This window comes from Ascaphus truei, chromosome 12, assembly GCF_040206685.1.
Source record: "Ascaphus truei isolate aAscTru1 chromosome 12, aAscTru1.hap1, whole genome shotgun sequence".
NCBI lineage: Eukaryota > Metazoa > Chordata > Amphibia > Anura > Ascaphidae > Ascaphus > Ascaphus truei.
In genome coordinates, this window is record NC_134494.1 from 18,576,497 (window position 1) to 18,720,675 (window position 144,179).

A 144,179-nucleotide genomic window follows, 5' to 3' on the forward strand; every position below is an offset into this window, starting at 1 on the left:
CAGTTGAATCTGAAACTTTTGATATCAGGCATAGAAATATCATAGACAGCAGGAAACTAATACAGAGAAAACTTGTAGTTAGATCTGAAACTTTTGACATAGGAATATCAGATAGAGAACCCTGCAGTCAAATCTGAAACCTTTGATATCAGGCGTAGGGATATCAGACAGAGAACCCTGCAGTCAAATCTGAAACTTTTGATATCGGGCGTAGGTATATCATATGTTGCAGAGAAACAAACTTTAGGGGAACTTGCAGGTAAACCTGAAACCTTAGAACCAATCATATGAAAAACTACAGATTGCAGGAAAAATCACAGTATGCAGTAACAAAATAATAGAAGCACTCTTGTCTTTTGAAATGAGGACCCTGTGAACAGCAGTGGTCCAACCAGGGAAAGCAGCAAGCCAAGGCAACCGTCCCAAATAGAAATGTGAGAGTCTGAAAATCTGCAGTGGCCCACCCACAATGCAGAGACAAACCCCTGTCCAGGTAATGAATGTCTCAAAATGGCAAAAACAGGTACTGCAGGGAAGGGTCTTTTTTGTAATAGGGAATTCTTCTCAGGGAGAAAGTGGCACAAAAAACCCCGCAGAAACCTTTGCAGCAACAAAACCTTCAGGGTCCCAACTGGGATTTAAAAAGAAACATTTGAAATGGGAACCCTGTGAACAGCAGTGGTCCAACCAGGGATGCAGAGACAAGCCTTGTCCAGGGGATGAAAAGTCAGAGTCTAAAAGGTGGCAACAGGTACTGCAAGAGTTAACCCAGGCACTGCACAAAAAGAAAAATCTCAAAGAAAACTGCAATTGTCTCTGCAGCAACAGTTCTAGTCTCAGATCAAATGTTTTTTTTTTGTTATGAATGCAATAATTCTTGCAGAACACTAGCAGCAACAACAAAAAACCTTCCCAACTGGGATCTCCAAAAAAGAAACTAAAGTACTTATCTTCAACCATGCGGATGTGGTCTGCTGCAGCAGGCAGGAAAGGGTGCAGGCAGAAGAAGAATCTGTTCCAGCGAGATCCAGAAGTGGCCTTTGCTTTCTGTCACGGGAGACTCCTGTGGCGGGTAGGATCTCGGTGGCCGGAACAGCACGAGCGTAGTAGGGGTCACAAGCAGGGGTCCAAGGCAGGCGGCAGGTAGCGAAGTCAGGAAACAAGCAAAGGTCCGAGGCAGGCGGCAGGTAGCGAAGTCAGGTAACAAGCAGGGGTCCGAGGCAGGCGGCAGGTAGCGAAGTCAGGTAACAAGCAGAGGTCGGCAACGAGGAGACTGGAACAGGACAGGGCAGCAGGGACAGGTCTGGGGGCAGGGACTGAGAACAGGAACAAACAGTGACAAGCCAGATTACCAGCAAGGGCTTTTACTGTGAACAGACTCAAGTACAGGTACAGGAAACAGGTCAGGATCAGCGGCATGTGCAAGGAGTCTGACTTCAAGCAAAGGCAAAGGAAAAAGACAGGAAGCAGAGCTATAAGACAGAGAGGAGCAACAAGAAGACAGACAGACAGAGGAACCCAGAGCCAACAGAAGGCAGCAGCACACCCAGTGGACAAAGAAGCTATGGCTAGGCAGGAGGTCTAGGCGAACCTGACAAGTAAACACAATCAAGTATACAGAACCCATAAAAACCAACAATCCCAACATCAAATGACCAACATCAACCAACTAACATACTGTATAAACACTGTCAACAAACATAGAGAAACAGACCAATTATGGAGCCAGCTAATGATATAACTCATTCCAGATCCAAGATAAGACTTCCAGCACATATCAAAGATGGTGAAGGTGACGGAGGCACAGAGGCAGGGATCCACTACTGAAACAGAAAATTAACGCCTGTCAAGGAAACACTTCAGATTTTGTTGTTCCTTAAGTCCACCTCCATTCCTGGTATGCAAATAATGCATCCAATAGGCTTTCCTCCTAAGAAGGGCTGTATCCCTATCTAGGGCACCCCTTACAGGTGCTACTTCTATGCCCATGACCCTCATTGCCGCTATAGGCAATGTTAAACACAGTGCTGTACCAAGACTGTAGGGTCAGTACCCTTGTTAATGACACTATTATGCTCAATATAGTGTTGTTTGAGCATCCTTGTAGGTTTACCAACATATTATTGCCCACAGTTTTCAATTTGTCCCAGTATCTGAAGAGGAAATTACACAAGCGCTTCTCAAATTAAAGATAAATTTCCGTAGACAATTCCAATTTGGCTTTTCGCCCCAAACACACCACGGTAATTACCCTCCTAAAAGTTTGCAATGAGATCCAGTGTGGAATGGAGTTGGGACAACTTAATGGTGCAATATTCCTAGATTTTGCAAAGGCTTTTAATACTGTTAATCATGTTATCTTGCTAAACAAACTCCAGTGCTCTGGAATAGGGAGGCATGCTTTAAACTGGTTTCATTTCTACCTATCAGATAGATCCCTACATGTGTCTATCTCGGGCACTAACTCCAACCCCTTGGATATCACCTGCGGTGTCCCGCAAGGCTCTGTTTTGTGGCCCCTACTCTTCTCCGTGTTCATTAATGATCTTCCTACAGCTTATAAGGGAGCCTCAATACACATGTATGTGGATGACACAATCTTATACGCACACAGCCCTAACCACTCTATGACCTTGGACACATACTTCAATCTGACTTTTTGAGACTTGAAAATTGGATTTCCCAAATTAAACTGTTTCTAAACACTGACAAGACTATAACAATGATATTTGGGACCAAGGCTACATTTCTAAAGCTTCCAATGAAGGAGCTACAGATCAGAACCAACGCTAATACTATCGTAGCCCGTTTCTAGTTTCAGATATTTGGGCATATGGTTTGACTCCCATTTAACATTTGGCTGCACATTGATACCCTGATATCCAAAACCTACGCCAAACGAGGTGTATACTATATAGGAACAAATCCTCCCTAAGTCTGCTGGTCAGAAAGCGCACCGTTCAGCAGATGTTGATGCCTATTATAGACTATGGGGACATAGTATATGGCATGGCACCCCAAACTCACCTTGGCAAACCTGATACCCTCTACAACTCAATATGCCACTTTGTCCTCCAATACAATTATAAAACACATCACTTTGAGATGCTCAAAGAACTAGATTGGTCATCACTTGAGTCTAGGCGCAAAGTTAATCTCTCCTATCTTGCCTTCAAATACTTTCTGGGCAAGCTACCCGCCTATCTGAACAAGCTCCTCACCCATACAACATACAACATACAACATGCATCAGAGGAGAAGGAGTGGCTCAGTGAGTAAAGACACTGACTGGCACTGAATTTGAAGCAGGGGAACCTGGTTCAATTCCCGGTGTCGGCTCCTTGTGACCTTGGGCAAGTCACTCTATCTCCCTGTGCCTCAGGCACCAAAAACATAGATTGTAAGCTCCATGGGCAGGGACCTGTGCCTGCAAAATGTCTCTGTAAAATGCTACGTAAAATTAGCAGCACTGTACAAGAACATGCTATTATTATTATTATTTATTATTTATCACTTATATCAGAGATCTGACTCCAAAAGACTGTTCATGGTCCCAAAGTTCAACAAAGTATCCGGCCGCTCCTCCTTCTCTTACTGTGCACCCACAACTGGAACAGTCTACCAGAGACTCTTCATGCCGCCACTAGTCTGTTCTTTCAAAACCAAAGCTGTCTCACGTTTGACTCTGGTCTCTAACTGTTATATACGCTTATAATATATATTATCTTTAACTGTGCACGCAATGTTCTGTTTATAATGTACTGTATAACCCTATATATTTGTAACCGTGTATTTGTCATTATAACTGTGCCCAGGACATACTTGAAAACGAGAGGTAACTCTCAATGTAATACACCCTGGTAAAACATTTTATAAATAATATAGAAGCCCACAAGGGCATTTAATAAAGTACACTACATGTGTAGATCTACACGTAATCCTACGTTTAACTTCACATTTACACCAGTGTGTGGATGGCAAAACGTATCTCCAGTACAAATGGAACAACTACCACAGCAAAAGTTTCCTGGTATGCCATGAACCATGAAGTGCGTAATAGAGTAAAACAAAATTATCATCAGATTTAATCAAGGCATCGGATATATTTTTTCCCCTTCTAAAGGCCAACATAGGTTGTTCCTGACAAATCTCAGACAGAATCTGATCATGTTGTAGAATGTGCCAGTGTTTGTTAATTGTAGATCTCTTATCTTAGAAGGGCCACTGCCGTGTGGAAGATCCATTTCTCACCCTTTGCCTGTGGGAGGAAAGTGATGTGGTGGTATCAAGGCCTGGGGACCCTAGTACAGGGACTCACTGGGGGGGATCACCACATTGGGATTTGTTGTACCGGCAATCCCACATTTACGCACACGCCAGATCCCCCATTATTGGGGTCTGGAATTAACTTCTGGCATTGAGTATAATGGAAGGCATGTTCCCAATGCTATTGAGACTCTGAAGATGTGACGGAAGCCTTGTGTACCTCCCTGGTCAATTGCATGGACCTCCGGGAAGATATCTGTACGTATGACTGTAACAATAAAACCTGTCTTGTTTGTCCATCTGTGTCTATAGATGTATACACACATATTTTTTACTGACTTAGGTTGCATTTGAGGGCCAAACACACTGCACAGACGTAGCAAAGTTTATTGCTCCAGCAGGAGTGATATTCAGCGTCAAACACTGTAATTAAATCCTATGGAAACTACTGCTACTAATGTGATATAGTCTGTGTTATAATATTGCGATATGGTATGTTAACAGCAAGACAGATGAACTCTGCAACATCTGTATGTCTTTAACTATGTCATTAATTTTAAAAGTGGTTTTCAACCTGTGTTCTGAGGAACTCTTCTGTGAGACGCTAACAAGTGTTCCCTGAGACCATGTTTCGTGATGGCTAAAACTTTATTCTTCAAGACCCAATAACTTCATTTTGCCATGTTTTTTTCATTTAATAATTCAAATTGGTTGTTAAATGTTACACTATAGTATTATAAATGATATATATTAGTTTATTAAAATATAAAAACTCTAACATAGCTATGGTATTTTTACATGCATACTGTAGGATAAAAGGGTTGGGGGTTCCACATAGTCACAATACATTTTTAAGGGTCACTATAGATTAGAATACAAGTGTTCCAAGGGAATTAAAGGGTCGGAAACCTCTGTGTTTTAACAGTCATCCTCACATCTCCTTAAAAAGACAGCTAGGACATTATAACATCTTATGTCAACACAATTATACAACCTTCTGTCATTTACTTAAGGGATTGGGTGTCACCAGAATATACAAACCGAAATGATAGGACATCGTGACTATCAACTTTATAGCAACAGTCACCCCGTTCACAAACCACAGTGTCAAAGACTCCAGTCAGGTTTCCAAATGTAGACATGTTATAGATCATCACGAAGAGTGACTTACCTGCCATCATCCATGCTGTCTCCATTCCAATAGAGCTGCTTTTGGTTGATTGGTGTTGTGCTTGGCCCCAGTTTTTTTGCATGCTGTGCTCCACTTTTTTCTCCACGTCCTGGATTCATATTCTTCATATTAAAGATCATATTTGCCACCGTTCATTTCCAGAAAATGTCTTAGAAGTTGCTGCAACTTTTGAATTGTTGTAGAGTGGATACATGTTGATACTTGTCCCTAATGAGGTATACAATACGTGCGGCCCCCAAGGGATTAATCACTTGAATTTGCAAAGGTGTTGAACATTGGGGTTAAACTGGGGTTCTTTGTGACTTCCTGAATGGGTTGCCGGTTTGGTCTTGGAGAGATTTTGGTAGGATGACTGCTCCTGGGTAGAGTGATTATGGTCTTAAAATGTCTCCATTTGTCCAACAATGGATTGGTGGAGCCTGAAATCCATAGAAATGGTTTTGTAACCCTTTCTAGACTGATGAGTATCAATAACTGCTTTTGTGAAGTACTCAGATTTTCTTTTTCATGGCATGCTGTGTTTCCACACAGCTGTATAATGAAGACCAAACTCACAAAGTGCCTGACCTTTATATAGGGTGTGACCTCCCAAACTCATACCTGAAGATCTACCTAATTATTTAAACTCCTGATACTAATTATCCCGTTTAATTTAGCTGACAAAACCAGGGTTTCACTGTCTTTTGCACATACCCTGACTCTTAATTACTCATTGTAGGCCTAATTCATACATCATTTTGTTTCAAAAGACATGGAATTGGTCAATAAAAACTCTATTGGATATTTAAGAAAAGACTGTTTTTTATTCAAGAAGGTTATCATGTAAAAACTATGGAATGTCCGTAATTATCATCGGGGTTCACAAGCTTTTTCTCACCACTCTGTGTACTAACCTGACATTTCTCAATCTGCACCATCAGCTTTAGAAATACCGTAAATAGACCCCCTGCTTCTACCTATATAACAACAAAGGGTGGGGTGTATCAAACAACCTGGCCGTCAGGTATGTAGCATGTTGCCTTACATAATTAGCAGAAATGTTAGTTATTTAGTTTAAGCTGGCAGATCTTTTACTAAGAAACTAAGATGTGTGGTAATTATGTAAGGCAACATGTTAAATGTCTGAATGCCCAGTCAGACTATAACTCAGTGGTAGGTATTATGCACTGAAACCACACACACACACACACACACACACACACACACGCACTAAACTTTTCTAAATTTATACTCCCATTTCTTCTAAAGGTTTTTGCTTTTTCCAGAATTTTTTTTAGAAAAAACCCTAAATCAGCACACGCACACATTCACCTATACACTGCCACACAGACACACACTCACTTACTCATAGACTCACTTACATGCACTCACCTAAAAAAACACACACATAGAACACACTAATAAATAACCCAACAAAAAGACAGACCAAAAAACACACTCATTTACAAATAAACTCATCCATACACAGACCACTCAATTAAACGAACCCACTTACAGACTAATAAACACACACTGGTTCATTCCTGGGAATGCACACTTGTTCAGACATACACAAACACACACAAAAATACTCTCCTGCACACAAATATAAACGTACACAAATACAGTCATAATCAGTCAATCAGTTACATTCACACACAGACCACACACATGCACAGTTATGTGTGAGTTTGGAGTTTGTCACATGGTTAGAGAATGTTTTCTGCTTCTGTAGAACTCACCAAGGATTATACAAACAAGGTGTGTTCAGGGGAATGGAAAATGCAGTATCACCCCTTACATCTCATGAAACCTTATTTACAATCTTTACGTCTGTTACATACAGGGGTGGGGGTAGACCTTTACTGATGCACGATAAAGCATACTTTATAATGTGCCAATATCCTCCTAGTGTTCCAAATACCCGGTCCTATAACTCTTAGTACTCTATATACTTTTGTCATCCCTAAATCTCCTATTGCTCCGTATAACCGCTCCCTATAACTCCATGTAACTCCACCCTATAACTCCTCCTATTGCTTCATATAACTCGTCCCTATAACTCCTCCTATTGCTTCATATAACTCGTCCCTATAACTCCTCAAATTGCTTCATATATCTCATCGCTATAACTCTTCCTATTGCTCCATATAACCGCTCCCTATAACTCCTCCTATTGCTCCATATAACCGCTCCCTATAACTCCTCCTATTGCCCCATATAACCCCTCCCTATAACTCCCCCTATTGCTCCATATAACCTCTCCCTATAACTCCTCCTATTGCTCCATATAACCGCTTCCTAACTCCTCCTATTGCTCCATATAACCGCTCCCTATAACTCCTCCTATTGCTCCATATAACCCCTCCCTATAACTCCTCCTATTGCCCCATATAACCTCTCCCTATAACTCCTCCTATTGCCCCATATAACCTCTCCTTATAACTCCTCCTATTGCTCCATATAACCTCTCCCTATAACTCCCCCTATTGCCCCATATAACCTCTCCCTATAACTCCTCCTATTGCTCCATATAACCCCTCCCTATAACTCCTCTTATTGCCCCATATAACCTCTCCCTATAACTCCTCCTATTGCTCCATATAACCGCTCCCTATAACTCCTCCTATTGCTCCATATAACCTCTCCCTATAACTCCTCCTATTGCTCCATATAACCTCTCCCTATAACTCCTCCTATTGCCCCATATAACCCCTCCCTATAACTCCTCCTATTGCTCCATATAACCTCTCCCTATAACTCCTCCTATTGCTCCATATAACCGCTCCCTATAACTCCTCCTATTGCTCCATATAACCGCTCCCTATAACTCCATAAATTGCCTTGGGGTGAAAATGCCTCTCTTTTAATCACATGTACTGCTAAATTGTCGTGGCAATTTACAACTCAAAACTATTGGGGGGTGGAGGGCAGGGCGGGCAAGGATGTGGGCATACTTATCCTTACACACAGAGTGGGTGGTTTCTTTTATTAAAAAAAAAAAAGAGGTAGATGTCATGCTTCGTTAAGTTACTAATATGTTAATGAGAGAGATTAGAAATAAATTGGGTTCACTTCCACAGAGTCATAAAAAATGTTCAGAGCTAAGCCTTAGGTCAATATGTCTGGTCATTGATGAATAGCTATGCAAATATTCTGTACCACTATTTAGAGAAGTGGATTTCAACTCCACTTGCACTTTGCTGCCGCTGATTTGGATAACGGCGCGGGCGCTGGAAATTATTGTTAAAAAAGATTACTATCCACTTTTCTTTTGCAGCTACTGTATAGCACAGCCCAAAAATATTTCAGGCACTACCTTCTTAAACCTTTTGCTTGCAGACGGGACAGCAACGCGCGGTGCCACAATGAGCTGCAGTCCTCTCTGGTGTCAAAAGGGTTAAATACACGAATAATACTTATGAGATATATATATATATATATATATATATATATATATATATATATATATATATATATGATCAACAGTACAGAAGGCACTCCAAGCGAAGAGTCACATTTCAAGGTGCATGCTCCATAAACTTGATATATTACAACCAATGCTTTCCCGGGTAAGAAAGCAAAGAAGCAGCACTCAGATATATACAGTATAAAGCATAGACTGGATTGAAAAAGATACAGCAGCACATATTCAATATGTGCTAATGTATCTTTTTCAATCCAGTCTATGCTTTATATATATCTGAGTGCTGCTTCTGTGCTTTCTTACCCGGGAAAGCATTGGTTGTGTGTGTGAAGAAATTACAGCACCACAAGAGCAAAAGATGATACCAGGACAACCGGGGGCTAATATCAAGTGATATCAAATAAATTATAAATATGAAAAAATATTAAATTCCTGCTTTCATGCTAAATATATATTATATGGATGATTTGACAGTATGGTATTCAGTGTTTTAAATATTTTATATATATATATATATATATATATATATATATATATATATATATATATATATACACATCATTCTACTATATATGTTTAATTATTATATTTATATTGTTTCATATTATTAAAAAACTAATAAAAAGATTTTTTTTTAAAATATTTTGTATTATATGTCTGGATATGTGTAAGGGGCTAGCCTTTTGACCCATTACACATGTCACTGTCAGTAGGTCAGTTTTGGTCCTATGTAAGATTGGCCCTTTAACCCATTGAATGTCACTGTAATTGGGTCACTTTATTCCTAGAGGGACTACCTGTCCCTACCTGTCAATGTCAGTAGGCCACTTTTGTCCTACATGGGACTGACCCGTTGACCCATTAAACATGTCACTGACATTAGGTCATGTTGGTCCTATGTGTACTGTATGCGAGACTGACCCTTTCACTCTAAATATTCCCTGTATTTTGGTTTTGCTGGAACTCGATTTGTTTTGGTTTCAGATTTTTTGTTTAATACTATATAAAGTTATATAGTATATAATATATTATGATACATAAAGCTTGGCCCCCTGCAGACGCACTTACTAGAATTTCCTCCTACTGTCTCTATACGTTCTCCTACCTACCAATTAGATTGTAAGCTCCTCGGATCAGTGACTCCTCTTCCTTAATGTTACTCTTATGTCTGAAGCACTTATTCCCATGACCTGTTATTTATATTATGTGTTATTTATATGATTACAACATGTATTACTACTGTGAAGTGCTATGTATATTTATGGCGCTATATAAATAAAGACATACAGTAAAATTCAATACTATGGAAAAATATCAAACATTCATTTTTTATATGTATATATTTTTGCTAAATCTTTGAACGTTGAACTTTTTTTGTGCAAAAGTTTGCAAATTTATAATAATAGTCTAAGTGCCCTCCTCTTGGGTTTCAGCTCAATGAATTAGAAAATTCCTTTCAACGTGTAATCAAAACGATGTCGATGTATATTGTATTTTTTATACATTGTCGTGCGTGTGTATGTAACCACACAATATAGGTCTCTTTAAACACATTCGTGTTGTTAAGTAATTAGCTGCTACACATGGTAAGCCTGAAGATAAGAGAAACCTATTGTCAGAATAATCTTTAAGTTCTTTTTTTCCTCCTTAAGTTTACAATGCTTAAAATGAGATCTTAACGTAAAATTAACTCTCTCCGGCCGGGGCAGATTGTGTGCGCAAATTCTGTATGCAGCCCAAAAAGTGAGACGTCTTGTTCAGCAAGGAAAGGGTTAAGGAAATAAATATCTTTTCCGCACATCCCTCCCAAACAGTTTAACATGGGGAGGAAGATAAAAAAAAAGTGGTGTTTACCTTGATTGTAAAGATTAAAGGTTTTCCTGCTCCTCCTGTTTTGAGGTCATTAAGACATCAAGTGAGCCTTATAAATAGGAAGGTGTGAGAGCCTGTAATCATTGTGTCCTCTCTGCCCTCATGGGGTACCAGTTTACCAGCCTTTGGGTGCTGTGGCTGGCACTTGCCCTCGCAAGTGCCTATGAAGTGAAGAAAGGTAAAGGTGTATCTGCTATAATCTCTCGAAGCTCCCGCAAGTCTCCAGGACATTCCCGATGTCTCCCGAGTGGCAGGGATGTGATGGAGACAGTGACAGAGAATAGGGATGGTTCTTGTGAGAAGGAGCAGAGGAGGGCATATTCTGACAGGCAGGACGAGAGAAAGGGACAGTCACTCTGAGAAGAAGTAAAGGGAACAGAGACTGAAGGATAGTGACGGAGAAAAGTGACAGGGTGGAAAGTTTCATGGCATCCACATACGGTGACAGTGTGCACAATAAAAGCGACCGACACTATGAGTACATACCATATAGAGTCTATACTCTAATGTTTGGATCCTATTACCTAGTAACTCAAGTAGGCTTCTTCCTCTACAAAGACTAGCTTTTCCCACCAACTAACCCTTTCCTTTTCTGCCCACACCAAATAGGTCGCATTCATAACCACGGCCACTACGTCTGCAGCACATGGGGGAACTTTCATTACAAGACCTTTGATGGGGATGTTTTCCAGTTCCCTGGGATCTGCACCTACAACCTGGCCTCGGACTGCCGGGAATCCTACCAGGACTTCTCCGTCCACGTCCAACGCACAATGGTTGGGGGCCACCCAGTCATTGACAAGATCATCATCGCCATCAAGGATGTCATCATTCAAATGAAGAAGGAAATGGTGGTGGTGAATGGAGCCATGTGAGTCCATGCTTGACAACTTTATTGAAGCTCGTGTCTCTTGTTATAGTATGTCCCACTGTCCTCCTGTGCTCTGCTCTCGGCTGTCATCTTTTTATTCCTCCATTAATCTTGGCTCTGAACTCTCTCTATTTTCTTTATGAGCTCTACTTAGGGCTTGCTAATTTCTGCCTCTCCATAGATCTCAGTTCTGATCTCCTGCTCTGTCCCTGCCCCTCCTTTGCTCTTTTCAGGGCTGTCTCCTTTCTGTCCCTCTTTATTCCTCAGATTGACCTGTTGTTACAGTATCTCTCTGTTCTCCTCCTGTGCTCTTCTTAGGACTGTCTCCTTTCTGTACCGCTCGACTTTTGCGTTCAGACCTCTTGTTATGTCACTGCTCTCCTCCTGTGCTCTCCTTCTTACACCTCCCTATATATCAGTTGTACACTCTTGCTATCTCCCTGGTTACCTCTTGTATTCTGCTCATTGCTGCTTCCTCTCTGCCCTTCTTGTCTCCACTACTTCCTCAAACCTCTCACTCACTGCTTCCTACCTCTTCAGCTCTCTTCCCCTTCAACTCCCTTCCCCTATCTTCCATCGGAAAACAAACTTTTGGAGAGAAGTGTACTAATGGATTCTAATCACAATTCACCACACACACCAAATGTATGTTCTTTTATCTAAAACTTGGTCTGATGATCAATGCACTTATATACTGTGTACTGTTTCTGTAAATCTCCCTGTATGCCCCTTAGACTGTAACCACTTCTTGTGTTGCTGGCTGCAGAGGGGTTGCAGAAATTAATCTAAAATAAGGGCCGCTTGGTCCACCCAGACTACCAAACGTGCCGTGGGATTTCCATTGAATTCTTGCCTCTATATGATAAAACTGTGTCCATCCTAAGTAATTTCGAATTATTTTATTGCACACCCCTCTACCACCTATATGGTTAAGCAGCTCCATGCTTATATAGAATAAATAATCTGTGATTACTGCAAACACATGAAAGTTCCAATGTGGGAGATTTCCATGGACTTGTGGAGTTTCATCAGAGTTGTTAAAATAAAATGATACATAAAGTAGAAATAATGTTTCACACGTCTCATCCATGCATCTAACCTCCCTCTAAAGTTGTTACCCCACTGATAACTCTAACCTCCTCCCAGAGTTTGTGTCAACTGCCGCGCTCCCACCTCCTCCCACAGTTTGAGGTTCTAACAGCCCCCTCACTGCCAAATCAACAACATTCTTACCTCCACCTTGTATATATCTGGCATGGGATGAGGTAAGCGAGAGAGAGAGAGAGTTTTCAACAAGATCAGGGAAACCATGTTAAGATTGTCCCCTCTCCTTCTGCAAACCCCTTTTTCTTGGCACCACATGATGCCCCATGTCCACCTGGACAGTTCAAGAATATTACCCTTTTAGAAACCATCCTTTCCTTGCCCTTTTCCATCCTAATCACCAAACAGACTAATATTACAGTAAATTATTTTTGCAAGGCCTCTTAAAATGGCCGCCATTCTGATATTTCAGGGGGAAAAAATTCACCATTCCGATCCGGTCCATTAAATCAGAAAAACCAATCTGTTAGACCAACTGTTAAATGCCTGAGTGCTTTCACTTGACTGCAAATAGAATATAGTTTGCTAGATGGGAGCCTATGGACCAAGAGTCACAAATGTAATTGTTGGTGTAAAATTGACACGGAAAAATCCCAAATGAAATTGCGCTTCTGTACGTCTACTGTATGTACTAACCATTTTTATCCCCTAATGTGCGCCTTAATCGGGGAAAATGGGTTAGTCAAGCATAGTGGCGCACAGAAAGGGGATGGGCATGACAGATCTAAATGGTATGTTCTAAAACAAAATGGCCGTCAAAACAATTGTTTAACCTGCATCATATTGGTACCCCAGGCTGAACCTAGAGTTAATCCTAAAAAGTTTGTTTGCTGTATATTATTAGCGCAGAATGAAGTTGCTGTGTACATAAAATGTATTTGACGCAGCACAGACTTTTCATTATATAGGTTATCAAAATGTATTATTTTCACGCTCTTATAAATAATATGACACGAATGAGTGATGTTTACCAATACTATCTATACATACAAAAAGACACAATTGTGTTTCCATTTAAACGGCATTAATTAAGCATTCAACATGACGCAGGGTGTCACAACCTCATTTCTAACAACGAACTGTGTGTAAGAAGTCACATAATGACCTTCATGCATACGGCGCTCATTTAATGAAGCTTTGTGCTTACCCAGAATCCCTGGGTGCAGTGGAAGCAATGTTTGCTAAACAATAATGGGGTAAGACAGGGTTGCAGACCTGTCTGAAACATGCAAATGCTCCACAAGTGGGTATTTTTATTTGCTGTACACTGTACGGAGGATGTTTTTTGGCACTTTTTTTTATCCACCATAACTTTTTTAATGTCTGGTTATACTGCCACCATATACAATGTTAGCACACCAAAAATAACATCAAATACGATCTTAGTACAGGCGTAACCAACTCCAGTCCTCAGGGGCCACCAACAGGTCAGGTTTTCAGGATATCCCTGCGTCAGCACAGGTGGCTCAATCCGTGGCTCAGTTGAAGACTGCACCACCTGTGCTGAAGCAGGGATATCCTGAAAACCTGACCTGTTGGTGGCCCTTGAGGACTGGAGTTGGCTACCCTCTGCCCTAGTGCATTGGCCCCTTTAAGTGTGCACGAGGAAAAGTCTCCTTGAAGTGAATTCCTAAAAGTTGCCAATTGTGGGATTGCAGGGATTGAACCCCTTTCTCTGCCACATGGCCCGGAGTAAAATACATTGCAGGATGCTTTGGCAGCCAAGAGGTTTAAGCTGTTTCCAGCCTTAAAATAACTATTGTTTTCCCAGGCAACCTGAGCTGTTACTGAAACTGACCCTCTGCATAACTTGTTCCCTTTATCATCTGGATTATCTTGTTCCCAGGGCTCAGAAATCCTATATTGTTCTCCTCTTTTCTAATAAGGTGCATGCAAGTGAGCATGGTGCTAGTGTAAAGCAACATGGCCCATATGTAAGTGGTACTGTGCTGTAGGACACCTTCCAGCGGTGGGAGGTGTAACTTCTGGCTCATGTCTGATGGCGTAGCGCTGCTTAATTAATATGGCCCCATATGCTGAAGCCTGACACGTACTCACCTCCTATTCCACATAATGGTAACATACTGTGTAATTACGGGTTACATACTGTGTGTAATTACTGATGCATCACCGTTGATTAACCGAAATGAAAGTTGTTGCATCATAAACTGTGCATTCATTACCCCGCTTCTCACCATACTGAATAGAGTATTTATCAATGAGGGAGTCTCACTTTCTGTAAAGCTGTCCCATTCATTAGGAGTGAGGTTTATTCATTGGAGAGCAGTTACTTACTAATGTGGAGTTTCACTCATTGGGAGGCAAATGTAATACTTTTTGTAATACCTTACATAGCGCTGACAGCATGCGTGCCGTACATAGAATTTTGCAGACAAGAATCCCGGTCCCATAGAGATTATTTCAGTGCCTGAGTCATAATCAAGGTCAGAAGGAGCTGACACCGGGGTTTGAACTAGGCTCCTCCGCTTTAAGGTCGTCAGACTCAGTATCTTTATTCACTGAGCCACTCCTTCAGTCGTCAGATAACTGTGCATCTCATTGGGAGATAGTCTGCTATATTGGAAGGCAATCTCTGTTATTTGCACCAACTATCACACATATGATGGATTCTCACTCTTAGGGGGGGCTATTCGTTAAACTGTGATGGTGCAGCTCGAGGCCCAATCTCACGGACTTTCATTGAAGTCAGTGTGCAGTAGTGCCCCGATCGACACTATTGCAGTTTAATGAACCCTGGGATCCAGAGTGTCTCCATACAAATGACATTGTTGCAGTAACGTTAGAACACCCGCCTGCCTTATTTGGCTCTTCGGATCTTGCTAGCAGCTGTCCCCTTGTACTCTGCTCTAGAGTTTGTATAAGGAGTTCCCAGGGGTGTGGTGTATTGGGTAAAGCAATTACAGTGGACTTAATCTATGCCCCACCAAGCCGTCTATGTGTCTTGGAGCATATGGCAAGTACTGTACTCTGAGTAGGAAGCCTATCGAATCAAGAAACTACTCATCAAGCCATAAATATGTTATAGCAATTCTACATCCTGTTTGCTATTAAAAGATCATCCAACCCCTTAATTTTGCTGTAGAGAGGTTAAAGTAATCTAGTCCAAATATATATATATTACTAGCTGAGAGCCCCGGCGTTGCCCGGGATGTTTGTGGTGTGGGTGTGGCATTTGGGTGAGGAGTGGTCAACGCGGCCCATGTGCGGTGGTAGTGCTGCTGTGGCTGTACTGATGGTGATTGTATCGGTGTGCTGAGTTTGGAGGGTTTGGTGCTGATGTGGGGGTGCGGATGTGGGGGTGCGGATGTGGGTGTGCCGATGGGGGAGGTGCAAAGGTGCCGATGTGTGGGTGCTGATGGTGTTGATGGGGGCTGGGAATGGCGGGGAGCCGAGAATGCCAGTGTGCTGGGGGGGCATGGGATAGCGGTGTGCTGATGTGGTTTTGCTGGGGATAGTGTGTGTGTGTATACGTGTGTGTGTATACACACGTGTGTGTGTATACACGTGTGTGTGTATACATGTTTGTGTGTGTGTATACATGTTTGTGTGTATACATTGTATGTGTGTGTGTGTGTGTGTATACATGTGTACGTGTGTGTGTGTGTGTGTACGTGTGTGTATACACATGTGTGTGTATACACATGTGTGTATAGACGTGTATACACATGTGTGTGTAGACATTGTGTGTATGTATATATTGTGTGTGTGTGTGTATACATGTGTACGTGTGTGTATACACATGTGTATACACATGTGTGTATACATAGTATGTGTGTGTGTGTGTGTGTGTACATGTGTGTGTGTGTGTACATTTGTGTGTGTATACATGTTTGTGTGTGTGTATACATGTTTGTGTGTGTGTGTACATTTGTGTGTGTATACATGTTTGTGTGTGTGTATACATGTTTGTGTGTGTGTATACGTGTGTGTATACATGTGTGTGTATACACGTGTGTGTGTGTGTGTGTGTGTATACATGTGTGTGTGTATACATGTGTGTGTGTATACATTATGTGTATGTATACGTGTGTGTGTATGTGTACATGTGCGTGTGTGTATGTCTCCATGTGTGTGTATACACATGTGTATATACACATGTGTATACACGTGTGTATACACGTGTGTATACACGTGTGTATACATGTTTGTGTGTATACATAGTATGTGTGTGTGTGTGTGTATACATGTGTGTGTGTACATGTTTGTGTGTGTATACACGTGTGTATGTGTGTGTGTGTGTATACATGTGTGTGTGTATACATGTGTGTGTGTATACATGTGTGTGTGTATACATTATGTGTATGTATACATGTGTGTGTGTGTGTACGTGTGTGTATGTGTACATGTGCGTGTGTGTATGTCTCCATGTGTGTGTGTATGTCTCCATGTGTGTGTGTACGTGTACATGTGTGTGAGTATACGTGTACATGTGTGTGTGTGTACGTGTACATGTGTGTGTGTGTCTACGTGTACATGTGTGTGTGTCTACGTGCGTGTGTATACGTGTGTGTGTGTCTACGTGTGTGTGTGTATACGTGTGTGTGCGTGTGTGTGTGTGTCTACGTGTGTGTGTGTGTCTACGTGTGTGTGTGTGTGTGTACGTGCGTGTGTGTACGTGTGTGTGCGTGTGTCTACGTCTGTGTGTGTGTCTACGTGTGTGTGTGTACACGTGTGTCTACGTGTGTGTTTGTACGTGTGTGTGTGTTTGTACGTGTGTGTGTGTGTGTGTATACGTGTGTGTATGTGTGTGTGTGTGTAAACGTGTGTGTGTGTATACGTGTGTGTCTGTGTGTATACGTGTGTGTCTGTGTGTATACGTGTGTGTCTGTGTGTATACGTGTGTGTGTGTGTGTATAGGTGTGTGTGTGTGTGTGTATAGGTGTGTGTCTGTGTGTATAGGTGTGTCTGTGTGTCTACGTGTTTGTTTGTGTCTACGTGTGTCTACGTGTGTCTGTGTGTCTACGTGTGCCTGTGTGTATACGTGTGTGTGTGTGTATACGTGTGTCTGTATAGGTGTGTGTGTGTGTGTGTGTGTGCGTGTGTGTCTGTCTACATGTGTGTGTGTGTCTACATGTGTGTGTGTCTACATGTGTGTGTCTGTGGACGTGTGTGTGTGCCTACATGTGTGTGTGTGCGTGTGTGTGTGTGTGTGCCTACATGTGTGTGTGTGCGCCTACATGTGTGTGTGTGTGTGTGGTCTCTGTGTGTGTGTGTGTCTCTGTGTATGTGTATGTATATATATATATATATATATATATATATATATATATATATATATATATGTGTGTGTGTGTGTGTGTGTGTGTATGTATGGAGGGTTGAGGCTGGCAATGAAGGAATGGGGGGGTGTGGGGGGAGAGCTGCTTACCTTGCAGTCGGCAGCATGTTCCTCGAGGTGAGGCCTCCTGCAGGGCGGGAGCCCCCCCGCTGCCTCCGGCTCGAGGTGAGGCCTCCTGCAGGGCGGGAGCCCCCCCGCTGCCTCCGGCTCGAGGTGAGGCCTCCTGCAGGGCGGGAGCCCCCCCCGCTGCCTCCGGCTCGAGGTGAGGCCTCCTGCAGGGCGGGAGCCCCCCCGCTGCCTCCGGCTCGAGGTGAGGCCTCCTGCAGGGCGGGAGGCGGGAGCCCCCCCGGCTCGAGGTGAGGCCTCCTGCAGGGCGGGAGCCCCCCCGCTGCCCACCGGCTCGAGGTGAAGCCTCCTGCAGGGCGGGAGCCCCCCCGCTGCCCTCCGGCTCGAGGTGAGGCCTCCTGCAGGGCGGGAGCCCCCCCGCTGCCCTCCGGCTCGAGGTGAGGCCTCCTGCAGGGCGGGAGCCCCCCCGCTGCCCCCCGGCTCGAGGTGAGGCCTCCTGCAGGGCGGGAGCCCCCCCGCTGCCCTCCGGCTCGAGGTGAGGCCTCCTGCAGGGCGGGAGCCCCCCCGCTGCCCTCCGGCTCGAGGTGAGGCCTCCTGCAGGGCGGGAGCCCCCCCGCTGCCCTCCGGCTCGAGGTGAGGCGGCGGTGCCGAGGAGCGTTGCAGGCGGCGCCGGGTAGGCTGGTCTTTGCTGTGAGGGGGGTGGGAGAGGTGAGCCGGTGCCGAGGAGCGTGCGGCGAGGCCCGTGGGTATGCTGCCTCACCCATCCGGCCGCTCCCACGTGGATGTGAGGCGGGAGGCAGCGTGTTGTGGCCGCTCCCCCGCGTGTGTCCCGGGCGCTCGCTCCGCTCCCCCGCTGACTGTAGCGGCGCCGGGGTGTGAGCTTGGGGGGGGGGTGTGAGCTTGGGGGGGGGTGAGGTGTGTGTGAGCTTGGGGGGGGGGGGGCGTGTGTGTGTGTGTGTGTGTGTGTGTGTGTGTGTGTGTGTGTGTGTGTGTGTGTGTGTGTGTGTGTGTGTGTGTGTGTGTGTGTGTGTGTGTGTGTGTGTGTGTGTGTGTGTGTGTGTGTGTGTGTGTGTGTGTTTTTTTTTTTTGTTTTTTTTTTTTTTTTTTTTGTGGACCTTTGGCCCGTCACTCCGCCTCAGGCCAATGCGAGGTGTGGGGGGCGGGCCAAGGGGGTGGTGTGAGTGTGTGAGGCCAATGAGAGGTGTGCGGGGGCGGGCGGCCCATGGGACCAATGAGATTGCCGCTAGGGACACCGGACATCCAGCAGGCAGGCATGCATGCATGCATGCAGGCAGGCAGGCAGGCAAACATACAGTGCTTTCACTAATATAGTATAAGATAATTAATATACTGTATATACATATATTTGTACATGACATGTTTCACCCTGCTTACACACATCGATGTGCGATCCTGCTGTTTTATTAAGAAATACTGATGTAACAAGGAGTTTTTGCAGAGATTTTGAAACACATTGCCATTATTATTATTTTGTAAACACTGCTTTTCAGCGTACGTGTATTCAATACAGATGTACACTTGGCCTGCTGTTTTGCTTCTAAAAAAATGTGGGTTTTCGGTTTTGTCCAAAGCCAACTTTGCATGGTGTAATATTATTATTTTTTTTAAAATAAATATTAATGACATCATAGAATTACAATAAAAACACATTTGCATTACCAGAAAGCAGGAATGACCAAAGATCAATCTTTTACAATTCAAGAACAACATGTATTAAAAAAAAAAAAATCACACAATTCATTATCTTATCAAAAAGACTTTAAAGTTATAAAAAAAAAAAATATTTGGTTTCTAAAAATCATTAAGGTTTTTTACTTGTGTATTTGGTTTTAATAATAATTATAATAATAATAGCATGTTCTTGTATAGTGCTGCTACTTTTACATAGTGCTTTACAGAGACATTTTGCAGGCACAGGTTCCTGCCCCGTGGAGCTTACAATCTATGGTTTTGGTGCATGAGGCACAGGGAGATAAGGTGACTTGCCCAAGGTCACAAGGAGCTGATGCTGGGAATTGAACCAGGTTCCCCTGTTTCAAACTCAGTGCCAGAGTCAGTGTCTTTACTCACTGAGCCGCTCCTTCTCTGGTTTTGGCTTTGGAGTGTAAGGTTCTGGTAGGTTCTGATTTCGCATATCCTGGGTTTGGCTAATGTCTTGTATTTAATGCAGCTTTGCAACCATTAGCAAGACCCTAACAAGAGTGTAAGGCAGGGGTGGCCACCTCCCCAAGATATCCCTGCTTCGGCACAGGTGGCTCAATGAGCCACTTGTGCTGAAGCAGGGATATGCTAAAAACCTGAACTGTTGGTGGCCCTGGAGGACTGGCGTTGGTCACCCCTGGTGTAAGGTGTATAATCTGTCATCTTTCTAATTGTGCTTTATCACAGTAAGTATAAGCTCCTGGGCCAAAAGCTGCTTAACAAATACCTCATTATTCTGAAACAACAAGGTAGTAGCATAGTGGTAAGAACACTGTCTGTGAAGTGGGTGAGCACCGTTTGAATCTCAGGAGCTATATAGCGGCGTTCATTGATAGTAGTAAATGCTGGGTGACAATGCCTCCTAGTATGAGTGTAATGCGATTGTTTGCCTTGATACACAGACCCGCTTGTGTTTACTGCCTTTATATGTATTTCCCAGTGCTAAGACCCCTTACTACAGCTTTGGTGTCCTCATCCACAAGAATGACGCCTACATTAAGTTGTATGCGAAGGCAGGTCTGATCCTCATGTGGAACCGAGAAGATGCTGTTATGGTGAGCACCCCCTATTACATTCTCTGTGTGACTGTCCCTTGATAACCATATCAGATAGCTTGCTGTACCTAGGGATCATGCCGGGAGCATGTTCCACATACTGTGGAGGTAACCCACTGGATATATTGCTCCCATGGCAGGGGGACACAGTGACAGACAGAAAGGGATTACTGCCCACTGAGTCTGTCCCACAGCGGGGTGACTGTGACACAGATAAGAGACCAGTGATTCATTAAGTATGTCCATTCCACTGCAGGATGACATAGAACGCACCTATAGCCCATTACGTCTATTACACCAACTGCTGGGTACCACAGAGCCACAGAAAGCTACAGTATGAAGACTGTGTCTCACTTCTTACCGGGTGACACAATGAAAGAAGGGACCCATCAACAAATAAAGACATACATACAACAATATTCTTCAAAACAGAGTTAACACAGTAACGCATGCACTAGGGATCCATCCCATAAAGTTTGCCTCTTCCACCAACTGGTGACTCCGTGACAAATGAGCCCCCTGAAACTGCCCCTTCCACATCATGTGATATTACCCTTAGTGGTATGAGCTCTGTGTCTTTTCCTCCTGCACAGCTGGAGCTGGATTCCAAGTTTAACAACCAGACATGTGGCTTGTGCGGGGATTACAATGGCGTGCCTATCTACAATGAATTCCTCTCTGGAGGTAAGTGTCCTTCCAGGGCCATGACCTCAAGAGATGTTTTTTTTGCATTAACATGACAATAAAAGAATGTATGGAATAAATATTAACATCAGCAAAGGGGCTAACATCAACATTTCAAGGTCATCTTGGCACCAGTTGTGTCTATGACAGGTACGGAAAGAGATTATGGGAGCTATGTATCAACACAATGTTTGTTTAGATGAATGTCACACGGGACACGTATATTGTTCAGCTATCTTACATCCGAGACAGATTTCTAAACTAGAACCGGATTTTATGACACGGGTTGATGGGAGAAAAAGTGAGGCACAGTCCGATAATGCTCATTACAGACTGTGCATCATGTAACCCTTTCCTGACCCCTCTTTTTGTTACTCCCCAAATTGCCAACCAATGACCATTGGGGAAAAAATTGGAACAAAGACCTCGATACAGTGATGCATATTGAGGCAAAATGAAAAGGACACTTTTTGCCCCAACTTTGTTACAAAATTACCATAGTGCCCCTAAAAAGTAGCATTTTATGTTTGGGAAGGTAATTAATTTACTTGCAGATACAGTAGATACCGAGGAACACCTTATTGCGATGTTACTAATGGAAGGACCATTAATTGCTCTGTACAGAGTGCAGACAAGCAAACTTTCAGGCCTGTGTTTACTAAGCAGTCTTCTGCTCTAAAACACCTTCCAGCGCTAAGACACACCTCACAGCCCATTCAAGGCAATAGGCTGTAAGATGTCTTCCAGAGCTGGAAGGTGTCTTATGAAATATGAGCCTTTGTCCTGCAAGCAATTATCTTGCACAAAAAGCTTGCAATCCAGTATTAAGTGCACAGAGCACAAAGAGATACATGGGGTTAGGTACAAATAAACTTGTTAAACAAGTCAATTATTTCTTGATTCTTGGAAACTTGATTGTCCACGTTGATGGTGAATGAACACATTCTTTCCCAGCAGGGCTAGGCAGCTATACTCTGATCTACAGTATTACCTTTTTCACATTCAGATATTCTGCTCAACCCTGTGGCCTTTGGGAACCTGCAGAATGTCCATGATCCAAATGATCACTGCACAGATCCGGACGAGACCCAGATAGCAGAGACTTCACATTGCTCTCAATACGTGAGTTACTTCATCCTATCTAAGGGCATTTTTAGCATAGTATGAGAAATGCTGTAGATAACCTAATCTGATAGGATAGTGACAATGAAATCATCAGAAATACTGTAGGTATATTATTATTATTATTATTATTATTATTATTATTATGGAGGAGGAGTAGCCATACCAGTCTGGGATTAATAACTTCCAAGCATGAGCAAGGCTGAGCCATTGCACCTGAGCTACGTCTGCCTGTTAATATTCAGGCATTTTCCCACATTGTTGCTGGCCTAAATAGAGATTACCAGCCACCCCTTCCCCTCCTTCACTGACACTACCAGCCATCCCTTCCCCTCCTTCCCTGACACTATCAGCCACCCCCTCCCCTCCTTCCCTGACACTATCAGCCACCCCTTCCCCTCCTTCACTGACACTACCAGTCATCCCTTCCCCTCCTTCACTGACACTACCAGCCATCCCTTCCCCTCCTTCCCTGACACTATCAGCCACCCCTTCCCCTCCTTCCCTGACACTATCAGCCACCCCTTCCCCTCCTTCACTGACACTACCAGCCATCCCTTCCCCTCCTTCCCTGACACTATCAGCCACCCCTTCCCCTCCTTCACTGACACTACCAGTCATCCCTTCCCCTCCTTCCCTGACACTATCAGCCACCCCTTCCCCTCCTTCCCTGACACTATCAGCCACCCCTTCCCCTCCTTCACTGACACTACCAGTCATCCCTTCCCCTCCTTCCCTGACACTATCAGCCACCCCTTCCCCTCCTTCCCTGACACTATCAGCCATCCCTTCCCCTCCTTCACTGACACTATCAGCCATCCCTTCCCCTCCTTCCCTGACACTATCAGCCACCCCTTCCCCTCCTTCCCTGACACTATCAGCCACCCCTTCCCCTCCTTCCCTGACACTACCAGTCATCCCTTCCCCTCCTTCCCTGACACTATCAGCCACCCCTTCCCCTCCTTCCCTGACACTATCAGCCACCCCTTCCCCTCCTTCACTGACACTACCAGCCATCCCTTCCCCTCCTTCCCTGACACTATCAGCCACCCCTTCCCCTCCTTCCCTGACACTATCAGCCACCCCTTCCCCTCCTTCACTGACACTATCAGCCACCCCTTCCCCTCCTTCACTGACACTACCAGCCATTCCTTCCCCTCCTTCACTAATAGTACTGTACCAGCCATCCTTTCCCCTCCTTCACTGACACTACCAGCCACCCCCTTCCCTTCCTTCACTAATAGTACTGTACCAGCCATCCTTTCCCCTCCTTCACTGACACTACCAGCCACCCCCTTCCCTTCCTTCACTAATAGTACTGTACCAGCCATCCTTTCCCCTCCTTCACTGACACTACCAGCCACCCCCTTCCCTTCCTTCACTAATACTACCAGCCATCCCTTCCCCTCCTTCACTAATACTACCAGCCATCCTTTCTCCTCCTTCACTGACACTACCAGGCATCCCTTCCCCTGCTTCATTGACACTCTGTTAGTCTTAGTATATGTCGACTAAGGTGTGCACAAAAGTAGTTCATGAAATCCTTCTCCAATGTCCACTATTCATTGCAAAGCATTTGCGACCATATTATTTCCGAAGAAGAGCTACTTTATATGACACTTTCTGTGCTGGAAGACACTTTATGGGTCATAAGGGGGCATATCTACTAATCAGTGCTACTCCATAAGGAACTCTACCTTCTGTACCGGGAGGACACCTAACAGCCAATTCACATGAAAAGGATAAAAATGGCCATATTTACTAAGCAATGCTGGGAGATGTCTTATGAAGGACAGCACTAATTTATAAATATAGCCCTTTATGCACCAATACTCATTATTTTGCTGTGTAGTACAATATTTTTAATATTGGTGCAAATGTATAAATGCATAAAAGGGCTTAGTTTTGTTATGCAGTGTATTGCATATATTGTGATTTGTAAGAAAAAATACATAGAGATACTCAGTGTCATTATATAGTACAGCAAGTTCATTTTCCTGTGGGTGAAAGTGTAGAGTGCGCCATGCTCATCGTTAGGAAAGTGGGATCACAAACTCATTAGCGTTATGATAAATTGTTTAGAGTCACTCCTTATCCCCACGCAGAGTGTTCTTTTTCAGGGGGCACACAGTTTTGCCACCAAAAATGAAATGGTCAGTAACATTGAGGTTTGGTTTCTTTGCATCTCCAGCGCTCGGTGTGTGAGCAGCACCTGGGACACGCTGCACTCTCAGACTGCCACTCCCTCCTGAAGCTTGAGTTTTACATCCTTGCCTGCATGCTGGACATGTGCTCATGTGGCGGTTCAAAAGACCCTTTCTGCCTCTGCAGCACCATCTCAGAGTATTCCAGGCAGTGCTCCCATGCAGGGGGGCGCCCAGGGGAGTGGAGAAGTGACAACTTCTGTCGTAAGCATCCTCTCCACATACTTATACAGTAACTTGCATCTTTGTGTGTCTCTCTATCCAACTTTCTAAGACATATCTAAACGATGTATCATTTTTCTACTCTGAAAGGTGATTAAAGGTGCTTCAGCCCAATGCAAGTCATAGGAACATTCATCATTTTCACTCCTTGTCCTCTTCCATCTGTGCATTATACACTTAGGGCCATATTTGAAAAGCAGTGGTAAGCCATAAGGTACCCTACAGCCCATTCTCGTGAAGCCCCACTTAGTAAATATGGCTCAGCACTGCTAAGCCCCGTCAAGTCCCACTTAGTAATTATGGCGTCTAATGCCTTTAAAGAGCTTTGATGCATCAACATAGAACTTCTGGCTTTCAAGGGAATACTTCTAATGAGAAATATGCCCCTTACTACCCACCTCTAGTGCTTTCTCATTCCGACAAACACTAACAGAGCAACCCAGGTGGTTAAAAGGGCATCTTGTTGGTTCCCTCTGGGGCTAGATGGTAGTAGATTGGATAGAACACAAACCAGCTTGGAAGATTTATGTGTGGCCTCTATAAATTCTACCTTGGAGAAATAGCTTTGTGGGATTGGAATTGTATAGTACGTATGAGTATGCAATGAATCGCTGAATGATGTTGCCTTTTCAAGAGGATAGGCCAAACTTCTTTCCTCCCCTAATTCAAACTTCTGCTTCAAGGTCAGAGCTTAAACTCCTTCATCCTTATCTGCATGTAAAATGACGCAGAGTCAAAGATATGACTTCCCTGATGGTTTTTTCCAGCTAAGCAGTGTCCAGAGAACATGATTTACAGAGAGAGTGGCTCCCCATGCATGAGCACGTGCTCCCACCTGGAGATACGCAGCCTGTGTGAGGAACATTACATGGATGGCTGCTTCTGTCCTGAGGGTAAGTCCTGTGTCAATTCAAACTGGCTGCAGTAACATACGTAATAGCTGAAAAACAGGGCAAACATGGTATGTTCAGGGGTAAATATTGAGAATCCATAATGTCAAGAACAAGGAGATGTTGGTGTAAAAAGAAGCACTCTGTAGCAACATGGAGACAGAAGTCACTTATAGCCTTTTGGTCTGTGCCTCTCTACGTTGATACAAAAACATTAGGGACTTATGTCCTATTGAGTCTGTCCCTCATACTACCACTACATAATGTACATATAAAGAAGAGACATAAGGTCAATTATATTTCTCCTCAAAGTAAAGGGTTAAATATAACTACAAAGATAGATATGATCAATAGTCCCTCATGTCTGTACATCCAAAAAAGACACTAAGGCATAAGAGTGTGTGTAGACCTTCCTACTAATAGAAGATGAAACAATGGCAGAAGAGACCTTCAGTCTATTTAGTCTGTCCTACCAAAATTGACCAAGGATTGGGAGCCGGAAACATGTTAGAGTACCTCTACAGCGTCATGTGAACCCTGTTTGTCTTGTTCCTCAATAAAGAAGCTTATTTTTATTGCACTTGATTCAGCCACCGTCGCATCTTTTTTCTATATGCACCTCAAAGCATTGCACTGCCTGCACGTCCCCTCCAGGGATACACCCCCCCCCCCATTTTGTGATTAGTAAACTGTGTATTTACTATCAAATATGCACCTTCACCAGGAGGGATTGTAAGATCCTAACACATAACTGCCACAATTATATGCCATTTAATCCACCTTACATACAGTACTGTATGTAGAAAATGACGGTATTATTCAGGAGAATGACAAGTGACCAGTGATCTTTTCATTTGGTTTTCCTCAGGTACTGTGCTGGATGACCGCACTGGAAGCGGCTGTGTGCCGGTAACCAAGTGTCACTGCAAACATCGTGGGACACTGTATGCCCCGGGGCAAAAGATTCAAAATGATTGCGATGAATGGTAAGCATGCGATATGGGTAATGTCATCAATGTATCCTTCAAGACTTTTGCAGACACAGAGATAGTTAAATGTCCTAATATTTTTCAATACCAAATCGTTCAGCAGTTTTGTACTATAGAAATAGATTTATGTAATTATTGTTACAACATAAACTTTTTGAAGAATCAGAAAAATGACGGCACTGTGAATTTTCTTAGAATGGCATTGTAACAATGATAAGAGAACATGATAGATGGCTGAGTGATTTCAGCATATCCCATCTCCTGTATGTCTTGCAAAGAGGGAAAGTGCCTTATAAAAAGTTTCAGCACTCACATAGCCATGTTCCTTTATGTACCCTGGATACACCTGTCCTGTAAACATAAATCCATAAGAGGGCACCAAAGATGGTTAGGGGTTTCAGAGGATCAGTAGAAGGTCCAGAATTGCTTCTCTCTATTCCAGCCTCTGCGACTCGGGGAGATGGACCTGCACGAACCACCCCTGCCCTGGTGTTTGTTCCATTGAGGGAGGGGCTCACTTCTCCTCGTTTGACGGGAAGAAGTACACATTCCATGGAGACTGCTACTATGTACTGTCTAAGGCAAGTCCCACTCCTGCAATGAAATTGGTTCGTAGCCAAAAATGTAATTGATATAATGTACATACACGATTAAACCCTGCAATCTGATTGGTTCGTAGTCATGCATTCCAATTGTTTAATTTACAGCGAGGATTAGGCACTGCCATTTAATTGACTCCCTGCCTCTGTAATGGTTCTCCCCATTTTAGAAGGTGAGGGGTCAAGGATATTGGGGTAGCAGCATGGCTGGAAGTGCATAGAGAGTTATATAGTATAACCCTTTAGATGTCAGGGTTAGTTGTTCCTGTATTGCGTTGGATGTCAGAGTCTATGCTTAGAGTTGTAGATTTGAGGTACATGGTAAACCAGAATTGTGGATTGTTGTCTCAAACCAAATGCATATCTAATGCATGCATGGGATTTAACCTTGCAATCTGGTGCTGATAACGACTGTTGCCTCTTCTCATTGTAGGATCGGAGAAATGAGTCCCATATTATCCTGGGAGAGCTGGCCCCGTGTACTTCTTTTGAGAGAGAGACCTGTCTTAAGACCATTGTGCTACTCATAGACAACAAGAAAAATGTGAGTGGAACACAGCTGGTGAGAGGGAACCTCTAGGGGTCAGCATATGCAGGCATATAACTCTGATGCTTCCTAATTCCTGCAGGTGGTGGCCTTCAAAGCAGATGGAACTGTGTTACTGAATGAGCTGAGAGTGAATCTGCCTCATGTCACAGGTAAGATCTTCCACACCAAGATCTGCGCTGGTTAGAATCTTGACCCATCATTTCAAAAGCCAGCGCCTTAACCATAAGGGTACTTCTCTTGTGTACACAAGCTTGTGAGTTCAGCTCTATCCCCAGCCTTCTGCAAGCTAATTTTCTTCATTGTACGCTAGATATTAGATTGTAAGCTTTTCAGGTCACTCTCTGTTTAACTTTGTGTAAAACAGATTCTTTGTTTAATAATAACATATTACTATTACAAGTGTGTATCCATAGAGGTGAAGGCGCACAGCAAGGAGAGTGGGTCAAGAAGCGAATTTAAAAATAGTCTTTATTGATCCATAAAAGAGGAATGGAGGAGGGTTTTTTGCACCTCCAGTCCTCTTTTATGGATCAATAAATACTATTTTTAAATTTGTTTTTTGACCCACTCTCCTTGCTGTGCGCCTTCACCTCTATGGATACAGATTTGGAATTACAAGCTAAGTTGCAGCACGCTTCATACACCATTTCTATTGGGGATGCTCCAGCGATGTGAGTAAGAGACTTTATTCCATGCAAATGACATGCAATGTGGTGCTATAGTGTTCCAGGGCCCATCCCAATGAGGTTCTGCGCAGGTGGTTGCTCCTTTGCTCAGTTCCTTCAGGGAATTAGGACACCACACCGCAGAATTCATCATCATATCATTACCCTTATGGTGTTTTTGGACTCTCATTTACAATTGTGTACTTACAGCAGACCCGGCATTGGAGCGCAGGTTCCACACAAAGAATTCTACTATTATAAGTGGGTTCACATGGGTATAGCACAAACCTTTAAGGTTATAACTGCACCCCATAGTGGATGCTAAACATGCATGACAACTTGTATTGAGTCATTTTGGGGTAGATTTGTTTATAGGTTCCAAGCCTTGAGGTCAAATATTGTTTTGGGATCTGGTAAGTAGGACTGTATTATAAGCCATATGTTTTATCACAGATGGCACCAAACAACGCATGATGTTGTCCTAGAGACTAAAACTCCACTTCTGTTCCCCCCACCCCCAGCAACTTTCTCCATCCTGCAGCCCTCCGACTCTTACATCATTGTAGAGGCTACCTTTGGCCTTCAAATGCAGATCCAGCTGTTGCCCATGATGCAGCTGTATATCACCATGGAGAAGTCTGCCAGAAATCACCTTCAAGGTGGGTTAATAATGCAGTTAAGGGACAGAGGGGAGGGAATACCATGAATGTCAAGTTCATGTAATAGCAAAGACATTGCTACAGAAGAGGGTCGCCCATCAGATCATGGTGTGAGACCACCAAAAAAGTGACTCACATTAAATTAAAGATCCTGGATAAATACAGTATGTCTGTTTTCAACCTCACCTACTATGAAACTACTATGTAAAATACTTCCATTTGCCGGTGTATAGGTCTTTGTGGGAACTTCAACTCATTGGAAGGAGATGACTTTAAAACATCTGGAGGTCTTGTGGAGGCAACAGCATCGGCCTTCGCCAACACCTGGAAAGCCCAGCCCAGCTGCCACGACAAATCAGACTGGCTGGAAGACCCATGCAGCCTCAGCATTGAGAGCAGTAAGGCTTCAATGCACCGAACCATGGCAGTGCCTAATGTATAAGCCACATTCAAATATCAAAGGCCACAAACTTGCCTCGTGCCCTAATAATGTTTTATACTTATTCACCACTGTACTCTCATTGATACTTCAGTCCATTGTTTCCTCTTCTCCCTAATTCATTGCCGCTCTCTCAAACCTTTCCCTATCCTCCATTCATCTCTAGTTTACTGTTGATCTTCTCACCTTTTTCTTTCCATTTATTCTCTCCATCTTCACTTATCCCTCCCTTTCCTCTTGTCTCTTCATCTTTCCTTTCTCATGTCTTTAAAATCTCTGCTTAAATTGTCTCACTCCCTTTTCTTCTTTCTGTCATCTCTTTGCTTCTCTGCTCACGTTCTCTCTTTCTACTATCTTTTCCTTGCGTTTATTTTTAATTGTTATTATTTTTTGTTCTCTCCACGTTTTCTTATGTTTATTTATTTTTTATCTTCACTGCTTTTCTCTTTTTCTAACTTAGAACATTATGCGGAATATTGGTGTTCTTCACTGGAAAATAAGGAAACTCCCTTTGCCAAATGCCATTCTGCTGTAGACCCAGCAGAGTATGCTAAGGTAATGCTTTTTTAATTTAGTAATAAATGCCTTTATTAAACCTGCAGACCAAGCAAAATCCTACATGTGTTTAAAAAAAAAAAAATCAGTTGTATACTATGAGAAAATACTTATATCATTTAAAAAAAACAAACAAACAACTGTAGATTACATTTTTAATGTATAACAAAGTAACATGCAGTTTTTGTTTCTATAGCAACCATTTACAAAGTCACATCCCCTTCCTCTTCTGAAACAGGCTCTGGCACACACCTTTTGAGCCCTGCCCTCTCTCTAGCAGTGCACCAATACTACAGTAGTGCCTACAGGATTCCAATTTAAGAAGCACCAGATGTGCTATGTACTGTCCCGGCCAGCTTTAAGCTAATGCGGCTGCCTGCGCGGCTTAAAAACAGCTCTGGACGGCGCATGGAAATCTTTGGCCTTTTTTGGCTGGTTTTCCCGCGCCCCTGGCGCTTTCAATAATAAGCGCCATTAGCGCTTATCTATTGAAGCGGCCGCCGCGTGGGAAACTCCGTTTTAAACGGAGAAAAACCCCCGCTGTCAGCCCGCGATACACCCGGCAAGCTTTAGAATAAAGCTGGCCAGGACAGTATGAGCTGCAGTGCTGTTAAAACTGGTTATAAATGAGAAGTGCAAAAAAAACATGAAAACACTGCCCCATGCCCCGTCACAGCAGCAAGTGCATCCACCCCTCCCCTGGGGGGAAGAGATCACTCCATGAGCTATTCATTCACACTGATTAAGTGACATGACCTACTGAGATGGGTCTACTGTGATGTGGTTGTAGGCTTAAGATATTTTGGCCAAAGTATTGAAATTACGAAAGAATACAGATAACATACATGTCAATGTACTAAATTATTTGTCATATTGGATGTAGCACGTGGGCCCCTTTTCTCTCTTGTTGTCCCTAAATGAAAGGTAAGAAAAGTCCCAGAATAATGTCAGTGTTTTCCCCTTCCCACAGAGGTGTAAGTACGACGCGTGTAACTGTAAGAACAGCGAGGCCTGCATGTGCGCGGCTGTCTCCTCCTACGCCAGGGCCTGCACTGATAAAGGAATCATTTTGTGGGGCTGGAGAAACGGCATCTGCGGTAAGAACCGGGATAACCAGATCAGCTGCTCATTTCCTGCATCTGCTGTATGTGGCTCATTTAATAGGTTAATAGGTTTCGGTGAACAAAAGGGATTTGTTGTGCATGATTATGCTATCTTTGACCACAAGTAAGACCTCCCAATCGGAAAGGGACAATTGGGCACGGCCGTTTCGGCCCTGGGGTAGATGTTGCGTCTAGGATTATTCGTGTTAGGATGAAGGGTTAAGGTTTTTCGGGTGAGTGTTTATGATTTTTAAGGTAAGGGGTTAAACAGGAAATCCTAACCGCGTTTTTTCTTCATTTTTATTAATACAGAATTGAAGCAGGGGGTCTTCGGGCTGAACACCATTAATTTCAGCTCCGGGAAACCCCTGCTTACGGAGGCACTAACCTCCATAGTGGGTGCCATTAGCCACTCAATGGTTCATGTTATGGCTGCTTTTCAAAGCTGTGATGTCATGGCTTCCTATTGGCCCATGTGACGAGGGAGCTTTAAACTGCAGAAAACTGCGGAGATACCGTCAGCCCCTTTGGAGGCAAGTATCTCCGGAAGTAGGTGGTCCTCTGAGCTGAAATTAACAGGGTTCAGCTCCGGAGACCCCTGCCTCAAACTTTAATAACAAAAATGAAAAGAAAAAACCTGGTGTGGATTGCTCCTTTAAGGTCAGGGTTTTTAGGGTAAGGGGTTAAGGTCAGGAGTTTTAGGGTAAGGGGTTAGGGGATACATTACCTGCACTGACGAACTGTCCTGCTGACCAAATGTCCTGGCGGTGAAACGGCTAATTGTCCTAGACGCCTACCAATAACCTGTGGTGATGTGTTTTGTTACAAGTTCAGAATACCACTACACAAAAATAATAATAAAAAAAAACAAAACACAATATAACAACGACGCCTGCTAGATCTGTATACATTTTAACCATTTGTGAATTGTATCTAATGAGCTTTTCAGCCTTCTTCAAAAGGATTCTGTTTTTCCTTTATGTAAAGTACCACTAGCTTTTTAATGGCACTTTTGGCTTTGCGTATAACTGGTGCCCAGAAGAATGTCTTGTTACTTGAAAAGTTCATTGTTGAGAGCCTTGTATAGAAAGACGTACGGGACTAAATTTCCCCTACTTAAGGGCAGACAACACCCTTCACATGAATCAGGAGGCAGCTACATTTAATTTATGTAGTAATCTACAGTATGGAACTGGCACTCAAATGAAAATCTAAACCCAATGTCTCTACTACTGTATGTGTCTAAATTTGTTCTCTTGCCTCTTTCTCCTCACAGACAAGGGCATTACCTCCTGCCCATCCTCCCAGATCTATCTTTACAACCTAACCACATGCCAGTCCACCTGCCGCTCCCTAGCAGAAGGCGAGAAAGTCTGTGGCAGCGAGTTTACTCCTGTGGATGGCTGTGGGTGCCCGGCCGGAGAATACCTAGATGAGAAAGACCAGTGTGTGCCCAAATCCAAGTGTTCGTGCTACCACCGTGGCATGTACTTTAACCCAGGGGAAGTCATCAACAAACAGGACGAGCGATGGTAGGTGTGGGTAGAGCCTGGAGCCCCTCAGCCATGCCACTGAAGATAATTAAACAAATATAATATATAGGCATTTCACATTTAAAAAAAAAAGATATTCCTGAACAAGGAGTCACAATCGGAGACTAAGGAAATAAGATCAGGGGAGACATGGGAAGGTCATTCTGCACTAAATGGGAGGTTGGAGGAACATCCTGGTAGGGAAGGGCGATGTGATGAATACAGAATATAGATTTAAAAGACTTGAGATAAATACAGGGAACTCAAAGGGGTTTTGAAATATACTGTACTGTAGGCTCAAACTGTAGATCTTTGAGGGTCTATGTCATTTTCAACAAAGGACAAGAAGCCCCAATGCTACAGTATGACAAATTATATAGTTAACTACTTATCTGTCTTTCTTCTTATAAGTGATGGTCATTTACTGTAGTAAATTTCTTTGGCCAAAGTATTTTAAGCCTGTGACCACGCCAAGGTATTCCATTTTTACAGGTCCTAACTCTGTGTGTAAACGCTCTCTCTACCTCTGTGAATGACCAGCCTATTAACACTTCTTCCCTTATCCAAGAGGTAAATGAGAACATTTATAGATCGTGTTATGACATGTAAAAATGGGTTTCTTGGCTTTTCTTTTATACATTAGGTCACAAACTTAGTATCACTCCTTATGGCATATATATATATATATATATATATATATATATATATATATATACAGCTCAACCCCGTTATAGCGCGATCCGTTACAACGCGGATCCGCATATAACGCGATGCAAGCGTGGCTCCCAATTTTTTTATTTATGAATACTTTACAACACGATTATTGGTATCTTAAATAATTATTGTACAATGCATACAATTGTACATTCTTTCTAACGCGATCCGCTTATAGCGCCACGTGATTCTTTGGACCCCAAGCACAGCGTTATAAGGGGGTTGAGCTGTATGTATATATATATATGGTGTAATGGGTTTGAGTTCTGTGCTTGCAGGGATTGTGTGTGTCAGTAAATACAACAAATCTCATTCATAGCTGAATCTATAGGATACGATAAATGTATATATGGAATACTACAGGAGTACTGAAACATTGGTTGACAGGCAAGTCAAATGCAGCCAGCAAAGTCGTTTCAATGTGTATGCTGATGGGGATCCAATTGAAGTAAGATCCTAATGATGCATTTCATTCTTTTGTCAACAGTTATTGCCATAATGGAAAGCTGCTGTGCACCCCTCACGCCAATGAAAGTAAGTGAGAAACCCAAGTCCTAAAAAAACAAACTCATTCAACCTCTTCACCATGTTTTCTTTTAAGACAGATACTGTATGATATACAATTTATTTTCTCGAGCATTCACTGACCTCACATACATTCAGAGTGGATACCCCAGTCAGAAGACATTGTGATGTACAGTATATACTGATGTACCTTGTATCTTTTTAGTGTGCTGTGATTTGTCATGAAGTCCATTCATGTTGTAAGTTCTTTTAGTAAAGCAACTAATAAAGGCAGGTCTTATGTGCTGATTTAGTAAAGCAACTAACCAAGGCAGGTCTTCTGTGCTGATTTTGTGCAATGGTTACCGTCTTTTCTGAAGACTCTTGAGACTGCACATTACCACTTGCCATTTCATATATAGCTTCCATCCTCATCTCTTGCAATGTCTCTTTACAGCTTGTACCCACGGGAAGATCTACTTTGACTGCAACAAGATCCAGTCGGGAACTTTAAAAACTCTGGTGCAAAGGAGCTGCCAGACTCTAAGTGTCGAATATGTACGTTCACCTCCTCTTTTGTCCACACGGGAAACAAACAATGCCCCTCCCTTTAAGAGTGTGGGAAGTTAAACCATATCCATTTGCAGTGTTCGACAAACCTATACATTTGCTCCTATTGGCCCAAGCAGCACACGTTTGGTACTAGGTGGCGAGTAGATTTTTTTGTTGGGCGAGTAGATTTTTTGGTGATTTGTCGACCACTGTCCATTTGCATATTCATTCTAATAATCTTTAGATCTCCAGAATTCATGGTATATTATATTTAAAGGTTTTGAGCACTTTGGGAGGGACATGAGGAATAGATGTGGCCTTCTATGTAATCTCTCCTTTTATTTTTGCTCTTTTCGTCTTCATCAGCCTAATCTCCTTAACTTCACTCTTTCATTGCAGTTCCAGACAGAGTGTATCTCGGGATGCGTGTGTCCCAATGGTTTGCTGGATGATGGAAGAGGTGGCTGTGTCCATGAAGATAGTTGTCCTTGTGTTCACAATGAAGATCTCTTTTCTCATGGATCTCAGATTAAGGTGGATTGCAATACATGGTGAGCTCATTTTCTGCTGCATAAAATACAAATAACACATCATGGGAAGAAGTGCTTTCAGACATAAAAGTGACATTTAGGAAAAGGAGTCCCTGCCCTGAAGAGCTTACAATCTAATTGGTAAGTATGAGGAACATACAGAGACAGTAGGAGTATGTTCTGATAAGTGCATCTGCTAGAGGCCAAGCTTTATTTATGAGGTGTATAGTATCAATCATGGAGCTACTCATATGCTTCATTAAGGAGGTGTGTTTTAAGATGGGTCTTAAAGGTGGATAGGGAGGGTGCTAGTTGGATATTGAGGGGAAGGGCAATGTGGGGGAGTCAGTTAGAAAGGCTTAAGGTGGGAGTGAGCTTAGACACAAAAGGGGTAGAGAGAAGACATCATTGAGCGGAGCGCAAGAGTCGGGATGGTGTATAACGAGAAATTAGGGCTGAGATGTAAGGAGATCAGAAGAGTGTAAAGCTTTAAAAGTGAGGAGGAGAATTGAGTGTGAGATACGGGATTTGATAGGAAGCCAGGAGAGGGATTTCAGCAGGGGAGACGCTGAGACAAAGACTTCTCTGTAGACTTAAGTTATGCACCATCTGATTACTCAAAGCTGGTTGGCGCCTGCCTGTCCTTTAAGGTGTAATCCATTTTCATGACAAATCTCACCCTCATACATGAGTTGAAAGCAAACAACTTAAATGAGAGACAGTAATACTTCCTATTACATTGCAAATTGATTTAGTCATTAGCCATCTTGAAAAAATAACATTGTACATTAGCAGAGTAATAGATAGTTATCATGATGGGGAGATTGACGTATGTATTAACTTTGTGTATTTTGTCTCTATCTGCAGCTCGTGCCAGAGAGGGCGGTGGACATGCACCAACGCTGTGTGTTATGGGACATGTACTGTCTATGGGAACGGTCACTATATCACCTTTGATGACCGACACTATGACTATGACGGAAATTGTGAATATGTGGCTGCACAGGTAAGAATTTCAAGAGGTGTGATGTCTCAGGAAAAGTATCTGGGGCCACAGCTACAGTTTCAGTGCCTTATTCATTAAGCTATGATACTATCGGTCATGACACGAACTCGAGAAAACTGTCATTCACTTTTGGGGAGAAGAATGTTTGTCGGCTTCCCCTCCCCAAACGCTTTTCTTGGTTTGTAATTATGAAGCCATCCTAGCCAAACATATAAATATAAGTGAGCGACATACTGTGCCTGAATCCAGTGTTACCAGGGTAAAGGAAAACATATTCATCTTTCACAATATTCACGTAATAAAAACAGTTACTTTAAGGGTAGCAGAATCTTTCTAAAGTAGTTACTTACACAAATAATTTGATCATTATTTTTTATTTCCCACTGAGTTGACACTGCCCCCTTAATAGGAAGCCATGACGATGCCTGGCTACGTTTAATGTTAAGTTGTATTGTGTTGTGTCTAAATCCAGCATTGTTACAGATTTCCATGGTCTTCCCTGTTAAATGGGTCTCAATCAGTGTATTCATTTATTTCCCAGGACTACTGCGGGCCAAACCATTCAGATGGCAATTTCAGTGTCATCACAGAGAACATCCCATGTGGCACCACTGGAGTTACATGCTCCAAAGCCATCAAGGTCTTTCTAGGGGTATGTATTTAGTAATATAGCACTTTTGGAGAACTTGCTCCTGGTGATGTTGACCTAATATAGAAGGGTATGTGATAATAGAATTGAGGTTTATCTTTAGTTATAGAGAGACAATGATGACAGCTTCCTAGTGACTATGTATATAATTCCAATGAGTACCCACTGATCCCAGAGAGAAGCCTCCTATTGATCATACAGATGATAATGACACCCCACTGATCCCACGACAGAGCCTCCTTCTAACTCTTAGAGAATCATGATGATACCTCAGTGACCCTTGACAGGAACTTAGTTCTGACCATAGAATAAATGTGAATGAAATCTGACCTCAGAGATGAGCATTTTATTGACGTTTCAGAGTACAGAACTGAAATTAGCAGACAAGCACCTGGTAGAAATTCAAGGGGATGTTGAGAAACGTGTTCAGTATCTGACCCGTGAGGTGGGCATCTACCTAGTCATTGAAGCCAGCAACGGTGTCCTTGTGATTTGGGACAAGAAAACCACCATATTCATCAAGTTGTCACCTGCATACAAGGTGAGAAAACAGGCGAGGGGATTATGGGGAGGAGCTAGGCCCAACACAAAACTATGTTTATCCAAGAGACAGGTAGCATAAGGGTTGAATTATTGTAAAAAAAACCGATACTAGTAGAAGAGCTAGTACAATCTATTTTTGGGTGACATACACATGGAATATATTGACTTCCTGTAGGTCACAGGGAAGGGAAAATGAGTTTCAAACAAGTGTCTCCCACCATAAAAACCAGTATCTTTGCTGGGAAGCCTATTCTTCACACTAAAAAATGTACACAAACATACTGTGAAAAATATTATGTGTACCTATTATTTGTATTTTATATAGTATCAACTATAAATATGCTATTATTCAACAATACATACAGTGCTAAGATATATGCTTTTAGAACACTAGGATAAGGCGATACACGTTCAAAAATATAAAGAAACCTCAAAACAAAGTGGTTTCCTGGAATACACACGAGACGCTAATATTAAAAGTTCATTGCATTTATACATGTGTTTTACCCTTGATGGTAACACAGGAGAAGAACTAAAAAGTATGTTAAGAAACATGTGGAATATTGTAACGGAGGGGTAGGAGTATACATGATCCTTAAAATCAGTTGACAGCTTTGTCATTGTATCAAGCAAGTGTCATGATGATTAAGGAGAAGACTTCATTACGTACAGTATTATATCGTTCAATCTATCAATGTGCAGGAGCACCAAGCATTTATTAAACATGTGTTTCCATCTTGGAGTTGAGATATCAGCATGAAGAGTTCCAACTTCAATTTTAAGGTCATCTCCTACTGATAAATCCTTTATTAAAACTCTTCCTCAGGGCAAAGTCTGTGGTTTATGTGGAAACTTCGACGATAACTCCCACAATGACTTCACGACCAGACAGCAGCTGCAGGTCACCAGCGTGCTGGAGTTTGGGAACACCTGGAAGGTCAATCCTAGCTGCCCTGATGTGATTAAAGAGGTCCACCCTTGCACTCTGACCCCGCATCGCCAGTCTTGGTCTGAGAAGCAGTGCGGCCTGATCAAGAGTAGGGTATTCAAAGTCTGCCACAGCAAGGTAAACTGATGCGCTGCAATTTAGGGATATATATCCACCTAATATAATGCAACATACATATCAAGCACATTATGGTGATGCAGTGTAACTGCTTCACTGACAAGTTTCTCGGGCAAACAAAGGAAACCCCCAGATCGGTAATGTAATACTTTGCAGAAAGAGATACAAAAGTTGCTACATCAAATGATTATATGTACATCAATTAAACCATCCAATTTCTTCCTCCACTTAACTTCTCCCATATTGCTTGTATCCCCCCCAAAATATGCAAAGTAGTTTAATACACTGATGTTATGTGACTCATAATCTAAATGAATCTTTTACTACTATTTTAATACCAAAATGTCCAACTGCTTAGTTAATTACATAACTCCATTGGTTTCATTAACTCTGTAGTGCTAGATGGCTTTCAATGCACTTTTGGTTCACACAGGAAAATGTTAGAGTTACTACCATAGTCTGTCCAATAAATAGTTGCCGTGCTTACCCTAAGCAGTGAGACATGTTGATCGTTTGGTAGGTGGATCCAACACCATTCTACGAAGCTTGTGTCAATGACGCCTGCTCTTGTGACAGTGGTGGGGACTGCGAATGCTTCTGTACGGCAGTTGCTGTGTATGCTCAGGAATGCACCAAGGCAGAAGCCTGTGTCTACTGGAGAACACCAGATATATGCCGTAAGTAATGGTTGATCCTAAATGTTCAAATAAACTACACAAAGTCTCTCAAACGCAATTGACATCAGTGCTTTTTTCTAATGAGAACTTTCTGAACCCAAAGAGCATCTTTCCACCAGCGAAAGAGAATCGTAATGAGATGAGATCTTAAGGCGTATGTTGCTGATCATACAGAGAATGTAATGAGGCCCTACCTTTCAATAGAGCATTTACTTAATATTAACCATTATATATACTATAGTGCCGACGAGTATTCTAAAAGAAAACTGGGGCAATCACCAACAAGACCCAGGTACATGCTGGGTACATGCTGCAACATTTCAGTGACATTTCTGCAAACAGACTAATGGCCCATCGGCTTAACAGCGGGGGTCCCTGGCAGTTCCATTCAAACTGAATGGGAGTGCAGGGACCCCTGCTGTGTTAATCCGATGGGCCATTCGTCTCTGCAGAAATGTCACTGAAATGTTGCAGCATGTACCCAGCATGTACCTGGCTCTTGTTGGTGATAGCCCCAGATTTTCCAAGGCAAGTTTAAAGCAAGTTTTATAATACTCGTCGGCGCACCTGTATATATTTAACATACTAAATCTGCATGCTCTAAGCCTAGAGATACTGTATGTGGAACACTTATATATAAAAAACCTGTTGTCCACAAGTAAAGGTTAAGTGTCTATTTTCGTTTGATCTCAGCTATATTCTGTGACTACTACAATCCTGAAGATGAGTGTGAGTGGCACTACCACCCATGTGGCAAGCACAGCATACAAACCTGCCGCTCCATCAACAACGTCTATACTAACGTCACCGTCACTTACCTGGAAGGTGAGTCCCTGGCACTTCAAACATATCACTTTGTCTCTAACACCATCCAGACATCGCTAGGTGTCCCGCCGAGTTGGAAAAAAAAAATCTGAAATGAAGACAGAAGAGCATGATTATAAATGAAACTTTACAAGGAACTACAGTATTTAGTGATATCCCAACTGCGAGGTGACAGACAGAAGGGAACTATAGTTTACTGAGTCATTACCTTCCACTTTAGCGTGATACAGATTGAAAGAATCTATGGCATATCAAGTCTGTCCCTCATACAACATGGTAACACAGACACAAGAACAAATCAAATGGCCCATCCAACCTGTCCCTCTCAGAGTAGGTTAACACAGATCGAAGGGACCTATGGCCTACTGAATCTGCCCCTTTCCACCATATACTGTACAACTTCAATGGGATCCTTTAAAAATGTTTGTTGACCCGCAGAGCAATCTCTTTTTATTGCATACCTTGCATGTCACACATTCAGGAATTTCTATTTTGGTTTGAAGGTTGCTATCCCACCTGCCCGGCCGATAAGCCGATCTTTGATGAGAAGAAAATGATATGTGTCACCAAGGAGCAGTGTGGCTGCTACATCAACAACACATTGTACGAGCCCAATGAGAAGGTGCCCTCAACCGAAAACTGCCAGACATGGTATGTACGGGTCTTCTTATAAAGACAGTGGTCTTCGAAGTGTCATCTCTTTAAATAGTCATTTGAAATACTTAACCTTAGGAGAAACTTTTATGGGAGATTACCTCCTTTACTTTCTGCCTCTCTCTCTCTGCCTCTCTAAGGCTTGGTCCCCGCTGGCTGCTGCAGCGCTCGCTATGGCGGGTGCTGCGGGGACATAGCCTAATGGTTAAAGAGGCATCCAAGCATCTTAACAAAAAAAATAAAAAAATGTTTTTGTTTTAATATATTCAGCCTTTGATTGATTACCTTTATTGAAAACAAATGACCTAATCTGCTGATCGATTAGTTATCCCGTGATTGAGTAGCGAAATCCCAGCTTCCCAGGGTTCACTAAATGGCCGCTTTTTCAATTCAATTCAGCTTCCATTCAATTTTTCAGTCAGTGCAACTCAGCAGCTACAATGTATTCTTATACTACTAAGGTAACATTATCTATTGTTACAGTTTACAGCTCAAACTGCTGGGAATATTGGCAACAAATTATCACAAACAGGAAAGTGTCACAAAGATCTTGAACTTCTAGGGAGGGTGTGCTAAAGCCGGCTATAGATATAGAATAAAAAGGGATGCTCTGTATATTAAAACTCATTAAAAATGGCATAAAGAATTTAATTTAAAAATAAAAAAAAGGTAGTAAGTATAATTTAATACTACAGAATTTTTTATTTTATTTTTTTTTAAACACACATAGGATATTGCTTGGATTGCTCATTTAAAATGCAATTAGATAGCAGGCACACTGCAGAAAAGCAGAATTCGGATCATAAATAGGCGGGGGCAAATATTCCCTGTTGCTCATGTATAAATGTTTAAGACTGTCTTTGTAGCAAGTTCCAAACATTATACTGTTTTGGCCACTGAATTGAAATCAAGAGGCATATTCATTCTGCATACGCAGCTAATTTAAAGCAGCAAAACGTGAAATACTGTATTATGTTTTAAAAAAATATATCAGTTCTGTAGTATTAGATAATACAACTCATAATGAGTTTTAAAGCTTCCTTTGATTTCTATAGCAGGTTTTTGCACACCTCCCTAGAAGTGCAAAACATTTGCACCACTTTCCTGTTTGCGATAATGTGTTGCCAATGTTCCCAACAGTTTGAGCTGCAAACTATAACAGCGGATAATGATACCTTAGTAAAATAAGGATACATTATACAGTAGCTGCTGAGTTACATTGACAGAAGGATTGATTGAAACTGAAAGGTGGCCATTATGTTAGTCACACAATCAGGATTTTTACAGACATAACAGGAGCACCAAATTATTGCCAGTTTAGGTAAGAATATTATTGGGTTTTGATATCTGTAATATCATGTAACCAGATTCAGTGATATGTGTCGTACTGTGACCATTTAACCTCATAATTATCATGCTTTCTTTTGTCTTCATTTAGTGTGTGTACCTCACAAGCAGAACTTGAATGCACCTATAACCGATCAGGTACATAACACTGAGTCATATGTTGTATTAAGTTATCGTAGGGTATTGTTTATGCTAGAATTGTCTTCTAGGACCCTTCCTCACCTGCTCTCATTCTTGCAGAGTGCGTCTGCATAATCAATGGTACGAGATACAATGAAAGTGACATCATCTCCACTGAAGAACAGGGAGGAGTCTGCATAGTGGTGACATGTAATAATGGAACGGAAAATACCAGCATCAGCCTCTGTTCATCCACAACAACCATCATCACAACCACCACCGCTGTCACCACAACTCCGACCATACCCACCTCCACAGGTAACGCCACAGATCCTCACCGGCAGTTTTTTCTGTCTCTCAGTTCTCTGCATCAAAGGTGTTTCCAACACAAAAGAGTGGAGTAACATTAAAAGAGAAATACAGGCGGTCCTCGGTTATCCAACGGGATCCGTTCTGGAAGTAGCGTTGGGTAGTGAAACCGTTGTAAATTGAGCCCCATGTTAATCAGTGGCAGTGAGCGTTGGATAACGCATTCAGGCGTCGGATAACGGCCCATAGGGCCCAATGGATATGCCATTCGTTGTAAAGTGAAACGTTGGATAGCAAGGACTACCTGTACAAATGAAAGCATATTAATTTCAGGGATGACTACCCAGCAGGAATTGTAGCTCCAAAATACTGGAACTATACATGAAGTACCAGAAAATGTAATCTTTAATAATAATAATATGTTCTTTTATAGCGCTGTTTGTTTTACATAGCGCTTTACAGAGACATTTTGCAGGCACATGTCCCTGCCCCATGAAGCTTACAATCTATTTTTTGGTGCCTGAAGCACAGGGAGATAAGGTGACTTGCCTAAGGTCACAAGGAGATGACACGAGGAATTGAACCAGGTTCCCCTGCTTCAAACTCAGTGCCAGTCAGGGTCTTTACTGTGATAACTGAGCCGCTCCTTCTCCCATACATAAATATGCATATAGCAAAAAAAAATGAAACCATTGTTGCTTCAATTTGCTTCAAGTGTAAGGAATGTATAAAGCGAATTTCTTATATTTGAAGGATACAATGAGTTCAAAATGTTTACTCCACCTAAGTCTTACACGGAAAATATGGAAAAAAGGGACTGACAGAATTTGCTGAATTTTACCACAAGGCATATATTATATTATTGTTTTCTACATTCACTTTATAGTATAAAATATTATCATTAGATTCCGACATGTTTGCATAGCTGTGGTTCTTATTCAAAAGCTATTTTGTAAAAGCCGCGTATCAGTTAGTTGAAGAATACTTTTTTTTTGTCTTTCGCAGCATCAAATGTAAGTTAGCTTATTAATTCATCTTCTTACATTTGTCTCAGATCGGTCTCCTCTGAGATTTTCACCATGTCGAATGTGAGGTAGCAAGGACTTAGACAAATGATGTCCCTACTTCTACCTTAAACCCCCTCAACAATAATTCCAACTAAGGCTTTTTGTAAACCCTCTGCAAATTCCAAGCGGATGCAGGCAGGATAAATTACGATAAGGCTGAGATCCATGTGCAAAATGTGTCTCGTAGCGTTACAAGTATGTAACAAGCAGGCTTAATGCATAGCCCCTTCTGTTTTGTATCACAATAAATTAGGGCAAAATTACTAACTGGTGCTAAGCCTTAGCGTACCTTAAATCTCATACAAGGGAATGCTTAGCACCAGTTAGCAAATGTAGGCCAGATGTGTGCTTACTGTTCTCAGGCTCCTTCTTCTGGCTCTGCCATCTTGATCCATATTTTAGTTGGTAATTTAATGAGGACTGTTTAATACTTCTGTTTCTTTATTGTTTTTGCAGTCACCATCACAACTCCACCGCCTTCAACAAGTAAGTACTTATCACTGAGTAACGAATGCCTTAAATTAGACAGAGGGATAACTGGGGGAAGGGTGGAGGGACAGGCAAGGGAATAAAGGCAAGTACATTTCCTTTCAAACGAAACCCAATACAGCTCAACACCATATGAATCCAAAGGAGGAACATCCAGCCAAATGTACATTGTTTAGTTGGAAAATGAACCACGTGATATAATGCTAATCATTAAATAAAGGCGTTCCTGGGATAGTTATGTGTATTGTGTGTTCCCTTTTGTAGCTTGTGCCTATGAATTGGTGTGCAAATGGAGTCCATGGTTTGATGTCAGTACGCCAGAGGAAGGCTTGGAGAGTGGTGATGATGAGACATATGAGGAAATAAGGAATCATGGCCATGAAATCTGTACTATTCCTGAAACTATTGAAAACATTCAGTGCAGAGCAACAGGCGCTCCTGGCCTCACCTTGGAGCAGGTGGGGCAGAAGGTGCATTGTAATGTATCATATGGACTGACCTGCAAGAACAAGGAGCAGAAGCAAGATGAGAGCCTTTGGCAGCTGTGCTTCGACTATGAGATCCGAGTGTACTGCTGCCATTGGGGGTGTACTTCAGAACTGCCGACCACCACCACTCCCACAGTCACCACTACACCAGAAACAACCACAACTCCTGAGACCACACCACCAGGAATAAGTACAACCACGCCAGTAATAATCACCAGCACAACAGAGAAGCCCACAACCACGCCAGTAATAATCACCAGCACAACAGAGAAGCCCACAACCACGCCAGTAATAATCACCAGCACAACAGAGAAGCCCACAACCACGCCAGTAATAATCACCAGCACAACAGAGAAGCCCACAACCACGCCAGTAATAACCACCAGCACAACAGAGAAGCCCACAACCACGCCAGTAATAATCACCAGCACAACAGAGAAGCCCACAACCACGCCAGTAATAATCATCAGCACGCCAGAGATACCCACAACCACGCCAGTAATAATCACCAGCACAACAGAGAAGCCCACAACCACGCCAGTAATAATCACCAGCACAACAGAGAAGCCCACAACCACGCCAGTAATAATCACCAGCACAACAGAGAAACCCACAACCACGCAAGTAATAATCACCAGCACAACAGAGAAACCCACAACCACGCCAGTAATAATCACCAGCACAACAGAGAAACCCACAACCACGCCAGTAGTAATCACCAGCACGCCAGAGATACCCACAACCACGCCAGTAATAATCACCAGCACAACAGAGAAACCCACAACCACGCCAGTAACAACTCCCAGTACCACCTCTACCATTCCACCACCTAGTACCGTGACGGAATCCACCACAACACCAGGTGAGTGTTGGTCTAAGTTAAAAGGGTTAGTAGTACCAAGCTCTTGTGAAGGTGAGTCACGCATAAGATGCCTGGAAGAGAGGACCGCAAATCCTTATGACTTCCTGAAATTGAACAAAGCCCTGCTAAGGTGGCTCTATAAGAAAATGATGTCTCCTATGACCAATCAATAAATACAGTAGAGCATTTAAGGGACAGCATAGACAGGATGCATGGCAGATGGGTTAACAGTCAGATTTTTTAAATGTACAGTAGGCCTATGTGAGTGCTTAAGGCACTTATGGGCAGATTCGTCAGGCTCCGAAGTGTGGTATTGGACCCCGATCCGGCATTAACTGGCATTCAAGTCAATGGCAACTCACACCAGATCTGGGTGTGATACAATGCATCAAAACGTGATCAATCCTGCTGTTATTGTGTTCACAGAAGAGGCATATGAGAGATTAGAATATTACTGCTGTTGTTGTGTTCACAGAAGAGGCATATGAGAGATTAGAATATTACTGCTGTTATTGTGTTCACAGAAGAGGCATATGAAAGAATAGAATATTACTGCTGTTATTGTGTTCACAGAAGAGGCATATGAGAGATTAGAATATTACTGCTGTTATTGTGTTCACAGAAGAGGCATATGAAAGATTAGAATATTACTTCTGTTGTTGTGTTCACAGAAGAGGCATATGAGAGATTAGAATATTACTGCTGTTATTGTGTTCACAGAAGAGGCATATGAGAGATTAGAATATTACTTCTGTTGTGTTCACAGAAGAGGCATATGAGAGATTAGAATATTACTGCTGTTATTGTGTTCACAGAAGAGGCATATGAGAGATTAGAATATTACTGCTGTTATATTGTTCACAGAAGAGGCATATGAGAGATTAGAATATTACTGCTGTTATTGTGTTCACAGAAGAGGCATATGAGAGAAGAGAATATGGTTCGTGGATGTCACCATCCTTATAAATAATGTAATAGGTCTTTTCTGTGCCAGATTTTGTGATTCTAACCATCTTTTTTCCTTTCCTCTTCCTTGCAGGACTAACCCCTACAAGTAAGTGACTCTTGATTTTAAGTTAACGTTTTACTCATTAAAACGAAACCTACGTAAAATCAGCATTTTCAAGCGAACATATTCCCTTTCCATCAAACTGGAAATGCTGTACTTTACAATGATACTGTATATTGGAAGTACTTGAGTGAACTGCCTTGAGACAATACACCTGAATGTAGCCTTAATGCACAGACTCTTCTTTGATTCAGTGTGGTACCTGCTTCTGCTACCATCCAACCAAGAATTATAATGAGAAGGAATCTCCTTTCCCACAGTGTGGATTTTCTTGTTGGTCTTTAGACGTTGTCCAAAGAAGACTATTGGACTTTAAAATAATGTTTATGGGGTACTTCAAGTAGGAAGCATAGATGTCTGACTCACAGTAATACATGCACTTTCCCATTCGTTGCATACCTACTGTAAATATATTATAATCCCTATAGTGCACAGTTGAAGTGCTCCTGAGGGACCAACATGAATGTTCTTCACAGATCTCATTTGTACAGTAAATGAATATGCACAATCTCACTAGTGTCTTCTTCAGATGTGACCTTAAAGGAAATGAGTAAATAAATGGGGAGGGGAAAGGGGAATAGGGTCCTGCTCAGCTGAAGATTTATACTTTGAGGAGTGGTGCTGTCAGGGATGGAGAATAAATATACATATATAGAGAGGGAGATCCCCTCTCTATATATGTATACTTAAAGGAAATTAACCACGTTTGAAAAAGTTTGTGAGGTCACAAAAGCTCACTAAAAAACTACTGTACGTATATAAAACACTGTTATAAATCCTTCTGATCGATTGTTTTTAATAGACCACTCAACAGTATAATGTTTATCATTACAGTTGGTACTCCTTGCAGAAAAGATCCAAAGATGGCATTCTATACACATTTGTTGGGACTCGTTAAGAGCTCACATGCATAAATATGTTTATTATGATTGTGGAGCCTGATTTAACAGCAGGTTGAGCATGTTTACTTGTATTTTCATAGAACAAATATCTGCTTTCTCTCACCAACAGCTGCTTGTGGCCCTGTGTGTTCATGGACTGAATGGTATGATGTGTCTTACCCAATATATGGCACAGAGGGAGGTGATTTTGAAACCTATGATAACATTAGGAAGGAAGGACATGATGTGTGTGAGAAGCCAGAGAACATTTCCTGCAGAGCAGAGAAATTTCCAGAATCCTCACTGGATGATGTGGGACAAAAAGTGACCTGTGATATCTCGAATGGGCTCATCTGCAAAAACAAAGACCAGGACATGTTCATTTGTTACAATTATCAGATAAGTGTGTACTGCTGCACTGATATTTGCACATCAACTGCAACCGAGAGCACTACAAGAGAGCCCACTACAACTGAGACCACGACCAGCACCACAACTCATATTACAACTACTCTGGAGCCTACAACAACTCCAACAGCCACCACAACCAGCCTCACAATTACTTCAAAGTCTACAACCCCAACAATCACACCCACTGAAACTATTATCACCTCTCTTACTACATCTGTAATTCCAACACCCATTGAAACTACAGCCACCCCTTCAACCACTACTGAAACTACCACATCAATATATACAACTTCTGAAACTACAATCACCTTCCCTACTACAACCACAACTGAGGCTACTACAACAATATATATACCCACGGAAACTACAACCACCTCAACAACTACTGCTGAAACGACAACAACTGAAACTACAACTACACCAACCACGATCATTGTAACATCTACTGCTTCTGCTGTTCCAACCACCATCACCACAAAGCACGTGGAGGACACCACGTCAGTCTATACTTCGAGCCCAGGTATCACAAAGCTACACCGTCAGGTTGGGCCGATTGGGAAACATCTCAATTATAAGTTATTTAAACAGAGGGTGGGATACTTCAGAATTAGTATACGTCTTCAAATGGGAGACTAACTCCTAATGAGCGATATAAGCTTGAAATAAGTCATAAAGTACTGTACGTGAGACTATATTCCAATGGTTGACACTTAATCCCTAATGAGGGAGGCTGTCTTCCAATGAAGAAAACTCACTTTTAAGGAAAATACATTGCTCTTTAATTAAATAACAATTAGGTACTCTGGAGCCTAAAACAACTCCAACAGTAAATCCAACAACCACCACAGCCAGCCCCATAATGACTCCAAAATCTACAACCCCAACGGTACTTGTGACCACATCTCCCACTTCAAGTAAAAAGGAAAGCGGACATAACATTAGAGCTTTCAGAGTCTCCTATGACCAATCAATAAATACAGTAGAGCATTTAAGGGACAGTATAGACAGGATGCATGGCAGATGGTTAACAGTCAGATTTTTTTAATGTACAGTAGGCCTAAGTGAGTGCATAAGGCACTTATGGGCAGATTCGTCAAGCTCCGAAGTGGGGTATTGGACCCCGATCCGGCATTAACTGGCATTCAAGTCAATGGCAACTCACGCCAGATCTGGGTGTGATACAATGCATAAAAACGTGATCAATCCTGCTGTTATTGTGTTCACAGAAGAGGCATATGAGAGATTAGAATATTACTGCTGTTGTTGTGTTCACAGAAGAGGCATATGAGAGAATAGAATATGGTTTTTGGATGTCACCATCCTTATAAATAATGTAATAGGTCTTTTCTGTGCCAGATTTTGTGATTCTAACCATCTTTTTTCCTTTCCTCTTCCTTGCAGGACTAACCCCTACAAGTAAGTGACTCTTGATTTTAAGTTAACGTTTTACTCATTAAAACGAAACCTACGTAAAATCAGCATTTTCAAGCGAACATATTCCCTTTCCATCAAACTGGAAATGCTGTACTTTACAATGATACTGTATATTGGAAGTACTTGAGTGAACCGCCTTGAGACAATACACCTGAATGTAGCCTTAATGCACAGACTCTTCTTGTGTGGTACCTGCTTCTGCTACCATCCAACCAAGAATTATAATGAGAAGGAATCTCCTTTCCCACAGTATGGATTTTCTTGTTGGTCTTTAGACGTTGTCCAAAGAAGACTATTGGACTTTAAAATAATGTTTATGGGGTACTTCAAGTAGGAAGCATAGATGTCTGACTCACAGTAATACATGCACTTTCCCATTCGTTCCATACCTACTGTAAATATATTATAATCCCTATAGTGCACAGTTGAAGTGCTCCTGAGGGACCAACATGAATGTTCTTCACAGATCTCATTTGTACAGTAAATGAGTATGCACAATCTCACTAGTCTCTTCTTCAGATGTGACCTTAAAGGAAATGAGTGAATAAATGGGGAGGGGAAAGGGGAATAGGGTCCTGCTCAGTTGAAGATTTATACTTTCTGGAGTGGTGCTGTCAGGGATGGAGAATAAATATACATATATAGAGAGGGAGATCCCCTCAACAGTATAATGGTTATCATTACAGTTGGTACTCCTTGCAGAAAAGATCCAAAGATGGCATTCTATACACATTTGTTGGGGCTCGTTAAGAGCTCACCATGCATAAATATGTTTATTATGATTGTGGAGCCTGATTTAACAGCAGGTTGAGCATGTTTACTTGTATTTTCATAGAACAAATATCTGCTTTCTCTCACCAACAGCTGCTTGTGGCCCTGTGTGTTCATGGACTGAATGGTATGATGTGTCTTACCCAATATATGGCACAGAGGGAGGTGATTTTGAAACCTATGATAACATTAGGAAGGAAGGACATGATGTGTGTGAGAAGCCAGAGAACATTTCCTGCAGAGCAGAGAAATTTCCAGAATCCTCACTGGATGATGTGGGACAAAAAGTGACCTGTGATATCTCCAATGGGCTCATCTGCAAAAACAAAGACCAGGACATGTTCATTTGTTACAATTATCAGATAAGTGTGTACTGCTGCACTGATATTTGCACATCAACTGCAACCGAGAGCACTACAAGAGAGCCCACTACAACTGAGACCACGACCAGCACCACAACTCATATTACAACTACTCTGGAGCCTACAACAACTCCAACAGCCACCACAACCAGCCTCACAAATACTCCAAAGTCTACAACCCCAACAATCACACCCACTGAAACTATAATCACCTCTCTTACTACATCTGTAATTCCAACACCCATTGAAACTACAGCCACCCCTTCAACTACTACTGAAACTACCACATCAATATATACAACCTCTGAAACTACAATCACCTTCCCTACTACAACCACAACTGAGGCTACTACAACAATATATATACCCAGAGAAACTACAACCACCTCAACAACTACTGCTGAAACGACAACAACTGAAACTACAACTACACCAACCACGATCATTGTAACATCTACTGCTTCTGCTGTTCCAACCACCATCACCACAAAGCACGTGGAGGACACCACGTCAGTCTATACTTCGAGCCCAGGTATCACAAAGCTACACCGTCAAGTTATTTAAACAGAGGGTGGGATACTTCAGAATTAGTATACGTCTTCAAATGGGAGACTAACTCCTAATGAGCGATATAAACTTGAAATAAGTCATACAGTACTGTACGTGAGACTATATTCCAATGGTTGACACTTAATCCCTAATGAGGGAGGCTGTCTTCCAATGAAGAAAACTCACTTTTAAGGAAAATACATGGCTCCTTAATTAAATAACAATTAGGTACTCTGGGGCCTACAACAACTCCAACAGTAAATCCAACAGCCACCACAACCAGCCCCATAATGACTCCAAAGTCTACAACTCCAACGATACTTGTGACCACATCTCCCACTTCAAGTAAAAAGGAAAGCGGGCATAACATTAGAGCTTTCAGAGTCTTCTCAAGAGTTTCTGTACATTTTGACTAACCATTTCCCATTTGTTCTACACTTAAATGTATTATAATCCCTATTGGGCACAGTAAGAGACTAGAGATTTAGGGGTCTAGGTCTTGAGTTTTGAAACTAGACATGTTGGCATCAACTTAATCTCTGATTTTAGAGGCCGCTTCTTCTACTATACCACTCCACTAGGGCTAGCTGAGAAAATCAAATAACTACCAAGACTGATCAATGTCAATTTGCCAACATCATTTGTGGTCACCATAACCATCTCCTCTTTACTTCTGATATTTTCGCAACACACATGGGTCTTATTATCACATTCTCATTTATCAACATGCCTTTGAATTACAATAGAGGGAAAGCACTTGGCTGTGTAACACATTATTTTCCATTCTTAACAATCATTTCAAATATTAACATGTACTTAACAGCTTTAAATTGCACGTAAACCTTAAAGCCTAACTGCAAATTACCAGTAACAACAAATTGCAGAATATATAGCGTAGGGGCTCCCTCATAACAAAGGAGAGAACATACACCAATTCCAATGTTTTCAGTGATCAGCCATGAGATATGAAGAAGTTATAAGGTAATAACAATGGTGACCATTTGTCAACGTAACAATATTGTTGCAGTACATGAATATTTCTTCAAACGTACTGAATATTTATACAAACTAGTATGCTAAGAGTATGAGATCAGAAACAAAAATGGAAAGTGGATAATGATGATCATTATCTCAATATACCCTACACACCTCTCCAATATCCTTTCTCTCTCGGGAAAATAGAACCAACATAAAGACACCTGCTGGGTTGGTAAGGCTGCGATCATACGGAAAAACGCCCGTGGTGTCGCCCGTAGCGACACCGCGCAGCGCAAAAAACAAGCTTAACACATACTTGATAAGCGGCTATACTAAATTCAACTGTCTTCCCGCTTGCTACTGCAAAGCGGGAGACAGTTGATGCGTTTTAAAATTTGTTTTTGCGCCGCGTGGTGTCAACACGGGCGTTTTTCTGTATAATCACAGCCTTATGTTGAATTTGTGCAGTGTCTGTCCCTCCATCCTGCAGTAATGTCCATCAACAGTGTCCTCCCCCACAGTAAGACATCAGAGGCAGAAACCCCAATGTTCCTGGGAGCTGGTTGTAAATAAGAAGTCATAACCAGCATTGCTATGTATTGCAAAATATTGATTTATAGAGTTTATTGATTTGCAGCATTTATTGATTTTGAGTTTTGTCTTTCTTTTTATACAGCCACAACCGTGTCAACAACATTCAAAACACCCGACATGGGTTTGAAAACAACAATTTTTTCCCCAAGCACAACACATCAGTTCAACGGTAAACAGAGACTCAAAAGAGACATGTGAAGAAAGATGGCAGCAAGGGCTGCATTAAAATCTAAAAGTGTGTTAGTGTGTGTCAAGTGATTAATAGTTTAACCACTAAATTGATTCTACAGACCCATTGAGAGAGGGTATCTCCTTTCATCTCTGCATCTGCTCTGTGCATCCATTGAGGGTTTAGCAATGTATAATGGGGAGACTAGCACCGTCCATGTTATAACTATGCTGTATAGAAAGGTCATGTTTGCAAGTGTGTATGTGTGTGGAAGGCTGGCATTGGTGTTGCCTATGCTGAATATACAGTACATGTGATCTCTATTCTATCTTTTGATTATGACAGGGTCCAGCACTGAGAGGACTACGACTGGAACTACCACACCAACACATACAGACTCTGAAGCTACAACCACCTCCCCTACTACTATAACTGAGACTACAACTACAATATATACACCTACTGAAACTACAACCACCTCCCCTACTACTATAACTGAGACTACAACTACAATATATACACCTACTGAAACTACAACCACCTCCCCTACTACTATAACTGAGACTACAACTACAATATATACACCTACTGAAACTACAACCACCTCTCTGACTACATCTGAAACTACCACACCAATATATACAACCACTGAAACTACAACCACCTCCCCAACTACTACTGCAACTCAGACTACAACAGTATATACAACTACTGAAACTACCACATCAACGACTACTTCTGAAACTACAACACCAATATATACATCCACTGAAACTGCAAACACCTCCCCTACTACAACTACCTCCCCTACTACTACTGCAACTGAAACTACAACACCAATATATACAACCACTGAAACTATAACCACTTCTCCAACTACTACAACTACGACAATATATACACCTACCGAAACTACCACCTCAACGACTACTTCTGAAACTACAACACCAATATATACAACCACTGAAACTGCAAACACCTCCCCTACTACAACTATCTCCCCTAGTACTACTGCAACTGAAACTACCACATCAACGACTACTTCTGAAACTACAACACCAATATATACATCCACTGAAACTGCAAACACCTCCCCTACTACAACTACCTCCCCTACTACTACTGCAACTGAAACTACAACAGTATATACACCTACTGAAACTACCACATCAACGACTACTTCTGAAACTACAACACCAATATATACATCCACTGAAACTGCAAACACCTCCCCTACTACAACTACCTCCCCTACTACTACTGCAACTGAAACTACAACACCAATATATACAACCACTGAAACTATAACCACTTCTCCAACTACTACAACTACGACAATATATACACCTACAGAAACTACCACCTCAACGACTTCTTCTGAAACAACAACACCAATACATACAACCACTGAAACTACAACAACCTCCCCAACTACTGCAACTCAGACTACAACAGTATATACACCTACTGAAACTACCACATCAACGACTACTTCTGAAACTACAACACCAATATATACATCCACTGAAACTGCAAACACCTCCCCTACTACAACTACCTCCCCTACTACTACTGAAACTACAACACCAATATATACAACCACTGAAACTATAACCACTTCTCCAACTACTACAACTACGACAATATATACACCTACAGAAACTACCACCTCAACGACTTCTTCTGAAACAACAACACCAATACATACAACCACTGAAACTACAACAACCTCCCCAACTACTGCAACTCAGACTACAACAGTATATACACCTACCGAAACTACCACCTCAATGACTACTTCTGAAACTACAACACCAATATTTTCATCCACTGAAACTGCAAACACCTCCCCTACTACAACTACCTCCCCTACTACTACAGCAACTGAATCTACAACACCAATATATACAACCACTGAAACTATAACCACTTCTCCAACTACTACAACTACAACAATATATACACCTACAGAAACTACCACCTCAACGACTTCTTCTGAAACAACAACTCCAATATATACAACTACTGAAACTACAACCACCTCCCCTTCTACAACTACCTCCCCTACTACTACTGCAACTCAGAGTACAACAGTATATACACCTGAAACTACAACACCAATATTTTCATCCACTGAAACTGCAAACACCTCCCCTACTACAACTACCTCCCCTACTACTACAGCAACTGAATCTACAACACCAATATATACAACCACTGAAACTATAACCACTTCTCCAACTACTACAACTACAACAATATATACACCTACAGAAACTACCACCTCAACGACTTCTTCTGAAACAACAACTCCAATATATACAACTACTGAAACTACAACCACCTCCCCTTCTACAACTACCTCCCCTACTACTACTGCAACTCAGAGTACAACAGTATATACACCTACTGAAACTACCACTTCAATGCCTACATCTGAGACTACAACATCAATATATACAACCACTGAAACTATAACCACTTCCCCAACTACTACAACTACGACAATATATACACCTACTGAAACTACCACCTCAACGACTACTTCTGAAACTACAACACCAATATATACATCCACTGAAACTGCAAACACCTCCCCTACTGCAACTACCTCCCCTACTACTACTGCAACTGAAACTACAACACCAATATATAAAACCACTGAAACTATAACCACTTCCCCAACTACTACAACTACGACAATATATACACCTACTGAAACTACCACCTCAACGACTTCTTTTGAAACAACAACACCAATATATACAACCACTGAAACTACAACAACCTCCCCAACTACTGCAACTCAGACTACAACAATATATACACCTACTGAAACTACCACCTCAACGACTACTTCTGAAACTACAACACCAATATATACATCCACTGAAACTGCAAACACGTCCCCAACTACTTCAACTCAGACTACAACAGTATATACACCTACTGAAACTACAACCTCAATGACTCCTTCGAAAACTACCACACCAATATATACAACCACTGAAACTACAATTACCTCTTCTACTACTGCTGTCTCTGTTGTTCCAACCACCACCATCTGTACTACAGACGAAACGGAAGACACCACACCAGTCTATACTTCGAGCCCAGGTATCGCAAAGCTACACTGTCAGGGTGGACCTATTGGGAAACATCTCAGTTATAAGTTCTTTAAACAGAGGGTGGGACACTTCAGAATTAGTATAAATATCTTCAAATGGTAGACTAACTCCTAATGAGTGATACAAACTTGAAATGGGTCATACAGTACTGTAAGTGAGACTACCTTCCAATGGCTGACACATTCCTTAATGAGGGAGGCTGCCTTCCAATGAAGAAGACTCACTTTTAAGGAAAATAATTTGCCTTTTAGTTAAATCACCATTGGGTGATACTGTATACAGTAAGGGTGATGATAATCCCACTCCCCATAGCCTACTGATATAGTAGCTAAGATGACTCTTTACAGTACTTCTCAAAAGCAATGTTTCTGAAACATCTCCTTAGGAATCACTATGTACGCCATGTTTTGTGAATAACCAATGTATTTGCACACAGAGTAATTCAACTTATTTGTACTGTACCGGCCAGCTTTATTCTAAAGCTTGCCGGGATAAATACGGGGCTTTTCTCCGATTTGAATCGGAGTTTCCCCGCACGGCGGCCGCTTCAAAAGATAAGTGCTAATGGCGCTTATCATTGAAAGCGACCGAGGCGTCGGAAAACGGCCGAAAAGAGCCGCGCGCCGTCCGCGGGTTAAAAATTCCCGCGTGGCACCCGGTTTAGAATAAAGCTGGCCGCCACTGTATATAAATACAATGTTGGGCGGTTGCCTCAGAAATCTGGTCTAGATTAGGGTCCTGTGGAGAAGTTTGAGTGAGAACCATTGCTCAAAATTAGGGCCTTTCAACTTACAGCCTGTGAGCCAAATACGGCCAATAAAGTGGTTTGAAGTGGCTCACGGACTGTCTGCTAATGCTAATTTCATTGCAGCTAAGTGCAATTTCTCATACTGAAACTCGCCTCTAAACATGGATATATATACACACACACACACACACACATATATACATGAGATACAGGTAATAAAGATGATGGCAAAATGTAAGTATAATACAGTCATTTTAAGTATTTTTAAATGTTATCTAAATTACATTACAATGATCTGCTGGTGCTCTTATTAGTAAATTTTTGGTATAATATGGCTCCTTTGGGAAACTATTTAGAGGCCCTGAACTAAGCAGTCGGCACTTTTAAAAGCTTTTTTTCTGGTTGCTTCGGAAAGATTGTTTGTCTGCTACTCTTTACTCACTTCTCTTAACAGTGGTATCAACATCATCTGTGACCAATACATCTCCACCGACCACAACAAGTGTAACTTCTACAACTGCTTCAGAGATAACATCTTCTATCCCGACAACACCAGCCTCTACAACTGCGGAAACCCCCCCCAGCTCTTCAGAGTCTACCACCTTTGTGACCACAACCACACCAACCATTACCACGACTGAGACTTCCACAGAAACTCCAAATATCACATCTCCAAGTTCTGTGACCACCACAAAACCAACAACGACCACCAGTGAGACTCTCACGTCAGAGATACCATCTACTGCTATCCTGACCACAAGTGAGACATTGACACCCCCATCAGACTCAGAATCTACTACATCTGTGATCACAACTGGAAGTCAAACTCCCACATCACTGATAACATCTACTAGTTCCGTGACTACCACAACACCCGCAACCACCATCTTTTCCTCCACCGTCTGCTACTGTCTGTATGAAGGGCAACAATATCCACCAGGTAATATACCATAGCACATTGCAGTGTGACATTTTCTTGTTTTTATACAATGCGGTCTATGATGGAACAATACAAAAACTTCCATAAAGAGCTTACAATGTAATATTGTATACCCATTGTAGATGGCGATTAAATGACTTGTTCAAACACATAAAAGAGACGGTTGTGGGTCTCCAACTGAACAGCCAGTGTCCCTTGGACAACAACTTGATTTATACATCTTCTGAGCTACTTTAACATATGAAACAAATGATCTGCTTTGAGGAACCTAGACCTAGTAGGAACTAGAGTAGAATTATGTTGAGATGAACACAAATAACCTCCTTGCTGTCAGAGGGACCTGCAACACATTTCTATAAAATATGTTGTAATATTATGATCATCAATTATTTGTAAAGTGTCAACATATTCCGCAGCGTGCTAAAATGGGGATACATAGGTTTGACCATGAAAGACAGAGTTAGATACAAATATGGAACAACATGCAGAAACAGGTACAAAAAGGTCACGTGGGCCCTGCTCATGAGAGCTTACAATCTAGAGGGAATGAGGGACAATGTTGAAACCAAAAGGTAATGGGCTTCTGATTGTGGGATGGAATACATCTTAGGTTGGAGTATAGTCCAGCCTGACAGCTGATCCCATCATCAAGGTTTGAGGGTGAGGGTGTTACATAGCGTGGAGATTGGACCAGCCGCAGAGTTGGTCCCTCTGGAGTTTGAGAGGGGGGGAGGTGAATGTTAGAGGTATGCCAGTTAGGCATCCTTGATCCTTGAAAAGGTGAGAATGAAGGCTGAGATGTAAGAGGCAGTGTAGGGATTTGCATAGGGGAGCAACAAAAGTGGAGCAGTGAGTAACGTAGAGGAGTCTGGCATCAGCGTTTTGGATTGATTGGAGTTGGGATAGGTGGACAAGGGGAGTGACAACTTCTCAAGTTTGCAGTAGTTAATGTGGGACAAGAGGAGTGAGTGAATTAGGATTTTAGTTCAATCTTAAATTTAAAAAAGGTATATCCTGGTGTTATTTCGAAGATGGAGATGGCATGACTTCATTAGGGATTGAATCTGAGGAATGAAGAAGAGATCAGAATCAAGGAAGACTCTAGACAGCGGCTTCACATGTTGATGAGATTATTGTGTTATTCACAGTGCGGGAGAGTTTGGATGTAGGTGTGGCAGTGGAAGGGGGAAAGAGTATTAGTTCTGTTTTGGACTTGTTAAGCATCAGCTAACAGTGGAACATCCAGGAGCAGATTGCAGAAAAACAGTTGGTGAAACGGGATAGGAGAGAGGGGGGGAAGTCAGAGGAGGACAGGTAAATTTGGATGTCATTGACATAGAAATGATAATGAAAGCCAAAATATTGTATTAGTTTGCCAAGTGAAGAGGTGTACAGTACAGTTAGAAGAGCAGAGGGCCAAGGCAGAGCCTTGTGGGACTCCAACAGAGAGAGGGAGTGAAGATGACGAAACCCCAGAGATGGAAACACTAAAGAAGCAGTTGGAAAGGTAGGATGAGAGCCAGGAGAATGTTGCGTCACAGAGGCCAATGGAGTGGAAAGTGTTCAGAAGATGGGGGTGATCAAAAGTTCCAGAGGCAGCAGAGAGATCCAAGAGAATTAATAAGGAGAAACTTATACTTAGCTGTAAGTAGGTCATTGGCCACTTTTGTTAGTGCTGTCTCAGTGGAGTGTAGAGGACGGAAACTAATTGCAAAGAGTCAAGCAGGGAGTTGGAGGAGAAAAAGTGAGTCTGACGGAAGTAGCTTGGAGGCAAAGGGGAGAAGAGAGGGAAGCTGAGTCAAGAGAGGGTTTCTTTAAAACAGGCGTGATGAGTGCATATTTAAAAGCACATGGGAATGTGCTGGAGGTGAGAGAGGTTAAAAAGGTGAGTTATGTGAGGGAATATGATCAAGATGACAGGTTGTAGGGTGAGATGATGAGTGGTGCACATAGACCTCATCCTTAGTCACAGAGGAAACTGAGCTGAAGGTGAATTTAGGAGTGCGAGGGAAGGTAGGGGTTGCATGTGCAGCTTGACATGAAGAGATGTCATGTCTGATTGACTTAATCTTATCTGTGAAGTAGGTGGCGACGTCTCAGGCAGAAGGTGGTGCAGGTGTAGTTGGCCAGAGAAGAGAGTTAAAGGTGGCGAATGGGCGTTAAAGACAGAGACAGGGATTGTATGAGTGAAGAAAAGGAGGTTTGGTTGGCTAGGTAGGGAAAGGGCAGTCTTATAGGATGAGAATATGAATTTATAGTGATAGTAATACCCATGTAGGGGTAAAAATACTATTTACCATTGCAGCAGATTTATGGATCAGGAAGTAGCCAGTAATGGGAAAGATTCCTATTTAAGGCTCAGTAAAGATTCTAATCTAAGGCTGTGGGATTAATTTCGATACATACTGTAGACTGGCAGTTCCATAGAAGATTAAGTATTATGGTGGAAGTTCTAGACCCTGATCCTTGTAACTTGCTTGGCCTCTCTCATTCCGACCTTGTATATTGTATCTGTTAGGAATGTCTATCTAAGGTGATGTGAATGCAGGAAATGGAAGAGTGGAGAGTGGTGGGTTTTTCTTAACACAGCATAAGTAACAAGTGAGGAAAGAGATTGGTATATGAGCTGTAGAGAAAAGTTTGAAGCAGATTAATATAATTTACCAGAGGATCCAGAATTATAGGAGTGCTAGAAAACCAACTGTAATAAAGATGCAGGTACACAAGGAAAAGGAAGTGCAAATGATGGGTCACACTTAGTCAGCCATGTACCAAGGGACACAAATATCCTCTGTTTTTGTCTCCTCATGCCAAGGTAGGTGATTTTCACAGTATCTTTATCAAGAGTGTTTCAGCTTGCAATAAGGATAGTGGTTATAGGACAGGTAAAGGAACTGTATATATAGGTGCTCTGACGAGTATTCTAAAACTTGCCTTAAACTTACCTTGGAAAATCTGGGGCTCTAACCAACAAGACCGAGGTACATGCTGCAAACATTTCAGTGACATTTCTGCAGAGACTAATGGCCCATCGGATTAACACAGCAGGGTCCCTGGCAGTCCCATTCAGTTTGAATGGGACTGCCAGGAGCCCCTGCTGTTAATCCGATGGGCCATTAGTCTGTCTGCAGAAATGTCACTGAAATGTTGCAGCATGTACCCAGCATGTACCCAGCATGTACCTGGGTCTTGTTGGTGATTGCCCCAGATTTGTTTTAGAATACTCGTCGGCACTACAGTATTATTGTGCATGTATGGAATTCTGCATATGCGTTGGTCACTTTTTTCTCTTTTCCTGGTATTAATAAAAGTCAGCCAGGTATAAATATCCATAACGACTGGCAACCAACATCAAAAGTAAAAAAAACCTGCTTCCTATTACTTTACTCGAAGTTTTATGGCTATTGTTATATTGCTATGAATTTCTTAGCATAACTCTAGTTTTATTTACCTTATAGGTGTGGTAATAACCAATGGTACAGCCAATGGGAACAGGTGCTATGAGGTCATTTGTGGTTCTGACTGTGAGACACACATTAATCACTGGTCCTGCGCAACACCAACGTCTACACCAGAAACTACCACATCAACCACAACACCTCCAGACACTACCACACCTACTGAACCAACTATTAATACAGAAACTACAACACCTCCAGGAACTCCCACACCTACTGAACCAACTATTAATACAGAAACTACAACACCTCCGGGAACTTCCACACCTACTGAACCAACTATTAATACAGAAACTACACCACCTCCAGGGATTCCCACATCTACTAAATCAACTATTAATACAGAAACTACAACACCTCCGGGAATTCCCACATCTACTAAACCAACTATTAATACAGAAACTACAACATCTCCAGGAACTCCCACACCTACTGAACCAACTATTAATACAGAAACTACAACACCTCCAGGAACTCCCACACCTACTGAACCAACTATTAATACAGAAACTACCACACCTACAGAAACAACCACTACAGAAACCACAACACCTCCAGGAACTACAACACCTCCAGAAACTTCCACACCTACAGAACCACCCTCTAATACACAAACTACAACACCTCCAGGAACTACAACAACTACAGAAACAACAACAACAACTCCAGGAACTACCACAACTACAGAACCAAGCACTACTACACAAACTACAACACCTCCAGGAACTACCACAACTACAGAACCAACCACAACACCTCCAGGAACTACCACAACTACAGAACCAACCACTACTACACAAACTACAACACCTCCAGGAACTACCATTACTACAGAACCAACCACTACTACACAAACTACAACACCTCCAGGAACTACCACAACTACAGAACCAACCACAACACCTCCAGGAACTATCACACCTACAGAACCAACCACTACTACACAAACTACAACACCTCCAGGAACTACCACTACTACAGAACCAACCACTACTACACAAACTACAACACCTCCAGGAACTACCACAACTACAGAACCAAACATAACACCTCCAGGAACTATCATACCTACAGAACCAACCACTACTACACAAACTACAACACCTCCAGGAACTACCACTACTACAGAACCAACCACTACTACACAAACTACAACACCTCCAGGAACTACCACAACTACAGAACCAACCACAACACCTCCAGGAACTATCACACCTACAGAACCAACCACTACTATACAAACTACAACACCTCCAGGAACTACCACTACTACAGAACCAACCACTACTACACAAACTACAACACCTCCAGGAACTACCACAACTACAGAACCAACCACAACACCTCCAGGAACTATCACACCTACAGAACCAACCACTACTACACAAACTACAACACCTCCAGGAACTACCACTACTACAGAACCAACCACTACTACACAAACAACAACACCTCCAGGAACTACCACAACTACAGAACCAACCACAACACCTCCAGGAACTATCACACCTACAGAACCAACCACTACTACACAAACTACAACACCTCCAGGAACTACCACACCTACTGTACCAACCACTATAATACAAACCACAACACGTCCAGGAACTACCACACCTACAAAATCAACTACTACAACATCCATGGTTCCCTCAACACCAAAGCTGCCAGGATGTCCATTTGAACCACATCGTGAGGTGAGCAAAACGCTCTTTTCTGAGATATATTATCTGTATATATATATCCAGGACATAAAAGGTGGACATAGTTATGCACATGGAACTACTATATGTACTTTAGGTTTTAGATCGCCCATATAATGTGTCTGCATATATATTTATAATATTATACAAATGTTTCTCTCTCCTCAGCACACTCTTGCATATCTAGTCTAGTTATTTATTAATTGACATCTATTCTTTTAATTCATTCTTTCTGTTTTCCTCACTGTTCCTGTTCTGTCCTCTTTTACCTATCCCTAAATTTCACTCACTGCCTGCATTTCTTCCCCTCTCAATTGGTTTATTCATTAAACTGCAATGGTGCCGATTGTGGCCCTATCGCACGGAAACTCCCATTGTGTCCGATAGTTCTCTTGATGTACCACTGATGTCTATGGGGATTTTTATCTGAAAACAGCTTGAACGCCCGCTTTGGCATATTGTATGTCTTTATTTATATAGCGCCATTAATGTACATAGCGCTTCACAGTAGTAATACATGTGGTAATCAAATAAATAACAGATAATATAAATAACAGATCATGGGAATAAGTGCTTTAGACATCAAAGTAACATTAAGGAAGAGGAGTCCCTGCCCCGAGGAGCTTACAGTCTAATTGGTAGGTAGGTAGAACGTACAGAGACAGTAGGAGGGAGTTCTGGTAAGTGCGTCTGCAGGGGGCCAAGCTTTATGTATCGTGTTGAGAATATCCACAGTGCTATTCATATGCTTCTTTAAGCAAGTGTGTCTTAAGGTGGGTCTTAAAGGTGGATAGAGAGGGTGCTAGTCGGGTACTGAGGGGAAGGGCATTCCAGAGGTGTGGGGCAGTCAGTGAAAAAGGTTTAAGGCGGGAGAGGGCTTTAGATACAAAGGGGGTAGAAAGAAGACATCCTTGAGAAGGACGCAAGAGTCTGGATGGTGCATAACGAGAAATTAGGGATGAGATGTAAGGAGGGGCAGAAGAATGTAAAACTTTAAAAGTGAGGAGAAGAATGGAGTGTGAGATGCGGGATTTGATCGGAAGCCAGGAGAGGGATTTCAGGAGGGGAGATGCTGAGACAGATCTAGGAAAGAGTAAAGTGATTCTGGCAGCAGCATTTAGGATAGATTGTAGGGGAGACAGGTGAGAGGCAGGAAGGCCGGACAGCAGGAGGTTACAGTAATCAAGACGGGAGAGAATGAGGGCCTGAGTCAGAGTTTTAGCAGTCGAGCAACAGAGGAAAGGGCGTATCTTTGTTATATTGCGGAGGAAAAAGCGACAAGTTTTAGAAATGTTTTGAATGTGAGGGGCGAATGTGAGAGAGGAGTCGAGTGTGACCCCTGGGCAGCGTGCTTGGGCTACTGGGTGAATGATTGTAGTTCCAACAGTAATGTGGAAGGAGGCATATATAGAATTACCCCCCTTTTCTGTATGTGTACATCTTAATAATTATATTTCTTGGCTCCGCAGCACAATGAAACCTGGATGTTGTGTAACTGCACCATGGCCAGATGTCTGGAAAACAACATAGTGGAGATTGTGGAACTAAAATGTAATCCACCTCCCAAAATCATATGTTCAAATGGACGTCCACCAATAGCTGTACCCGATGATGACCTCTGCTGCTGGCACTGGGAGTGTGACTGTGAGTACATCTTTATTCTACCCAATTAGAACCATTGGCTACTTTTCAGAACCTCTTTCCTACACTATAGATAAAATCTGAGTAACATTGCAGAGTTTATTGGCTGTAATAGTCTTAACTGAGCCCCTCGCATTACAGTATAACATGCCCTCTCTGTATGTCCTATTATTGTCCCCTATGCTTGTTTTCAAGGGGGGGGGGTTCGGTGAGTGCCCCTATAATACTCCATTAGGTTTTATGTCACCATGACTGTCTCAATTCCGTCACTGGCTGAACCATGTTTGTCCTGTTCAATTAGGAAACAGGTCAAGTCATGGGGGATTTAAAATTCAGATGAAACAGGCTATAAACAAAACAAATAACACTATCACGCTACTAATTTTGTGTGTCTTCCAGCCACCATGCATGCTCATAATTGATTCATCTGAATCTTACAAAAGTTTATTCCGTCCTCCAGGTTTGTGCTCAGGCTGGGGAGACCCCCACTACGTCACCTTTGACGGGACCTACTACAGCTACCAGGGAAATTGCACCTATGCCCTAGTGGAGCAGATTGAAAAGAGAGTTGATAACTTTGGAATCTACATAGACAATTATGACTGTGGAGAAAGAGACAGGGTCTCCTGTCCACGTAACATCATTGTTCGCCATGAAACCCAAGAAATACAGATTGTGGCCAAAAGCTTGGCACCCATCAGTTTACAGGTATGATAGCATGTTATCTACATAATTTGTCACTTTGGGTTAACTAGTAATCCTAGGGCAGTACTACTTAGTAAGCTACTTATCTGAAATAGGACAGCTGAATATAATCATAGCTGCCATCCTCAAATTTATAGATTTTGTGTCCCAGATGACAGAGATTGGCAGGCTACATGTGTTACTTCTGCCCTGCTTGACCAACATGACCTACAGATAGCTACCTACAGTAAACACCTAATGTTGGTTTAAGATGCTAATCTGAGCTATGGATGACCCTCCTTACTTTGTCGCTCTTAGGTTGTTGTGAATGGGCAAGTTGTGGGGACCCCTTACAGGAAATATGGAGTGAAGATTTACAAATCTGGCATCTATTACGTGGTGGAGATACCAGAGCTGGAGGCCAACATCACCTATAATGGCCTGGCCTTCTCTGTGAAACTCCCCTTCCGGCTCTTCGGCCATAACACGCAAGGACAGTGTGGTGAGTCAGGGGCCAGGGAGAGGAGGGAGTAAAGGATATTACATGGATGATTAAGGACCAAAGGATAAGCGGGTAGTTCGGTTTAATACATTGGTTGGCAGGACCCATGGAATTCTGTTATTCTACACGTACGGGGGGGGGGGGGGATGTGGAACTTGCACACATCACCAAAAAATAATGGCAATATTTATGGAATTTGATTTGGAATTTGATGGGGGGGGGGGGGGTTATATCCACCTTGCAGATTTTTTTTATGAATTTATTCAAAACATAGTTACATAGTTACATAGTAGATGAGGTTGAAAAAAGACGTAGGTCCATCAAGTTCAACCTATGCTAAATTTAGACAACAGATACTTTATCCTATATCTATACTTACTTATTGATGCAGAGGAAGGCAAACAAAAAACCCCAGTGTCATATCATCCAATGATATCTCATAAGGGGAAAATAAATTCCTTCCTGACTCCAAGAATTGGCAATCGGATTAATCCCTGGATCAACATCTATTGTTAAAATGTCCAAACGATTCAAGCAGAATAAGAGAAGACATTCCACACATGCACCAATAGATTCCTTCTTGTGACTGGAAAAACACAGTGTGGGCTTGTTGAAGAGGGAGCTGCAGGGCAGTACCTGGGTCCAATCACATAGCTGTGTCTTGCAAGATCAGTAGTGGAGTTATAGGAAATGGTCTAAAGCGGGATGGGAGAGCAGAAGGAACTGTGTTGTGATATGAGTATGAGTATGGGGGGGGGGGTGAGAAGAGGGTGCAGCTGTGTGCAAGATGGGGAGAATTCATTGCACAGGAATTGTAGAGTGTGCTGCAGATTATCATGGAAATTAAGCTACAGTGTGAAAGGATTATTTTGCCTTTGCAATGATTTGCTGCGGTACATTTCTTTGCTTCCTTTGGAGCACTCAAGGCCTTTCCTAATGCTTGTGGCTTATTGAAGGACAGATAGTGCATTCACTAAAATTCAAATTATTTCGATAAAATGTCAGTGTTATAGGTACAAAACCCCCTGCAAGTGTCCCATAGCTATTTGTCCTACAGACATTATCCCAGTTGCTTTATTGATATAATAATACTCTTTTACATACAGGTACTTGCACAAACAACCAGGCAGATGACTGCATGTTGCGTAGTGGTGAGATCACATCGAACTGTGTAACCATGGCCGACTCCTGGATTGTGCTTGACCCAAGAAAACCTGAATGCGCTACCAATTTAAGACCCACAATAGCACCACAAATCACCGTGCCTCCAACTCCCTGCAAGCCTTCGCCTCTGTGTGATATCATCAATGGATTGTAAGAACTGGGAACAGGGCAGGGGGTCCACACTCATTCATATCTTTTCTGATTGCAAACAAATTACTTTTTCTGCAGAGTTGGGGAATAATAAAAATAACCACTGTACCCTTTTTTCCTTTAGATATAGACATAGTGTTTTTTTACTTCTAACTTGATCTACCTTTCTGTTCTGTTTTTGAAAGGACGTTCCAGAAATGCCACACGAAACTTCCTCCTGATGATTTCTATCAGGCCTGCATTTTTGACAGCTGCCATGTCCCCAACTCCGACATTGAATGTACCAGCTTGCAGCACTACGCTTTACTCTGTGCCGATCAGGGTATCTGTATTGACTGGAGGAGCCAAGCCTCCCCAGCTTGTGGTAAGTTCCGTTATATGGTTGCCAAGGCTATATGTATCTTCAGATGGTCACTACAAATGGGTGCAATACATCCAAATTCACGTGATATTTTGTTCTTACATCAGGGACTCCCAACAGTTGCAAGTTCCACTCAACAGTAGCAAGATCACATTGACTGTGTAGCCCAACACATTAGGAACAATAGAGGTCAGAGAAGATCATTTACATATATCGTCACATAGCGAAAAATAATAGCCATGATCCAGTGAGCCATGAGCCAGTATCCTTCACGATTAAACTCATTTTGATTCATTTGTATCTGTATTAACACACTTGTTACTGTGCAATTCTCTTGTCCAGCTATTACCTGCCCCTCTCACAAGGTCTACCAGCCATGTGGTCCAGCTTTATCAGAGACTTGCCTAACCACGTAAGTACCGTGACTGCAAAATGAATTCAAGTTCACACATTATGTTTAAGGAGAAAATATTCTATTCTTTGAAACGTAGCAAGCTCCTTAGAGGATATATATATATAAAACAATGCTCCTGTACTCTAAATAGCAGTAATGATAAACAAGGAAGCTCATCTCTAGAGTTGTGTTTTTTTATTGGTCAACACTCGACCAACACAGATGTTTTGTGGACAATGGGATTCCACAGCTGTAATAATTAAGATGGGACAATAATGTTTTTTGTGTTTCCACCTTCTAAATTAGTGAAGCATTAGAATAGTGAAAGTTCATTCCCAGACATAAATGATAGCTTTACAAAAAAAATGCATCTCTACCTGGCTTTCTTTCAGCCCGGAAGAAGCAGCAGAATTGGTGAAGGACGAGGAACGTATGGTTGAAGGATGCTTCTGTCCCAAAGGCACCATGCCCTACAGCCCGAGTGTGGATGTTTGTGTAAAGGAATGCGGTAAAATAACCTTCAATATGTTTGTCGGGCTCAGAGAAACAACGTATGAAATGGACTAATAAGTAAATGTACATGTTGTTGAAGAGATATTTGTAGCTCAAGAAAAGTGTCGAAGGAATATAGAACTCGATTGTTTAAAGGTCAAGGTCACATTTTGCGACCTACCGATGTATCTGCCTCGACTTTCCTTTTATTGAGGCATGCAGGGTCATGCCCGTGTATTCTGGGGCAACATTGCCATTGAACCCTATGGAAAATGTAGAGGCATGCCTGGGTAGTTTGAAGTATCTAGAGGGAAAATTAGTCTGGCTACAGCTGTAATACAATGTTTTAATAGGGAAGCCTTGACTATATGTACATAAATCTTCTACTGCCACCTGGTCTCATGGTTATGATAATCTGTCTCTTGCAGGATGTGTTGGGCCTGACAACGTACCCCGCCAGGTATGTCCATGTCTAAAGCAATCTATGTATTCCGATGTTTATTCTTTCATGTTCTGCACAAAACCTCTTAGTAAACCTACACACTAAGGGATAGTTTTTAGATGGACACTTGGGTATTGTATCAGCTACTCCATTAGTTACTAGTAGATCCTAGTGATGATACCTCGTCTCCTACACCCAAAGTTTTATTTTCTCTTATGAATTCTGGCATCTTCCTCACACACAGGGTTTTGAGTGTGATGGTTGAACATGGATTCTGGTTCGGGTGTCACTGGTAAACTCTCATCTTCTTTTCTAACAGATTGGAGAGAGCTTTCAGTTTGAGTGCCAGGACTGCATCTGCAGGGAGGGTGGCAGTGGGATCTATTGCCAAAAGCACGAGTGCAAGAAGCTGACACAAGTGCAATGTGTGCTGGAAGGTTTCTACCCTGTGACCCAAACCAGCTCCAATGATATGTGCTGCAATGAGACCATGTGTAGTAAGTGCACACATTTTTCCTGTTCACCTGTATGCTGATCTCCACGTCAGCGTGCCATACAGAATTCTATAATACTTTCAAAAATCTCTGTGATCCATTTTGGATCACTGAGGTTTTTTGAAAGTATTATAGATCCATCCATTGTGGATCACTGGTAATCTTTCCAGTTCTATGTACTCACAAATTGTTTAGTAATGAATGGTATTCGCACTCTATACCATTCGGATTCCTTGTAATCTAATAAATACCTTATAGCTTTCTGATTAACTTGATTCTCTATACTCTTAAACACTATTATACTTTTCAGCACCCTCCAGAACTTAGCCATTTTGCTGCCTGAATCTGAAATCCATACCAATTAAACCTTAACGATCATATTAATCATTCATCTCGGATATACTAATCAACAAACTGGCCACATTAAGAGATATATTTTGCTTATGGTGGACTCTGTAATATATCTGTCTATTGACAGGATCTCTTGTCTGTACACAATCAGCCGCCCTGACCTTCCAAAAATCAGCCCTCTCCCAGATTGCCAATAGAACACATTAAGTAACCCTGTGGTTTCTTTCCCTAGAGTGTGACACCAGCTTGTGCTCCAACAAATCTCCCAACTGTGGACTTGGGTATGAAGCTGTTGGTGGAATTCCTGACGGTCACTGCTGTCCTGTCTATCAATGTGGTAAGTCCTGACTCCTGACCCATGAGTCTGATGTGACTTGTGAACGTCCTCAGTATCTCAGGAATGTTGACATGTGAATGGATCATTCTGCATTAACCCCTTGGTCACAGAGGGTTACAATGTGTTGCATGCCTCCCAGGCGGTAAGGGGTCAATTGACTTATTGAAAAATACATCTAGAAAACCTTGTTCCCTATGGTATTGTTGCATAAGGAAAATAAGGTATTTGCTGAGGGGAGTTTAGAATCGAATCTTCTTGTATAATATGAAACCTCAGTCTAAAACTGAAGAAATTAATTTGTCTTACAAACCTGTTAAACATTATTACTAATGTGTAAATGTATGCAATTTGTGAACATTGACTCTATGTTTAGTGAAGACATTTTACCAAGAAAGACACACATTGTGTTTTCATCACACCATTAGAGGTAGATGTGATTTGACACCAAAAAGGTCCACGCTAGAATCAAGCACACATATTGTTGTATTCAATACCACTACCATACTCACCAAGTCCTTAAATAGCAAAATAGAAGTTGAAAGCCGACTAGGACCCCCTTCGACTGTCCATTTCCCCCGCTTACTGTAACATTCTAGACCAGAAAAAAAATAAACAATAAACAAAACAATAAAGCATTATCTGGATGTTAATAAGCTTCCCCCATTTTAATTGTGTTATGCATATAATACCCCTATGTACAGTATGTAATAACCCTATGTTTCCTGCTTTTTGTGCGTACTGCAGCCCGTAAGCACGTCTGCGTGCATGGAAATGCTGAATACATGGTAAGTAGCCAGTGTTGACAGACATAGTAGAAGTACGTTTACAAATGGGGTAGAAAATTATTATACAACACTTATGTATAAATTTGACTTCTGACCTTGGCCATTATCTCACCATTTATTATGATACTCTACACTCTGCATCACAATGGAATCCTACGGAAAGCCTTGGATATGGTGTTTATTGTGAGGTGAGGTAATGGCCTTGTGAAGAAGACATCTGAAGATAAAATATAGCACATGGAAGGGTATACAGTCTTAACAATAGATGTTGAGGTGCTATATAGGCGGGTAGGACAATGACTATTTGTATTTGGGGATTTTGATGCTTTAGAAATTAGGACAGCCTGTGTATTTTCACAGGCCATTCCTACACCATTTACTTTACGATTATCATTAATTTATAAAGCACTACTAAATTCTGCAACCAAGTACAATTGGAGTGGGAGACAATAGCATAATCTAACATAACATCCATAAACCGGACCAACATGTCACAAATATAGTTTAGAGGAACAGGTATATATTTAATGTTGCATATCTGGAGGATAGTTATCCACGCTGTGTTGCCTGTGAAAGAAAATACCATGACATGACTCAATCTCAAAAGCTTACAATCAAAACTATCTCACCTCTTCTCAGCCTGGATCTCCAGTTTACTCCGACAACTGCCAGAGCTGCGTGTGTTCGGACAATGGAAATGGCACTACGGGGCTCCACATAACATGCCAGCATGTGCCCTGCAATGTTAAATGCCCAATAGTAAGTACAGTAGGCCGCCTGAACACAATTTGTATCTCCAGTGTGGTACACTTTAGAAGGCAAGTGGCCTCTTTCTTAAGTCCGCTTTTGCCTTTTGGATCTTTTGTTGATTTTTTTTAACATGTTTAATATATGGTTTTTACTGGGTCTTTTTGTTTATTAAGGTGTAGACAAGTAGAATGTGTGCAGAAGTACATACTCTTCATGATGATGGTTTTTCCTTTCCCCGTGTCACAGGGTTTTGTGCTGTTGGACAGTTCACGAGGCGAATGCTGTGGAGTGTGTGAGCAGACCCATTGCGTCCTGAATCATGGTGGCTCAAACCAGCTCATGAAAGTAAGTGTGGTGTTCGTTATCCATCAATAAACCATTCAATGTATTTGTAGAACACAAGACTACCCAAAGGCTTTGTTGCGTGCATATTCTTGCTAATACAGAAAATCATTGGGGGGTGTGATAGTGATTCAAATGAAAGATTTAGTTTGTTTCTCCACACATTGAGAATACAGCCTAGGTGGCTTTAAGACCTACTGTATCAACATATAGATACCCATATAACCACTTCCAAGTGAGCCTGACACAATAGCTTCCAGTTCGCTGATGAGTGCTTACAAAGAACAGGAGATTTCAAAAGCTGGGTTACCAGTGAATAGGCTCTTTATTGAGTCATTCAGTGGCTCTGCTTCCATGTCATAATATGCCAATCGTATACTGTTTTTTTATTCCACTGGGGAAGTGAAGGATTATTGATGTGGATTTAGCAGCCTCCAAAATGTTGGTTCTGTTAAGCTTTTGCAACATGCTCTTAATGATCTGTCTCTTGTCCCTTAGCCTGGAGATGTACTGCCCTCCGAGAATGATAACTGCACGGTGTATAGTTGCACTCAGATCAAAAAGCAATTCATCACCTCTATCTCCCATATCTCCTGCCCACTCTTCTCCGAAGAAAATTGTGAACCTGTGAGTAATCTATCTGGTCCAATCAAAATGTGGGCCTCCAGCTCCATCTAATTTCTACAGAATACTGTACTCTTTCAGAGCTTCTTTACCTCTCTCCTCTTCTTATATCCATATATATTTAATAATTTTTCCCTCCTTCCTCTCACTTTTTCCCCCTCTTTCTTTTGTTCTACTCTGTCCTCAACTCAAGTGATAGAGGGCATTCTAAAAGTTGTCCTACACTTTAATAAAATAAAATGCCCCTACTATACATAGAGGCTCTTCATAGCTTTGGACAACTGGAGCATGTTACAAATGTCCACTCCTTCCCCTACATTTCTTGCTTAATGCAAAGCCTTCAAAAAATATAGCTCTCCAATTTCTCTTCTAAGGGTCACATACTGGGATGTTAGCGACATGTATTTATGTCCAGGCTTTATTCTTTGTATATTTACGTCTAAGAGTTTAGATACCAGTATACAACTCTCCAGCTTCAATGTCCAGGTCCATGTACTGTACTTGTAGCTACGCAACACAGGAACAGACTTGGTGAGTGTATGCATCAGGATAGATTTCTTCTATCCTGGAGTCGACATAGTAGTACTGTGTTCTCCAGCTTCTCCCTTTGGGTCCATCTGCTGATATTTCAAACCTTTGATGGGAACCCAGGGTCAACAAGTAAGGGTTCTCCACCCATATTCCCTACATTATTTTCAGAATAATACCTCTGTTTTCATGGTTCAAATGTAATGGATTCAGTGTTTCTATCTATTTTCTATTCACAGGGAACCATCCAGTTTTTGCCGAATGGCTGCTGTAAAATATGTAAGCACTCTGTTTAATCACTTATAATAGGGTCCAAATACATATTTATGGAATGTTTGCTTCTACTTTTTAATCGTTATCATGTACTTGTTTGTACAATCCCCTAGAAACTTTTGTAGATATAAAATATGTGAAGTAGGAAGAAATGCTTTATAACGGCACCCTTCGTCATTACAACTTAATGTTCTACAAGAAACTAAAAGGGTATGGAAAATGGAAGAGCAATCATTTCCTTTATCATTTTTATGGCTCATGTTTATAAGGACCTCCTTTCCCCTGTAGGTATTGAAAAGAGCAGCTCCTGCAGTATACAAGAGTTCCATGACTACCTCTCCTTCAATAACTGCCGATCCCTCGTGGAGGTCAAGATGTCTCGCTGCGAAGGGGCCTGTGGAACCTTTTCCATGTAAGAGCGCGGTGCAGTTATGCAGGGCATATGCCATGCTATAAAGGCACCTTCTGTATGCTCAACATATTAGTGCAAACAGGGAGGAATTGTGTCATAGTGATTATTGGTCTAAAATAAACGTGTGAGTTTAATTCTAGCATTAGAGACTTTTTGTCACGGTGCTAATTTTCATACACTTTCTTCTAACAGGTACTCAGCCAGGGCCAGATCCATGTCACATAAGTGTACATGTTGTCAAGAGGTGCAGACCAGCCAGAGACACGTAAAGCTGCAGTGCAGTGATGGGAGCATAGTTGACCACGAGTACATCAACGTGGACCAGTGTAACTGCGTCAACACGGACTGTGGGACGGTAAAATCAGAAGACAAAGAGGCTCCTGCCCGCGTGCGACGGAACATGCCAAGAATGAAAGGGAAGCTCCACAGTGTGCACTGAAAGATGCGCCAATCATCTACAAAACAGCACTACAAGAAAAAAAAACACAACCTATTTCAACATTCAGTATAATAAACGTATTGTTTCTGTGCAACGTATGTTCGAACTCTTTTCTTTCTTCAAAATAAAGCAAGCTTCCCCCAAAGGAAGGGAACTTCCTGTGTTTTATTTCTTAAGTCAGCAGCATCATGATAACAGAAACAGACATTCGATGATGCAGAGAATGCTGGGAGAAAGCTGTAGGCAGCCATTTTGTAGCAAGAAAACATACTGATTGCTTGCAATATAGAGCCGGATGAGGGTCACATACTTCAGGCTGATGGGCAACAATGTCAACTCGGTAGGCGGTGAGTTCTCTATTATTGCCACGATATCTCTATTAGTATAGTGCTTAATTCCTCATGAAGGCCTAGTTTGCTAATGCAGCCTTGGATACACTTATTGTATCTAAGGGCGGGCCTAGCAACAACCTGAGAGTGTCAGCCTGGGGGAGTATACTGGCTCGGTCACATGCAGTTATGTGATGCTTGTCAGTATCAGACCTGCCCTGTTATGGGACAGGGTTACAAGCCCAACCTCCACGGTATATACTGGCACTCTCCCAGAAGTGAGTGTGTCTATTCCCTCCCCCTGTGGAGTGTACAACAACTACCCTGTATCCCATAAGGGGATACAGGAGGAGCACCAGAAGGGAACCTAGATCAGCCTCAAGCCTGAAGGTAACCTTCCAGGGAATGAGGACTGTTGTGAGTTCTGGGACCATGCAATAAACATCCGTTGAACCATCTAAGCTTGTGTGATTCACTGCCTTGGGATAAATGGTGTTAGCATGGATCATCCTGCAGACCCAGGATCCTCGCTGACTGGAGGTGCTACCAACAGAGATGAAGCACCCTTAAAGCCAGTCCTGATTGTCCCACAGCATTGCGGAGCAACTCAGAGTCTCCTTTACTACCAACAGGAATGCACAGCACCAGGAAACATACAGGTAGCAACCTAATCTCACATAGGGTAAAGGTACTATATTTGTTAAGTTCCCTTTATTCCTTTCCCATTCCCCTTCCCTCAGGACCTCCATTTAGCACAGGGCAGGAAACTCACTGGGGTCCCAAAGATCTGCCCCAAAGCACAGCATGTCCAAGTCACTTCAAATATCCATGCACACTACAAGTCACAGGCAGACATAAGAATTAAAAAAGAAAACTAATCCTGAAATCAACCATGTCAAGGCAAACTAATATCCCTCAATGGGCTTAACGCGAATAAAAAGCAAAGACTGACCTGGATAGAGGTTTAAAAAATGCATGGAGGTATATTTTTTTCTCCAAGAGACACATTTTGTCACCCAAGAGCTCCCTAATACCTTCGAGGGGACATACCTATTAGCATATTACTTGTCTTCCACGAGTAAAAAATGGGATCAAGTATTTTAATAAAACATGATGTACCCTTTCAGACATAAGAAGTCAATAGAGACCCAGGGGGTCGATACATAACGATTCATAGCCTAGTGTTAGGAGTGAAAATAACATTGGTAAACAAAGAGTAAACAGAGTTTCTCAGGAACACCTTAGAATCTATCGTGGAAGACCAAACTGGGGACATGATAATGGGAGGGGATTTCAATATGAAAAAGACCCTAACATAGACAAAACCTCAACAATTAACCCCAAAAAAGTAGGATGATCACAAAAGAATTTGCTCGAACGGACGCCTGCCGAATCATGAACAAGGGCCAAAAAGACCAAACGTTCTACTTCTCCTCCATGGTTCCTATCGAAGGGTAGACCACTTCTTTGTGACCCCCAATATATTTGAAGGGGTGGCACAGGCAAACAGTGGGCTCTATCACTGCTCTCTGCTGCCACCACCGCCATGGTCCTCCTCCACAGCCACCATCTGTTGCCATCCTTCTCCAGCTAACCGACCTTCAATGCCAGGTAATCTGGGAGGAGGAGAAGGGGGCGCTGTGAGGAGCGGGTGCTGTGAGGAGGAAGAAGAGGGAGCTGTGAGGAGGAGGAAGAAGGGGGAGCTGTGAGGAGGAGGAAGAAGGGGGAGCCTTGAGGAGGAAGAAGCTGTGAGGAGGAAGAAGGGGGAGCTGTGAGGAGGAGGAGTGTTGAGGGAGGAGGAGGGCTAAGAAATGGAGGGAGGAGAGGGGCTGAAAGATGGAGGAAGGAAGGGGGCTGAGACATGGAGGGAGGAGGGAGGCTGAGACATGGAGGAAGGAGGGAGGCTGAGACATGGAGGAAGGAGGGGGGCTGAGAGATGGAAGGAGGAGGGGGATGGACAGAAGGAAAGAGGGAGTAAGGGAACTGAGATGGAGAGGGGAGAGATGGATGGAGGGGGGTGGTGAGAATGGGGAGGAGAGAAACACTGTGTGTTTTTGTCATGAAAACATATAGGAAATGTCTGGATTTAAATTTTATTTTACTTGTATTTTGGTGTCCGGGTGTCCTGTAATTACAAAACTTAAATGTAGCAACCCCAGACTCAAAGGAACATAACTCCAAGAAAGCTGGTAGAGAAAAATAGATGAATATCTCTGCAGCAATTCAGGGATTATTTGAGAACAGTTTGAATACCGACAGGTCCGGATTAAGGGGCGGGCTGGCTGGGCACTTGCCCGGGGCACAAACATGAAAGTGGGACTCGGCACCATCCTCAACCTCCCCCACCGCACAATCTCCCCAGCCACAGGGTGCCGCGGCTCCGACACCTCCTACGCGCACATGACACCCAGGTTGGCTGCCACCAGTCAGGACACACCACCAAACCTCCCGCGGTGCGTGGGAAATAAAAAAAATGGCTGGCGGTGGCCACGCCGAGCCCCCTGCTGGGCGGCCACACATGTGCTCAGCTAAGCCGGTGGACGTACGTACAGTACGCTCACAAACAGCATCGGAGCGGAAAATATAACGTATGACATTATATATTGGACTGATAGGCAGAACGAAAGATAGAGATGTACAGTAATGTTGATGAATTTTAAATGAGTGTTAACCCCATTTACATTTCCAGTTGTGAGATGGCTGTATGCATTGAGCTTGGTTACCATGTGGATGAGGTCCTCTCTACTAACATTTTTTTTTTTTAAAGCTTCACTTACCAAGGATGGAAGTTCAGTATTTGCACAAGATGGGAAATTAGAGTCTCATTGGGATTTCTGGTCCCCTGGAGGGCTGATTGCCATGTGTGTGCACAATGATCGCTTTCTCATTGTGAGCTGGCGCAAAGGAGCTGTCAAAAGAGAATGAGGTGGCAGAAATCCAAGCTCCTGGCAAGCTCTTCATCACTCCAGCACATAATGGAGACGTGACATGTTTGAGGCTCCCATTATTGTATCACATACTTTCCACAGCTTGGGCACAAGTGATCAAATAGTCTGGGTGAGGCATTAATGGGCACTTCCTTCTAAGTATGGTATGTCACCAGTATCCAGTGAACCCAAAACTGACTGAGAACCATTATCTATAGTTAATGGTACTGTAGATAATGACTTCTGAGCCTACCTTACCCACTATGTGTAAATCCCTTGTGCTTCTTCTATGTAAGTTTTTTAAATCGGTTAATGTACAGTATACTGTATTGTATTTGGTATAGAAACATAGAACAGCAGAGAAGGACCACTTGTCTACCTGGGCCATTCCCTGCTGACTGTAAAACCTTAGGTCCTAATTGTGCTACAGTACCACTAAGAAATTCCAAGGATGGGCAAATTCCATTGTAGCATGTGCTGCTGCCAACTACTGTAAAGCTGTTTTGTGTAGCCACTACCCTTTGAGTGAAGGACTATGTCACATCTCAACCGATTTTGCTATAAACCAGCCTCAAAGGATCAACGTCTAGTCTAGGAATCTGCTACTCAATTATTTCATAGTGGTCCATATTCCTATTGTTTAAATGTATAGGATCCAGTTAACTACAGTAGGTGCATGGCAAGACCTAGTTTAATTCATCCAGTTTAATTCTGTGGAGCAGAGAACGAAAGGACAGGACTATACTGCCAGAAACTACTTTTGGAATTAGACAAAGTGGACATAAGACCTGCATTCAGAATACCCCCTCCTAACTAGCTAGGGAAAACAACCAAGTCTGTCCTCCTTTGCATGGACACACCTATTCTAGAAACTGCCCTTCCAGCTTGTACAGTATACTGTATCTGCTGTTGCCAGGATCTCCACCTATAAGATGTAGCTGCCAGCCATAGATAATCCATTACACAGACAACTTTGTGGGCTAGCATGGCAGAAGTCACAACTCTCTTCCTGTGGTTCTTCTGCCTTATCTTTGGGAGCACTGGCCAACAGCAGCTGATTCGAGGTAGGCATTTACTCTTATTATGCAAGAAGGGTTAGTTTACAGGTAAAATCATGACCTTTGAAGTGGGTAAACCTGTTTCAAACCACAGTGCTCCTCTTGACTTTGGGCAAGTCACTCTATGTACAGCACTACTATATATACATATATATATATATATATATCTATATATATATATATATATATATATATATATACATATATATATATATATATATATACATATATATATATATATATATATATATATATACATATATATATTTATATAGGTATATATATATATACACACCCCTTCACTGCTAAAAATACTGGAACGCACTAACCTCTTCACTGCCAGTGGGGAGATAAACACATTGCTTTGAGTAATATAAGCAGGTTGTAGAGCATACAATCCATTTTCATGTATGTGAGTCATGTTGGATAAAGTCTCCAACCTGTTTTCCCCATTTGAAGGAAAGTAGAAGTATTGTGGTATCTATATTGATACAGTTTTCAGGCTTATACAATACGCTTCTACAGAAATGTGTAGGGTGACCATCTGGTTTACAGAGACAGGTTTAGCTAGACCTGGTTATATACAGTATTCTCAATCTCCCAATTGAGATCCCTCTACATTAGGTATACATCCAGGACTGCCTGAGCACGTCCTGATAATCTGGAGTCAGGGGGTAACCCTACATTAGATCTAAAAGCAGGATTTTTGGAGCCTGTTTTTAACACTCTGAAGTCATATTTTGTGTTTGACATCAAAAACGTCACCAGATTTGAGTATTTAAACCATACTAGCTAATGATCTGCACCAAGTGAAGGCGAACCAGCTTCTAGAGAGAACCTAGAAGTGTCTAGCCAAACTCATTACTGTTTTGTATTGCAGCACTTTAATTATCCGGGTGCTTTCCCAAACCAGCACAGCTGTTGCCTTAACCGCTTCACTGCCAGACAGACCAGGCTCTTCTGGTAGGAAAGAGGTTACATTTAACTGTGTTTATGAATAACGCTTTCCTTACAATGTACTGGGATTTAGAACAAGGGCTCGTCATAATGTGACATTGACTGGGTCACTGCAACCTAAGTTTAAGCATTGCCCAGTAACCTATGTGTGCGAGCCTAATATACGCTGAGGTGGCTGCTCTATTACATCAACCCTTTCGCTGCCAGAGGAACCTGAAATGCAATGCGAATTCATAGCAACACTAAATAATATTTGAAGATGCCGGTTCAAGGGTAACCTTCAGCTATACGACCCCCCCCCCCCCCCCAAATAACCAAAAATGTCAGAACCCTTTGTATGTTGGTTGGACTTGCCCCGGCCCAACACAATACTCTCTCTATCCCACGTCTCCATATTTTTTCTCTCCCCCTCACCCTTTCTCTTTCCCTCACCTCATCTTCATTCTCTCACCTCCCCCCCCCACCCCCCGGTTAAAATTCCTTACCTGGTTGTGGAGGTCCTCCCTGGCTCCGGAAGTTCTAACTTTCTTCCAGGTCACTGTGGTCGGAGCGCAGGGGCGTCCTCTGCCACAAACGCCACTGCCCTCCTCGTCTGCAGTGCATGCTTCCTCCTCCGCTCTACAAGTGCTCCTGGCCTCCCGTAAATCGCCATCACCGCCCCCCAAAATATGCCACCCTAGGCTCCGTACTCGACAGCTTTTCCACCACATGCTACTCTCCTCGACAGCTTCTCCGCCACATGCTGCCCTCCTCGACAGCTTCTCCACCACATGCGTCCCTCCTTGATAGCTTCTCTGCCACATGCTGCCCTCCTCGACAGCTTCTCCACCACATGCTGCCCTCCTCGACAGCTTCTCCACCACATGCTCCCCTCCTCGACAGCTTCTACGCCACATGCTGCCCTCCTCTCCAGCTTCTCCACCACATGCTCCCCTCCTCTCCAGCTTCTCCACCACATGCTGCCCTCCTCGATAGCTTCTCCCACACATGCTCCCCTCCTCTCCAGCTTCTCCACCACATGCTGCCCTCCTCGACAGCTTCTCCACCACATGCTGCTCTCCTCGACAGCTTCTCCACCACATGCTGCCCTCCTCGACAGCTTCTCAACCACATGCTGCCCTCCTCGACAGCTTCTCTGCCACATGCTGCCCTCATCGACAACTTCTCCACCACATGCTGCCCTCCTCTCCAGCTTCTCCGCCAGATGCTCCCCTCCTCTCTAGCTTCTCCACCACATGCTCCCCTCCTCTCCAGCTTCTCCATGACATGCTGCCCTCATCGACAGCTTCTCCCCCACATGCTTCCCTCCTCGACAGCTTCTCCACCACATGCAAACCTCTTCAACAGCTTCTCCCCCGACCCTCTCACTCACTCCCGCCCACCCGTTTCTCTCCCTCTCACTCCCCCCCAACCTCTCTCACTAACCCCATCCCTCTCTCAATCCTCTCACTTCCCCCACTCCTCTTTCACTCTCCCCTCTCCTCTCTCTCACTCCCCCCACTACTCTCTCACTTCTCTCACTCCCTCCATACCCTCTCTCCCACTCTCCCCCACCCCTCTCTCACTCCCCCTCTTTCTCCCCCTCTCACTCCCACCCACTACTATCTCACTCTCCCACCACTCTCTCACTCCCTTCACCCCTCTCTCACTCCCCCATCCCTCTCTCACTCACCCATCCCTCTCTCACTCCCCCCACCTCTCTCTCAATCCCCCCAACCTCACTCCCCCCACTCCTCTCTCTCACTTCACCCCACTCCTCTCTCTCACTTCTCAATCCCTTCCACACCTCTCTCCCACTCCCCCCTCCTCTCTCACTCCCCCCGCCCTTCTCTTTCTCACTCCGACCACCCCTCTTTCTTTATTACTCCTCCTACCCCTCTTTCTCTCTCTCATTTCCCCTACCCTGTCTCATTCCACCTACCCATCTCTCATTCCCCCACCCCTCTCTCTCACCCCCACTACTCTCGCCCCCCACTCCACTCACCCCCCACTCCACTCTCTCTCACTCCCCCCCTCTCCTCTCTCTCTCTTCCACCCCCACTCCTATCTCCCTCCCACTACCCCCCTCTCTCTCACTCCCACCCCTCCACCACACTACCTCCATCCCTCTCTCCCCCTCACTCCCACTCCGGTTTGATACCCCCCTCTGTTTTTTACACCCCCTCCTGCGGTTTTACACCCAACAGTATCAGTGCAGGGAGAACATGTAGCTGCAGCAGGAGCATCTCCAGTGTGGAGCGCGGAGATTAATCAGCCTGCTCTGCTCTCTGCTGTCACCTTCCCGCTCTCTAACTTCGCCGCCCCGCACAATGTGCTGCCTAGTGTTTGCACCAGCTCTGGCAATATCATACACTATCAATGGCAGGTCCTGTGCGCACCAATCGACGCTGTTGCACTTTACTGAATAACCCATAAGCCTCGATTCGTAAATCTCCAATAAATCCCGGCTTACAACGTGACGTTACCTAAAATAGTAATAGACACTGTGTTCCCTTAGGGTAACACGTATCCTGCAAGTTAATTATCTGCAAAAACAACAGCCGCTTTACATCTCATTAGCACAAGCTTAATGTCACGTTATTGTAGCAGAACATTGCGTTATTGTCTATCGCCTGGCCGGCTAGGTGCGCGCGCGTCTGGGTGCGCAACCCAACGTCACGGAGCTGGTTCGCCCTCACTGGGCGAACCGCTCACGTGACGCGCATGCGAGCATTGTCGCAACGTGTCCAGCGTGAGAACCCGCGCCCGCTCAGCACCACCCTGGACGAGGCCTTCCGCTCAAGTTGAGAAAGAGAGGAGACAGAGGGAAAATGTTAGGTTAAACTAAAGTGTGGTGTTACGCCTATCCAGACACTTCAAAAGCTCTATTTCCGGATCTGGAAGTGAGTAACACTCAATGTAAGTTTGACCTAACTATTGCCAACAGACGTCAGAGCGCAAACAGAATCCTCAAAATTGTGATATGGAATGAAAATTAAAACAACAATGTTGCAATACAGCAAAATCAGAAGAATGGGTGGATGCATCACACTCACAAGCTTGCAGAGGCAACCGAGCATGTAGAATGATTGACAGGAGCAGGGAGGCATTTTCCAAAGCAGGTATATCTCCATGATCCAGAATGGAATACAAAGCTGCATATAACACGCACATTTAGACCACAAGCTGGCCTGAAGTAAAAGACGCTGCAGCATTCTCCTCGCGGTTTCAGACTCACACTGTGTAGCTGCAATGTTACTTCCGGGTTGCTCCGGAACACTACGAACCCCCCCCCCCCCCCGGTAACGCTCACTACTATGCTAAGAGATACTTATGCTTGTTTTCCTTAGTATTGGTTAGATTGGCAATCTCCTGCATAGCGTCAATAGTGCCCCCTCTCAAGTGGGCCCCTGATGGGAGTACACTCCATGCATGTTGGGTCGGGAGTTTACTAAGGACCTTCCGATGGGGCTGATCCAATTATGCTCTGGAGCTACTACTGAGAACTCATGCTAAGCACATGCTCACTCCTCTTTCCAAATGAGAACAATCTTGGGCCATTACTATAGGAGATACTAACTATATAGGGCACATTCTTTAACTGAAAACAATAAATAGGGTAAAAAAAAAAGGTGGGGCTGCTGCTTTAAACTATTATATTAAGTTATCAAGGCTTAGTTATAGAGATGAGTCACAATTACAATATGTATGCATGTCTTTATTTATACAGCGCCATTAGTGTACATAGCACTTCACATTAGTAATACACTCGACAATCATATAAATAGCAAATAGTACAAATAACAGATCATGGGAATAAGTGCTTCAGAAATAAAAGTAACATTTTGGAAGAGGAGTCCCTGCTCCAAGGAGCTTACAGTCTAATTGATGGGGAGAACGTACAGAGACAGTAGGAGGGAGTTCTGGTAAGTGCGTCTGCAGGGGGCCAAGCTTTATGTATCTTGTATAGTATTAGCCACGGTGCTACTCATATGCTTCTTTAAGCAAGTGTGTCTTAAGGTGGGTCTTAAAGGTGGATAGAGAGTGTGCTAGTCGGGTATTGAGGGGAAGGGCATTCCAGAGGTGAGGGGCAGTCAGTGAGAAGGATTTAAGGCGGGAGACAACTTTAGATACAAAGGGGTAGAAAGAAGACATCCTTGAGCAGAACGCAAGAGTTGGGATGGTGATAGCGAGCAATAAGGGCTGAGATGTAAGTAGGAGCAGAAGAGTGTAAAGCTTTAAAAGTGAGGAGGAGAATTGAGTGCGAGATGCGAGATTTGATAGGAAGCGAGGAGAGGGATTTCAGCAGTGGAGGCACTGAGACAGATTTAGGATACAGTAGAGTGATTCTGGCAGCAGCGTTTAGGATAGATTGTAGGGGAGACAGGTGAGAGGCAGCAAGGCCGGACAGCAGGAGGTTGCAGTAATCGAGACGGGAGAGAATGAGGGCCTGAGTCAAAGTTTTAGCAGTCGAGTAACAGAGGAAAGGGCGTATCGTAGTGATATTGCGGAGGAAAAAGCGACAGGTTTTAGATACGTTTTGAATGTGAGGGGCAAATGTGAGAGAGGAGTCGATTGTGACCCCACGGCAGCGTGCTTGGGCTACAATACCCTCCAACTGCACTAATTTATCAGGTACTGTACCTATTTTTTTATGTCCTTTACCAATTAAAACTAGCTGTCCCTATTGTACCTATTTCTGCCAAATGTGTGAGTGCAGGGGAGCGCTCCACTGTGTCTTTCATTGGTTAAAGCTTGGAACGTTCCTCTAATTGTAGCAGCTTGCTGTCTCTTGTCCACTCTTCCCCACCTTACTCTCACCTCCATCATGCCCTGCTCCTCTTTGCACTCCTTGCTCCCCTCTGTTTGAACTCCCTCCTGCCCGATGTGCACACTGCTCTCATTATCCCTCTCTCGTCTCCTTGCTCTCTCTCTCTCTCTCTCTGTCTCCTCCTCTCCTTGCTGTCTCTCTCTCTGTCTCCTCCTCTCCTTGCTGTCTCTCTTTGTCTCCTCTCATTGCTGTCACTCTCTGACTCCTCCTCTCCTTGCTGTCTCTCTCTCTGTCTCCTCTCTGTCTCCTCCTCTCCTTGCTGTCTCTCTGTCTCCTCCTCTCATTGCTGTCACTCTCTGACTCCTCCTCTCCTTGCTGTCTCTCTCTCTCTGTCTCCTCTCTCTTCCTTGCTGTCTCTCATCCCTCTCTATCATGCGTTGCTCCTCTTTGCACTCTCTCCTCCCTTCTCTTTGCACTGCCTTTAATATCCCCTCCCCAGTGTTTCCTGGGTGAGTGAGAGGTGCTCAGTCTGTCACAGAGGAGGATGTATGTATGTATATCTTTATTTATATAGTGCAGACAGTGTACTCAGCGCTTTACAAAGACAATACAGTACAGGGAATTATAATAATACAAAAAGTGCAGCAAAGTTAGACAATAGGAAAGGAAATCCCTGCCCCGAAGAGCAAAGTGCAGTTCTTGTATCCCTCATCTCCAATTTGAACTCAACAGACACTTAAGATGTTTCACAGTTTCGCAGTCTCATTACACAGGATCAGAAAGAATGATGCTCCACGCTCGTGCTGTCTTTATATGTTAGTGCACTGTGTTGCTAGATCTCTTGCTGCCATCTACCTATGAGGACTCCACAACCCCTTATAGAAAAGTTTGCTCCCATAGAGAGACTACGGTGACCAGATATCCCGGTTTAGCCGGGACAGTCCTGGTTTTTAATGAGCTGTCCCGGTGCCCCAAAAATTGCGAAAATGTCCCGGTTTTTCTGGGCAGTCCCGGTTATTAATCAGCCGGTGTCCTCCCGGTCTGGGCGGGTGGGAGGAGATCAGAGGAGGATGCGGAGCCGGACACATTGGAACAGCTGTAGCAAGCAGGAGGGAGGAGGAGAGCAGGGCTGTCTGGCTGCTGGGCAGCAGGTGGCGCTGAAGAGCATTCCTGCTCTGAGCTGCTCCTCACTACATCTCCCGGTTCTGTGTGTGTGTGTGTGTCTGTGTGCAGGTGTGTGTGCCTGTGCTGGTAAGTGTGTGTGTGTCTGTGCTGGTAAGTGTGTGTATCTGTGTTGGTAAGTGTGTGTATTTGTGATGCATATGTGTGTCTCATGCATTATGTGCATGTATATGTTGTATATTTAATGTTTGTATATGTTGAATCTAAATGTGTATTTGTGTATGGTTTGTGTGTGTTAAACTAATGTTGCATGTTTGGTATGTGTGTATATGGTGTAGTAGTGTTGGTCTGTATATATGGGGGAGAGGTGGGACAGAGGATGGAGACTGGGAGAGGGAGTGGGGGAGAGATGAGGAGAGAGGATGGAGAGGGAGTGGGGGGAGAAAGGATGGAGAGGGGGACGGGAGAGAGGATGGAGGAGGGTAGGAAGAGAGGATGGGCGAGAGAGAGAGAGAGGATGGGGCAGGTGAGAGAGGAAGACAGATGCGTGAGAGGATGGGGGAGAGGGAGGAGAGAGGATTGGGGGAGAGGATGGGGAGGGAGGAGAGGATGGGGGAGGGAGGAGGAGAGGATGGGGGAGGGAGGAGGAGAGAGGATGGGGGGTGAGGGAGGAGGAGAGAGGATGGGTGGGTGAGGGAGGAGAAAGGATGGGCGGGAGAGGGAGAAGGAGAGAGGATGGGGGGTAGATGGAGAGGATGGTGGGGGGATGGAGGGAGGATGTGGGGGGAGAGAAAAAAGCAAAAAATGGGGAGCGCCGTTTGATTTAATTTGTTTTCTAAATATTTTTTTGTGTGTCCCGGTTTTTACTTTTGAAAATCTGGTCACCCTAAGAGAGACTCACAAAAACAAGAGAAAAAGATAGGCAGAAGGGCGCAGCGAGTAGCAAGGATATTTACTGTATTAAGTAAAAACCCTCAGGGGTTTAAAAACAACACTAAAACCAATTTCAATGGAAAAAATAAATAAATAAATAAAAATCACACAATGCAAAATAGTACAAACGGTACAAATGGTAAAATAAAGTAAACTTACAATTGTCCTAAATGGAGATTGGTAAGTTTACTTTATTTTACCATTTGTATCGTTTGCACTATTTTGCATTGTGTGACATATATATATATATATATATATATATATATATATATATATATATATATATATATATATATATATATATATATATATATATATATATATATCAGTTTGAAAGAACCACAAGCACTCCGTCTGAATCAACAAAATACTGGGTGCAAATCCTATAAAATAATTTAGGCAATACGATACCGCATCAAGATGAAATATCAGAGGCAGCACTCCAAATGGTAATCAAAATATTGTATTGAATCAACAAGACATCATTCCAACGTTTCGGTCCTCAAACGGGACCTTTATCAAGGTGATGTTTGAGGACCGAAACGTTGGAATGATGTCTTGTTGATTCAATACAATATTTTGATTACCATTTGGAGTGCTGCCTCTGATATTTCATCTTGATGCGGTATCGTATTGCCTATATATATATATATATATATATATATATATATATATATACATACATATATATATACATACATATATAAATATTAGAATGTGCTGTACAAATAAATCATGAAATACACGTGTTTTGTGGATTGAATGATGTTTGCATGTAATACACTGACACAGAGTAACCTGACAACACTATACACTGGCACAGAGTACAAGTGGGAGGAGAGAGAAGGGGTGGAACATGGGGTGGAGAAGGGGAGGTGACATGGGTGGAAGTGGATGATGTTATGGGGGGTTACAGAGGGGCCAGTGGGTGACATGGAGTAGTGAGTGACAGTGGGCAGTGGTTGACAGAGAGGTCAGTGGATGATGAAGGAGCAGTAGGTAATGAGGGAGCACTTGATGACAGGGGGGTAGTGGGTGATAGGGTGGGCAGTGGGTGACAGAGTGGTGCTGTGGGTGATAACCCTTACCTTCTCTTACACGCTACCTTGATGCCACCTTTCCTGCACATGTGGAGCTCTTACTGCTGCAACGGCGCTGCTGCCTCTATATGCAGCTGCACAACATGGGAGTAAGAAGATCTGTCCTGGATTTTTATGTCACGCATTTCACATTTTAATCAGGTCCCTCCTTAAGCTCCTGTATCCCACATTGATAGAAGAACTAACGTGCACATATTTGCATGTGCCCAATGTTGGAGGGACTAATTTAAAGGATACCCCTACAAAGTTATCCTCCTGACCTTCAAGACCCTTCACTCATCTGCACCTCCCTACATAGCAGCTTTGATCTCTCGTTATGCCCCTACTCGTCTCCTGCGCTCTACCCATAACTGTCTCCTTTTCACCCCTTTCACCTCTACTGCTCTCTCTCTCGCCTTAAGCCTTTTTCCCTCACAGGTTATTAAGTCCCGGCAATATATCTGAATTCCATTAAAAACTGGTGTAGAAAGCTAGAGATTTAGTTCATGAAACAGCACATTTGAAGAAGTGCAGTTTCAAACGCTCATTACGGTATATTTTCATCTACTCTATGAAGAACTGTAATGTTGGTCCGCTAAATGGTCTCTCAACTTACATGGTATATTGTGCTTTCTAAGCAAATAAAGATTCCCATCCTAACGTCTCTTTCCTGTGCAGTGCAGAAGACAGACGAGTCCAAGGCACACTGTAGCACGTGGGGTAATTACCACTTCCAAACTTTCGATGGCTCCTCTTTCACCTTTCCTGGGACCTGTCATTATTTATTCGCCTCTCACTGCCATGCCGACTACTCTGACTTTGACATCCAGATACGGCGGAGTGTAAAGGAGGAGGAGGGGAACAGGGTTTATTTCATCGCGGTCATCGACGGAACTGTTACTCAGGTCAGCGAGGAAGGGATCACTGTGGATGGGAGAGAGTGAGTATCAGACATGTTTATTTTCATTATAGAACACCCACCATGCATGGAGCAACAGTAGGAGTGTAATACGATGTAGAGATGCAATAACCCTTACGATTCCGTTCCCTAAAGAGCTTACAATCTAATGCAGATAAATGTACAAATAACAGTGTTTATTTCCAATACTTCTATAGTGTTTGAAAATAATATTTCTAATAACATGTATTTCTAATATTTTAATGTTGTGTATGTGTAATCATTTTAATAGTGTCTATTTGTAATAGTGGTGGTGTTTGACATGTATATGTAACATGAAATAATATGTATTTGTAGGGTTCCTAATAATATTTACTAGTAGTATTGTAATACTTTGTATATACAAGTATACTGATAATGTGTACTTGTAAGATTCCTAATCATTTATATTTGTTATATTTTAATAGCTTGCATTTGTATTATCACTAACGTGTATCTTTAAGATTTTCTACTAATTTGGATTGTATAATTTCACTTATATCATGTACTTGTAATGTTTTATAATAACTTGACATTTTTATGTTTCAGTGTTTATACTATTCATACAAATACATATTTGTAATAGTTCTAACAGTGTACATATTAATGTTTCTATTAAAGTGTATTTACTATATATTGTAGAGTCTTTCTGCCATACACTAAGGGGAGCATTGTTATTGATGACGCATGTGAAAACTTCAAAATAACATCCAGGATTGGTGTGACATTGACATGGAACTGGGGAGACGACCTCAAGGTAAGTGGATGTCTATACTGTCTATGACTGAGCGTTGATGTGAATTAAAGATAACTGCCTCCTTTGTGCAGAATCACAATTGCCTTGAAAATGTTGTATTCTATCGTAAAGAGGACTATATACTCCCAGGTGTAAAACCAATGCCAAAAACAACACCATACTGTATTTAGCAAAGAAAAGGGATCCCGTTAAATCTTTTGATACATCTGGTGCGATGTTTTCTAACTGGGGTTGCATCAGTCTTGAGGCCAGGAGATTTTAGTAACTAAGCACCTACTGTACGTCTGGGTAAAAGTCTTCAGTTGTTGGATATCTCATGATTAAGAGTTGTGGTTTCTCCTCAGCTGGAGCTGGAGGATCTGTACAAGGAAAAAACATGTGGTCTCTGTGCCAGCTATGACAATAACCCCTCCAATGACTTCACCTGGAAAGGTTAGTGGTTTGTTCACTGCTATGGACTTTGTCATCTGAAGATGTAGCAGGCTTCATTGTTCCATCTGGTGAGATATGTTCGGTTATCCTGTGTAACACCCCTACCGCCCCCTCTCCCTCCCCCACCCCCCCACCCCGTGGCTGCAGAAGATAGGGTGTACACGTTGTTGTACTTTCTACACCTTTTCTATTGTAACGGGATCATACATTAGGCAGAACAAGGTAGTAGAAACGAAATGTAGTTTATTTTGGTAAACAGCGTACAACAAGAAGAATTACACCATATACATGCAAAAATACACTGACTGAGGGTCTGGGGGGAAAATCTAGGCTTTCCTGGGTGCAGGGCGCTGCTTGGATGAGCTTACCCTGACTGGGCTTTACACTCGGTTCTCCTGGTCCTCTTTTTGGCTTCAATTCCTAGCTGCGACCGCTACGGTCGATTTGTAGAACTTGTGCGCAAAAGATGGGACTTAGTCTCTGCGAGGCAGACTTTCCTAGCTTCAAAACTAAGCCGGCTCCTCTGCTATTTGCAACAGAGCAACTTTGAAAAGCCCGCCTTAAATTCATTGACACAAGTCACTGGATGGTCTGGTTCTCTGCCTCGGCCATCTCCTTACATACACTCCGCTAAGCTATCCTTAGAGGTAGAAGGAGCGACCAATCAGAGCGTGGGAACCCTATTCAACTAGCCAATAGAAACAGCTCATCTCTTGGCTGATGTCAGAGGAGGGGGCATGCCAAGCTAGCTCTGGATGTCCCATGGGCAGGACATATGAATTGACCAATGGGAAACACGCCAACATTCTGCCGCTTCCCCCAGTCAACCCATTGCCACCTACTGGGCAGGCACCACTAAGTCTGGCAGACCAGAGTGTCCTCCCCGCAGTGGGTCTCTGTTCTTCGGACTCAGTACTCCACCCTGCCCGTCCACTTAGCACCCCGACACCTCTCAACATCCCGTCTCCTCTTTGAATTACGGACTCTATGCAGACTTGCTGGCACCTTAAGCAGATGCCCTGGCTGACTGCATAGAGCCTTATAATAAATGTATGAAACACATAAAACATATTTTAATACATGGGGGACCATGGGAAGACTCATGACTGTAAGGGACATAGGACTGAGATATCGGGGATCGAAAACCAAGAGTCTGGGGGACACTGGACAGCCAGAGGTGTAATTCCACCCACGTACCGGCAAATCATGCCTGCTCGCCAGGTAGAATTAAGGTACTACCGGTAGCTCCAGCCCCCGAACTCCTGCAAACAAAATAATTGCATTCTTACCCAAATATCCCAGCTAAAACTTACACTCAAAGTTTCATGAGTCTGGGGCGAAGGGAACATGGAAAGTGGAAAAGTAGGGGTCACTTTAACTTTGCATGTAAGGATACCTGGCCCCTGGCTTATAGTGCTAGGTAGCTGCCAGGGACCCATGGGGCCCAAGGGCAACCAGAGGGCTTAACCTTTATTGTATAGCCTGGTTACCCTTGCCCATCACACACGTATTCAGTCTCTCTTTGCACTGCAGACAGGGTTTCTACCTGCTTCAGCGTAGCTCAGTCAGTTTTACCTTTTGTCTCAGGGCTTCTCTGGTGTATTTAGGCCAGGCTTGTAGTGAGGAGTAGAATACTAATATGAAAAGGGCACCAGGAACTTTTAACAGGATGCTTGCTTTATTGAGCATTAGGGTAGCTATAGAGCTCCATGTACCCCTAGAAGGCAATATTAGCATCTGGGTTTTCAATATACCGTGGGATAGTCCCACCTCCTGCTATTTTGGGGGTCTGCTGAAATCACTGACTTCATTAAACACTTTGGAGTACCCTGAAGTGGTGCCTTTTTGGCTGCCACAGGAGCATAACTATAAGTGTACTTCCAATACACCACTAGTTCTCCTGATAAACAGCAGAAATATGTGCTGAAATGATGCAGACACAGTAGGATCCATAAACCCACATAGCATTGCGCACGATACACCCGCGCTATCTCTATATACCCCCGATACATAAATATCTATATACGGGGTCCACGGGACAAAAAAGAAGGGGCGCGAGTTTTGACAAGGCAACTGGTGCCTAAGGCGGCATAAAACAGCTAATCTCATAACTAATTATGAGATTTTGAGAATAAGGGCAGATGCACACGCACTGAAGCGAAAGCGGATACCGGAGAACTAACCATCTAGACTCTAGGTCAAACCTACAGTGCTACTAGGCATCCAATAGGAACACACGGGGAACCACCACAACAGTGGATGTTAACTCCACCACTGCTGGAATACATTAACCGGCACCAATATACAGCACCCGCCTATATTCAGTACGTACCTGTGTCTATATGGAAGTGATACTTACCCAGCCAGCCACACTGAACGGCTAAGCACGTGAACAAACTGTTGCTAGAGGAACGGTGGACGACAACTGTGGTCCCAGTTGTGAGACCACACAAAACGATTGGAGCATAGATACACAACAGTGATTAACTAGACACTGGGTGCAATACATCTCAGCACCACCAGGTGTCACCTCTGTCTGAGAGACACAAATCTCAAGACATATACTGGTATACTTCAGATATATGTTAATACTTAAGACAGTGTATCAACACCATTTATACTAAATATCCTCATCTGCTGAATGGGCCCAAAGTAGCTTCTTTGGACCCATTGTTGTGACATTAGTGTCTTTTAACATAGTAAATATTAACCCGTATACATTTGCTATTTTTATTGCACCATCACGTATTTAAATAAAATTTTCTATTATACACGTTATATCTACCCTGACCACATTTATTCTATAAAGGTATGTGGTGCGCCTGCAAAGGGATTCTCTCTCTGTATATCTCTGTAGATACACCTGTCATATGTTTATTGAGCATTAGGCAACAGCATAAACAGGACTAGTTTTCAGTATCTCAGGCCTCAGTTCCCCCTTTAATGCAGTACCAACCAGGACCCAACTTAACCCTGGACAGGATTCGAGTAGGCTCAGCCCCAGTTCCCAACTTTAACCTAGGCTATAGCCCTGCTCCCTGCAGCATGGGAACCTCTGTGTCTGTGCCAGGCACCTAGCACGCTCTGCCCCAGCACACTCTCTGAGCTGAACAGACAACACCTCCCCCTTATCTCCCCAGGGGGTGTCAACTTTATTCCCTCCCAGTCTCTGGGCAAAACTGAATGTTGCCTAACAGTCATCCCACTGGTCACATGACCTACCAGTACTTTCCAGACTCTGCCAGACAAGCATGTGCTTTGATATTGCAACAATATAACTTGCCTCTGGTACTGCTCACATGTAGTGAGCAAGGGGTTTAACCAGCAAGGTGCCATGCCTACATAACAGTGGCCTAACTCTAGCACTGCCTGCTATTACCAGGACTTATGTGTCAGTCTAGGGAAAATAGCAGTGGGGCTACACCTGCACAACAACTGCTATAGAATCTTATTAAAACGATGTCATGTGCCTCATCTGTTTGATGTATCAGTATAGAACGTGCAATGCTGACTCCTTGTAGCTGAGAGGGATGACAAGCCAGGTTCCAAGGAGTGCACTAACTGACACATCACATTTCTTATCATGGAGATATGCGCTGAAGAACACAAGGATCTCATCATCTACAATGTGTCTGGTGCTGGAGAGCACATTGGAGGAAACACTAAAAGCCCCCCAATCAAATGCTACATAGGGTTGCCAGATATCTCGTATGTACAGGATTGTCCCCTATTTCATTGACTTGTACCGTTGTCCTGGAAAGGTCTGTCGGAACGCATAATTGGCCCATTTTTTTGGTGCCTTGACGCCAAATGCCTGATCTTAAAATTACTGTAATGAAATCAGGCATAAAAACGTGATAGATTTCTACTTGAGTGTATTAATGACCTTTTCCCAACTTACTATATTATTAAAATAATAAAGTTAGGACACTGCCTGGTCATCTCATAATATCGTGACACCCGCCCCTAAAGGCATTAGTTACTCTTTCTACCACCACTACTTGTTGGTTCAGTGTGTGGATTTCTGCTCCCGGCTAAGATCAGAGATGATAAAAAACAAAGAATATACCTGTAAGGCAGGAGATAGGATTCCCCTTGAAGCATTTGCAAATCATTCATCATTCATCACGACGTCACTTTTTCATACTGGATTTCGGTATTATATAAACATAAATGTGGAAACCCCAATGCTACATGAAGGAGGGTATGAGCATTGTTCACTCTGCAAAGTCATCCTTCCAATACTTATGTGAAGGAGAAACATGAACTTGGAGCCTACGAGGAAGCTTCCCCTCCCTCCCCGCGTACACATCCTCGTAAACTTACATATAAATAAATAACCCCACAACCAAACTCTGAAGGTGCAATGGCCGCAGCTTTTATTCAAACAGATAATTTACCCCGATAAGTGCCAACCCTGCCAGTGTGCTCACCCAAGGGTGAAGGCCGATCGTCCGTAAGACCCACCAAGACCAACGCCCCAAGGATGTTTGGTGAGAATGGGCCCTAGGGAATCACGCACAAATTAGCCCTGCCCACTCGCCACCACAGGGCTTTTCCGCACCATACAGCGGAACAAAACTGTTTCCCCCAAAGAGCAAACAGGAAACAGCACTCAATAGGTAATGCAAAGAAAACCTGTATTTAAAAATACAAAGCACACTTAATCCAACGTTTCGGTCCAGAAAGGACCTTCCTCAGGGATGTGCACTCAGAAAAAATGGACTGTTTTTCATAATTTAAAAAAGATCCAAAATCCAAAGCAAAACATGGGAAAATTTTAGAAGCACAACCAAAACACCAGTTTAAGTGTCCTCCCTTAATTAAAATGTCATTTTTTGAGTCTCAAAACTCACTTCATACAGTACGTGGCACACTTACCAAACTTATTTTATCCTTCCTATCTGCCTAATTAATGTTTCTTCATCCCTATCCAAGTCTATGGGAGACGAAGCTATGTCATTTAATGTATCTCCTTTCATATATTGGCCAGTGTGGTTGTCAGAACTTGACAACTCTGAAGAAGTCAGATCTCTCATTGTTTTTAATCATAACTGAATATACAGATGTACATACATCTCAGCACATCACATTGCTCCCTCAGATAACACAACATACCGTCATCACTCAGAAAATCACAGAGTTTCCTTAGGATATGATGGCGATGTTGGTGCCGAATATCCCCCATTGTCCCATCAGATGGAACAATGAAGCCTTCTACGTCTCTATACAGCAACTTTACCATTAACCTCATTTCAGATTTTGATTTTCTATGCGCCAAGGATCTCCTGAAATATGAAGGACACATTGTATACTGTACATTGCTCTGCAGGTTTGAAAGTTTCCTGGATGTCGTTTGGAAATATTCATAAGGTGAATGGGCCCACTGAGGAATGTCCGGATATGCCAGATGTCCAAGAGGACAAGGTGGTGATGGATAAATGTCAGCAGCAGGTACATGAAAAAAATCGCAGTGGAGACGCCAGACGCCAGAGAATAATGCTCTGAACTTTTCTGGCAGTTCATTTAGTCGTGCAGTCTCTAACTGTATCTATATATGTGTATTTTAAACTATAATACAATACAGGCATATGTGCACCCAACATAAAAGTGAATATCAGGAAAGAGTAACCCTGCCCCCAAGAGCTTACAATCTCAGAGGTATAAAACTGTAGACAGGGAAAGACCACTTGGCCCACTCATTTTCCAGCGTGACACTAATTTGATACCTGCTCTTTCTTTTGGATGCCCCCATGTCTTTTCTAGATATTTTTGCATTTCTCCAGCACCTTTACTGAGAGTCCGTTTATTTTCAGTGTAGAAGCAATTTCACACTTTTCCCCAGTCGCCCCCACTCTCCAGCTTCTGAGGCCAAAGATATAAAACAAAAGGCCACTATAGTATTTCAGGTACCTATGAGCCTCTGATGCAAGTCTGAGCCTGTTTCGTAGAATGTAGACTTTGATCAGCCTGTAAGGTTCTGTCCTAGGTAAGATGAAGCACCTAAAAAAATAAGGATGGGGAATCTTTGGTGTGCTACCTCATGTTATCCCACCAGATGTCACCAGAGTACACTGTTTATACTGTGCTACAGTATATACACTATACTACCCTTATACTGGGCTATGCTACTTACCCTACCCTATATATATTATAATCTACAAGAATATTTGGTTGAAAGTCTATTTCTGTCCAACACACGTGTGTGTGTATATATATATATATATATATATATATATATATATATATATATATATATATATATATTTTTTTTTTTTCAAGAGGTAAGTAGAGCAAGCACACCTACCAGAAATATTAGGATATAGAGAGGCGAGTGCACGTATAATAGGAATAAAAAATAACATACTTCACCCAAACCGACAGACAGGGGTAGAAGAGGCAGCACATCGCAGGTAAGTGATCAAAACTTTGTGTGTTGAACAAAAATCAAAAAATCAGGCAGTGACAGCATTACCAATGACTGGCTTGTGGCATCACATGAAAGAAACTGCTTTTATACATGTGAGTAACCAGCTACTATATCCAGTTAAATAACAGAAGTTAGTCAATGACTGTAGTGGTGGGCTCATATATATAACTAGTTCCTATACTACATGTGTAACAGAAGATTGTAAGTGTAAGTACTGTAGTTATGTAAAGTGATGGATGTCCATGTCTTCTCCTGCTTCACCCATGTCTTTGGCCCTGTAGATGAAGGAGTGTGAGAACCTTCTGTCAGGAATAGGTAACTGCAAAGACCAGTTGGGTTCCTACCAGGACTATCTACAGACCTGCAAAAAGGACTTGTGCGGCTGTGGGCAGGAGAACAAGACAATGTGCGTGTGTAGCACCCTGAACCAGTTCTCTAAAGAATGTGTTTTGGCCAAGGGGCATCCAGGAAAGTGGAGACGTCCTGATTTGTGCTGTAAGTCAGTGTTTTTGCAATGATCTCCTACCGTTCATGGGTAGGGATGGGAAAATGTATCAAAATGCGGCTAACAATTATATAGTCCATTTTTTTTGTTAATAATCACACCGCCATATACAGTATACAGTACTCCTGTTCATATTTCTGCTCACTGAGGATACACCTCCATACGCCCTTCTCTGCACTTGCTATTTCAAAATGACACATGCAAGATGCTGGAATAGAAATCACGTGTTGTGTATTGCCACTTTAGTGTAGTAAAAAATGGAAGAAAAGTAAGAATCCCTATTTTACCTACTGACTTAAACTCATAATATCTTGCACACTGTTTTATTTTAGCTATGTGGGACTGCACCTTCACTGCTTTTCTTTCTTTTCTTCCCTAGTTATAAGCTGTCCCAGGACAATGGAGTTTGTGGAGTGTGGGTCACCGTGTCCCGACTCCTGCTCCAACCCTGTTGCAAGTCAACTGTGCAGTCAGCAATGTACAGAGGGCTGCTCCTGTCCTCAAGGTAATGTCCTGTCATGATCTTCTTGTCTCCGTATTTTGGTTTAAACGTGTTACTTATGGAGGGGGGCGAGGATAACATTACTTGGTGACGGAGAGGTGCATGGTTTGTGCTTCCACCTCGGGGTGATACAGTGACACAGGCAGAAAACGGAAGAAGAACTTGACGCATCAAGTCTCTCTTCCATTACTTGGTAAACAGTGACACAGACAGCAGAGACATAGAGCCCATCAACTCTGTCACTTGCACTACAGGGTGACCTGGAGGGTGACAGAGTCCAATGAATCATCCCAATGAGATGTCTAGGTCTCAAATCGGGTACTTCTACCAATATTGTCATTGCCTCTAGACCACACATAGCCCCACATGGTTTCTTCATTATTCCCTCTGGTGGGGTATGCTGTGATATGCTGCCCCATAACTGCCATTAAATCCCGTGAACACTCTTGATATTCTGATCTATAACTGGATCTGTTATCACCAGGTGTCACAAGCTACATCTGTCTTTGAGAGTGGTGATCAGACGACCTACTGATACATAATCAGGACCTAATGAAAGGAACATTAACTGAGCCATAAGTGGATGTTTCACCACTTAAAAAGTCACCTTTGGTTGAGACTGTTCCTCTTGCAGGAACTGTCTTGGATGATGTGCACCACCGTAAGGAGTGTGTCAAACAAGAACAGTGCCCTTGTGTGTACAGCGGGAAGATCTACAGCCCCGGGGAGTCATATTCTACTGCCTGCCAGCACTGGTATATTATTCCAACTCCACTATACATATAAAGCTTGTAGGGTGGGATTTGTTAACTCAGTTTAGTCCTATTTGGGTTCTTTTGTATAGCCCTAGATTATCCTCATTGTGTCTCGCATGTCCCTTTATAACCAGTCTTCACGTCTCAAGTGGACACAAAGCAGACACCAAAGGTGCTAAAGCAGACAAGACTAATGGTTAATGGTTGCTCACAAAACAATTTTTTAAGTGTCAGTTAAATGACAAAAACACAATTTTTGATCGTGATAGATTGGGTCCATATTATCTTAGCAGTCTTCCACCATAACACCCCTTCCGGCACTGGAAGACACCTTACAGCCTACTGACATGAAAGCGGCTTGTGTTTCAGTTTGCATTCACACTTCTTCACATGCTACAATGTATCGAGTTACAATGAAAGCACATCCTGATGAGATATCCTCTGTATCATTTTAAACATTTGTTTTAGAATTGTAGATATCTTGGAAGCTATTTACTAACAAATCAAGGAATGGGGAAGAGGGGAAGGGAAAAGGTAAAGGGGAGCTCCCGCATCAGCAAAAATAATGAGTAATAAGTAGATGAGTAAAGCCAAATACTGGTGCAAAAGAGGATAAGGATAATAGTGAAAACACAAGCGAAAGATTCCTCCTTGAATGCACTCAGTAAGGTTAGTCAGAGTGATATGGTTAATACATTAAAAAAACCTTTTAATCACATATATATATATATATATATATATATATATAGTTAAAACCATGTTTGTATAGAGGGGGATGGTGTAAATAGTCCAGGACCAATCCCTACTGACAGACCAAAAAGATTTTCCTGAATAAATAGGCGGAAGATAGTATAAATAACAATACACCACCTTAATGTGGGCTCGCTAACTTAGAGAATCACCAATGTATAGCTTCAGACTTGGAAACCTGTCCCGTCTACAGAAATCCTATTGTCAGTAAAATCAACTGACCTGAATAGATACAGGCTGTTGATACTAGATCTGAAGAGGTGATAAACTGAAAACCGACCGGTCAAATAATAATAAGGACCTGTGTAATGTCAATAGACCACATTAAGTATAGATGTAAGACAACTCCAGAACAGGGTGAAGTCAACAAAAAAAATGAAGAAAAATACTACATAAAGTGAATACATAACCACATACAAAAACAATCTATAAATATAATATACAATTAATAATAAAATACGTGGCTTGATGGTGTTGGGCTCTGCGGAGGGCAAGCACACAGTGTGCTCTGCTAGTGCCCTGAGGCACGGTTCTAAGACCGTATCCAGTTATAGCCTCAGAAGTATGTTAATCAGTTAGCGCAGAGATCACTGAATAGAGTCTCCTAGATTGGAACCACTGACTATAATGGCACACAACACACCAGTCATATATAATGATTAGTACATGGGGTATTGTCCACACTACATATTTAACAGTGTTGTGTCGCCATAAGTATATAATACCCCAGACTAGGTCATCGGCATGGGCCCCTTATTAGTGGGGACTATACCAGTGATGTCCTATAGTCCCACATAGATAGTACAATACCATAGTGTATATGAGTATGTCCGTCATCCATGTCCTATCTGACAGTATACTCCTGCTCGATGGCCCTATACAATGAGGGTACACCACTTCTCTTGCCCCTGGATACGGTCTTAGAACCGTGCCTCAGGGCACTAGCAGAGCACACTGTGTGCTTGCCCTCCGCAGAGCTCAACACCATCCAGCCACGTATTTTATTATTAATTGTATATTATATTTATAGATTGTTTTTGTGTGTGGTTTTGTATTCACTTTATGTAGTATTTTTCTTCATTTTTTTTGTTGACTTCACCCTGTTCTGGAGTTGTCTTACATCTATACTTAATGTGGTCTATTGACATTACACAGGTCCTTATTATTATTTGACCGGTCGGTTTTCAGTTTATCACCCCTTCAGATCTAGTATCAACAGCCTGTATCTATTCAGGTCAGTTGATTTTACTGACAATAGGATTTCCCTAGACGGGACAGGTTTCCTAGTCTGAAGCTATACATTGGTGATTCTCTAAGTTCGCGAGCCCACATTAAGGTGGTGTATTGTTATTTATACTATCTTCCGCCTATTTATTCAGGAAGATCTTTTTGGTCTGTCAGTAGGGATTGGTCCTGGACTATTTACACCATCCCCCTCTATACAAACATGGTTTTAACTATATATATGTGATTAAAAGGTTTTTTTAATGTATTAACCATATCACTCTGACTAACCTTTCTGAGTGCATTCAAGGAGGAATCTTTCGCTTGTGTTTAAGCTATTTACTAAGCAGTCCTGCCATAAGACACCTTCCGACACCGGAACACACATCACAGCCTACTGACATCACTTTGTCCATACACTGTAGTATGTTCCTATGTAGAACTACACATTGAAACACAAGTGTTCTTTATTTTCACATTATCTACAGTATATGATATGTCTGTTTCTCTGGCTCTACCCAATAGCGACTAATTTTTTTATGTAATCCTGGTACAGTAACTTTCTGTCCTGTCTTAAATCCATGCAATATCCAAATGTGTGGTGTTTCTTTAAAATCTGTTCTGTAGTACAGTATTAGATAATACTACATGTTTTTTAATTCCACTCTCAATTCCATTTTTAATGAGCTTTCATATACTGAGTATCCTTTGATTTCTATAGTAGATGTTAGCACACTTCTGCAGCCGTGCAAGATCTTTGCAACACTTTTCTTTTGTGATAATGTGTTGCCAATATTCCCAGCAGTTTGAGCTGCACACTGTTACAATATTTATTTATTTATAAAATATTTTACCAGGAAGTAATACATTGAGAGTTACCTCTCGTTTTCAAGTATGTCCTGGGCACACAGTTAAGACAAATAATACATGGTTACAAGTACAGTTACATAAATGAACAGGGTATACATTATATACAAGACATTGCATGCACAGTTAAAGATAATATATATTACTAGCTGAGAGCCCCGGCGTTGCCCGGGATGTTTGTGGTGTGGGTGTGGCATTTGGGTGGGGAGTGGTCCACGCGGCCCATGTGCGGTGGTAGTGCTGCTGTGGCTGTACTGATAGTGATTGTATCGGTGTGCTGATTTGGGAGGGTTTGGTGCTGATGTGGGGGTGCGGATGTGGGTGTGCCGATGGGGGAGGTGCAAAGGTGGCGATGTGTGGGTGCTGATGGTGTTGATGGGGGCTGGGAATGGTGGGGAGGCGAGAATGCCAGTGTGCTGGGGGGGCATACCGGTGTGCTGATGTGGTGGTGCTGGGGTGTGTGTGTGTGTATACATGTTTGTGTGTATACATTGTATGTGTGTGTGTGTATACATGTGTGTGTGTGTATGTGTACGTGTGTGTGTATACACGTGTGTGTGTATACACGTATGTGTGTGTATACACATGTGTGTGTGTATACACGTGTGTGTGTGTATACACGTGTGTGTGTGTGTATACACGTGTGTGTATACACGTGTGTGTATACACGTGTGTGTGTGTATACACGTGTGTGTGTATACACATGTGTGTGTGTATACACGTGTGTGTATACACATGTGTGTGTATACATTGTGTGTATGTATATATTGTGTGTGTGTGTATACGTGTGTGTGTGTGTACACATGTGTGTGTATACACGTGTATACATGTTTGTGTGTGTGTATACATGTTTGTGTGTATACATTGTATGTGTGTGTGTGTATAAGTGTGTGTGTGTATACATGTGTGTGTGTGTATACATGTGTATGTGTGTATACATGTGTGTGTGTGTATACATGTGTGTGTATATACATGTGTGTGTATACACATGTGTGTGTACACATGTGTGTGTGTGTGTACACATGTGTGTGTACACATGTGTGTGTATACACATGTGTGTGTGTATACACATGTGTGTGTATACACGTGTGTGTGTATACACGTGTGTGTGTGTGTGTGTGTGTATACATGTGTGTGTGTGTGTATACACGTGTGTGTGTGTGTGTGTATACATGTGTGTGTGTGTATACATGTGTGTGTGTATACATGTGTGTGTGTATACATGTGTGTGTATACATGTGTGTGTATACATGTGTGTGTGTGTATACATTATGTGTATGTATACCTGTGTGTATACGTGTGTGAGTGTATACGTGTGTGTGTATGTGTACATGTGTGTGTGTGTATGTCTCCATGTGTGTGTGTGTATGTCTCCATGTGTGTGTGTGTATGTCTCCATGTGTGTGTGTACGTGTACATGTGTGTGAGTATACGTGTACATGTGTGTGTGTGTACGTGTCTACGTGTACATGTGTGTGTGTGTGTGTACGTGTACATGTGTGTGTGTGTGTGTGTGTGTGTACGTGTCTACGTGTACATGTGTGTGTGTGTCTACGTGTACATGTGTGTGTGTCTACGTGTACGTGTGTGTGTGTCTACGTGCGTGTGTGTACGTGTGTGTGTGTGTACGTGTGTGTGTGTGTACGTGTGTGTCTACGTGTGTGTCTATGTGTGTGTGTGTCTACGTGTGTGTGTTTGTGTCTACGTGTGTGTGTTTGTGTATACGTGTGTGTGTATACGTGTGTGTGTGTGTATACGTGTGTGTGTGTGTCTACGTCTGTGTGTGTGTGTGTGTCTACGTGTGTGTGTGTGTGTCTACGTGTGTGTGTGTGTCTGTGTCCCTGTGTGTCCTTTGGCCCGTGACTCCGCCTCAGGGAAGGGGGGGGTGGAGGGGGAGGTGGTGGGAAGGGGGGGGGGTGGGAAGGAGGGGGGTGGGGGGGAAGGGGAGGTGGGGGGGAGGTGGTGGGAAGGGGAGGGGGTAGTGGGGAGGTGGTGGGAAGGGGGGGGGTGGGGGGAAGGGGGGGGAGGTGGTGGGGAGTTGGGAAGGGGGGTGGGGGAGGTGGGAAGGGGGGTGGAGGTGGTGAGGAGGTGGTGGGAGGTTGTAAGGGGGGAGTGAAGGGAAGGTGAAGGGGGGGTGAAGGTGGGGGTGGAGGGGAGGTGAAGGGTGGGGGTGGAGGGGAGGTGAAGGGGGGGGGTGGAGGGGAGGTGAAGGGGGGGTGGAGGGGAGGTGAAGGGGGGGGTGGAGGGGAGGTGAAGGGGGGGGTGGAGGGGAGGTGAAGGGGAGGTGAAGGGGGGGGGTGGGGGGGGGTGGAGGGGAGGTGAGGGGGGGGGGAGTGGAGGGGAGGTGAAGGGGGGGGGGTGGAGGGGAGGTGAAGGGGGGGGTGGAGGGGAGGTGAAGGGGGGGGGTGGAGGGGAGGTGAAGGGGGGGTGGAGGGGAGGTGAAGGGGGGGTGGGGGGGGTGAAGGGGAGGTGGGGGGTGAAGGGGAGGTGGGGGGGGTGAAGGGGAGGTGAAGGGGGGTGGAGGTGAAGGGGGGGTGAAGGGGGGGTGGAGGGAGGTGGAAGGGAAGGGAAGTGGAGTGAGGGGAGGTGAGGGGTGGGTGAGGGGAGGTGAGGTGAAGGGGGGTGAGGGGAGGTGAAGGGGGGTGAGGGGAGGTGAAGGCCGCTCCCTCACCCGTCCGGCAGCTCCCTCACCCGTCCGGCCGCTCCCACGTGGATCTGAGGCGGGAGGCAGCTTGTTGTGGCCGCTCCCCCGCTGTGTCCCGGGCGCTCGCTCGCTCCGCTGACTGTAGCGGCGCCGGGGGGGGGGGGGGGTGGAGGGGAGGTGATTTGAAGGGGGGTGAGGGATGGGTGAAGGCCGCTCACTCACCCGTCCGGCCGCTCCCACGTGGAACTGAGGCGGGAGGCAGCTTGTTGTGGCCGCTCCCCCGCTGTGTCCCGGGCACTCGCTCCTCCGCTCACTGTAGCGGCGCCGGGGAGGGGCCTTCACTATGTTTCCATAGTCAATAATTGGCATTAGCATCTGCTGTGCAATACGCTTTCTGACCAGGAGACTTAGGGAGGATTTTTTCCTGTAAAGTACCCCTTGTTTGGCATAGGTCTTGGTTGTCAGGGTATTAATGTGCACCCTGAATGTTAAGTGGAAGTCAAACCATATGCCCAGGTATTTAAAACTAGTGACAGGGGTTAGGGTGGTGTTAGCGTTGGTTCTAATCTGGAGCTCAGTCGCTGGAAGCTTTAAAAATGTAGTCTTGGTCATTCACCCAGTAGCCCAAGCACGCTGCCTAGGGGTCACACTCGACTCCTCTCTCACATTCGCCCCTCACATTCAAAACATTTCTAAAACTTGTCGCTTTTTCCTCCACAATATAACAAAGATATGCCCTTTCCTCTGTTGCTCGACTGCTAAAACTCTGACTCAGGCCCTCATTCTCTCCCGTCTTCATTACTGTAACCTCCTGCTGTCCAGCCTTCCTGCCTCTCACCTGTCTCCCCTACAATCTATCCTAAACGCTGCTGCCAGAATCACTCTACTCTTTCCTAGATCTGTCTCAGCATCTCCCCTCATGAAATCCCTTTCCTGGCTTCCAATCAAATCCCGCATCTCACACTCCATTCTTCTCCTCACTTTTAAAGATTTACACTCTTCTGCCCCTCCTTACATCTCTGCCCTAATTTCTCGTTATGCACCATCCAGACTCTTGCGTTCTTCTCAAGGATGTCTTCTTTCTACCCCCTTTGTATCTAAAGCCCTCTCCCGCCTTAAACCTTTTCCACTGACTGCCCCACACCTCTGGAATGCCCTTCCCCTCAGTACCCGACTAGCACCCTCTCTATCCACCTTTAAGACCCACCTTAAGACACACTTGCTTAAAGAAGCATATGAATAGCACTGTGGATATTCTGAACACATGATACATAAGGCCGAGTCCATAGAAGGACAGGCCACGCTGAGCCGTGCGGACGCTCTGCGCTGAGCCCCTGCATCCTCAATGAGGATGCCTTGAGAGGGGGCTCACGCGAGCGTCCGCAGGCGTGTGGAGGCGCTGGATTTTTCAGCCGACAGCCAAGCTGTTTTTCAGTGCGCTGTCGGCTGAAAACATCCAATCAGCGCGGAACAGCGTCAACATCACGGCGCCGTGACGTCGGCGCCATGATGTTGACGTCGGTGCGTCGTGGGCGATTGACCCAGCGACATCACTGCCCCGCCTCCCTCAGTCTCCCCCCGCCTCCGATCGCGCCCGCTGGCTCGCCTGCATGGGCATGAAATCGCGCAGATTTCAGCAGGCGAGCCTCAGCGTCAGCGTGGCTCCGAACTCCTCACCCCTCTATAGCCCCAGCCTAAAGCTTGGCCCCCAGCAGACGCACTTACCAGAGCTCCCTCCTACTGTCTCTGTACGTTCTCCCTACCTACCAATTAGACTGTAAGCTCCTCGGGGCAGGGACTCCTCTTCCTTAATGTTACTTTTATGTCTAAAGCACTTATTCCCATGATCTGTTATTTATTTTATCTGTTATTTATTTGATTACCACATGTATTACTACTGTGAAGCGCTATGTACATTAATGGCACTATATAAATAAAGACATACAATACAATACAAATACCATTGTTACTGTCTTGTCAGTGTTTAAAAACAGTTTGTTTTGGAAAATCCAGTTTTCGAGTCTCAAAAAGTCAGACGGAAGTATGTGTTGAAGGTCAGAGAGGCTATGGCTGTGTGCATATAGGATTGTGTCATCTGCATACATGTGTATTGAGGCTTCCTGACAAGCTGTGGGAAGATCATTGATGAACACTGAGAAGAGTAGGGGCCCCAGAACAGAGCCTTGCGGGACACCACAGGTGATATCCAGGGGGTTGGAGTTAGAGCCTGAGATGGACACATATTGGGATATACCTGATACGTAGGACTGAAACTAGTTTAAAGCATGCTTCCCTATTCCAGAGATCTGGAGTTTGTTAAGCAGGATAGCATGATCAACAGTATCAAAAGCCTTTGCAAAATCTAGGAATACTGCACCAGTGAGTTGTCCCCGTTCCATTCCACACTGGATTTCATTGCAAACTTTTAGCAGGGTAGTTACGGTGGAGTGTTTGGGGCTAAAGCCAGATTGGAATTGGCTAGGGAAATTTGTCTTGGTATAGTAATCGCTTAATTGGGAGTGGACACATTTTTCCATGACTTTGGATAGAATTGGGAGAAGTGAGATTGGCCTGTAGTTTGAGACAGTGTTTTTGTCCCCACTTTTGAAGATTGGGACAACTCTGGCAGTTTTCCAGGTCTTAGGGATATGGCCTGCAGACAGAATAGAGTTGACTATGGAAGCAATTGGTTTGGCAATGTCTGGGGCACCAAGTCGTAGGAACCTAGATTGTAGTAAGTCAGGTCCACATTGGCTGCTTAGTTTTAATTTGAGGAGTGCTTGTGTAATCTCCTCTTCGGATACTGGGCCAAATTGAAAATTGTGGGCAGTGTTGGGAGGGGGTGGGGTTATGTGGGTACTCCCAGGATGAGATTCAGGTTTGTGGTTTGGGCTTCGTTTCGCTAATAAGTTAGTGGCACACCCCACAAAGTAATCATTGAATGCATTTGCAATGTCAGTGGGGTTTGTCAGAGTAATATACCCCTTAGTGATAATACTTGGTTGTTGATGGTTAGAAGGCTGGAATATATTGTTGATAACCTTCCAGAAGTTAGCTGGGTTTGATGTATTCTGGTGGAGATTGTCAGAGTAATATTGTGCTTTTGCGTGCCTTGTTTGCCTTGTGCACATGTTCCGCAGGCATCTGTATTGATTGAGATCCTTGGTAGTGCCAGTTACTTTGTAGCTTTTCCACAAGGTATCCCTGAACTGGTAGAGTGCTATAAGGTCAGTTGTAACCCATGGAAGGTGGGCCTCCCGTACCCTTATTTTGCGTAGTGGAGCATGGGTATCGCAGAGTTTTAAGAACTCGGATTGGAAATAGTCAAGCACAGAATAAGAGTCGGGAATTAAATCGATTCTGTGCCATGGGCAGTTGGTAAGGTCATCCAGAAACTGTTGTGGGTTAAAGTTTTTAAATGTTCTAGTGAGGAGAACTTTAGGGCTTGAATGGGGCGGTTTAATTTTCCTTACACAGTACACAATAGATAATGTTACCTTAGTAGTTTAGAACTACATTGTAGCTGCTGAGTTGCACTGACTAAAGGATTGATTGAAACTGAAAGGTAGCCATTTAGTGAACCATGGAAAGCAGGGATTTTTTGCTGATCAATTATGGGAGAACTAATTTATCTGCAGTTTATGTCATTCGTTTTCCCCAAAGGTAATCAAAGGCGGCGTATATCAAAACAAAATATATACTATATATATATATATATATATATATATATATATATATATATATATATATATATATAATATATATATATATTTATTTTTAAAGTGCCTCTTGATTGCTTCTTTAACTCTCAAAATCTCAGTCCAACCATCCTCTCTTGTCTCTTGTAGTAATTGCATGTTGGGTCATTGGACTTGTACTCAACTTCCCTGCTCTGGAAACTGCACTCTGAAAGGCGGGTCCCATATCAGCACCTACGATGAAAAAGAATATACCTTCCATGGTAACTGCCAGTACCTACTGTCTAAGGTATGATGCCTGTTTAACTTAATACACATTTGTCGTTGCTGTTGGTGAAGCCTTTCATCTAGCCTTTTTATACTTCCAGATGTAGGGCATGAGATGGTTTCCTCAAATAATAGCACATATTATTATTATTATTATTATATCCCATTAAAATGCAGAATATCAGCATGAACACTTAGCAGAGATCCGTCCATAAGCACATAACACAACTCACAAAGACAATAACTGGAAACAGATAGACACACTATGTCCTTAAAGATGGCCCGTAAAGTGCTTTTCACTAAGTCCAGACACCGAAACAGATGCAGACACAGATACAATATAAGGAAGACAAATAAGGTTGTATGTCTTGTCTAAGAAAAATACAAGATGATCAATTTAACAGAGGATATAGAAACAAGGATACCAAGACCACACAAGGTGATGAATGGGGGTAAATAAACTCAAAGTATACAAGTTATTTACATAAAGGGGGGTAGGAATTGAATACAATATGTATTACAATTATTTTATTGTTAATAATCATTATTTATAGAATTAGTAAAACACACACATTCCCAGGTAGCTCAAACTCCTGCACCCACCACATCATGAATATATATTTATGCCAAAATGAGTGCTACTGAGCGTGGCAAATGTATACAACAAAAGACAGGGGTGCCCAATGCTACATCAAATTGACAAAAACATATATGGTAATAAGTATAAACTTTAAATACTTCAATAATAATAGTAATGACTTGGTTTTTTTAGTTAAACCCTTTGGCCAAAGCGTCGTAAGCATGCATACCAAACGTCAAGGTAAACCAAAAATGCAGGTCCTAACATTAAAACTGTGAACCCTTCCTTTTACCTCTGTATGAGGGGAAGCAACTGCAGTAAATCTTGTCCATTCAGCAAATAGCCAGAACCTCCCAAGTTAAAAAGGTGGGGAGGAATGAGCTCTGGGGGTCGGTGCCACCTACCTCCATTTGACTGTTACCAGACTTACTGCAGTTCCTTCCCCTCATACAGAGGTAACAGGAAGGGTTCACAGTTTTATTGTTAGAAACTGCATTTTTGGTTTACCTTGACGTTTGGTATGCAGGCTTACGACACTTTGGCCAAAGGGTTTAACTAAAAAAACAAGTAATTACTATTATTATTTAAGTATTTAAACTTTATACTTATTACCATATATGTTTTGTCAATTTGATGTAGCATTGGGCACCCCTGTCTTTTGTTGTATTCATAGACTTAGTAACAATATCTACAGTAGCTCAATACATCAAAATAAGACATTTTGAAACTTATATCACCAGAGATATGAAGATAAATACTTTAACTGCTGTAACTATCTAACTAATCTCAAAGCAAATGCAGATAAATGTATATGGATGTAAGATTCCCAATAAAAAATTTATAAAAGAACAAAATGCGAAATATCACAGAGTTTTCATAGGAGTAAATGTTGATGCAGAATGTCACAACATATTGAACCATAATGCACCAGAGGGGACAATGAAACCTGTTACACCTGTTGAACCAGGACTTCAGAGTAATTTGGGATACGTTCCATGGGTGCAAATTGAATGTTGGTGATGTCATTATGTGATAACGGTATTTGTTGACATCCAACACTTGTGGGATATGGGTTGGTGGCTTGGTGTATACATGCTTAGCACTGTTACAACTCTTTTTCTTCCATATGAACGGGCTAAAGGGGAATAGTAACCAAGAAACATGGTTTGGCCTCTTAAACGTCGCAATTTTATGATTCAATTAGCCATAAAAAAGTTCCTAGCTGACTTGTGGAGACAGTCACTGTATTTTATTCAATAGGTATGCCAATGTTTGATTCTATTAGCAGTGACGTCATTTTGTACGCATTAATGTTTTAGGATGGCCCTTTGCTTCCTTCTAGGATACCAATAAAAAATTTGCTGTAGTCGCTAAGATTGTCCAGTGTGGGATGTCCGAGACTGTCACCTGTTTGAACAGTGTCTACATCACCATAGGAAAAGTGGTAAGTGTGATGATCTTTACATTGCATGCTAGTTTTACTTTAGCGAACTGGATTATAGACTGGTAAATGTAATCATGACGTTACAATAGCTTTAAACTGGTGAATTTGATCCTGCAACCCAAATTTCCATGCTAGTTTCACACCATGGAGTGGTTTTCATATGGATGAATATGGTATTGACTCTTAAAATCCGGGCAACAGGTAAAAGTTCTACTGTAGGTAGTCCATGCTTAAAATACACAGCCAGCTAAGAGCAGGGCTCTGTGGCTGAGGTCTTCACTACAGACCAGTGCCCCAGCTGGGGTTGTTGAGTGGGGGAGCAGATTCTTAGGCCCCTGAGGGGTGGAACACCAATTGCCACCCTAGCTCCCAAGGCCCGGAACACCAGTCCAGACTGAACACCCCTGTCAATAATACAGGCTAAGAGTGACAGACTCAATGTGTTCATTTAAATGTCATTACCAAGAATCCTTATCTCAAGTGAATGTGGAGTGAATGAGACAGATTTGGAGGGAAGCTGTGAAAGACAAGATGATACACTCATCAGTGTTTGTCTTCACTTGTTGAACACAATTATAGCTATTTATTTCCTTTCTCACTGGTTATTTACAGAACATAAGAATCTGTTACTGTGGCAACGTGTATATAAACAACTTTATAATCTTGCTGCCAAAAGTTAAAGGTTTGTAATTTCTTAACTTTATTGTCTTATATTAAACATAAAAAAAATAAAGATCATTTTCTCTTTCTCCTGATGTGCATTGGCAGGAAATTAATTGCCATTGTCAAATTCTCCAGCACAACTGTTCAGAGAAGTACTGATGCATATTCATGTTGCTAATACCTTATTAATATGCCCATCATTGTGACTTTTATGATTAATACATTATTATACCCAAAACACAGAATTAATTCAGCAAATGGGTGCTTTCTGTGGAGAAGTTTTGTTACTTTTGTTTTACCAACCATAACATGTTTGTGTCTGGTTTGCACCCACAGTCAACTTTACATTGCAGAATCAGGGACCAAACTCCGACTGATGAGTCCAAAAGGATGAAACAGCCGTCTCTGAGTGGATCCACTGACCATGTAGTTCATTGTCCCAGGCTTAAGTGTACACACTGTGTAATGCAGCAGAGAACAGCTTTAGGGAATCCAGGAAAAACAAAGATAGGAAGCTAAAAGGGACACATCCAGTGTCCAGCATGATGCTAGCAGAATCCATGTCTGCATCTTCACGACTGTACGACGATACGGGAAAATGAAGAAAGTTTGGGGACCTGTGATAGACAGCTTCTAGGGTTTCATTGATACTTTTGTACCCACCATAACCTTATTGCGTCTGGGTTGTTGTTCAAACACTGACAGACATTAAATATATTAGACAAGTGTGTTTTCAGTCAGTGGTGGTCCTTTAAATATTGTTGTTTCCTGCGGTCAAGCACAGTACCACTACATTAGTAACGTCACTTTGACCACTGCTCTCTGTCAATGTGTAAAATAAGTTTCGGTTCACAAAATATACTGCGTCTTGCTCAGAATTGTGAGAAGGAGTTTGGTTTGCTATCAGTTATCTACTAAGAATATCCAGTATTCTCTGAAATTGGTCTTTCTTTTGCCAGATGGGATCACCTTTTTCAAAACATCCTCGTATTTTATCAACGTGGTAACGCGTTTTGGCCTGAGCGTGCAGGTTCAGATCAGACCTGTGTTTCAGATCTTCCTCACTGTGGATTCCAAGTTCCAGAACAAAACCATCGGTAACTTCTTTGAGGTTGGGGCTTTGCAAGGTATTCTGGGTATTGTAATGCCTGGTAGTGCATTAGATCTCAAGACCAAACTCTTTTGGGAGTTTGACATAGATTTTTTACCATTGTTCCAAAGCGGGTTAGTGAGGAATTCTTTCTGGTCCTTCCAAAGTTCCAAATCCAAGACTATTCCCTACTGAGCCCTTATTATTTTTACAAATGTTAAACCTATAAAACAAGCGAAATGTCAATTTGCTAAGGAGCATAACAGCTTAGCTATGCTAAGGAGCATAACATTACATATTAATGGAACAATGAGTGAGACATCTTTGAAATCTAAAGGATTGTTAGAGAGTGACTGAGACTGGAATAAGCTAGGCTGTCTTCCAATAAGTGGGACGAATTGCTTGTGAGTGTCTTCTAGTGAGTGAAGTTTGTTTCATATTCGCGAGACTTACTTCTAATAATTGAGACTGCTATGCATTTAATGATATTTACTTATAGCGAGTGAGCCTGCCTTCCATTAAATGAGACTAATTTCCAATTAGTGGAACTGTATTCTAATAAGTGGCACATAATCCAAATGACGGAGTCAAGGAGCACTTGAATTTGATATATGCGTAATCTCCCTATGTGTATAAATAGATTTTTAGCATGTTAATGCTAAATGGAAAGGCCCAGTGGGTTTGTTAGTCCTTTGTGTCTCTGTGAAATCACTCAATTGTTTTACTTCTAAGGTCTATGTGGTAACTTCAATGGGATCCAGGCTGATGACCTGAGAACTATTAGCGGGGTGGTGGAGGAATCAGCCTCAGCCTTCAGCAACTCTTGGAAAGTCCAGGCCTCCTGTTCTGATGTGGCTGACAACTATGATAACCCATGTGCCAAGAGTGTCAGCAAAGGTACAGATGTGGTCAGTGACATTGTCTCTTGTACTAGCTCAACATATTGCTGTGTAACTTACAATGTCAAGAGAGTTTCCCTAGGATTCAATGGCGGTGTATACTGAGATATAGCTCAACTATCCCACCAGAAATAAGAATGAAGCAGGTGTTATCTGTATCAGAGATACCATTCATGAGGCACCACCTTTGCACTGTTCCCTAACTCTGGCACTCTGTTGCCAGCTCTAAGATGGGAGGATGACATCTATGGATATTTAATGCAAGGTTCTACAAGATATAGAGTATAAAAACCTAAAGACCCATGAGGTGGAGGGCGAAAGAGTGGTAAATAAAGCAAGTACCGTTTGGGTCTGTACCTATCACTCTGCATACTCCCACAGTAAGGTTGTCTGGTGGCTTCTCCAAAATTACTGGACATAGTATGATGACAGATGCGACACGTTCGAGACACACACACCCTTCTCACCTCTCTCCGCGTCATACTGTTTCCTCCTCTCCTTGGCCCCACCCTCAGTCTCCTGACACGTCCTCCTGATTGGCTGCTTTATCCAGAAGCAATGTAAAAGGGGTTTAAGGCTGCACACCATAACATAATAAATACATACAGTTTACCGGTGCTGCTGGTTCAAGGAAGTACCTGCCAGGCAAATTCCAATGTACACTGAGGAAAAAAGAGAGATCCAGCGCTCCACGGATTTCAAGATAAATGAATTTATTGTGCCACACGACGTTTCGACCAACAGGTCTTTTTCAAGTGATGCCTTATCACTTGAAAAAGACCTGTTGGTCGAAACGTCGTGTGGCACAATAAATTCATTTATCTTGAAACCCGTGGAGCGCTGGATCTCTCTTTTATCCAGAAGCACCCAATCAGGATGGAGGAAGCTGCCCATGCCCCTAGCAACAGCCCTACTCTCTCCCTGCTCTGAGAAATCCCGCGGCCCCCCCAAGCCGGTAAGGTCATTATGTCCAGAGAGGTAATACCGGACACATACATGTCCAGTATTACCTCTCATTTTTTTACTGGACAGAGTGTTAAAATACAGGACAGTCCAGTTCAATGCCAGACACCTGGCAACCCTATCCCACAGAGAATGTAATATCACAGTGGGAGTCTGGGAGAGGGTGCTGGTCACAAAATGACCATGTCCTCTAAGTCTACAGAGGACTATGATATACAGTAATAATCCTCAATGGAAAACTGAAAAGAAGCTGTATGTTGAGGTTGAGGAGAATTGTATGTTTTTATACTGTACAACTTGAAGAACCTTGCATTAAATATCTATTGTGTAATACTTTATCCAGTATTCCAGGGTGCTCTTTTGGGGTTCTTTTGTTCTTCACAGTCTCTCTCTCATCCATACATAACCCCTGAGCACTGCCAGTAGCACCACTCACCACACTGTGTCTTACTGGTTATTGGGACTGTTATGTAGAGGTGCTTTAGAGCAGTATCTTTTGTTCCTATGTCATATACACACACACACACACACACACATATATATATATATATTATACACACACACACACACACACACACATATATCCACACTATGTTAAAAAAAACTGGGACCCCTTTTATTTTTCATCTTACTGTATCTTGCAGAAAAATCACTCAATTTTCATGAATATTTGAACAATTATAGGTTGGTCCCAGTAGATTATTATGTTTAAGAACGATTTGATAATCTAATAAATAATCTTTGGAGTTGGGGATGGCATGATAACTTCATCAAGTGCAGAGCTACAAAATAGTGTGCAGCGAAGAAGATAAGCACGTTATAAAGTGCTTGGGACAGAGCAAGGATTATGGTCCATGACAAAAAACAAAAGGGGTCTCATTTTTCCTGAACACAGTATGTTTGTATAAAAACTTGTGGTGAGCAGAAAATGGACAAAAATAATATATAAATATATCACTTGTTTTTGTCCATTTTCTGCTCACCCCAAGTTATTTCTAAGCCTGATTCAGCCAGTGCCGGGCCGAGACTTTATTGCGCCCCGGGCAGACACAAAATTTGGCGCCCCTACTCACCGACACTACTATGCGGCAGGGGTAGGGTACAGCGCCTCACATGAAGAGTGCGTGCTGACCAAGTAGGCTCACAAATGGCAACGGCGGCAGTCCGTGTAGGGGTTGTTGAAGACGCGCTCCTCAGCATGTCCAAGAGGCTGAGGATAATGCAGCTCGGAGGGAAAGAGGAGATAGAGGAGCGCACCTTCAGCAACCCCTACCCGACTACCGTCGTCATTTGTGCGCCTACTAGGTCAGCGCTCTCTCATCATGTGAGGCACCGTGCCCCGACCCCACCGCATAGTAGTGCCGGGGCAGAGCACAGTACTGACAGTACCGTGCGCCACCCACACTACTACGCGGTAGGGCGTGTGCTGGCCTCTGTTTTGGCGGCAGAGCCCCTATTAGGCAGGTGCCCGGCCAGCCCGCCCCTCAATCCGGCACTGGATTCAGCTGAAACCCTGTGATGAATGATCTGGGTCAAATTTAAGAAATAATTTAGTTTAACGTGTTTTTTTTTACCTAGATGCACTTTTTCAGACCTTTATACACAGCCCCCAAATATCTCTCTGCTGTTGCATCAGTTTTCATGTCATTGTAATGGTCTTCTTTATCTTCTTCAGAGCATTATGCCAAACACTGGTGCAGCCTGCTGATCAACACCACAGAGATCTTTGCTGCATGCCACCCATACCTGGATCCCGCTTCTTACTTCAAGGTAATGAGCAGGTTACAGGAAATCCCCCTTGTTTTGTTACACTCAGGGTGGCTTTTGTTCAGGAATTTTACCTGATTGGAAGAAAAAGAGGTCACTTTATGAAGTATCTCTTTAACTCCTCTTTCTTACCCTCTCTTTTTAAATTTTATTTCACTCTATTTATTTCCTCTATCATTTTCACTGTATGTCTCTCTCTCTCTCTCTCCCTCTCTCTCTCCCTCTCTCTCTTCCTCTCCCTCTTCCTCTCCGTCTTCCTCTCCCTCTTCCACTCCCTCTCTCCCTCTTTCCCTCTCTCTTCCAGTACTGTCTGTACGATGTGTGTAACTCTGAGTACAGTGAGGATTCTCTGTGCACGTGGCTGTCCACATACGTCCGAGACTGTGCACACCGAGGAGTACTATTGCCAGGATGGAGGAGAGACGTCTGCGGTAAGGAAATGCCCACCTACTTACACAGAGACATATAAACACGCTTCTACTCAGCTACACATATTCACAGACAAGCACATACTGTAACTGTACACATGTATGCATTCATCTTTATAGCTATTTACTAACTGCATGTATGTATGTCTTTATTTATATAGCGCCATTAATGTACATAGCGCTTCACAGCAGTAATACACGTGACAATCATATAAATAGCAAATAATACAAATAACAGATCATGGGAATACGTGCTTCAGACATTAAAGTAACATTTAGAAAGAGGAGTCCCTGCTCCGAAGAGGTTACAATCTAATTGGTAGGTAGAAAGATCGTACTGAGACAGTAGGAAGGTGTTCTGGTAAGTGCATCAGGAAGGGGCCAAGCTTTATGTATCATGTGTATAGTATTAGCCATGGTGCTACTCATATGCTTCGTTAAAAAGGTGTGTTTAAAGGTGGGTCTTAAATCTGGATAGAAAGGGTGCTAGTCTGATATTGAGGTGAAGGCCATTCCAGGGGTGTGGGGCAGTGAGTGAGAGAGGTTTTAGGTGGGAGAGGGCTTTAGATACAAAGGGGGTAGAGAGAAGACATCCTTGAGCAGAACGCAAGAGTCGGGATGGTGCATAGTGAGAAATTAGGGCTGAGATGTAAGGAGGGGCAGAAGAGTGTAAAGCTTTAAAAGTGAGGAGGAGAACTGTGTGTGATGCGGGATTTGATAGGGAGCCAATAGAGGGATTTCAGGAGGGGAGATGCTGGGTAAACTACATTTTTGGTCTTTCCATCAGGCACAAAACCAAACACATTTTTTCCCGTTCCCACTCTGAAGCATCCAACATAAAGTTGACCTGCTCCTTGATCTCAGGAACCATCATGCAAAATGTGGTTACGATATCTTAAGAGGTGTCCAAATGCATAGCGAACAGACGGACAACTTTCCAAAAAATATATACAGTAGTAGATTGTAGCCATACACATACAAAACCACATACAGGTATAACAAATGTTACCTCTCCCGTTAATACTATGGCAATATTGAATGCAAGTTATGGCTCCAAAGAAAACAATGGTAACGTGCGTTCTCTTAGCGCATGCATTCTTTCCTGTTATTTACAGATTAGCGTTAAGCTTTGTTAATGGGAGCAATAATGCTTGCTACATCTGTACATATATCTGTGCATCAACTTCCTCACCCACAAAGCGCATCTAGAACCTCAAATATGTTTCCCTTGTGGCTAAGCGAAATGTCATTTAAACCGGATTGTTTTTTTATGTGGCATAATGGGTTAATGTATTAAAGGAAATACTAGTTGCCCTCATTGGCATCAGTGAGTTGAAAAACCAGAGTCACTTTCTTTATACAAGTTTTGTGCCTATTAGCACTAATTGAATAACCCACTGAAAAGTCAGGATCCCCCCTAATACGCATCAGTTGTCCTATTGGCTGTGGATAGATTGGGGGTAAGAGAATGAACAGATGGTTAGGGGAGAAGGGCATGTTGTCAGGAATTAAAGTAAATCGAAAAAAGAGAGGTACAAACTGGGCAGACTGGATTGTCACATGGCCTTTATGTGCAATGAACTTCAATTATTTTGTGATCCGAATCTCCACGGGTTTGATGACTCCTACAGATCCTAAGGACAGTTGTCCTGAGAGCATGGTGTTCAGTTACCACCCAAAGACCTGCAACATCAGCTGCCGTTCCCTGGCAGAGCTTGATCCTCTCTGCAACATAGCAAGCATCCCAACTGAGGGCTGCAGCTGCCCAGAAGGGACCTACATGACAACCCAGGAGAAGTGCGTGCCCCCTGAGAAATGTCCTTGCTACAACAAGGAACATTCTATTCCAGCTGGTGAATCACTCCGAGTGGATGATATCATGTGGTAAGGCCATTGGTCTTTTAGGAGGAGGATTGGCATTTCTGGATAAGCACAGAAAACCAAGGGGTTAGACACAAGGAAGATAAAATGCTTTAAATCACAGGGTATTTCAGATAGAGACGAGCATAGATTAGGTTGGTCAAGTGGTCCTTATCTTTTGCCAATTGCAATGTCTGTATGTTTTCATAGAGGAAGTATCAAACTTATTGATGTACCAAGATGCTCCTATTTTGCCCCATTTGTGTTGAAAAGCAGCATGGCCCATTGTTATGGGGATCAATCAAGGGAGATAGGTTAGAATTAACATGAAGCTGCATTGCTGCCTTCAAACAAGTCTCTTACTTTTGACACAGATGCTGATGGTTAGAAATAGATTTCCAGTCCCTAAGATACTGCGTAAGAGTCTATCCACTGGAGTTGGATTTAACACATCTTAGTCATTAGACTCCACAGACCCCAAAGTGTCTTTACCTTCTTTCCATTCTGCTTCCACACCCGAATAATACTCATGCTTTACTCATGTTACTTTCTTTTTTCTCCATGTATTGAAACTTGTCTGGTTTCTCTATTCCTGTGACTTGCAGTAAATGCATACGTGGGATCCTAGACTGCCCGAAGAAATCTACGGTCAGCAGTGGTATGTGGGCAACCAGAATTTCCATACTGATGGTCCTTTTATACACTTGTAGATCATTCTTAGTTCTTTCCTCCATTGTTCTATATATCTGTACGATGCTTCTGGTATCTGTAGCTTTGGTCTTTTGGACTCTAACGCTATGTTTTTCTGGTGTCAATTCCAACCTAGACATGACAACATATATGTCTCTGAGATAAAGTGCATTGAAATGAAAAGGCCCTGTTTATAAATGCAAGCTACCATTTGCCTCTTCTTTTGTTTCTGTTCCAGCGTGCACACCTCCTATGTATTATTTTGAGTGCTCTACTGACCCTAATACAGTGGGATCAGAATGTCAGAAAAGCTGTAAGACCCAGGACATGCAGTGTGTAAGGCAAACCTCTCAACTCACATGACTGTCAGTGAGCCAGTGTCATATCAATAACACCTGCACTCACACCAGATGCCCCCACACTCTATCATGTGGTCGACCTCTTAATAGTCAGGATCATCCTCTAGCATTTATCATTTGCGCACTAGCTACATATGACCAACCCACACAAAGTCAGGATAGCCTTTTTACGCACATTCGGTGCCCCATTTATTTTAGGTGCCACTCTATTTTAAAAGTCAGAATCACACTCTTACAGTACACATCTGTTGGCCCCTACACTACAACAGCCTCCATGTTGGAGGTAAAGCACTGTGCTTGCTCACTTTGCCCCATAAAACGTGTAACCCTGTGACCTCTGTCTCCAGTACAGCAAGGAATGTGTGCCAGGATGTGTCTGTCCTAGTGGTTTGATTTCTAATGACGAAGGCGACTGCATACATCCGAGCAAGTGCCCATGTGTGTACGGGGGAACCTTTTACAGCACAGGACAGAGTATTGCCATACTCTGCAACACATGGTACGCTACCTGTATACCAAACACTATCTAGTATCTTACATATTGTTGTAGTTAACAAGTCAATCAAGTCCTTTCCCTAAGAGCTTACAAGAGAAAATATCAGCCCCATTAATGCCTCATTTACTGTACTAAGCATGGTGTATGATACTGTACATGTCCTTTTCTGTCTCTGATAGCACCTGTAAAAATAGGACCTGGGCTTGCACCAACAACCCCTGCCCTCAGACCTGCACTGTGTATGGGAATGGACATTACTTGACCTTTGATGGATATCGCTTTGATTTCAGTGGTGACTGTGATTATATCCTGGTCCAGGTGACCTTATGTTTTGTTCATTTGTTTAAAAAAGATCTCTTTCGCTAAAAGAGGGGCCAGAAATGCATTACTTTTCAAGGTATTTCAGGGTAATGGGGCATTTTGGTGGGTTCTTGGTCATCTGACTGTTTCTAGTCAAGCTGTGGTCATGTCCCTTTTTGCTAAAAGTCACTTCCTTGGTGTGCATCCGAACACCTAGATTTTCAATGTGTCCAAATCACATGATTCTGTGATTAGTGTTCATGCCTGAGCAGCCCAGTCCTAAAGGAAACCACCTTTCTTTGTGTTAATCTATTGAGCCACCCAGCCACGTACAGTAGAGGGTGGACATATGTACAAATGTGACCTGCGCTGTACCCTGAATCTATCACCATATAGCGATAAAGGTGGTCAACGTAGTTCTAGAAGGCAGTGCCGTTCCCCAGACATAGAAGGATCTTAATTATCTGCTCTATACCCAGTGCATCCATATGCTGAACTCTCATTGCTAGAGGTGACAGAATATTTATCTGTACTCTTCTGCACCCTGGATGGTGAATTTTAGGTTGAACTCAAAATGGCCAACATATTTTGTTTTGTCAACCTATTCTATGTTACAATGATTTGTGATAACTGACTCTGTAACCCTATGTTCATCTGTTGGCTTTAGCTCTTTCAATTGTCTTCGTGAATCTTCTTCATACCTCTATCTCTTCCTCCTAAGGACTTTTGCTCAGACGATCAGAATGAAGGGAGCTTCCGAATCATCTTAGAGAACATCATCTGTGGGAAGACTGAGGCTATCTGCTCCCTTGGTATCAAAATCATATTAAAGGTGGGGTAACCCTGTATTTCAAATATGTTACAAGTGGTACAATGGTAGTTTTGAAGAGACCTTAGATGTCATAATATCTACTATGATAAGGCAGAAGTACTAGATCTACCCAGCTATGAACAACACTGCACATATTCCCCAAGATCTTGACATGCTCTCGAACCTGTCCTGAGTAGAGTTGTGGTGAGAGTCAACTAAAATTCTCTTAAAACAGCAACCAAGTATATCCATGGGGGTTACCTTCTAACAGACCAGCATTAGAATTCTTCGTAGATAGTGGCGCAAACATACTTCTGAGATTTCACTGGTAAAATTGGTTGTGGTTTGTATTCCCTGGAGATGATCAGGTAAAAAGCACTGACTTTGAGTGCCCCGGGCAGAGGATTATTTGACCCACTCCTACAACTTCCATTGATGAAGATTCTACAGGTAGTTTTTGTAACCAATAATAATAATTTTACTACTTTTTTGGGGGTGTTTTCCATTGATTGAGATACCATAACTCATCTACTGTAAGTCATTTCCACAAATGCTAAAATACACCAATTAGTCTAACTTCTAATTGTGTGGATTCCACATCTTGTGCAGTTAAATCACAACTTCCAAAATTAGGAATATCATACATTGTCTTGGTAGTTTCCGTAATGGATATACCACAATTAGTCTAGATACCTTCTCATGAAGCGGATGTCACAGGTTATCTCGGTAACTTCTAACAATGTGAGTTGGCCATGTATGAAACACAGGAGATAAATTGGGACAAGCTTGAACAACCTGTGGAGACATGTTTTGTCTTTACTGTATACTGCACATAAGGGGTATTTGCACCCACCATGATCCTATTATTGGACCTGACTTGGAGTCTGCTTCCTGTTGTATCATTCATATCCAACTTAAATCGGTCAGCCTATTCAATTTATAAAAAAATCTTTAATAACTATCTCTGAATGGCTTGCTAACTCTGTATCAGGTACTGTATGGCTGACAAATTGTGGGTTAAAGCTTTTGGGAAATCCATGTAAAATAGATTAAGCTTCAGATGACAAAACTGAATGTTCTCATTAGCATGTTCTTTCCTGGAAACTTGGTATGAATAGTTTATTCACTGTACAATATTTTAGAAACTGCAACAGCATGTGTAATGGGTGCAAGTGTGGATGGATTTTTTTTTTATTCTTCAAAGAACTGTAAGAAACATTTAAAGTTGAGTATACCGTACAGTATACCGTTTGGGGTTTTGCTTACACCTGTGTGTTTCTATCAAAGTGGTAACTTCCTTTACCTTTTGACTATATTGTCCTTACAGAACACAACGATTGTGCTTTTTGAAGGACGAGTGGAAGAGACCAAAAGGGAGATGGGCAGTGACAAATCCTACACAGTGGATCTGGTGGGGCTGTATATTATGGTGCAGACAAATCATGGGTTGACCTTTATGTGGGACCAGAAAACCACAGCTGTGGTCCAACTTTCACCCTCGTTCCAGGTAAGAGAGGAAGGTAAAGTCAAAGGGAGCAATAGATCAAAGACTCAGTGGTGTTAAAACAAACCCTACATCTAGGAGTCTTTCAATAAACTGGATCACATCAGGGGTGTGAGATGTTCTTACTAAAGAGTTCTTATAAAGCATTAATACAGATTAAATGGGGTTTTATACCACAAAAAATATATTAGAAATAGAAAAGTACTGATGGAACACTTTGGGGCTACTTAAGATAAAAAATAAATCGGGCTGACTTCAAATCAGCGAGTTACACAGAAAATCAGTGAGTGTTGATATGTCTGTTAATATTGCCACACTGGCTTTCTGAGACGAACAAATTAACCAATCAGCATGCTCATAACCTTTGCCTCACCCCCTTTCATTCTTCAGGGTCGTGTCTGTGGACTTTGTGGGAATTTTGACGAGCGTGCCAGCAATGACTACACCTCCTCATGGCGATCACTGGAGGAAAACGAGCATATGTTTGGGGACAGCTGGAAAGTGATGCAGAGTTGTTATAGCGGGTTACGATCCGAGCCGTGTTTAGGGAACCCTTCTAAGTACGCCTGGGCCGAAAAGCACTGCAGCATCATTAAAAGCAAAGCGTTTGCTTCCTGTCATGGAAAGGTATTGTAACTTTTCCGTGTTCATATGTATTATCATAAAAGGGGAGACCATTGCCAAACTTAACTAGTTTGTGAAAATGTTCTTGTAACAAGTAAACATACAGATGAACAATACACTGACAGACTAGCTCAGTGCTAAAAACATTGCCTTGTAAGTGGGTGAAACTGGGTTGAATCCTACTGTGAGCTCTCCATGTGACCTTGAATAAGTCACTTTATCTCCCTGTGCCTCAGGCATCAAAATTAGTTTGTAAGAAAACTTATGTTATAATTATAAACTTTATAAATACCACAATATAAATGTGTGTCTGAGTTAAGCAGATATGCTCTTACAATACAAGTGAGTCGTTAGTATAACAGTTTATAATAGTTTCTTCCACAGGCAACAGGGCTGTGTTTTGAGGGACATTATTCGTATAAAAAAAGTTCTTGCCATAGTAAGGGGAAGGCTGGAACTGTGAGGAGGAACTCTTCTAAGGGGGGAGGGAAGTAATATTGACAGCTGAGAGAGCCTGATGGTGCATGGTATGGAATTCCAGAGCAGCATGGGAGAAGTCTTGTAGGCAAGAGGCTAACAGAGAGTGTTTAGGGGTGTATTTGGAGATGAGGGCTGGGATGTAAGGGGGCAGCATGATTGAGGACTTTGTATGTCAGAGATAGGATGTTGCATTGAATTCTAAAGGATATGGAAAGCCAGTGTAGGGATTTGCATAGTGGAGCACCTGATGAAGAGCGGTGAGTTAGATGAGTCTAGCAACAGCATTTAGGATGGATTAGAAGGGGAGACAGTCAGATGATAGGAAGGTGGTTGCAATAGTTGAGGCAGGACATGAGTAAATTAATTAACATTTTGGTTACATCTTAAAGCTGCAGTTCAGTCAATATCCTGCATGTGTGTTTTTTTAATAAATCAGTTCTGTAGTAAGAAAAAATACTTTTAGCATTTTCTGTTTTTAAAAAAACAACTTTGAAAGACCAATTTTCTTGTATTCTATTTTAACAACCATTTACTAAGGCACTGCCCCTTCATGTCCTGTCACAAGCCCTGGCACACCCCTTTGTCAGCCCCGCCCTCCCTCTTGCACATGTCAGTGTAGGAGTGCTCATGAATATTTATGACCCCTATGCATTGGCTTGGGGTGTTGACAGGATTGTGGAGCTTTTAACGGTGAGGTTGAATTTGGAAGAAGGTGACAATGAAGGGGAAAACATTACAGGTTATGTATGTTTTTGACACATTAAGCTTTAGGTAACATTGGGACATCCAGGAAGAGATAGCTGAGAAAAAGTTGATGACACTAGAGAGAATAGTTCAAGAGGTGAGTTAAGCTGGGACTTCGTGTGGCAGAGATGGTATAGGGCCTAGGGGCCTGTTTGGAAGGTGAGAGGTGACTGGTTAGAGGAGTGTTAATACCTCCTCCTTGGTTACAGGGGAAAAGGAGCCGAGGGTGGATTTGAGTGTGCCGATGGAGGTACTTGTACAGTAGGTTGTGCATGTGGAGCCTGATGTGATTAGATGTTATCTCTGATAGTATCAATTTTATCTATTAAGTAGGTGGCAAGGACTTGAGCCATGAAGGGGGAGGGGGTGCGAGTGTAGTAGGGCAGAAAAGGAGTTAATAGTGGCAAATTAACATTAAGGGTTAGAGGACAGAGTATATATGAGAGAGGAGAAGTAGGTTTGCTTGGCAAGGTAGAGGGCAGTGCGGTTGGAGGAAAGTGTGAATTATTATTTTCCCCAATGACCTTAAGCAATTTGGTAGCCTTTTTGGAGGTAGTGGATAGGGCCACCAACAGAAGTCTTGGGGCCCAGGAAAAATGAAAGGTGCAGCAACCCTCCCCTGCCCTGGTCCCCCCCATTAATCACCCCATCTCCCCTAACCACACAGCATACTGTTGGTCCCTGAGTGAGGGAGAACAAGATATTGGACTGGGAGGGCAGAAGATAAGGCCCGCCAACAGCTGTCTTGGGGCCCAGGACAAATAAAAGTTGCAGCGACCCCTCCCCTGTTAATCACCCCATTTCCCACCATCATATGGCATACTGTTGGCCCCTGAGGGGGGGAATGAGATATGGGACTGGGAGGGTAGAAGATACGGGACTGGGGGTGGGTACTTATGGGCTTCGGAAGGAGAAGGAGGATAGGAAAAAAGAAGGGGGAAAGAAGAGGGAAAGGAGAGGGGTAGAAGAGAGAGAAATGGGGGAGAAGAGAGAGGGGCGGAAGGAGAGAGAGAGAGAGAGAGAGTAAGGGGAAGGAGAGAGAGAGTGGGTGGAGGAGAGAGAGAGAGTGGGTGGAGGAGAGAGAGTGGGGGGGAAGGAGAGGGGGTAGAAGGGAGAGAGGGGGGAAGTAGAGAGGGGGAAGGGGGAGGAGAGAGAGGGGGGGAGAAAGAGAGGGGGAGGAGAAAGCGGTAGAGAGAGGGGGGATGAGAGAAAGAGGGGGGAAGAAAGGGAGAGGGAGAGAGCAGGGTGGAAGGGAGAGAGGGGGGAATGAGAGTTGAGGGGAATGAGAGAGAGAGTGGGGGGGGGAATGAGAGATAGAGAGAGAAGGGGAAACAAGGAGATAGGAAGTGATGTTCTGAGTGTAGTCACTTCCTAACTGCTGCCATAAAGGATTGAGGGTGCCTATTAGAGGTCTAGGGATGGGGCCTGCAGAGTTGCCTGCTGGAGTGTGTGCCCACGGAGGTGCCTATCCGGGGAACCTCCCTTCCACGGCTTACATCATACTGGCTCAACAGGCACCTCCAAGGACCGCTTCCAGCAGGCCGCCTCTGGCAACATTTTCCTGGAGTCCTCTCCCTGGCCAGCTTGGTCGGCAGGGGGCCCGGTCCCCTCTACTCACCGGGCGCATGACAGGAATCCCAGCTGTCCCACCTTGTCAGTGGCCCTGGTAGTGGGTTAAGTTAGTGGGACATGGTGGTGGCTTAAATTGTCAGGGACGGCTTGTCCTGGCAGGAGCTGTCTTGTCTAGGGCTGATAAAAGTGTATTATTGCATAGAGAGGTTGCCAGATGAGGACAGGAAAGGGTAGAGATTGGAGACAGGAGTCGAGATGTGCAATGTGGCAAAATGCAGGCACAACTTTTTTCACTTTCCTATTTATTTTTTCAATTTCGCTTTCTAGAGAAACAATTTTGCCAAGCCTCAAAGGCTAATAGTGTTGTGAAATCGGTCTTAGATGTTTTACATTTCACAAGCTTTCAGTGACACACCGCCAGACAGTGAGTTTTACATTATGTATGGGCTCTATTTATAGTTTTAACATTAAGTGAATCTAGCAATACTTATAGACTTATGCAAATTAGCATATTAAGTGAAATGTAATGCACGTTGGTTTAGGACTTGGCGAACTGATTGCAAACTCTGACAAGGTGGCAATTTTCTTTGCATCTAAAAAAAGGGCAAATTTAGCTTGGTTCTTGATACTGGGAGAAAGTTTTGCACATCTTTAAAGAAGAGACATTCTAGTGATGTCAAAGATTGGAGGGACTCTAGAGCATGTAAGTATTTCTATGGGCACGTGGAGTTAGATGCTTTAGACGAGGTAGAGTGAGGCTGAAGGTTAGGAGGTCAGAGAGAGGGAAGGGAGAGTTTGAAAAGACTCAGCAGAAGCGGGAGAAAAGGTCAACGGTGGTATGATTTGATATGTGCTGCACGGAGAAAAGTAGGGTACCGTACTCCACTTTTACTTAACTTCACACCATCTCCCCACGCAGGTTAACCTTATCCCGTATTATGACTCGTGTGTCTCCGACACCTGTAGCTGCGCCGATGGAGGCGACTGCGACTGTCTCTGCACCGCAATTGCCGCCTACTCTGCCGCCTGCAGGAAAAACAACATCTGCATCGCGTGGAGGACCCCAGAGATCTGCCGTAGGAGCACTCCCCATATCCCCCCAAATCTGCATTCATGTCCCTCGTTCAAGCTCTTCATAAACATGCAGTTCTGTATAGTGACAAAAAGTATCACACAGCCATCATTTCTAAACATAATTTTTCCCCCTCCCAGCTCTGTTCTGTGACTATTACAATAAGGATGGAGAGTGTGAGTGGCATTACAAGCCCTGCGGAGTTCCCTGTATGATGACCTGCAGGAACCCCCTGGGGAAGTGTGATAATCAATCACAGCAGCTGGAAGGTATCCAGATCTATATATAATAGATAACAATATATATTATATTAAATATATATATATATTATATTAAATAAATATATAAATATATTTACTATATACAGGAATATTTTTGTGGGTGAACTGTTTTTTAGGTATATACGAGAAACATCTTTAAGTGATTGTGACATTATTAGGAATGTGGCTAAAATGCTAACTGGAAGGGAGGAATGCTTTTTGACCACATTATTTATTCAAAGCTAAATTATTTATTGTAGTTTAGATACATCTTTATATATATATATATATATATATATATATATATACACACACACATAATTCCATACATTTGTTAAAATGGGGTCCAAAGATTTACATTTGACAGTGATCTTCTCTTGAATTCCTTCATATTCTTCTTTTTACTCTGCACAGGGTGTTACCCAGTGTGTAGCAAGCACAGACCCTACTTTGATGAGGACACCAAAATCTGTGTCCCCACACTGAACTGCACAACTTGGTATGTTGAATCTTCAAGAGCTGTACCTTTCATCCACACTAAGCATCACCTTGTTTCCTGGGCATTACTATGAAACAAATTAGCCGCATTAGCCAACGAACCTCAAGCTAGATCACAGATAAAAATGACGGTGTGTCACATTAAATGTTGATGACAGGTGTTTCTCTTTCATTTGGTCTCTCTCAATGTAGATGTATGTATGTCTTTATTTATATAGCGCCATTAATGTACATAGCGCTTCACAGCAGTAATATACGTGACAATCATATAAATAACAAATAATACAAATAACAGATCATGGGAATAAGTGCTTCAGACATAAAAGTGACATTTCGGAAGAGGAGTCCCTGCTCCGAAGAGCTTACAATCGAATTAGTAGGCAGGAAGAATGTACAGAGATAGTAGGAAGGCATTCTGGTAAGTGCGTCTGCAGGGGGCAATGCTTTATGTATTATATGTATAGTATTAGCCACGGTGCTACTCATATGCTTTTTTTAAGCAATTGTGTCTTAAGGTGGGTCTTAAAGGTGGATAGGGATGATGGCTAGTCGGGTATTGAGGGGAAGGGCATTCCAGACATGTGGGGCAGTCAGTGAGAAACATTTAAGGCGAGAGAGGGCTTTAGATACAAAGGGAGTAGAGAGAAGACATCCTTGAGCAGAACACAAGAGTCGGGATGGTGCATAGCGAGAAATTAGGGCTGAGATGTAAGAAGGGGCAGAAGAGTGTAAAGCTTTACAGGAATCTATGGAGCATGAGGAGCTCTGTTTTTGCCATGTTTTGTTTAAGTCGGCGGAGGGTCATCCAGGATGATATCACAGAGAGAGATTCAGAAACTTTGGTCTGTACAGCAGGTGTAAGGTCAGGGGTTGAAAAGTAAATGTGCATGTCGTCAGCATAGAGGTGATATTTAAACCCAAGAGATGTGATTAGGTCACCTAGAGAGTGTGTACAGAGAAAAGAGAAGAGGTCCCAGGACAGAGCCTTGGGGTACCTCCACAGAGAGATCGATAGAGGAGGTGTTAGCAGAAGAGACATTGAAAGTATGATGGGAGAGGTAAGAGGAGATCCAGGATAGAGCTTTGTTATGAATACCATGAATGAGTATGGTGAATGTGAAGGAGAAGAGGGTGGTCCACTGTGTCAAATGCTGCTGAGGTCGAGTAATATGAGCGGAGTATAATGAACTCTGTGTTTGGCAGCATGGAGGTCATTAGTTATTTTAGTGAGGGCTGTTTCAGTCAAGTGAGCAGTGCGGAAGCCAGATTGTAGAGGATCTAGGAGAGCATGGGTGTTGAGAAAGTGGAGCAAGCGAGAGAATACAAGACGTTCAAGGAGTTTAGAGACAAAAGGCAGGAGGGAGACAGGTCGATATTTAGAAGGACAGGTAGGGTCAAGCTTGCTGTTTTTGAGTAATGGTATAACTGTTGCATGTTTGAAGCAGGAGGGAAAGGTACCAGAGTAGAGGGAAGAGTTAAAAATGTGTGTGAGCGTAGGGATTATAGTAGGAGCAAGAGGTTTTAGGAGATGGGAGGGAATGGGGTAAAGAAGGCGAAGAGGAGAGCAGCAGTGATGCATCCTCCTCTGAGACAGCAGTCAAGGAAGGCAGGAGGAGAGTTAGGAAGCGGTGTAGGATGGGAGGAGGAAACAGAGGGGATGTTCTGACGTATGGATTCCACCTTTTCCTTAAAATAGTCAGCAAAGTCCTGAGGTGAGATGGAGGAAAAAGAAGAGGCAGCTGAGGGTGGTTTGAGTAGAGAGTCAAAGACAGAGAAGAGTTGGCGTGTGTTAGACTTGCGCGTATTGATTAGTGAGGAAAAGTAGGTTTGTTTAGCCTGAGATTGAGCAGAGTTGAAACAGGATAGCATACATTTGTAGTGAAGGAAGTCTGCAAGAGTGTGAGATTTCCTCCAGGGGCGTTCAGAGGAACGAGTGGAGGAATGCAGCATGCACGTGTGGGAATTTAGCCAGGGTCGGGGATAGAAGGGCGAGGATGGCAGAGATCACACAATGGCACAGATGAAAGGGTGCACGTGGTGCGGGGGTATTTCTAATATAGTCTGTCCCTCACATTACCAGTGACCCATACAGCAAGAACCTATTCTGTTCCTCCTAAAGTCAGTGATACAGGACATAGGGTAAGACACTCACCAGAGGACTACACCTTTCATTAACTATGTCATATCTAATGATATTTAATATCAATGCCCCATTAAATTGTCTCTACTTTTGCCATGCTTGCTACAGTACGTAGTCAGTCTTGAAGGCATCAGACATCTTTTTTTGTTTTTTGTTTTTTGCAGTAAGTCCGGAGAAAGACTTTGTGATGAAGGCTCAGCAGGTAATTTCCCTTCTACCGTACTTTCTAGAAACTTGTATGAATATTCTCTGGCTGATCCTGTAATCCTGTTTCAAAACTCTGTCTAGTCTGAAGTGGTGTATTGCTTCCTTGCTCAAAACTGTGTCATATGAAGAAACTGGATGGTTCAGCTTTTTGCATTTGCCACTGGTACATGTAGAAAAAGATGCGAAAAAAGTTTGAGGGAGCTTCATCCTTGAAAGAATTTGTGAACACTATCATTTTTCCTTCTGTCCTAACTCAGAATGTTTGTGCTGCTACAATGGAAGGACCTATCGCTTCACCCAAGAGATCTCAGACATATCTGATGGACATAGATGCATGGTCGGATTGTGTGGCCCCAATGGAAAGATTATTCGGCTGTCCTACAACTGTGGCACCCTGCCCACAATGTCCACCCCTACAAGTAAAGATATCGTTTGTACTTCTCTTAGGATCTCTCCTCCACTTGAGGTTAGGTTAGGTACAATCAGAGAGCATTTGTGAATTTTTGTATCACTATGTAAGGAAATCTACTTGGGTTACTGCATGCATATATGCGCAATGTTACATATTTATTGTTACCAACAGGGATTTCAAATTATTTTATAAATCTATTTTTTTGTATTGATTATGGAAGAGGGTCCATGGAGTTGTATGCACTAATTATGCAAATGCTGCCCAGGACATACTTGAAAACGAGAGGTAACTCTCAATGTATTACTTCCTGGTAAAATATTTTATAAATAAAATAAAATAAAATTGGGGCTTATTCTGTAAAAGGTATGATGACACATGAAAGCCCCATTAAAGTCAATGGGACTTTTCATGATATAGGTACATCATCTGCACTTTCAAACCTTACAGAATAAGCCCCATTATGTGACATAGTTAGATAAAAAATGAAGTGATGACATAGGGATACAAAGAGAGAAGAAAATGTACCATCTAGTTTATCTACATCTTGAGAGTGTCATAGGAACAAAAGACAAAATTACCTTATGGTTTATTTAGTTCGTTTGCACATCGAGATGACGAGAGAGAAAAAGATCCATTCCATTTTCACTTCTGCTGGTCAACGATTTACAGGAGAACTTTTCCACTGGCTTTACTCTTCGTAGGTTTCAGGTTTAACTTACTGTTCTACAGGCAGTTAAAATGATATGACATCTTATCTCCTCTTCATTTCTTTAGTAGAATAGGCTCATTTCAGTTGTGTTGTCTGAACGATCAGCCTGTTCATATCCATTTGTATAAACTCCTGCAGGTTATTCTTCTACTCAAATTTCTCCAGCTTCCAAAGTTTTGATTACAACCGAGGAAAGTCCAACAATGACAATGCCAACCAGTGCTACTGCCTCTACCTCTGGATTTTCAACAACCAAAGGGAGAAACATTTATTTTACAACCTCACAACAGTACTCAGCAACTCATGCCATTTTACCATATACTCAGCTGTCCACAACATCCAAAGCTTCCATCACAACCAAGGCAGTTTTGGCCAGTGCCACAACTCCGAGTCCTGGGCCTTTAACATCCAGAAGAGAAACTACCCTACAAACGACACAAAAAGTCCACTCTGAAACTCCTTCCCAAGTTCCTTCAGCTCATAATCAGCTCTCCACAACCTCCAAAGATTTGAGTATGACAAAGACAATTCCTAGCAGAGCCACTATTTCATACTTCGTTCTTCCAACATTCATAGACTGGACTACCCCTCTCACAACATCTAAAGTCTTCTCAAAAAGTATTTCAACGCCTGCTTCTCCAACCTACACTCAGATCACCATGGTCGACGGATCTTTGGTGACAACAGAAAAAGTAGAGACCAGTGCCACTTTTAAAACCACTAAGGTGTCAACAACCAGAGGAAAAGCCACGGATTCACAAACAGAGCAAATGTACTCTGAAAAATCATCAACGATACGTGAGTATGATGTCCCACCATTGTTCCTTTGTAGTATGGCAACTGAGGAAAATAGTCTTGCTGGCCACTACATGTTTTAATTTACCTTTAACTTATATATATATATATTGTGACAAACAGCTTACTCCGGGGCTCCGCCGCTTGTCCGGGACTGTTAGAACACGTTCTTTTATGGTAGGTTAAATGATGAGGCGTCACGTACTGTTCCTTTAAACAGGCTATGCCTGGTTTATTCAGTCCCAGGCACTGAGACTGCCACAGTGCATACAACAGAAACACATCAAAATAAAAGCTGCTCACCTGAGCGATAACTTAACTTAGATTTCCCTAACTCAGGGTGGAAGTGGCTTTTCCACTTCCAACAACAAAACAAGGTACTTTTGCAGTCTTAGCCAAATGAACAGAATGATTGAACCTGTTTGGGGAAGAGGCTTCTCCCCACTGTAGTTCAGCAGCCTTCCAGGCTCTGGGGAAGAGCAAACAGGAAATCAGTCTTACATACCTGATTTCTAATTAGCATGACAGGTGACAGAAATCAGGCAGGCAGACAAACTCTGGTCTGGATCTCTCATCCCTCAGTTCCAGCGCTTGCCAAACTGTGGGATGGAGTGCATGTATTATAAGGCTACACTCCCAGGCCAGACAGGATAGAAACTGTTCAGTATCCTGGGAGCCCTATATATGGAATTTATTACCATCCCCTGGTTTCTGTCACATATCCTCCCCCCCAGCTCAGACCTCGAGGGATGAGCGACCATGGATATTAGGGAGTGCATCCTTGACAACCCGTCAGCATTGCCATGTTTGTGCCCTGACCTGTGTTAAACAGAAAATTTAAAGGGTTGTAGGCTTAGGAACCACACGGTCACTCTAGCATTCTTTTCCCTGTTTTGACACATCCAGGTAAGGGGTGCATGATCTGTGACCACCCGGAATTTTCTCCTCATCAGGTAGTATTTGAGCGTCTCTACAGCCCACTTTATTGCGAGACATTCTTTCTCTACTATGGAGTAATTTTTCTCCTGGGGATTTAGTTTCCTACTTAAATAAAGGATGGGGTGTTCCTCACCTTGAGACTCCTGGGAGAGTACCGCCCCCAGCCCTACCTCAGATGCGTCGGTTTGGACTACGAACTCTTTGGAGAAGTCAGGTGTGGCCAACACTGGTTGGGCACAGAGAGCTTCTTTCAGGCTTCTAAAGGCCTGTTCGGTTTCGGGGGACCACTTTACTATTAGCGGTCGTCTTGCTTTTGTGAGGTCGGTTAGTGGGGTTGCCTTAGTTGCAAAATTGGGAATAAACCTTCTATAGTACCCAATTAACCCCAAAAAGGTCCTTACTTGTTTTTTTGTAACTGGCCTTGGCCAATTTTGTATCGCCTCCACTTTGAGTGTTTGGGGTTTGAGTAAACCTCTGCCAATAGAATACCCCAGATACTTGGCCTCCTCCAGACCAATGGTGCATTTAGCGGGGTTAGCAGTTAGTCCAGCAGACCGAACTGCGTCGAGCACAGCTTGGACCTTTGGAAGGTGGGATTGCCAATCTTCACTATGGATTACCACATCATCCAGGTAGGCAGCAGCATACCGAGCATGTGGTTTTAAAATTTTATCCATCATTCTTTGGAATGTGGCGGGAGCTCCATGTAAGCCAAAAGGCAGCACCCTATACTGAAAGAGGCCGTCTGGGGTTGAGAAGGCTGTCTTTTCTTTTGCCCTTTCTGTGAGGGGAACCTGCCAGTACCCTTTTGTTAGGTCTAGGGTTGTGAGATATCATGCTTTGCCCAGTCTCTCTACAAGTTCATCTACCCTGGGCATAGGATAAGTATCAAATTTTGATACCAAGTTTAGTTTCCGGTAGTCATTACAAAACCTTGTTTTACCATCTGGCTTTGGGACTAAGACTATAGGGCTGTTCCACCCACTTTGGGATTCCTCAATTACGCCTAGTTTTAGCATTTTTTTAACCTCTAAACTTATAGCCTCTCTTTTGGCCTCTGGGATTCGGTACGGTTTAAGGTTAACTCAGATCCCCGGTTCAGAGACTAGGTCATGTTCAATTACGCTAGTTCTACCTGGCTGTGTAGAGAAGATTTCTTTGTTTCTTCTCACTAAATTCTGAACCTCTTGTTTCTGATGAATGGACAGGGTTTCAGCTATGCTAACCTCTGGGTCAGTTTCTTGACTCTCTGACGGACCTGGGGTTACTAGGGTTGACAAGACTTCTCTATCTTTTCAGGGCTTGAGTAGGTTTATATGGTAAATTTGCTCAGGTTTCCTCCTACCTGGCTGACTTACCTTATAATTTACTTCTCCCACTCTTTCCAAGACCTCATATGGCCCATGCCATTTAGCAAGGAATTTACTCTCCACGGTGGAAACCAGAACTAGTACCCTATCACCTGGAAAAAAAATTCTGACCCTAGCACCCTTATTATACGTATTCCTCTGTGCTTCTTGAGCTTTTTCCATGTGTTCCCTCACAATGTTTAGAACTGCAGCAATGCGGTCCTGCATCTGGGCAACATGCTCTATTACACTTCTGTAAGGGGTAACCTCGTGTTCCCAAGTCTCTTTGGCTATATCCAGTAAGCCCCTTGGGTGTCGGCCATACAATAGTTCAAACGGGGAGAAGCCTGTGGATGATTGGGGAACTTCCCTAATGGCAAATAACAGGTACGGTAACAAACAATCCCAGTTTTTCCCATTTTTATCGACCGCCCGCCGTAACATGCTCTTTAAGGTTTTATTGAACCTTTCCACTAAACCATCTGTTTGTGGATGATAGACTGAGGTTCTGAGATGCTTGATTTTTAGGAGTTTACATAGCTCTTTTGTTACTTGGGACATAAATGGTGTTCCCTGGTCAGATAAAATCTCTTTAGGAATTCCGACCCGGGAAAACAGAACTACTAACTCTTTTGCTCTGTTTTTAGCAGAGGTGCTACGTAGGGGAACTGCCTCCGGATATCGGGTGGCATAATCTAATATTACCAATATATGCTGATGTCCCCTAGCAGACTTTATTAGGGGTCCTACTAGATCCATAGCAATCCGGTCAAATGGTACCTCTATTATGGGAAGGGGTACCAATGGGCTGCGGTACGCTTTGAACGGGGCGGTGATCTGACATTCTGGGCATGAGGAACAATAATTCGTAATTTCTGCCAGAACCCCAGGCCAATAGAAGCTTCGGAGAACCTTTTCTTTTGTCTTTTCCACCCCTAGGTGTCCCCCCAATGGATGACTATGTGCGAGGTGTAATACTACGTTACGGAATGTCCGTGGTACCAACAATTGTTTAGTTGTAACTGATTTCCTTTTATCAACCCGATATACTAGGTCGTTCTCTACCTCGAAGTAGGGGTAAGCAAGTGACCTATCTGTTTGGCCAGGAGTACTATTCTGGTTCCGTATATTTCCCCTTGCTACCGCTAATGTGGGGTCCTGCCACTGGGCCTTCTTAAAACTCCCAGGACTGACCTCTAGGTCAGCGAGGGTCTTACCCGGTTCTGGGGTGGTAAGTCTCTGATCAACATCTTGATTTGGGGTATTCCCTACCAAAGTAGTGATGGGGAAGGGAATTTTACAGCACTCCTCCTTTTCCCCCTTCTTATTTGGGCCCTCGTCAACATCCATTTCTGAAAAAGGGAAAGGATTTGTTTCTTCTAATACTTCGTTATGGTCCGCTATTGAACTCTGGGCGCTATTCTGAGCGGGGGACCACATTTTTAGAAAATGGGGAAAGTCGGTCCCTATTAACACATCATGTGCCAGTTTGGGTACAATACCCACCTTGAAATCTAAAGAACCAAACTCTGTTTAAAAAAAAACATCAACAGTGGAATATTCATGATTATCCCATGTATACAACAAATTGCCACTCTTTGTGAACTGTTTCCCTGTTTCTTCTTAATGGGCAAGAGGTATTCGGACACTATTGTGACCATGCTCCCAGAGTCAAGAAGTGCCCGAACCCTCTTACCATTAACCTTTACAAATGCCCACAGATGGTTATTCAAGGGGTCCTCTGGGCTAGGGCCCATACATTGGGACAACAGCGAATAAGGTTCCACGCTGTTGCATTGCATGGGCTCATCATTTAGTGGGCAGATTTTTGCTGTGTGGCCCCTCTCATGACAATTTACACATTTAGGTACATAGTCTGTGTCCCACTTAGAGCCTTTTCCCGGCTCCCCATGTCGGCTATTGCCCTTAGTGTGCGAGCCACTGTTGCTGGTGCTACGTGAAGGTGGTCGCCACTCTTCAGCGCCCCTTAACCCCGGTACCCTTTTACCGTCTCTGGAAGAGTCCTGGAACCTCGGGTAGTGGGGTTGCTCCACGACTGTGGGTTGTGGGGGCTCTTCTGCTGCATTGTACCTTTCTATGAGGGCCACAAGCTCATCCGCATTGTGGGGGTCACTCCGACTGACCCAACGGCGTAAGGCAGAGGGAAGTTTCCTCAAGAACTGGTCCATGACCAACCGTTCCACGCTGTGGCTTGCTGAGTTGATCTCGGGTTGTAGCCACTTCCGGGCGAGGTGGATGAGGTCATACATCTGGCTTTGGGTGGCTTTATCCATCGTGAAGGACCATGCGTGAAACATTTGGGCGCGAACAGCCGTGGTTACGCCGAGGCGGGCGAGGATCTCGAACTTCAATTTTGCATAGACGTTAGCTTCGGCTGGCTCTAGATCAAAGTAAGCCTTCTGGGGTTCGCCGCTTAGGAATGGTGCGATTAGACCAGCCCACTCAGCTTCTGGCCATCCCTCTCTCTGTGCCGTGCATTCAAACGTGAGAAGCTAGGCTTCCACATCATCCGAGGGTCCCATCTTCTGAAGGTAGTGGCTTGCCCTGGTCATTTTCGGAACTGGGGCTGCCTCTGCCAGTGGAAGGTTACTGATAGTCCCCCTCAGGATCTCGAGTTCCTGCTGTAAGCCCTGAGCGAACCACTGTTGCTCCTCTCTCAGCAAGCGGTTTGTCTCTTGCTGGTTTGCATTCGTCTGTTGTTGGTTTGCATTAGTCTCTTGTTGGGCTATTAACAGCTTTTGCTGGGCTTCATTCGCGTCTTTCTGGACAGCGACATTGCGTACCAGCGCACTCACCACGTCTTCCATCTTGTTTGGAGAGAGAAAAAAAAACTTTTTTTTTTCTTCTTAAAGTTCTTTAACCCGCAGACCTTTTAGTGTTCTGCCCGCATTCTCCACCATATGTGACAAACAGCTTACTCCGGGGCTCCGCCGCTTGTCCGGGACTGTTAGAACACGGTCTTTTAGGGTAGGTTAAATGATGAGGCGTCACGTACTGTTCCTTTAAACAGGCTATGCCTGGTTTATTCAGTCCCAGGCACTGAGACTGCCACAGTGCATACAACAGAAACACATCAAAATAAAAGCTGCTCACCTGAGCGATAACTTAACTTAGATTTCCCTAACTCAGGGTGGAAGTGGCTTTTCCACTTCCAACAACAAAACAAGGTACTTTTGCAGTCTTAGCCAAATGAACAGAATGATTGAACCTGTTTGGGGAAGAGGCTTCTCCCCACTGTAGTTCAGCAGCCTTCCAGGCTCTGGGGAAGAGGGAAGAGCAAACAGGAAATCAGTCTTACATACCTGATTTCTAATTAGCATGACAGGTGACAGAAATCAGGCAGGCAGACAAACTCTGGTCTGGATCTCTCATCCCTCAGTTCCAACGCTTGCCAAACTGTGAGATGGAGTGCATGTATTATAAGGCTGCACTCCCAGGCCAGACAGGATAGAAACTGTTTAGTATCCTGGGAGCCCTATATATGGAATTTATTACCATGCCCTGGTTTCTGTCACAATATATACGAAAAACACACAAAAAAGATACCACAATCTACTCCGCTGATAATAAATGATATCCTAAACCAGACTATCTCTACAGAGTAACTACAGAGCTGGTGGTGCTATGGGGGATGAGAAATATAGAAACACAAGATACATACAGTATATATATATATATATATATATATATATATATATATATATATATATATATATATATATATATATATATATATATAGTGGTGTTACCAGTATAAACTGGTACTGAAGCTTTTAAAAAAAAACACATTTCTAATATTGAACCTAGAGCACTGTGTCCATTTGTAGAGATCACTTATCCAAAGGTACAGATGAAAATGAGGTACAAAGAGGATCCTCCAAATTGGTGCACAGTTTGCAATACTATCAATGCTTTGTGCAATGTTTTTAAGACTCCTCCATCCTTGATGAGGTTGATGGTGTCAGTGGCATCTTCCTTTTATGGGATACAAGCATATCTCATGCATGCTAGAAGGATGGGTAATGTTGACTTCCAGGAATCCAATAATTGAGACACCAAATGAATAATTAGCCGGGGCTACATGGGGCACCATTAATGTTTATATTTAAAAACCTGGAGCACCAGTACTTTTTTTTTTATATATACAAATCCAGAGAACAACTATTTTTGTTATACAGTATATAACATATAAAATAACTCCTTGAAATCTATTACTGATATTTTTCAGGCGCTATAAATCCTTCTTTGAATAAGTAACGTTTCTTTTTTTTTTTTTTTTCATTTTAGCAGCAACTTCTCACGTCTCTGAAACAGAAGCAGGTGAGGGAGATACTGTACAGTATGTCAATATTTGTAATGTACAAAGGAGGTTCCTCTTAGGTTCCATATAGGAATATTCGCAGTTGTCAGGGTTGGTTTTGCAAATGTTCTCCAGATTAATTTTTTTAAGGAAAAGAGCAAAGTCACAAACCTTCAACTCCTGATTTTTATCTCCTTCAAAATGAACTTTTGCAGCATTTCCTAAAATTCACCTGTCTGGGAACATTTTGGATGATTCATATAAAATAGTGGCAGTTTGGGAGTTTGGGATTTTCTGCCGAGTTTTTACCATATTAATGTTAATGACTTTTTCAAAGGTCACGATAATATCCAATATATTGTACATGGTTTACATAATTCTATAAACACAATATAGTTTGTATTTTACACACACACATATATATATATATATATGTATGTATGTCTTTATTTGTATAGCGCCATAAAATGTACATAGCGCTTCACAGTAGTAATACATGTCATATAAATAACAAATATAAATAACAGATCATGGGAATAAGTGCTTCAGACATACTGTAAAAGTAACATTAAGGAAGGAGTCCCTGCTCCGAGGAGCTTACAATCTAATTGGTAGGTAGGGAGAACGTACAGAGACAGTAGGAGGGAATACTAGTAAGTGCGTCTGCAGGGGGCCAAGCTTTGTGTCATGTGTCCATGATTATCCAGTGCTACTCATATGCTTCTTTAAGCAGATGTGTCTTAAGGTGGGTCTTAAAGGTGGTTAGCGAGGGGGCTAGTCGGGTATTGAGGGGAAGGGCATTCCAGAGGTGTGGGGCAGAAAGTGAGAAAGGTTTAAGGCGGGAGAGAGCTTTAGATACAAAGGGGGTAGTAAGAAGACTTCCTTGAGAAGAACGCAAGAGTCGTGATGGTGCATAGCGAGAAATTAGGGCTGAGATGTAATGAGGGGCAGAAGAATGTAAAGCTTTAAAAGTGAGCAGTAGAATTGAGTGTGAGATACGCGATTTAATCGGAAGCCAGGAGAGGGATTTCAGCAGGGGAGACGCTGAGACAGATTTAGGAAAGAGTAGAGTGATTCTGGCAGCAGTGTTTAGGATAGATTGTAGGGGAGACAGGTGAGAGGTAGGAAGGCCGGACAGCAGGAGGTTGCAGTAATCGAGACGTGAGAGAATGAGGGCCTGAGTCAGAGTTTTAGCAGTTGAGTAACAGAGGAAAGGGCGTATCTTTGTGATATTGCGGAGGAAAAAGCGACAAGTTTTAGAAACGTTTTGAATATGAGAGGAGAATGAGAGAGAGGAATCAAGTGTGACCCCTAGGCAGCGTGCTTGGGCTACTGGGTGAATGATCGTATTTCCAATAGCAATGTGGAAGGATGTAGTAGGGCCAGGTTTGGGAGGTAGTATAAGGAGCTCTGTTTTTGCCATGTTAAGTTTCAGTCGGCGGATGGCCATCCAGGATGATATTCCAGAGAGGCATTCAGAAACTTTGGTCTGTATAGCAGGTGTAAGGTCAGGGGTTGAAAGGTAAATTTGTGTGTCGTCAGCATCGAGGTGATATTTAAACCCAAAAGATGTGATTAGGTCACCTAGAGAGAGTGTGTAGAGAGAAAAGAGAAGGGGTCCCAGGACAGAGCCCTGGGGTACCCCCACAGAGAGATCAATAGAGGAGGAGGAGGTGTTAGCAAAAGAGACACTGAAGGTATGATGGGAGAGGTAAGAGGAGATCCAGGATAAAGCTTTGTTCCGAATACCAAGAGTATGGAGAATGTGAAGGAGAAGAGGGTGGTCCACGGTGTCGAATGCTGCAGAGAGGTCGAGTAATATGAGCAGAGTGTAATGACCTCTGTCTTTGGCAGCGTGGAGGTCGTCAGTTATTTTAGTGAGGGCTGTTTCAGTAGAGTGAGCAGTGCGGAAGCCAGATTGTAGAGGGTCTAGTACAGAATAGGTGTTGAGAAAGTGTAGCAATCGAGAGAATACAAGACGTTCAAGGAGTTTGGAGGCAAAAGGCAGGAGGGAGACAGGTCGATAGTTAGAAGGACAGGTAGGGTCAAGCTTGCTGTTTTTGAGTAATGGTATAATGGTTGCATGCTTGAAGGATGAAGGAAAGGTACCAGAGTAGAGGGAAGAGTTAAAGATCTGTGTGAGCATAGGGATTATAGAAGGAGCAAGAGGTTTTAGGAGATGGGAGGGAATGGGATCAAGAGGGCAAGTGGTAGAGGGAGAAGAGGAGATCAGCAGTGATACATTCTCCTCCGAGATAGCAGAAAAAGAGTCAAGAAAGACAGGAGGAGAGTTGGGAAGCATTGTGGGATGGGAGGAGGCAACAGATGGGATGTTCTGCCGTATGGACTCCACCTTTTTCTTAAAAAAGTCAGCAAAGTCCTGAGGTGAGATGGAGGAAGAAGAGGAGGCAGCTGAGGGTGGTCTGAGTAGAGAGTCAAAGACAGAAAAGAGACGGCGTGGGTTAGACTTGTGTGTGTTGATTAGTGATGAAAAGTAGGTTTGTTTAGCCTGAAAGAGGGCAGAGTTGAAACAGGATAGCATAAATTTGTAGTGAATGAAGTCTGCGAGCGTATGAGATTTCCTCCAGAGGCGTTCAGAGGAACGAGTGGAGGAACGCAGCATGCGTGTGTGGGAGTTTAGCCAGGGTCTGGGGTTAGAAGGGCGAGGACGGCAGAGAGAAAGTGGGGCATGAAGATCAAGAGAGGAAGATAAGGCAGAGTTGTAGTTCCTGACCAGGTTGTCAGGGTCTGAAGCAGAACTGAGAGAGGAGAGGGAGGAGCGTAAAGTGGAATCAAGAGCTGGTAGGTTAATAGAGCGCAGGTTTCTGCAAAAACAAGGGCGAGATGGAGATGGAGATGGAGAGAAGCGAGAGAGAGAAAATGAGATGAGGTGATGGTCGGAGAGAGGAAAAGGGGAAATGGAGAAGTCGGAGAGAGAGAAGTTTTTAGTGAAAACCAGGTCTAAGTAGTGGCCATCCTTGTGGGTGCTGGCTGCAGTCCACTGTTGAAGGCAAAAAGAAGAGGTTAGAGAAAGAAAGCGGGAAGCCCAAGGGAGAGAGGGGTCATCAATGTGGCAGTTGAAGTCCCCAAGGAGAAGAACAGGGGAGTCTGAGGAGAGAAAGAAAGAGAGCCAGGATTCAAAGTGAGAGAGAAAGGCAGAAGGGGGATGAGTAGAGGAAGGTGGGCGATAGATGACCGCCACATGGACCGGGAGAGGAGAGAAGATCTGGACTGTGTGAGCCTCGAAGGAGGGAAAAGCAAGAGAGGGGGGAATAGAAACTGTTCTGTAATGGCAGAGAGAGGAGAGCAGGAGCCCCACGCCTCCACCCCTGCCACCAGGGCGTGGAGTGTGGGAGAAGGAAAGGCCACCATAGGAGAGGGCAGCTTCCAGAGCAGAGTCAGACTGAGTGAGCCAGGTCTCAGTTATAGCAAAGAGAAGCAGGGAGTGAGAGAGAAAGAAGTCATGCACAGAGAGGAACTTGTTAGAGAGGGAGCGAGCATTCCAAAGGGCACAGGAGAAAGGGAGAGAGGAGGGAGGGTGGCAGGGGATGGGTATGAGGTTGGAGGGGTTGACACCAGAAGGAGTAGAAGTTGCATGTGGAAGGCGAGGACGAGAGCAAGTAGAAATAAGGCAGGGACCAGGATTGGGAGAGATATCCCCAGAAGCAAGGAGGAGAAGCATGGACAGAAAGAGAATGTGAGAGGATGATTTGTAGGGGTGTGTTTTAGTGCAGGCGGCATAACTGTGTGGTGACAGAGGGCGCAGGTAAGAGAGGAGTTCATGTGAACTGAGAAGTGGTGAAGTAAGGAGAGATGGCGAAATATGAATAGAGTTAGAAACATGTTGAGGCTGGTGGAAGGAAGTGCATAATTTGAAAATAAGTGAGGTTACAGTAAATATAAAAAGTAAAGGCGGCATCACAGCAATAGTAATGTGTTGAGATGTGCAGTGTGGGATGATAACCTCCTTTCCAGCGTAGTTCAAATGCAGGAATCAGAAGCAGTAGATTGTGTCCACTATTTCCACTTCTTTTTGAACTTCCTTTTTTAAACCTCCACACTACTTTAAAGATTTCTACTTAAAAGCATTTCTGCTTAAGAGCAAAGGCTGCAAGCAGCAATGGCTGTTGTAAGTTTACTTATATACATTTAGAAAGTCACCTGGTTGGTACAACAAACTTAATTAGCACATGTGAGGGTAGTTAAACCAAATTGTTTTTCAAAGGTGGGTGTTGTCTTGCACAAGTGTGAAAGATGAATTAAATTAAGGCAATAGGGGGATGATTTCCATACAGACAATTTGAAATGTTTTTACCTAAATTGAACTAAAATGAGCTAAATAGACAGCAGGGTATGAGGATTGCAGGACACACAGACAATTTGAGATGTTTTTACCTAAATTGAACTAAAATGAGCTAAATAGACAGCAGGGTATGAGGATTGCAGGACACACAGACAATTTGAGATGTTTTTACCTAAATTGAACTAAAATGAGCTAAATAGACAGCAGGGTATGAGGATTGCAGGACACACAGACAATTTGAGATGTTTTTACCTGAGAAAAGACAAGAGATGAGATGAGATGAGAAGCAGATCAATGGTCCCAAATTCCTTTTTTAAACTTCCATACTACTTGAAAGATTTCTACTTAAAAGCATTTCTGCTTAAGAGCAAAGGCTGCAATATATATATATATATATATATATATATATATGTATCCCTTATTCCCCCCTCCCCCTAGACTCAACTGATGTATCTAGGGTGCGTGAGGGCCTATTACATGGTGGTGGGTGGTGCATACCTGTTTGGAAAAGGAGGGCCTGAGCTTCCCGCGATGTTATTGGGGAGACAGGACCAGGCTTCTGAGGTATTGGCCTCCATGGTGTCTTAGTGGTGCAGCGCCTCCATCGCCTATAATTCCCAGGGATATGGGAAGAGACCCTTATAGAAGAACCCCCTTGGTCCTGGGGTGAATGCTCCAGAATCACACGACACAAGTGATGAAAGCAACAGAGTCGTTATTGTACTCACTCTCGGCCGGGCAGCAATAGCAGCACGGTAATACAGGTACACGGTATGCCTCCTCCTCTCCCACCAGATCGTTCTCCTCAGGATGGTCTGAAGGGTATCTTTCTCCCTGCCTCCATCCGCAACCAAGGGCGCTACGGGTGGGGCTAGCTCTTCCCTCACCCCCTAAGCAGGATGAGAGGCATCGATCCACCTATAGATCACTAGGCCCTACTCCGCGGGAACCTAGCTACACTCTCTCTCTGACTATCTGACTGTCCAGCCAGACACTCCAACACTCTCTAACTCTAAACCTAGACTGACTACTTCGTTGCCAGAGCATGACTCACTCCTCCAGCCTCCAGGGTTGACTCTCTTTCCAGACTGACTGGAACCGCCACTAAGTTTGGTCATCCCCGCCCCTCATGACATCAACAAGACCTCCGATCTGCACAGGCCTGCAGCAGAGACAGGCTTGTATTAATAAAGCAGGCAGGGCTTAGCATGGGGGGAAAACCCATGATTACTACTGGGGCCTGTCTTTAACAGGGTTTACCACAGTAGTAGGAAGATTTAGTAGCCCGTGCTGTTTACAGGGGGCTACATATATATATATATATATATAGTCAAAGGAAGCAGCAGGCACTCCTGTAGGCACACTTGTAATGAGTGTGCCTGTCCCATACAAATAATATAAGTATATAATACCATTCCGAAGTCAGGTAATAATAGACAGCACTCAAGAGTAGTTTGATAACACAGGTGTATTCAGTGAATAAGGGGTTACATCAAAGACCAACGTTTCGGTCCACCAAACGGGACCTTCCTCAGGGATTGGAAGTCCCATTTGGTGGACCGAAACGTTGGTCTTTGATGTAACCCCTTGTTCACTGAATACACCTGTGTTATCAAACTACTCTTGAGTGCTGTCTCTTATTACCTGACTTTTGTATCACTATGTAAGGAAATCTACTTGGGTTTGCTGCATACATATATGCGCAATATTACTTTTTTATTGTTACCAACAGGGACTTCAAACAATTTATAAATCTTTTTTGTATTGATTATGGAAGAGGGTCCATGGAGTTTTATACACCGATTATGCAACTTGCACTCAATGGGGCTTATTCTGTAAGGTATGATGACCATGAAAGCCCCATTAAAGTCAATGGGACTTTTCATGATATAGGTACATCATCTGCGCTATCACACCTTACAGAATAAGCCCCATTATGTGACATAGTTAGATAAATATTGAAGTGATGACATAGGGACACAAAGAGAGAAGAAACCAATGTACCATCTAGATTTATCTCCATCTTGAGAGTGTCATAGGAACAAAAGATAAAATAACCCTATGGTTTATTTAGTTCGTTTTGCACATTGATGTGATGACGAGAGGGAAAAAGATCAATGGTCCATTCCATTTTCCCTTCTGCTGGTCAACGATTTACAGGAGAACTTTTCCACTGGCTTTACTCTTCGTAGGTTTCAGGTTTAACTTACTGTTCTATAGGCAGTTGAACCAACTTCCCTAGAGCATTTATATTAAAATGATATGACATCTTATCTCGTCTTCATTTCTTTAGTAGAATAGGCTCATTTCAGTTGTTGTGTTGTCTGAACGATCAGCCTGTTCTTATCCATTTGTATAAACTCCTGCAGGTTATTCTTCTACTCAAATGTCTCCAGCTTCCAAAGTTTTGATTACAACCGAGGAAAGTTCAATAAAGACAATTCCAACCAGTGCTACTATTTCATACTTCGTTCTTCCAACATTCATAGATTTGACTACCCCTCTCACAACATCTAAAGTCTTCTCAAAAAGTATTTCAACGCATGCTCCTCCAACCAACACTCAGATTACCATAGTCGACGAAATATACTCTGAAAAATCATCAACAATACGTGAGTATGATGTCCCTCCATTGTTCATTTGTAGTATGGCAAATGAGGAAAATAGTCTTGCTGGCCACTACATTTTTATTTACTTTGAACTGAAATAAAAAAAATATATATATATATTTATACATATACTAAAAACACCCAAAAAAGATACCACAATCTACTCCGCTGATAATAAATGACATCCTAAACTAGACTATCTCTACAAAGTAACTACAGAGCTGGCCGTGCTATGGGTATATATATATATATATATATACGTTTACATGGAGTGGTGTTACCAGAATAAACTGGTACTGAAGCTTTTAAAAAAGACTAATATTGAACCTAGAGCACTGTGTCCATTTGTAGAGATCACTTATCCAAAGGTACAGAGCAAAATGAGGTACAAAGAGGATCCTCCAAATTGGTGCACAGTTTGCAATACTATCAATGCTTTGTGCAATGTTTTTAAGACTCCTCCACCCTTGATGAGGTTGATGGTGTCAGCGGCTTCTTCCTTTTATGGGATACAAGCGTATCTCACGCATGCTAGAAGGA

At 43.0% G+C, this 144,179-nt stretch overlaps 2 protein-coding genes across 3 annotated transcripts; both read left to right on the plus strand.

The window, feature by feature from the left end:
* Positions 1-10,806: 10,806 nt before the first annotated feature.
* MUC2 (mucin 2, oligomeric mucus/gel-forming) lies at positions 10,807-73,973 on the plus strand. 2 transcript variants are annotated; one of them, XM_075566858.1, is made up of 57 exons: positions 10,807-10,914; positions 11,346-11,607; positions 20,739-20,853; positions 21,447-21,537; positions 22,544-22,659; positions 24,851-25,067; positions 25,853-25,978; positions 26,844-26,961; positions 27,407-27,545; positions 27,997-28,107; positions 28,193-28,262; positions 29,300-29,437; positions 29,671-29,835; positions 30,337-30,431; positions 31,402-31,528; positions 32,811-33,066; positions 34,268-34,314; positions 34,742-34,842; positions 35,236-35,387; positions 36,234-36,372; positions 36,914-37,024; positions 37,383-37,562; positions 38,391-38,630; positions 39,151-39,307; positions 40,001-40,132; positions 40,636-40,783; positions 42,225-42,271; positions 42,374-42,571; positions 44,086-44,115; positions 44,383-45,468; positions 46,508-46,522; positions 47,549-48,349; positions 49,231-49,245; positions 50,128-50,928; positions 52,600-52,686; positions 53,032-54,789; positions 55,204-55,279; positions 55,475-55,803; positions 57,017-57,502; positions 60,961-62,657; positions 64,133-64,307; positions 64,765-65,012; positions 65,307-65,490; positions 66,597-66,804; positions 66,990-67,168; positions 67,508-67,577; positions 67,952-68,067; positions 68,480-68,511; positions 68,813-68,990; positions 69,571-69,675; positions 70,420-70,460; positions 71,100-71,219; positions 71,457-71,555; positions 72,051-72,179; positions 72,944-72,983; positions 73,266-73,389; positions 73,582-73,973. In XM_075566858.1, exons 1-57 carry the CDS (start codon positions 10,839-10,841, stop codon positions 73,826-73,828), a joined length of 13,350 nt encoding a protein of 4,449 aa, XP_075422973.1. In that variant the 5' UTR covers positions 10,807-10,838; the 3' UTR covers positions 73,829-73,973. The 2 variants fall into 2 exon arrangements, with proteins under 2 accessions (XP_075422973.1, XP_075422972.1); XM_075566857.1 differs by having other exon boundaries at positions 55,204-55,803.
* Positions 73,974-88,767: 14,794 nt separating this feature from the next.
* On the plus strand, positions 88,768-130,201 carry LOC142463845 (mucin-5B-like). Its single transcript, XM_075566657.1, has 27 exons — positions 88,768-88,782; positions 89,022-89,109; positions 94,442-94,563; positions 95,821-96,034; positions 96,424-96,549; positions 97,181-97,301; positions 106,635-106,773; positions 108,674-108,775; positions 109,388-109,457; positions 110,398-110,535; positions 111,261-111,425; positions 114,066-114,160; positions 114,462-114,588; positions 116,217-116,469; positions 117,051-117,103; positions 117,374-117,471; positions 117,842-117,993; positions 118,170-118,308; positions 119,012-119,122; positions 120,429-120,608; positions 120,996-121,232; positions 124,945-125,101; positions 125,238-125,366; positions 125,772-125,856; positions 128,160-128,197; positions 128,460-128,621; positions 129,462-130,201. Exons 1-27 carry the CDS (start codon positions 88,768-88,770, stop codon positions 130,199-130,201), a joined length of 4,056 nt encoding a protein of 1,351 aa, XP_075422772.1.
* Positions 130,202-144,179: the final 13,978 nt, after the last annotated feature.

What these genes read in the sequence shown, in the direction of transcription:
- LOC142463845 (XM_075566657.1), top strand. An exon ending in CTTGCTGCCAAAAGTTAAAG is followed by an intron (nt 109,458 to 110,397) that starts GTTTGTAATTTC and finishes TTCTTTTGCCAG; the next exon opens with ATGGGATCACCTTTTTCAAA. An exon ending in GTATCAAAATCATATTAAAG is followed by an intron (nt 119,123 to 120,428) that starts GTGGGGTAACCC and finishes TTGTCCTTACAG; the next exon opens with AACACAACGATTGTGCTTTT.
- MUC2 (XM_075566857.1), top strand. Translation starts at nt 10,839, where the DNA reads ATGGGGTACCAGTTTACCAGCCTTTGGGTGCTGTGGCTGGCACTTGCC. An exon ending in GTGGTGGTGAATGGAGCCAT is followed by an intron (nt 11,608 to 20,738) that starts GTGAGTCCATGC and finishes TGTATTTCCCAG; the next exon opens with TGCTAAGACCCCTTACTACA. An exon ending in CAGCCTCAGCATTGAGAGCA is followed by an intron (nt 29,836 to 30,336) that starts GTAAGGCTTCAA and finishes TTTCTAACTTAG; the next exon opens with AACATTATGCGGAATATTGG.